At 31.5% G+C, this 144,179-nt stretch overlaps 3 protein-coding genes across 5 annotated transcripts; 2 read left to right on the top strand and 1 right to left on the bottom strand.

The window, feature by feature from the left end:
* Positions 1–37,471: 37,471 nt before the first annotated feature.
* Positions 37,472–42,156, bottom strand: LOC133334008 (large ribosomal subunit protein uL22). The gene is made up of 3 exons (XM_061542309.1): positions 42,087–42,156; positions 41,716–41,812; positions 37,472–38,007 (listed from the first exon to the last, which is right to left on the bottom strand). The coding sequence occupies exons 2-3, from the start codon at positions 41,794–41,796 to the stop codon at positions 37,528–37,530; spliced, it is 561 nt and encodes a 186-aa protein (XP_061398293.1). The 5' UTR covers positions 41,797–41,812; positions 42,087–42,156; the 3' UTR covers positions 37,472–37,527.
* Positions 42,157–72,061: 29,905 nt separating this feature from the next.
* Positions 72,062–77,353, top strand: LOC133334011 (putative uncharacterized protein DDB_G0289263). The gene is made up of 2 exons (XM_061542312.1): positions 72,062–72,483; positions 76,223–77,353. The coding sequence occupies exons 1-2, from the start codon at positions 72,085–72,087 to the stop codon at positions 77,351–77,353; spliced, it is 1,530 nt and encodes a 509-aa protein (XP_061398296.1). The 5' UTR covers positions 72,062–72,084.
* Positions 77,354–86,802: 9,449 nt separating this feature from the next.
* LOC133334006 (ras GTPase-activating protein 1-like) lies at positions 86,803–140,083 on the top strand. 3 transcript variants are annotated; one of them, XM_061542305.1, is made up of 9 exons: positions 86,803–86,810; positions 93,966–94,196; positions 131,830–131,943; positions 134,367–134,439; positions 134,509–134,918; positions 134,985–135,834; positions 135,904–136,810; positions 139,716–139,866; positions 139,932–140,083. In XM_061542305.1, exons 2-9 carry the CDS (start codon positions 93,971–93,973, stop codon positions 140,078–140,080), a joined length of 2,880 nt encoding a protein of 959 aa, XP_061398289.1. In that variant the 5' UTR covers positions 86,803–86,810; positions 93,966–93,970; the 3' UTR covers positions 140,081–140,083. The 3 variants fall into 3 exon arrangements, with proteins under 3 accessions (XP_061398289.1, XP_061398288.1, XP_061398290.1); XM_061542304.1 differs by lacking the exon at positions 86,803–86,810 and having other exon boundaries at positions 93,910–94,196; XM_061542306.1 differs by lacking the exons at positions 86,803–86,810; positions 93,966–94,196 and adding an exon at positions 125,732–125,830.
* Positions 140,084–144,179: the final 4,096 nt, after the last annotated feature.

Raw genomic sequence — 144,179 nt, 5'->3', positions numbered from 1 at the left:
ATTGCGGCCTCTAGAGCGACCAGAAAAACCGACAAAAATTATGTATTTGGCCCATTTCATCCCCTAAATATTAACCGATCATTACCAAAAACAATGGGGGTCTTCTTTGGCCAGAAACCATTCTACATGCAAAATTTCGTGAAGATTGGTCTCTAAATGTAGCTTGTATCGTGTTTAGATCGTCTAGATCGACTCAGCTAGTCGAGATATGACGATCGGTATGCTTAAAGGTGGGTCTAGGACCAATATTTCACGGCGTTACATACTCTTGGGGCTCCCACCTTTAAGAGGTCTTCACAAATATTTTTTTATGAACTCCCAACTTTAGGTGGTCTTCACAAATATTTTTTTGTGAACTCCCACCTTTAGTAGACCCTCAAAAATACTTTTTAATAAGTCCACGCCTTGTTGGCATCCCAAAAAATATTTTTTAATAAGTCCACGCCTTGCGTAGAGTCTTAAAAAGTATTTTTTAATAAATTCACGCTTTGTGAGAGGTCTTTACCTTATTTTATTGTATTTATAAATCGCTGAAGATTAAGTACAATTACAGATATCACCATTTTCGTATTCAATTTTTTGAGGTTACTTAAAAACTAATTTGTTTAATAAATCCACGGCTAAAGGAGGCTATGAAGGACAAAAATATTTTTTTCTTCATTACTTACTTAGCTGGCTTGTGACAGAACTTTCGTTTCATAAGCCGAGCATGGAAAAGATTTCCAGGCGCGTCGGTCTTTTACGCAGTTTTTTCCAATTTCAAAGACCATTTTCGGCGATGTTGTCTTCGTCTTGATCTTTCCAACGTATTCTTGGCCTTCCCCTTCTGCGTGAACCATCAGCTGGTTCGCTTTTATATGCCTTCTGGGCTGGGGCATCTTCATCCACTCACACAACATTACCTAGCCAACGTAGTCGCTGCAGCTCAATACGTCTAACAATGTCGATGTCCGAGAATAGCTGGTACAAAGCATGGTTCATTCGACGGCGATATTCATCGTCAACGCAGATCGGCCCATAGATCTTTCGGAGCTTTTTTTCTCTCAAACACTCCAAGTACCCATGCTTCAGATCCGTACAACAGCACGGGTAGTATCAGCGTCTTGTAGAGTGTGAGTTTGGTCTGGCGGGTGGTGGCTATGCTTTTGAGTTGTTTGCTCAGACCATAGTAGCATCGGTTGGCCATCACTATCCTCCGAATTTCAAAACTGATGTCATTCGTTGGTCCGAGTCTACTGGACGTCTTGCGCGTTGATACAATCAGCTTGGTCTTCTCGCCGTTAACTGCCAGACCCACTTTGTCGGACTCTTTCTCAAATTGTTCAAAGGTGGCTGTTACCGTTCTCAATATTCGACCCATTATGTCGATGTCATCGGCGTAGACGACTAACATGTGTTGTTTGGTGTACAAAGTACCATTTCTTTTCACTTTTGCCTCTCATATGACCTTTTCCAGCTGGATGTTAAAAAGGTCACACGACAAACTATCACCATGTTAGAATCCTCGTTCGGTATTAAAGGACCTTTCCGACATTAACTACTGATCGGCTCCTGCAGCTTTATTATTCTTCAGCCGATTGATTGCTATTCTGGCTTCATCTTGGCTAGGTGGTATACACTCTATACCGTCATCTATTATTGGTTCTGGGGTATCGACTTCACTGCTACTATTTTATACCAGAAGTTTTTCAAAATGCTCCTTCCAGATCCTCAGCACGCTGTCTGTATTTGTCACCAGGTTTTCTTCTATATCTCTACAGGAGGATGTGCCTACACCAAAGCCTTCGGTTTGGTGTTTTACCCGTTGGTAGAATTTTCGGACTTCATTCTGACTCCTGTACATCTCGATTTGCTCACGCTCACGTTTTTCTTCAACTCTATTCTTTTTTTCTGAAAATACGTTTCTCCATTTCTCCCAATTTCTTCATTATTTCAACTAAAAATTATTCCTTATTATTACTTTTTTTAAAACTTCACATGTGTTTTTTTTTAATCTATTCCATCCTTAATAAAGTTTCTTTGATAAAAAAAACTATTTTTAGAATAATTTTGTTATATTTTTTATGACAAAGCCATAAAACACATATCACATTGCACCATAAACTTTATTTTCGGAAATGACATTTTAGAACGTCATTAAGAGATTTATTTTTTTGTACAAGTTGTAGTTTAGATAATAAAAATTTGAGGGGGTTTTCAAAAAAAAAAAAGAAAAAATGCGTAGTTAGAAGATAAGCATATTTTTTTCGAAGTGACTTCAGTAAATATCTGCAGGATTATGGATGATAATCTGTGGGTTTTATAGAAGCCGTTAAATGTTATCTAAATAAATTAAATAGTTCACTTCCTACCAAATATTTATATTTATGAAAAAATATTTTATTTTTTTTAAGTACGAGAAGCATGTCTGTGGCTCGTGCTATTTTAGAGAAAAAAAATTAATAGACTTATCGAAAGCGTAATAAAATTGTGAGACCAAATTAATAAAATAGTCTGCTTAGGTTATTCAGCCCCACGCTTCGGAAAAATGAACCAAACATCTTGTAAACAAATTTGCATATACATTCAGCGTCTAATATTGTGTTGAAATATACAGGGTTGCCAATACTCGACGGACCCATCTGGCAACACCATAACTTTTGACAGAGATGTCACATCGCTTTAAAGCGTCAGTCCAAGCATGAACCAATACACGCCACGCGAGCGCTCTGAAATAGTTGAAATTTACATTCAACAGAAGAAGTCAATTGTGAAAACTTAACGTGCTTTTAAAACATTAAAAAATGTGAGAAGTGCGTCTTCTAAGAACATCATTAAGCGTTTATACGAAAAATTTTCGACTGGTAAGGCTCTTTCTAATCCGAAGAGGCCATATAAAACTCAACCAAGGCGATCGGCCGAGAATATCGCTGCCGTACGAGCCAGTGTTGAGAGGTCCCCAAGAACATCCCAAAAAACGCCGTTCTCAGCAGTTGGGCATGGCTCGGTACACTTTACAACGGATTATTCGCATTGATTTGCATTTGTTCCCGTACAAAATGCAATTGACGCAAAGAATGTTGCCTGCGGACAAGCCTCGTCGATTGGAATGGGCCCAAATAGTCATCGAAATGGCCGAAGATGACGAGCAATTTTGGAAGAAAATTATCATGTCCGATGAAGCCCATTTCACATTGAATGGGACCGTAAATAAGCAAAATTACCGTTTTTACGCCACTGAAAATCCTCAGGAGATTCAAGAAGTGCCTCTTCATGACGAAAAAGTCACAGTTTGGTGCGGCGTTAGTGCGAAAACGGTCATTGGGCCGTTTTTCTTCCAAAATGAAAATGGCCATGCTGTTACCATCAATCAGGAGCTTTATCGCGACATGATGACCAATTTTGTGATGCCAATTATTCGTCGAAAGCGTATAAGGCAGTTCTGGTTTCAACAAGACGGCGCTCCACCGCACACAAGTCGGATAACAATCGATTTTCTGAAGAATTTGTTTCCGGGCCGTTTGATGTCGAAAAGTGGTGATTTGGACTGGCCACCGCGTTCGCCCGATTTGACGCCGCCTGACTTCTTCTTGTGGGGATATTTGAAGTCAAAGGTTTATGTTAACAAGCCAAGGACCGTAGAAGAGCTCAAGGACAACATTCGTGAAGAAATAGCCGCTATTCCGACCGAAATGTTGCCAAAAACGATGGAAAATGCAATAAAAAGGGCACAATACGTCATCAACGCCAGAGGCGGTCATTTGAGAGATATCATATTCAAAAATTGATGTAAACATATCTACATGGAACAAATTTCAATGATTAACATTGCCATACGCCAAATTTTTATTTTTTTTTCTTTGATTGAAAAAAAAAACATGGATCCGTCGAATATGGGGAACCCTGTATTTACTAATCTCTGCAACCTCTCCTCGAAATATGGCCCTAAAAAAAGAAAAGAGGCAACTCAACCCATTGCTTTGGAAAAATGGACACACATTTGGAAATAAATATCAGATCCTATACTAAAATTTGCATATACATACAGTGTCTAATTCTTCTCAAATATTTCCAAAATCTTAAGTCCCTTATCGAAATCCCAATAACATTTTGAGGCCAAAATAGTCAAATAGCCGCTCCGTAAAAATAAACAAATTTGCATATACCTGCAGCGTCTAATATTGCATTCAAATATATTTACTAATCTCTAAAACCTCTCCTCTAAATGTGGCCCTAAAAAGAGAAAACGAAACTCAAACCATTACTTCGGAGAAATAAACACAAATTTGGAAATTAATATCGGATCCTATACTAAAATTTGCATATACATACAGTGTCTAATTCTTCGCAAATATTTCCAAAATCTTAAGTCCCTACAAGTCTCACAGACGGCTCGAATCTTCAATGCTATAAAATGTGATTCTTTTGACAAAAAATCCCATCCTTAAAACCCCCATTGTCTCCACTTCGAAAAATCTACGACATTCTTTTAAAAATTATCTCTCCCTGTGCACAGGTCTTTGTCATTTTTGTCACTTCACCTTTAACAGATGAAACAAGTGAAAAAGCGTTAAGTTCGGCCGGGCCGAACTTTGTATACCCTCCACCATAGATATACTGACAGGTACTAGAAATGAAAATAAAGGAAACATACCAAAAAGTGGACCTATACCGACATGTCTAAAATCGGATTATATAAACCATAATACAAATTTCAGAAATTTTTAATTGATAATTCAAATTCGAAGATGGGGAATATCGGTCCACTCCTTCTGAAACCTCCACAGAGGTTAGGTCTAAATGCGACTATAGTTCATTATCGAACCTTACGTTCTAATTTTTTACCTCGCTATCCTCTGCAGGTGAAATGATTACACTAGAGTCTTAGAACCAAACTCAAAACGCGGAACATATCAGATAACTATATTAATATAAAAAAGGGGTTATATGGGGACTACCCCAAAAAGGGGGCGAATATTAATAATTTCTTGTAGAGAGATTTGGTACCTATTAAGAACTCAAAATACTAAATTACAGCTAATTCGGCGGAAAAATACGATCAAAACCCCCAAAATTCTAAAAATTGGGAGGTACCATTATATAGGGGCTACCAGAAAAAGTGGACCTATATTTATAATTTTTTGTGGAGACATTAAGGACCCAATAAGAACCCAATGTAGCAAAGTTCAGCGAAAAACGTGCTCAAGAACCCCAAAATACCGAAAATTGGGGGGTACCCTTATATGGGGGCTACCCGAAAAAATTGACCTATATACATAATTTTTTTTAGAGAGGTTTGGTACCTATTAAGAACTCAAAACACTAAATTACAGCCAATTCGGCGGAAAAATACGACCAAAACCCCCAAAATACTGAAAATTAGGAGGTTCCGTTATATGGGGGCTACCAGAAAATATGGACCTATACTTATAATTTTTTGTGGAGACATTTTTTTATCCAATAAGAACCCAATGTACCAAATTTCAGCGAATTCGGCTGAAAAAGGCGCTCAAGAACCCTAAAATACCGAAATTTTCCGGGTACCCTTATATGGGAGCTATGCCTAAACGTGGACCGATATATCCCATCTTCGAACTTGACCTGCCTGCAGACAAAAGACAACCCTATGCAAAATTTCAGCACCCTATCTCAATTCCTTCAGAAGATAGCGTGATTACAACAGACGGACAGACGGACGGACATGGCTAGATCGTTTAGAATTTTACCCTGATCATGAATATATATACTTTATAGGGTCGGAAATGAATATTTCGAGGAGTTACAAACGGAATGACAAAATTAATATACCCTCCATACTATGGTGGAGGGTATAAAAACACAAGCATGAAGGTCATTTGATTAGATTCTCCGAAGATTAAATTTTTATTCCAACTTAATCCCAATTTAAATAAATGAAGTAGAGGAACAAAATATTTAAATAAAATGTGGGGTTATGACACAAGTGGTGGGGTAAGGTGTGAAGTGATAATTTTTTTCTTAAAAACAAAGAAGCAGATAAACAAAATTTGTCACATGTAATTTTTTCGGATGTGTAACTCTGGAAAGTTATCAACAATGTTAGTGAACTGTGTTGTAATCTCCATAAAGAGATGCCTTATCTGACAGAAAAGGGATTTGTTTGCGTAATTTACGCTACTGTATTATTTTATATATTTTTTTAAATAAAAAAATGGAAATTCTATTCTAACCCTTAAAAAAATTTGCATATACATGCAGCGTCTAACTCTACAAAAAAAAACCAGTAAGGAAAGTAGTAAATTCGGACGGGGCCGACTATATGATACCCTTCACAACTTTGGGTATATTCAACAGATGGATCCTAACAGACGTCGCCTTTTTAAAGGACCAGTAAAATGAAATTGGATACATAAACATGTCATTCGGCAGCCGATACTAAATTTTTCATTTGGATATAGAAGCTATATCTAAATCTGAACCGATTTTCTCGAAACTTTGCACACATCATTCTGGACCTAATTCATTACGCTGTGCCAAATTTCGTACAAATCGAAAGCTATATAGGGAATTTGGTGCACCATTTACCTTAAATCGGATGAAACAATATATATGGGAGCTATATCTAAATCTGAACCGATTTTCTCGAAACTTGGCACACATCATTCTGGACCTAATTCAGTACTCTATGCCAAATTTCGTACAAATCGAAACCTGTATAGGGACTTTGGTGCACCATTTACCTTAAATCGGACGAAACTATATATATGGGAGCTATATCTAAATCTGAGCCGATTTTCTCGAAACTTAACACACATCATTCTGGACCTAATTCATTACGCTGTGGCAAATTTCGTGCAAATCGAATGATATATAGAGACTTTGGTGCACCATTTACCTTAAATCGAACGAAACAATATATATGGGAGCAATATCTAAATCTGAACCGATTTTCTCAAAACTTGGAACACATCATTCTGGACCTAATTCAGTACTCTATGTCAAATTTCGTGCAAATCGAATGATATATAGGGTCTTTGGTGCACCATTTACCTTAAATCGGATGAAAATATATATGGGAGCTATATCTAAATCTGAAACGATTTTTCCCATTTTCAATAGGGTTCGTCCTTGGGCCAAATAAGTGACCTGTGCCAAATTTCATCCAAATCGGATCATAAATGCGACCTGTACTTTGTTTACAATTTAACATGGACAGACGGACGGGCGGACATGCATTAATCGACTCAGAAAGTGATTTTAGGCATATTCTCAAAAGGAACCATGGTTCTATCTCGATTATTTTTGCCTGTTACAAACATATGCACAAAGACATAATACCCTGTACCACACTGTGGTGAAGGGTATAAATATTTCTAAGGCTCTAGGCAAGGCTTGGATTTATTAAAAAATATTTTCTAAGGATCTACACAATCGTTGATTTATTAAAATATATTTTCGGAGGATCTACACAAGGTGCGGTTTTAATAAAAACTATTTTTTGAGAAAAATACAAAAATTTGAATACGAAAATGGTGATATCTATAGCCTCAGAATCCAGGCCATAAGGCGTGTTTTTATTAAAAAATATATTTGAAGACCTCCATAAGGCGTGGATTTATTACAAACACATTTTTGAAGACCTCCATAAGGCGTGGATTTATTAAAAAATATTTTTGCAGACATCCTTAAGGCGCCGATTTATTGAAAAATATTTTTCCAGACCTCCCTAAGGCGTGGATTTATTAAAAAATATTTTTGAAGACCTCCTTAAGGCGTCGATTTATTGAAAAATAATTTTCCAGACCTCCTTAAGGCGTGGATTTATTACAACATATTTCTAAAGACCTCCATAAGGCGTTGATATATTAAAACATATTTTTGAAGACCTCCATAAGGCGTGGATTTATTAAAAAATATTTTAGAAGACCTCCATAAGGCGTGGATTTATTAAAACATATTTTTGAAGACCTCCATAAGGCGTGGATTTATTAAAAAATATTTTAGAAGACCTGGATTTATTAAAAAATATTTTTAAGGACCTCCATAAGGCGTCGATTCATTAAAAAATGTTTTCGAATATTTTTTTTGAGAAAGAGACAAAAATTTGAATACGAAAATGGTGATATCTATTGTTTTACATTATCTTTATTATGCCAACAAGACCGGGATTTATTGAAAAATATTTTTGAAGGCCTCTTTAAGGCGGGAAATGTATTAAAAAAATTTTTAGGACTCTACACAAAATTTGTCAATTTCTGAGTTATTTTGAATAAGCAATTTCCAGAGGTTACAACTTTGAAAGAAATGGCCCAAATTTAATGAATGGTGGCGTAGGGGATGATAGCAACGGTTCCGATTGGCTTTAACATGGCGAAGTCCAGACTTATCTTGGTCCCTGTCTTTCATCTCAATTGTGGACACTGACCTCCCCGCGGTGCCACCTGGGCAGCTATTTTCATCACCCGATGAAATAGTGAGCTAATATGTGGCGCGAGTTCACCATAAGAACTATAAAAAAAATGGGTTGAGGCGTCGGGTTAGTGGGAAAACCCAACCTACTTTAAAAAAGCAAAGAAAACCAAAGCCCCCTAATGCTGACGGCCCCCGCAAACGTGTAAAGGACGACCACGATCTGCGAATCTGCACTTGAAATGTGCGCACGTTTAGCGGAATTTTTCGCTTTGGCGGATGTACTCAAGAAGTACAAAGCCGATATTATTGCCTTACAGGAAATGCCATGGAAAGGGACTGGCGTAAGTAAATCGGATGATTACGCCCGGTATTATAGCTGCCATGAAACGAGACATGAATTTGGCTGCGGATTTATGGTTAACAGGAGAATAAAAGACCTCATCTCCAGATTCACTCCAGTAGATGAGCGAATTGCTGTAATCCGTTATAAAAGCAAAGTTCTTCTACATCAGTCTCATTCAGTCTTTTTTGGGTAATTGATTTCCAGAGGTCATAACTTTAAAAGTAGTGGATCTATTTCAATGAAATAAAATAATTTCGAATGTGAAGTATTTGCCCTCAACAATTCTAGAAGATATCGTTGTTGTATCTGATCAAATTTCAAAGATATCGGAAAAACTTAACGAATGCCGAAAATGTTCAATTTCCATAAGTTTTTTGGTAATCAATTTCTAGAGGTCATAACTTTAAAAGTAGTAGGTATATTTTTATAAAATAAAATAATTTTGAAAGTTAAATATATGTCCTCAATATTTTTAATGTACATCGTTGTTGTATCTGGCCAAATTCCAAAGATATCGGAAAAAAACTTAACGAATGATGGAATTTTTAACTTTCGATTTTTTTTGGGTGATCGGTTTATAGAGGTCATAACTTCGAAAATAATGGATGTATTCCGATGAAATGAAAGGATTTTGAAGTATAATCATGCGCTCTATAAAATTCTAAACAGAAAAAATTATCTAGCTAACGAAATTTTAGAAATTTTGAAGAAAATTACCGAACTGCTCAAAATTTGCCCCCTTCTGACTTTTTTTATGTAAGCAACTTCCAGAGGTCATAACTTCGAAAGTAGCGGGTCTATTTCCATGAAATAAAGTGGTTTTAAAATATAATCATGTACTTTTCGAAATTATACTCGGTGAAAATGTAGTAGCTAATGAAATTTTAGAGGTATAGGATAAATTATCCGAATACTAGAAATTTGCCAAATTCTTACTTTTTTGGGTAAGCAACTTTCAGAGGTCATAACTTTGAAGGTAGTGAGTCTATTATTAAAAAATAAAATTATTTTGAAAGATAATTATGAGCTCTTCAAAATTATCGACAACGAAAAGGTTGTAGATAACGAAATTTCAGAGATATGGGAGAAAATACCCAATTACCTGAAATTTGCAAATTTCTGACTTTTTTGGGTAATCGATTTCTAGAGGTCATAATTTTTAAAGTAGTGGGCCTATTTTAATAAAATAGAATGATTTTGAAAGATAATCATGTGCTCTTGAAAATTGTGGACAGTGGTAATGGAGTAGCTAACGAAATTTCAGAGATATGGGAGAAAATACCCAATTACCTGAACTTTGTCAAATTCGAACTTTTTTGGGTAAACAAGTTCTAAAGGTTATAACATTGGATATAATGGATCTATCATAATGAAATATACAGATTTTGAAAGATCGGCATGTGCTCTTCAAAATTGTGGACAGTGATAATGGAGTAGCTAACGAAATTTCAGAAATATGGGAGAAAATACCCAATTACCTGAAATTTGCCAATTTCTGACTTTTTTGGGTAATCGATTTCTAAAGGCTATATCATTGGATATAATGGGTCTATTCAAATGAAATATATAGATTTTGAAAGATTATCAGGTGCTCTTCAAAATCGTATACAGTGATAATGGAGTCCCTAACGAAATTTCGGAGATATGGGAGAAAATACCCAATTACGGGAAATTTTCTAAATTCTGACTTTTTTGGGTAATCGATTTCAAAAGGTCATAACCTTGAAAGTCGTGGGCCTATTTGAATAAAATAAAATGATTTTGAAAGATAAGCATGTGCTCTTGAAAACTATGCGCAGTGAAAATGATGTAGCTTACGAAATTTCAGAGATATGGGAGAAAATACAAAATTACCTGAAAATTGCCCATTTCGGACTTTTTGAGGTAATCGGGTTCTAGAGGTCATAACATTAAAAGTAGTGGGTCAAATTTAATGAAATATATAGATTTTGAAAGATAATCATGTGCACTTCAAAATGTTGGGCAGTGAAAATGAAGTACCTAACGAAATTTCGGAGATATGGGAGAAAATATCCAATTACCTGCAATTTGCCAAATTCTGACTTTTTTGGGTAATCGATTTGAAGAGGTCATAACTTTGAAAGTAGTAGGCCTATTTTAATAAAAGATTTTGAAAGATAATCATGTGCTCTTGAAAACTGTGGGCAGTGAAAATTAGGTAGCTTACGAAATTTTAGAGTTATGGAAAATATTACCCAACTGCTTGAAATTTTACAAATACGAACTTGTTTGGGTAATCAAGTTCTAAAGGCTATAACTTTGGATATAATGGACCTATTCTAATAAAATACCTTGATTTTGAAAGATAAGCATGTGCTCTTCAAAATTGTGGACAGTGATAATGGAGTAGCTAACGAAATTTCGGATATATGGGAGAAAATACCCAATAACCTGAAATTTGACAATTTCCGACTTTTTTGGGTAATCGATTTCTAAGGGCTATAATTTTGGATATAATGGGTATATTCTAATGAAATATATAGATATTGAAAGATTGTCAGGTGCTCTTCAAAATAGTAGACAGTGATAATGGTGTAGCTAACGAAATTTCAGAGATATGGGAGAAAATACCCAATTACGGGAAATTTTCTAAATTCGGACTTTTTTGGGTAATCGATTTCAAGAGGTCATAACTTTGAAAGTTGTAGGCCTATTTTAATAAAATAAAAAGATTTTGAAAGATAATCATGTGCTCTTGAAAACTGTGGGCAGTGAAAATGATGTAGCTTACGAAATTTCAGAGATATGGGAGAAAATACAAAATTACCTGAAAATTGCCCATTTCGGACTTTTTGAGGTAATCGATTTCTAGAGGTCATAACTTGGAAAGTAGTGGGTCTACTTTAATAAAATAAAATTATTTTGAAAGATAATCATGTGCTCTTCAAAATTGTGGACAGTAAAAATCGAGTAGCTAACGAAATTTCGGAGATATGGGAGAAAATATACAACTACCTGAAATTTGCCAAATTCTGACTTTTTTGGGTAATCAAGTTCTGAAGACCATAACTTTAGATTTAATGGGCCTATTCTCATAAAATAATTTATTTTTGGAAAGATAATCATGTGCTCTTCAAAATTGTGGACAGTAAAAATCGAGTAGCTAACGAAATTTCAGAGATATGGGAAAAAATACGCAATTACCTAAAATTTTCCAATCTTCGACTTTTTGAGGTAATCGATTTCTAGAGGTCATAACTTGGAAAGTAATGGGCCTATTTTAATAAAATAAAATGATTTTGAAAGATAATCATGTGCTCTTGAAAATTGTGGACAATGAAAATTTGCTAGCCTGCGAAATTTCCGAGATATGACACAAATTAACCAGCTACTTGAAATTTTGCAAATTCGAACTTTTTTGGGTATTCAGATTCTAAAGGCTATAACTTCGGATATAATAAGTCTATTATAATGAAATAAATTGATTCTGAAAGATAAATATACATAACCTCAATATATGTAAACTATAAGGAAGCTGGATTTATTTATTCGCCCGGAATTTTATTCGGGATATCTTCGATTATTATTTCCTATGTATAAATTACACTTGAGGCGGGATTGCTATTAGAGAAGTTTCTGATTCAATTAGTAAATCTTTCGCTTGGGTTCAAGCCATATTTTTAGTGACTTCGATGGCGTATTAAAAGAAAAATACATTTCCTCCTACCCCTACCCTCTTCCGAACCACTTCGAATCTTCTTTGCGATCCCGCATAAACAAATTAATCATAATAAGTCCAATTATTTATTTGTGACACTGAAGACAAATGGAAGAAGCCTCGGAAACAAAGAATGCGGAAGATTTCAAGGTAAGCAGAGGCTCAAAACGAATGCAGTTCTGTCTGTCTGTCTGTGTGGTGGGGGGAGGAGCAGATCTGACAAAAGACCTAACAAAAATATAATTTGATTAATTTTTATACAGATTATGAGTACTAAGTTTTATTTTACAAAAAAAAAAAAAAAAAATATTTAATGTAGTTGTTGTTGTACTTACGGTTTTTTTGTAGTGGTTGTTGTTGGTTTTTTTCGGTGGCTTTTGACAGATGGGCTGGTTGAATGGATGGATGGAGGTGGCCTTTTGATTTAATTTTTTTTTTTGCTTTTGTTGTTGTTGTTATTGCAATGTACTGTTATTTTCTGCTGTCACTGTGACAGCTGCCGCTGCTGTCGTTGTTGTTGTAGTTGTTGTTTTATTTATGACAATGAATGAATTTGTGGAACTCACGTCGGATTTCGCGTTCGTTGCTTCGTTTCCTTCACCTTTAATGGTATTATCTGGAAGGTTGCCGGTGTTGTTGTTGTTGTTAAGATTCTCGGGAAAATAAGATGCGGGATGCTGGCTGGTGCTATATGACTGATAACACGGCGGATAAAATTTTCTTTGTGTTGGTAGTGGTGGTGGTGGTGGTAGTAACAGTCGTTCGGATCGTGACAGCCAGGTTGCAAATACACTAATTTTTTTATTAATGATGATGTGCAGGTGGAGGATACGGAGGCGGATAGAATGGTGATAGAAATCACATAGACCAATACATAGAAAATGTCGCACTATTGTGTATGGTGGTTGGTGGAAATCTGCACGAATTTTTTCCATTCAAAAATTTCCAATGAAAAAAATGTTTATAGTGGGGTGTGGTTCGAAGACGCCAAGGGGGGAAGTACTTTGTAATTAATTTGGTTTGCAAAAAAATTATGGGTGCTGTTGTAATTGTCTTTGTTTTTGCTGGCGGATTTTAGATTTTTTAATTATTTTTTTCTGAAAGTAGAAGTTATAAAAATCGTCGGTTTTTTATAGTTATAATTTTACAGGTGGCTGGATGACTTCGTTTAAATATTTAGAGTATATTATTTTAATGAATTTTTCGAAAATGATGCGGACCAACATAATCTACAACCCTAAAAAATTCGAATACGAAAATGGTGATATTTAAATTGTTAGAGATGGCGGCAATAGGTTTCTTATATAAAGGCGACCAACAAAGGGTTCAAAATAATAGCAAAATCTTCTAAAACATAAAAAACCCTATCTGAAATCCTCAAAATAACGGAAATTGGTAGATCCGCTATATGGTAGCTACACCAAAACCGAGACCGATATCGATAATTTTTATAAGGAAGATTTGCTACCCAATGAAAACCCATAATACCAAATTACAGCCAGTTCGGTTGAAAATTGTGCCCAAACTAACCAAAATATCGAAATTCGGAAGGTAGCTTTATATGGGAGCCACCTTAAAACTTTGATCGATATTGATAATTTTCGATAGGAAGATTTTCCACGCACTGGGAAGCCATAATAACAAATTACATCCAAATCGGTTGGAAAACGTGTCTGAAATCCTCAAAATATCGAAAATCAGGGGTACAGTTATATGGGATCCATACGAAAATGTGGACCAATATTAATAATTTTTGTTATGCAAATTTGTAACCCCTGGACAACTCAAATTACCAACTTACAGGCCATTCGGTTGAAAAACGTGTCTCTGAAATCCTCAAAATATCGAAATTCGGAAGGTAAAGTTGTATGGGAGCTATTCTAAGAAATGGACCAAAATTTATGTGATTTTTGGTAGGCAGATTTACCACTCACTGAGAACACAAAATACCAAATTACAAACAATTCGGTTCAAATTCTTGCCCAAAACATCGAAATTCGGAGGGTTCGTTATATTTGGGAGCTATATCGAAACGTAAACCGATATTGATAATTTTTTTGTAGGAATATTTACCACTCATTGGGAACTCAAAATTTTAAATTTCAACCGAATCAACTGAAATAAGTGCCCAAACTCCACAAAATATCGAAATTCGGAAGGTATCTTTATATGCGATATACTCCAAAAAAATTGGCCAATATTGATAATTTCTGGTGGGAAGATTCGTCACCCAATGAGAACCTGCAATATAAAATTTGAGAACATTTGCTTCACAAAATTTACCCAAAATCTTAAAAATATCGTTAGGCGGAAGGTACCTTTACATGGGAGCTACCCTAAAACGTTTACCCATATTAATCATTTTTGATAGGAAGATTCGTAACCTCATGAGAACTGAAATTACCAATTTACATCCAATTCGGTTGGAAAACATCTCTGAAATCCTCAAAATATCGAAAATTGCGGGTACTGTTATATGGGGACTATACAAAAACGTGAACCGATATTGATAAATTTTGGTGTGGAGGTTTGTGACCCTTGGAGAACACAAATTACCAAATTACAGCCAATTCGGTTGGAAAATATGTCTGAAATCCTCAAAATATCGAAAATCAGGAGTACAATTATGTCCGATCTATTCCAAAATATACATCAATATTAATAATTTTTGGTATGCAAATTGGTGACCCTTGGAGAACACAAATTACCAATTTACAACCAAATCGGTTGGAAAACGTGTCTGAAATCCTCAAAATATCGAAAATTACGGGTACCGTTATATGGGGACTATACAAAAACGTAAACCGATATTGATAATTTTTTGCATGGACGTTTGTGACCCTTGGATAATCCAAATAACCAATTTACAGCCAATTCTGTTGGAAAACATATCTGAAATCCTCTAAAAACTGAACATTAGGGGTACAGTTATGTGGGAGCCATACCAAAATATGGACCAATATTAATAATTTTTGGTAGAAGATTTTTATACTCAATGAGAACCCACAATATTAAATTACAGCTAAATTGGTTTAAAATCTTGCCCAAACTCGTCCAAATATCGAAATTCGGAAGGTGCCTTTATATGGTGGCTACCCTAAATACCAGACCAATATTGATCATTTTTGGCAGGAAGATTTGCCACCCACTGAGAGCTCATAATGCAAAATTACAGCCAAATTGGTTAGAAATCTTGCCCAAAGGCGCCAAAATATTGAAATTCGGAAGATACAATTATATGAGAGATACCCTAAAAAGTTGACCAATATTGCTAATTTTTGGTAGGAAGATTTTCTAACCAATGAAAACCCCAAATACCAAATTACAGACAATTCGGTTAAAAAAACGTGCCAAACTCCCATAATATCAAAATTCGGGAAGTAACATTATATGGGAGATACCCTAAAAAATTTACCATTATTAATGCTTTGTAGGAAGATTTGCTGCCCCATGACAACTCAAAATACGAAATTACAGGCAATTCGGTTGAAAAACTTTTCAGAAATCCTCAAAATATCGAAATTCGGAAGGTACCATTATATGGGTGCTACATTAAAAAATGAACCGAAATTGATCATTTTTGGTGAGAAATTTGCCACTCACTGAGATGCCATAGGAACAAATTACAGCCAAATCGGTTTAAAATCTTGCCGAAACTTCCCAAAATTCGGAAGGTAGCTTTATATGTTAGCTACCCTAAAACGTTGACCGATATTAATAATTTTTGATAGTAAGTTTAGACACCTCACGAGAACTGATAATACTAAATTACAACCAAATCTGTTTGGAAAACGTGTCTGAAATCCTCAAAATATCGAAATTCGGATGGTAAAGTTGTATGGGAGCTACCTTAAAATATGAACCGAAACTGATCATTTTTGTTGAGAAGATTTGCCACCCAATAAAAGCTCAAAATACCAAATTACAGCCAATTCGATTGAAAATGTTGCCTAGACTAACCAAACTATCGAAATTCGGAAGGTATCTTAATATGAGGACTACCCTAAAAAGTAGACTAATATTGATAATTTTTTGTAGGATGATTATCCACCAAAAGCGAAACCTAAATACCAAATTACTGACAATTCGGTTAAAAAACGCACCCGATCTCCCAATATATGGAAATTCGAAGGGTAACGTTATATGGGGGCTACCCAAAAAAGTTGACAATTATGAATTATGTGGCCAAACACCTCAAAATACAGAAATTCGAGAGGAAGTGTTATATGCAGGCTACCCCGCAACTTGCCCCAATAATGAGTTTTTGGTAGGAAGATTTTCTGTCTAATAAAAAACTCCAAAAACAAGTTTATAAACTCTTTGGGAAGACCCTTCAAACAATAAAGGCAGAATGCGATGAGTTGACAAGGAAAGGTGTTGACAAAAAGAGAAGAAACCTGTTATGAATCAAAGACCGGGAAGGGAGTTGAAACCGGAGATCAAAAGAGACAATGAATGGCAGGTGACAATCAATCAGAAAATCGAAGTACTGAAAAGATCGACAATGTTTGAAAAGTTAATGAACTAATGGGAATTTTATCCCGAAAATCATTATTTCTACAATCCATCGTTGGCGTTATTTCCTCGGTGTGTGTGGTTACAGGTCGTATATATATTAGTTCCTCCTCCTGGCATCATCATTGTCGATGGGCTTTTTTGACATTTCTCCATCGAAAGTAACGTTCTTGATCCAAGAAGATGCAGATGTGGTTGGCCTGGGAAAAGACGCTCACATCGCCTGAGAAAAAAATTCCCAATGCTGAGTAATTTTCGATTATTTAAAAGGAGAAGTCAATCTAATCGATTCCACTATTCACTGGTCTTCAAAAATTAATTATATTATGGGGGAAATGAAACTCATGTCAACATTTCGCATGGAGGCTCGATTAAAAAGAAAGCTAACTATTTGACTTATTATTTCCTATATATCTATATTCAGATTCTGGCTGAGATACTAAAAGGCCTATAGACTATTAAAGTATGTATCGCTATTACCTTACAGGTTACCTTTAGACACAGGCGTCTTTATATTAATTACTCCCTCTCTAGAATACCTCATTCCCATTCTTCTGATCTTCTTCTGAAGCAGGGTTTTAAATTACCTCAAATTAGACATTATATTAAAAATTTGAATATGAAAATGGTGATATATCTAAATATTCAATTTCAATTTTTTATTCATAGAATTAATCCCCCTAACCACTAGACAACAACATACCGAATTCTTCTTATCGATAGCATGATTTTAAAATACTTTTAAACTAAACATTATCTTTAAAATTTGAATACGTAAATGGTGATATATTTAAACATTTAATTTCAGCTTTTTTTATTCTTAGAATTAATCCCCCAAATCTCTAGAGGACCTCATACCGAATTCTTCTAATCGAAAGCATGATTTAAAAAATACCGTTATACCAGACATTATCTTTAAAATTTGAATACGAAAATGGTGATATATTTAATATTAGTTTTTTATAAATCATTCTGACAGTTTTTAATTAAAAAAATATTTATACTTTAATGTACGGATGATGCCATAAAAATCGAACAAAATTTCCTTCAGGAGCATTCTTTAGAAATTTTCATTTAATTTTTATTCTAAATAAATTATAGTTATTATTTTTAATTTAATATTTAAAATTTGAATACGAAAATTGTGATATTAAATACTTAATTTTCAATTTAATAAAAAATAATACTTCAACACAAATCGACCAAGTACTCTGTAGAAAATATTATTTTCTTCTAAAAGTGTATTTCTATTTCACGTGATCAATGCATTTCCTTATTCTGAATATTATTCTCACCCAACCCCTTTGAATAAAATAAATTATTAATTAAATTAAGAATAAAAAATCTAAACCTATTAAATCATTCATTGATCATAAAATATGGGTTTACGACTGGTTTTTATGGCTCAATCTCAAATAAATTTCATCATCATTGTTTTTTTTTTTATAGTAAATAAAATTGATAGTATTATTGAAAGCAATTATTAAATATAATTTATGCAAAAAATGCAATATGCATATAAGAAAGAATGAAAAAAAAAATATTTATGTTAATAAATATTCTGGGGCGTTGTTCTGTTTTTTTTTTAATAACAAATTTTTAATTTCTAAGAAAACTGGTAGCTGTTATGTTAAATGAAATTATAACACCATAGAAAAGTTTTAATATTAATAATTATTTTGTAAATAATAATTGATGTATTCTGTTAAGTAATAAAATATATAATTTTATTTGTTTACTGAGATCGCAAAAAATTAAAAAAAAAAAATCGCTAAACAAACAAAATATTCGTAACACCCTGTTCAAGTAGTTTCGAATTCAATTTGCTAATAACAAAAAAATATTAAATTCCAATGCAATGTTTTTTTGTAGTTTTACAACAAATTGTTCGAATTTGAAATTTCCATCAATCAATTGTGTAGCCAGCCGCCAGCCAGTAATCTGGCCAAGTAATAGCCGTTGCTGTTAGGTTTTTGAACCTAAAAACTCACCTCACAAATCCAGTTATATGCAAATCTAACCGGTATAAAATTTCTTTTCATGGTTATGGTCTTGGCTCTATGGCTTGACAGTCAACTCTCCTTTGCCGATCTTTATGTAAAATTCACAGGAAATATTTAATAATTACCAAGAGGTCTTTCTTTTATTACTTGTAAGTTAAATGTAAGTTAAAAATATCTCCATGGCAAGATTATTCATAAGTTAATTTTTTCTTCTTTACCTCTTGAATATTCATAATTGTTTTTATTATTTTGTCTTGGCAACAAAATGGATTTTGCATAATTAATCACCTGGGAAAAGGGTTATTTGTTTATTGTGCAAGGGAAATATTATTAAAAAAAGATATCAAAGTAATCTTATAATAATACTACTACAATAATTGACAAATCTTCATCAATTTGTAACTGACAAGTTAAATGATACATTTTATTATAAATATGCAACGATTTAATATATTCGCCAATGATTGATTAAATAAAAAAAACGCTAAATTGGCATTACTGCAGCCAACTTCACTCTAGGAAATTTCTCTCATAAATAAAGCGAGAAACAGTTAGATGTAAACACAGTATTCGGCGTTTTTTAATTATTCCATTGTACGTTATCAATTTTTTTCAAAGTGGCATACAAATTTTAAATCTTTTTTTTTAAATGGCGATATTCATTTATTGATATGCCAATAAAAAAATCTTCACATATTAATTAGAAAGAAAAAAGCGCAGAGTTAACATTACTACAGCCAACGTTACACTACAAGATTCTCTCTTTAATAAAAGGAGAGCAACAGCTTGATCTAAACATAGTGTTCGCCCTCTTTTCATATATTTCTAATTTTCGGGGCATAGTTTATAGTACTCATAGTTAACATTAAAGTAGGCGTGGAATATATTAGACTTCAGATTAAAAACTATTTATTAAAGATTTCAAAGATAAATTAATCAGAAAGACAAAAAAAAACGGTGAATGGGCATTACTGCAGCCAACTTCACTCTAAAAAGATTCTATCTTAAATAAAAGCGTGTGGCAGTTTTTAATGTAAACATTGTCTTCGCCCTTTTAAATTATACTCAGTTCATCAGGAAGACGCATTTAAAGAGTTAATAACACCTACGGGCTTAAAAAATTACAAAATGGCGCTGTGTTAAGTGTTCGCTTAACTTGTCACGAGTTTTATCGAACTAAACTAAAAAATATAAGAAAATCTCTTTCATATGGTGTATTGTCCTATACCTTCCATTCTAATAGAAAGTGGACTAGCTGGAGGAGGAGTGCCTCCTTTAAAGGAGATAAAAGAAAAAAAATATTCTATTTTTTAGAGACATAGTTTATAGCATCAAATTATAACATTATAATAGGAGTTGAATAAATACATGTTTACGATTTAAGACGTTTAACCTGTAATAGATAGAATAAAAACGACCATAGTAGTACGTTTACATTTAACCGGATTTCGTTAACCCAGTGGGTTTCAATTGTCAATTCCTTTGCACATATGTCAAATAATTAACCCGGCAACTTTTCTAATGTAATGTGTTTAGGCTAAAAAGGGACTACACATGGTCTAATAGATCGTTTAGACTACGAAATTGAATCGATTTCACAGTCAGAAATAAATCCTAGAGCCAAATAACTAATATGTTCTAAAGGAAGCAGTCGAGCTCAAAAATATTTCAGGGCACTAGAAAGTGGAATTTTGATCATTAAAAAATTCGCATATTCTCAAATCTTTAGGTGCCCAAAATTGTTTGGGGTATCTTGCGATAAAATTAAAAAAACAAAATCCTTCCTTTATTTTATTAAAATTGTCATTGGGATTGAGGAGAGGACCTACCTACCTTACCTATAGGCACAGGCGGCTTAAAATTAATTCCTAAAATTTCTCATCAGAATTCTTCTGACCGTTAAACTACACATAATATTTAAAATTTGAATACGAAAATGGTGATATATTTAAATATTGAAATAAATAGCGATATATTTTATATATTTTTTAAATTTGAATACGAAATTGGTGATATATTTTAATATTTAATATCAGTTTTTTATAATATAATTTTGACAGTTTCTGAATTTAATAAAATATGGGTATCTTAAAATACGAATAAAGCTATATAAATCGATCACATTTAATTACATTATATTTAATTCTTTAAAAATAGAGCTCTACATTTTTAATCCATCGTAAATTCTTAAAAAAATCTAAACATAATAACTATACTTTTATATTTTGTCTGGGATTGTATTATGCTGCTGTTGTTCGGATCTAAGATTATATGCATAATCGTATAGCTCGTTTAGACTACGAAACCAACTTGAATTAATTAGCCATAGAACGAATGGACCAACAAAAATCTACAGATTGCATTTTGTCGGCGACCGCTAGGGATAATGGGGATTATTTTTTCCATTAAGGGAACCCCCCCCCCATTCTCAATTTTTTATTTTTAAGATTTTAAATGGGCTGATAAATGAATACCAATGCTTGTTAAGGTTTGTAACTTTGCACATATATATTTGAAGATTTAAAGAGGAAGAAAAATAATTTACAAAAATTTTTTGTTGTTGTCTTGTTGTTGTTTTTTGTGATTAAAGAAAAATCCTTATTTTTGATGGCGGGCATGATAACTCCTCACTTGAAAATCGGAATCCGAAAATTCAAACGGTATTAGAAAGAGTACATGTCTATCTCTCGTATGAACTAAAATTATTGACTTCGCTAAAAAGTTAACAAAATGGCGGACCTTTGAAAAAATATTTTTGGAAAATCGCCGATTTTTGACCAAAAAACAAGGTAAAAAATAAGGAAGATCTTCACCGATTGGCTTTATCCTAGTTCATACGATAGCGATACACTCACAGAGAAACGTGTCAAAATTTGGAATCGATTGGGTTATTAGTTTTTGAGTTATCGTGCCCGCCATTCGCAAAAGAGAAAAACGCGTTCAAAGGTTGAGAAGCCCTTTAGCCGTCACTTGATGCTAACACAATAAATCGGCTATATCTTCAAGAGTTCTTGAGATTTTCATTTGAAATTTTGTAGGGACATTCTTGAATTAGTGTAGATTCGAATTAAATCAAAAAATTTTTTGACCCTGAGAATGGGGGGGGGGTCCCCTTAAATGCAGCCGCATATGAAAGCCACAAAATTCCTAAACAAATATTTTCTTATGTATATGCCCATGTTTCAACCGATTTTTGAAAGATATATGCTATAACTACAGATTTCATTTGGTCGATGACCCCCACTAAAATTTGATGGAGAATAATTTTTCCTTTAACTGCAACCCCATAAAATTAAGAATAATGGGTCAAATTGACAAATATTAAAAAAACTGATCTAAATAACCAAGAAAAAAATTTGATTTTCTATATATCAACATGTTAGCGAATTTTTGACGGATATATATTAAAGCTATAGATTTATGAAATTTGATGGAGAACAAGTTTTCCTTTAATCGAAATTTCGTAAAATGAAAAGAAATGGGCCAAATGTTTGAAAATTAGAAAATGCTACCAAATTTTTCAGCAAATATTTTCCTTGTTAACTATATCTAAGTTTCAACCAATTTTTTGAAGGATATATATTATAGCTACAGATTTCATTTGGTCGATGACCCCTAGTGAAATGTGATTTAGAACCATTTTTTCTTTAACTGCAGCCCCACAAGATAAATTAAAATGGGGAAATTGACAAAAATTGAAATAAAGTCATATTAGCCAAAAAAAAAAACATGTCATTTTCGAGTTTTTAGAAATCTATGATATTGCTACTAATACCATTTGTTCGTTGGTCCCTCTTGAAATATAATATTTCCATTGACATCAAGTTCAATATTAGGAATTATGCTTGAGATCCTAAGATGCCTATTACCTTACAATATACCATCGAGACACAGGCACCTTAATATTAATCCCAATGACTCTAGAATTTTTCATACAGAATTCTTCTGATCGAAAACATAATTTTTAATACATACCCTTAAACTAGACATAATATTTAAAAATTGAATACGAAAATGGTGATATATTTAAATTTTGAAATAAATGGTCACATATTTTATATATTAAAAATTGGAATACGAAAATGGTGATATATTTTAATATTCAATATCAGTTTTGTATAATATCATTTTGACAGTTTTTGAATTTAATAAAATGTGGGTCCTTTGAAATACAAATAAAGCTATAAAATCGATCACAGTTGCCTTCTAGAGAACTCTATAGAAAAGCACATTTAATTCTTAAAAAATCGAGCTCTACATTTTTAATCCATCGTAAATACGTAAAAATTAATTTTAATCCATCGTAAATTCGTAAAAATCTAAACATAATAACTATACTTTTTTATTTTACCTGGGATTATATTATGCTACTATTGTTCGGATCTTAGATTATTCTAACCTTCATTATAGTTAAAATACTATTCAATGAAAATATATTTTAAAAATAAAATTAGAATGGAATCTATAGCTGAATAAAAAATTCCTTTAGACAAGTCTGAGTGATTAATTAATTAGCCTTTAATATAAAAGGAATTAGCCAATGTTCTAATGGATTCACCATTTAAGAAAGGGAAGGACTATTTGGGATTTTGGGCTATTTAAGTGCCCCAAAGCTTTCCTAATAATCAAGGCTTTGGTGCCATTGGGTTAACAAAAAATTCTTGTGGATCCATACTACTTGCGGAATTTGGGTCCCTAAAAACCATTCCACTCTTTTTGGACGGTCAAAATATCTTTAAGGAATAGACAATTTTGCTTCGAAAATTCTTCAAAAAAAATCACACTTCTTCTGTTTTATGAGTACTCGAAAATATTTAAAAATTCCTCATCCCCTTCAGCTTGTGAGCAATTCAATAAATCTTTGAAAATCGGAAAGAATCCCGAAAATTTTAAAAATTCGTCTACGAAAATTTTAAAAATTCTTTACGAAAATTGTGATATTTATTTAATTGAAATGAAGCGTTAAAAAGAAACATATTTGTGAATTTTTATGGACTCTCTATAAATGATTAAAAATTTGAATACGAAAATGGTGATATTTAATTCTAATTCTTTGTAAAATATGTTGGTTTGTTTTAGATTTTAAAAAAGTAAAATAAAAAATAAATAAAAGTAAAGTAAAAAATAATTCTTTATATTTTTTCTGTATATTTTTTTGATTAATTTCAAAGGCGAAGTCAACTGCACAAAGCTTTCCTTCGTAGATTTGAACTATCGTAAATATTTCAGATTCATTATTTTTTAATTCGATCTTATATTGTTTCTTATATTTACTTGCTATTTTTTTTATATACTATTTTTTATTTATTTTTTGTATTATTTTGATATTTGTATCAATTATTATATAGTTTTATATTATAGTTGTTATTAATTTGTCTTTACTACTTTATATATATATATATATATATATATATTTTATTTTACTTGTTTCTCATTATTTTTCATTAATATACACTCGTTGTAAATTTCCACATTTGAATTTTATTTTTGATTTCCACAAAAGATTTTACTTATTTTCGTTTTTTTTTTTTAATTTCCAGAAAAGTATTCTTTTTTATTAATGGAAAGGCCAATATCATTTATCATTCAATTAGTCATATAAAAACACACACTTAAAATCCGGATATTATGTTCGACGTCACAAGTTGACAAGTGTAGTTGACAAGTGTAGAGATTGGCATTGACGTAGTAATTAGATCAAAATTAAATATTTAAATATTAGATTTGAATTTTTCATAATAATTTTTTAATTTTTTTTCAAATTTAAATTTTTTTAGAAATATCAAGTAAAAAAATTGTCAAAGTACTATTAGATTTGAAATTTTAAAAACAAATCGATATACATTTTTAAATAACAAAACAACATAATTTAAAATTTTTATATTATAATAAACAAATCAAAACTAATTTTGGATTTTATTAAATCAATATTTGTATTGTTAATGTATATGTTTTCATTATTATACAACCATTTTATATTGAAAATTTTTTTAATTAATAGTAATTATATCAATATATTATTGTTAAAATATTTTTTTTTTTACTTTTATTAAATGATAATATTTTTTAGTAAAAATATTTTTATTAAAAATAAAAATTGTTGTAATGAATTATTTTAAAAATGATTTATTTCTTCAATTCTTTACAAAGTGCCACAAAATTTTAAAAATTCGTTTACGAAAATGGTGATATTTATTTAATTGGAAATAAAATTAAAAAAAAATTATTAATTTCTTTTTCGAGATGAGGCATAAAAACAAAACTTAAAAAAAAAAATCTGTGCATTTTTATGTACCGATCATAAAATATTAAAAAATTGAATACGAAAATGGTGATATTTATTTAATTGCAAGGAAAAAATTATTTATTTACTTTTATCAAATGACATTTTAATCAAATAATCTTTCGATTTAATTATAATATTTTTTAGAAAAAATATGTTTATTAAAAAATAAAAATATTTGTTAGAAATTAGTTTAAAAAAATTAATACTTTTTAATTAATATTTGTTATTATTAATTAGAAATTGGATTATGTAAGTCATATTTGTATTTTTTTAATGTTGTTAATATAGTTTGAATATTTTTTTTTTTTAAATTTGTTATGACAAAATTTTTTTTGTTTTAATTTAAAAGAAAATATTTATTGTATATGTTATTTTTTATATATTGTTTTACTGTAAATAAAACATTTTATTATATTTTTATGTTTTCATATATTATTATCTTTATTTAAATATGTTTTTTTTTTAATATTTTCATTACTAAAAATATTTTTATTGGAAAATTTCGTTACGTAATTATTAAAACTATTTTTATCTTTGTAATATATAAAAATATTTTTTTATTATTTTTTAAATTTTTTGTATTTATTTTGTTATTTTTTTTTAAATCTATTGAAAATAATAGAATAGATGTTTTTTTTTAATTTATTTATTATTGTTGTTTAAATATATTTCTAATTGAAATTTAAAATAGTTTTTGATTTGTTTAATATTATTTTAATTAAATTAATAAATCTACTTTTTATTTTTTATGTTTGTAAAAATATCGTTTTTAATTAATACTTTTTTATAATCGGAATTTGATTTTGATTATATTTTATTTTAAATTTATTTTTACATTCTTTGTCCACTATCTTTTTATTTTTTAATTTAATTTCTTTTGATTATAATTTATTAAAGCGAAAGCGATTTTTTTTTTAATTTTCATCAATTTTTAATTAATATTTTTCTTATCGAAATTTGAAACCATTTTCATAAATTTTATTTTTTATTTTCATTATTTCCCTTTTATTTTATTTTTTCTTCTTTTATTTTTCCATTCTTTTTCCACATATTTTTCTTAAAAGACTTTGTTAATTGAAAACCATTTTATTTTAAATCTTTTTTTCTTAAATTTTCTTTATTATTGTTAAAATAAATATATTTTAAAAATTAATTTTCGAAACTGGAAACCTTTTTATTTTTTTTAATTTGATTTATATTTAATTATTTTTTTTTCTCTATTTTCTTTTATAATTTTTTTCACATTTCTGTATATTTATTTTTTTCAAATATTTTTTTAATTGATTTTTTTCCATAAATTTCGTTAAAATTCTTTTTTCATTGCTTTAAATCGTATTTATTTTAATTTTTTCTATTAATCGTCGCTGTAGCCGTTTTATCTGCGTGTTTGTTTGTATTCCAAACCGTGTTTTGTATTAAACTGTGATTTCGAAAAAAAAATGTACCAAAGAGATGACGGCGACGACTAAGTTGCGCGCAACATGAGCTTAGGTTTTTTTTTGCTTTTTTTCAAAATTCCAATAATGAATCCACAAAGAAATACAACAATAACAATAACAAAAAAAGGTGGACAACTACAATAACAACAACAAAAAACCTAACTAACATTCAACGGGAACAAAAAAAGCACACAAACAAACACAAGGAAATCATAAACGGTGAGGTAGGTGGAAATAAACACAATTTACACTGGAGAAAAAACGGAGGGATTTGTTTTTATTTTTTAAATTAATGATATTTATTATTTTTAATTTAATAATTTCAATATTTTTATTTAAAAATTTTAAAAATGCAAGTGAAAAAAACATTTTTATTAATTTTTTCTATCAATTTGCAACAAGTATACGCCTTAGTATATAAATGACAAAAATTAAAGCATACTTTTAGGCAAACTCTTTGGTGAGTTAAAGTATCACTGCTTTTGGTTATTTTAGTGGATTTTAAGGTGATTTTTGATAAAAAATTTTTAGAAAATCTTCTCATAACTGTTTTAGGAATACGAGGTGTGTTAAAAAATTATCCGAAGTAGTTATTTATGCCTGAAATATATATGTTTGTGGTCAAAAATCTTATAGACAAAAATAGTAAATTTGTAAAGGACCTCTAGAGTGACTTCTTTTTATTGGAAAACTTTTAGAAGGGTCTGCTGTATACAGAATACTTCGCGAAGGAATTGCATTAATTGTAATTTTCTTTTATTTATTTATTTATTTAATTTTGTTGAAAAAAAAGGTCCTTCATTTTATTGAAGATCAAAGGGACGTCTAGGATATATGTCTAAGAAAAGGCACTCATAACTTATCCACGTATACGAGGTCTGTTCAAAAACTGTCCTGAAGTAGTTATTTATGCTTCAAAATGTATATCTTTGAAGCCGAAAATTGTAGAGAAGAAAATTGTAGCTTTGCAAAAGATTTCTGAAATGAATTATTTTTATTACAGAACTTTTAGAAGTGTCTGCTGTATACCTAATACTTCTAGAGGGTATTAAATTTGTATTAAATTAATACTAATTTTCTTTTTTTACTTATCTATTTAATTTTTTCCGAAAAGGGCCTTCATTTTATTGACCTCTAGAAAATTTTCCATTTATAAACTCCATGACCTATTTAATTGCATTTCTTGATACTCATTTTTCTCCTCTTTTGGACCTCTTCATGACCTATTTGATTCCAATTTTCCCAATTACCCAATTTTCTCATCCTTTCATTATTCTCCAATCTCCTAATATTTCATTCCTTCCCTAACTCCATCCAACATATATTTCTTTGTGTGTATTTTTAAATTTTTTTTTAATTTATTTATTTATTTATTTTTTAATCAAATATTTTTTATTATTTTCAATTGAAATTTTCAAAAATTCAACTAAAAAAAATAATTTATATTAATTTTCTTTATAATTTTGCAGTAAGTATACGCCTTAGAATCTGAATGACAAAAATTAAAGCATACTTTTAGGCAAACTCTTTGGTGAGCTAAAGTATCACAGTTTTTAGTTCTTTTAATGGATTTTAATGGGATTTTTAATTGAAAATTGTAAGAAAAGGCACTCATAACTTATCCATGAATACGAGGTCTGTTCAAAAACTCTCCTGACTGCCTGAAATGTATATATTTGTAGCCGAAAATTGTACAGAAGAAAATTGTAGGTTTGCAAAAGACTTTTGCAATTAATTATTTTTATTGAATAACTTTAAAAGTGTCCTGCTATTTACAAGGACCTCTAAGAGGTATTGAATTACATTTTTTCTCTTAGTATCCTTTTTGATGAGGTTGATTGACTTGGCGGCAGCAAAAAACATGGTAGTTAGCAGCAACAGCAGATTCAAGCATCTCGATATACACAAGGCCACTTGGATTTCTCCCGATCGAACAACGAGAAATCAAATTGGTAATGTTGTGATAGGCGGAAGGCATTCATCCAGTATTTTAGACATCCGATCGATTCGGGGAGCGAATATCGATTCGGCACATTACCTTGTGGCAGCCAAGGTACGCACCCGCCTTAATGTAGCAGCAAAGGTGTGATCTAATGTAACACGGAAATTTGACGTCGAAAAGTTGCAAACACAACAGATAACCGAGGCCTACTCCGCTCAATTTACCCAACTGATTGACGAAAGCACCCCTTGTCCCGATATTAATATAGAAGCAAAGTGACAGAGAATTGCCCAATCCCTACAAACTGCAGCAAAAGCAACATTTGGGTACCAAAAACCACCACCAAGAAATCCGTGGTACGATCAGTAGTGTCGTATTGCTACTGATATGAAAAAAGCAGCGTATGGGGGCAACCCCGCGGACAGTAGCAATACGTAATGCGATGGAGAATTATCGGGAGAAAAGGAGAGAGGAGAAACGTATTTTCAGAAAAAAGAAGGAAGAACAAGAAAAACGTGAGCGTGAGCAAATCGTGATGTAATCGTGAAGAAGGAAACCTTTGGTGACAGATACAGACAGCGTGCTGAGGATCTGGAAGGATCATTTTTCAAAAACTTCTGGTATCAAATAGTAGCGGTGAAGGGGATACCCCAGAATCAATAAGAGATGATGGTATAGAGTGTAAACCATCTAGCCAAACCGAAGGCTTTGATGCAGGCACATCCTCCTGTAGAGATGAAGAAGGAAACCTGTGGTGAAAGATTTTGAAAACTTTCTGGTATCAAATAGAGTCGGTGAAGAGGATACCCCAGAACCAATAAGAAATGATGGTTCTGGGGTACCCAAGATGAAGACAGAATAGCAATCAATCGGCTGAAGAATAATAAAGCAGCAGGTGCCGATGGGTTACAAGCCGAACTATTCAAGGCTGGTGGTCAGATGCTTGTAAGGAGCATGCACCAGCAGATTAGTACAATTTGGCTAGAGGAAAGCATGCCCAATGATTGGTACCTCAGCATCCTGTGTCCCGTGCACAAAGAAGGAGACAAGACGATATGTGCCACTATACAGGAATAGGTCTCCTTCCCATCGGTATACAGCGTACTGTGTGAACGACTGAAGACAATGGTCAATGACATTATTGGACCATAGCAATGCGGCTTCAGACATGGCAAATCTGGACTTTCAAATTGGAAAACTGCGCAAAAGACCGACGCGCCTGCAAATCTTTTTTAGGCTCGGCTTATGGAACGAATGTTCTGTCACAAATCCTGGAAAAAAAACCCACGAAAAACACATCGACACATTCCATCTATTCGTCGACTATAAAGCCGCATTCGACAGCCCTATCCGTTCAGAGGTGTTTTGAAGCCATGTCTACGTTCGGCATACCTGCAAAATTAATACGGCTATGCAGGATAACTTTAAGTGGCACAAGATCAGCAGTTAAAGTCGTAAAGGACCTCTCGGAGCCCTTCAATACCGACCGAGGATTCAGACAAGGTGACAATTTGTCGTGTGACCTTTTTAACATCCTGCTGGAAAAGGTCATGCGAGAGGCAAAAGTGAACAGAAATGGCAATCTGTACACCAAACAAAACATGTTACTCGCCTACGCCGATGACATCGATATAATGGGTCGAACATTGAGAGGGTGGTAACAGCCACCTTTGAACAAATTGAGAAGGAGTCTGCCAATGTGGGTCTGGCAGTAAACGGCGAGAAGACCAAGCTGATGGTATTAACGCGTAAAATGTCCAGTAAACTCGGACCAACTGTGGAACTTGAGAACTACAGCTTCGAGGTAGTCAACGCCCTAAACAAAACGAATGACATCAGTTTTGAAATTCGGAGAAGATGCTACTATGTTCTGAGTAAACAACTCAAAATCAAGGACACCTTCCTCCAGACCAAACTCACACTCTACAAGACGCTGATACTACCCGTGCTGTGTTGCATGGATCTGAAGCATGGGTACTTGCGCAAGCAGATGAGGTAGCCCTTGGAGTGTTTGAGAGAAAAATTCTCCGAAAGATCTATGGGCCGATCTGCGTTGACGGTGAATATCGGCGTCGAATGAACCACGAGCTCTACAATTTATACGCGGACATCGACATAGTCAGTCGTATTGAGCTGCAGCGACTACGGTGGCTAGGCCATGTTGTCCGCATGAATGATTTTCAAAAAGCATATAAAAACGAGCCTATTGATGGTTCCCGTAGAAGGGGAAGGCTTCGAATTAGATGGAAAGCCCAAGTAGAAAACCACATCTTGGAACGTGTCTTCCAAATTGGTGGAATTGCGCACAAGACCGACGCGCTTGGAAATCTTTTTTAAGCTCGGCTTATGGAACAACCGTTCTATAACAAGCCAGCTATGTAAGTAAGTAATTTTTCCATCAATTTGCAACAAGTATACGCCTTAGTATGTAAATGACAAAAACTAAAGCATAATTTTAGGCAAACTCGTTGGTGAGTTAAAGTATCACAGTTTTACGATATTTTAATGGATTTTAAGGTGATTTTTGATGGAAAATTGTAAGAAAGAGTACTCATAACATATCCAAGAATAAGTGGTCTATTCAAAAAGTATCCTGAAATAATTATTTATGCCTGAAATTTATATTTTTTAAGCGAAAGTCATATAGACATAAATTGTAGCTTTGCAAAAGAGTTCTGAAATAAATTATTTTTATGACAGGAACTGGAAGTGCCTGCCGTATTCCGAATACTTCTAGAAGGTAATAGATTAGTTTGAATATTCTTTTATTTATTTAATTTTTTTATAACCTCAAAAAATTTCCTTCATTTTATTGAAGGCCAAAAGGGACGCCTAGACTATTTTCTATTTACATACTCCATGATCTATTTGATTGCATTTTTTGATACCCAATTTTCTCCTCTTTTTGACCTCTTCATGACTTATTTGATTCCATTTTTTACAACACACTATTCTCCTCCTTTCATTATCCTCCAATCTCCTAATATGTTATTTCCCCCTAAATCCGTCCAATTTTCTTCTCTTTTTGACCTATTCATGACCTATTTGATTCCAATTTTTAATACCTCATTTTTCTCCTCCTTTTATTTTCCTCCCATCCCCAATTTTTTTATTTTATTTCCCCCCAAACTCCGTCCAACATTTTTTTCTTTGAGTGTAAAAATTTGAAAACAAAAAAATCTACAATGATATTTAAATGCAAAAAAAAACACAAATCATATGTAAGTCAGTGTATCACTGTATCGCTTGAGTTGTGGTGTTCTGGGGGGGTGGGCGGCACCACCATTCCATTCCCCATCATTATGGGGGCTACTATCTATGCTGTTAGCCGCCAACCCCCCTTAACGATCTGTCACACAAAAAATTGAAATTGTCACACAGCGGTAGTCTCTGCCTAATTTGATTTGCTTTAAAAGAGCCCCCCAAAAAAAAACAGACACACTCACACACAAACACTCATACACACACCCTATGTAAGCTATGGAGAAGAGCAAAGCCCCCACGATTAAACGGCGTCACAGAGCACAACGTTTTTTTTTTTGTGGTTTTTGGTGTTGTTATTGTTGTTGCTGTAGCATTTGACAAAATAAATACGATCAACTAAATTCAATTTATAATAAAATAAACGATATACAATACAGATATATTGTACAAAGAAACCAACAACAACAACAACAAGAATATAAAATTGGACGCACACACTCACTCACACACAGGTTGACAGCTGATGTGAACAGAAAAAAATGGTTTCAAAGTAAGAACAAAGAAAAAAAAACAATGTGACAATTGTCAGGTATGGCTGTCAAACAATAGATCATCATGGAACAGGGAGAGAGAGAGAGCGCACAAGAAAGAGAAAGAGTGGATTTATAAAAGGAAGAGACTACTCCAATGAAGTCTAAAAAAAACACACACTCCATACGACCCTTAAAAACTTATCTGTAATCCACACACTTTGAGGGCTTCAGAACCTCTAGGGTTAGGTTAGGTTTGGGGATGTGCAGTCATTTATGTGGCTGCAGCACTCTGAGACCAGTTAGGTCCGTTGTGATCATCCACGAGAAGAGAAAAGATAAAGACAGATCTTTAGGAGAGAGACGATTGGGGAAATAAAGGGGAGTTGTCAAGCTTACAGAAATATATAAAAAAGGTGAGATTGGAATGAAGGTCGATGGCTATAGGAATCAGACAGAAGATGTGTTACCTGTCAAGGTTGAACGTTCCTAACCACTTTAGATTTCTAATTATGCTGTAGATTAGAGCAGGTTCGATTGTAAAGAAGAAGAAGATGAGACTCGCTAGAAAATGAGCGCCCAATAGTCTGTGCCGCTTGTAAGCCAGGGCTGGGCAGTGACACAGGAGATGCTCAATGGTCTCCGTCTCCTTCTCGTCAACGCAGAGTCTACAGTAATCAATTGCATCAAGTGACCAGTAATGATTCCTGTCATCACTATAATTTCAGATTTGCGTTCTTTTGGTAGACAGAGTCGGCCAAATAGATCTTGACACGTTGCACCTAGGTTCGTTGTGCCAAAGTTCGTAGGCTCTTTCATTGAAGAACGCCTCAAAATTCCGGTAAACATGACATAAGGGTGGTTTGGTTGAGTCATCAGTTGCTAGATCTGTGGATTGAGATCCTCGTCTAGCTAGTTTGTCCGCTCTTTCATTACCCAAGATGTCACAATATTCTGGTACCCAACACAACCGATAGCTGTAAGTAAGATCTTCCAAAGCTGCTCTACACTTGAGGTCAAATGGCTTCAGATTTGATATAATAAGATTTGATGGCTTTAAGAGCCGCTTGACTTTCCACAAAGACTTTTTATAAATTCCACTGCCTTCCAAATCGCGAAGATTTCAGCTTGGAAAACACTACAGTCGCAATCCACCACCACCCCCGTACCTTCTTCCATCTTGGATCCGTCTGTATAGAAGGCCAGACCGTCCAGAGGAGGGTTACTTCGGTTCCAGTCGTCCCTACTAGGAACCTCTAACTTACCCTTAAAGATCTATTTTCAATACCCACACTTTGCGGGAGCTTCAGAACCTCTAACTTATCTTTACAAAATTCGTAAATTTTTCTTCTTTTGGTTCTCCAAAAATAAAATACGATTTATTCGCTTTCCATCCCGTTAAAAATCTCTAATTTCGTTCAAAAAAATCTTTATTTTTTCCTCCTTGGAACCTTTAAAAATTGTTTTAAAAACTTCCCAATCCTTGTAGTCTTCAGGACCTCCAAAATTATTTAAAAGAACCACACTTCTCTTCCCCTCCTTCTTTTAAAAATTCAAGTTTTTTGCCCTATTTCCTAATTGTTTTCTTCTTTGAGTCCCCCAATTTGTTCTCTTCCCATCCCTCAAAAAACCTCTAATGTTCTTTTTGAGTTCAATAAAAAAATCTCCTTGGACCCTTTAAAAATTGTTTTAGAAACTTCCCAAACCTTGTAGACTTTAGGACCTCCAATTTTTTTTAAAGAATCACATTTCTCTTCTCCTACTCCTCCTTTAAAAATCCAAGTGTTTTATCCTATTTCTGCCCTCCAAAAATCCAAGTGCCCTACTTCTGCCCTTTTAATATTCTATTAAAAATTGAACCTCCGTCGGCAATAATTCCCGCCATCTCCACACAATTTCACATTACATCTTATTTTTAAATCAAAAAAACTATTAAATTTTTAAACCACTGTGCAATAATGCCTAATATGCTGTGAACCACTGTGCATTAAAAATTTTGTTCATTTTTTCCATTTATTTATAATTTTTATTCATTTACTTTGCCCTACTTTCAACCAAAGATGATTTCTAATGTTAACGCCTGAAAGTATGCTACAATTTTTGATCCATCATTAACGCTGTCATTAGGCATGCATTACATGCATTGGCATGCATTGCATATGTGTAACAAAGGGTTTTTAATGAAAAATTAATTGAAAAAATCCGAAGAAAAATTAATGGACATAGGATATAGTCAATGGATCGGGGTATAATGGTAAAATGTCCCATTAATGTATTATTTTCTTTATAAAATATTTATTAAATTTAAATGATTTTTAACTTCGTTAGAAGTAAACATTGTGAGCTGAATTTTGTTAGAAAAAAAATATAAAAATATATTTAATGTCATTATGGGTGATAGAGAGAGAGCACACAACAAGGAGAAAGAGTGGAATTAAAAGTAGGAGAGAGTGCTCCAAATATTCTTAAAAAAAATCAACCCAAACACTTTTTTTAAACCACAAATTAAATTAAATATTAATAAATATTAATTGTTAATTAAATATAAATATTAAAAAAATAAATTTATATATTAAAAATTATATATTAACAATTATATGATTTTTTTCTATAGGTCCTCCAAAAAATTCTACGATTATTCCTTTCAAAAACCTCGAATGTTGTTCCCTTTGAAATCTATAAAAAAATTCCTTGTTAACTTTAAAAAATTGATATAAAAACTTCTCAATCCTTATAGTCTTTAGGACCTCCAAAGTTATTTAAAAGAATCACACATATCGTCTCCTCCTTTGTTTAAAAATCCAAATGTTTTGTCCTATCCCTCCCAAAATTCTTTAGATTAACCATGTGCCTGCCAAATACCCAACTTATGCCCTTTAAATATTCTATAATTTTAATCTTTATAGAATATTTAAAGGGCCTTGCTTCAACCGGCCCTGGCTTTTTGTGCTTTTTCTGCTCCCAAAAAATAATCTAATTTATTCCAATTGTTCCCGAATTCTTCTATAATTCCCGCCATCTCCCCATAATTTCATTAAATCTAATTGTTAATACAAAAAAAACATTACATTTTTAAACCACTGTGCAATTTATTAACCCTAATATGCTGGGAATCACTGTGCATTATAAATTTTGTTCATTTTTTCCATTTATTTATCATTTTTTTCCATTTTATTAGCCTTACTTTCAACCAAGTGTGGTTTTTCATGTTAACGCCTGAAAGTATGCTACAATATTTGAGCATTCATTAATGCTGTGATTAGGCATGCATTACAATCATAGGCGCATAAATGTAACAAAGGGTATTTTTATGAAAAATCAATTGAAAAAATCCGAAGAAAAATTAATGAATATAGGATATCGGCAATGGATCGGGGTATAATGGTAAAATAGTCCAAAAAATTTATTATTTTCTTTGAAAAATATTTATTAAATTTAAATGATTTGTAATTAGGTTAGAAGTAAACATTGTTAGAAGTAAACATTGTGTGGGCTATACCAAAACGTTGACCGATATTGATAATTTTTGGCAGAAAGATTTAGCACCAAATGAGAACCCATAATACCAAATTACAGCCAATTCGGTTAAAGGACGTACTCAAAATTCTTAAAATACCGAATATTGGATGTTAACGATATATGGAGGTCTATACCAAAACATAGACCAATATTGCTAATTTCTAGTAGAAAGATAGGTTACGTAATGATTACCTAAAGTTCCAAATTTCAGTCAATTCGATGGAAAAACAAGCTCAAAATCCCCAAAATTCTGAATAGCGTTATATGGGGACTATACGAAAATGTGGACCGATATTGATAATTTTTGGCAGGAAGATGAGGTACCTAATGAGAACCCCAAATACCAAATTACAGCCAATTCGATTGAAAAACTAACTCAAAATGTCTAAAATCCCGATTAGCGATATATGGGGACTATATCAAAACGTGGACCGATATTGCTAATTTTTGGTAGGAAGATAACCTACCTTATGAGAACTCAAAATACCAAATTACAGCCAATTCGAATGAAAAACCAACTCAAAATGCCTAAAATCCCGATTAGCGATGTATGGGGCCTGTATGAAAACATGGACCAATATTGATAATTTTTGGTAGAAACATTTGCCAACTAAAGAGAACCCAAAATACCAAGTTACAGCCAATTCGGTTTAAAAAGGAGCTCAAAATCCTTAAAATCCCGAATAGCGTTATATGGGGTCTATACCAAAACATGCACCGATATTGATCATTTTCGACAGGAACATTTGCTACCCAATGAATACCCAAAATACCAAATTATAGCCAATTCGGTTAAAAAACAAACTCAAGATCCTTAAAATAGTGACTAGCTTTGTATGTAGGCTATACCAAAACGTGGACCTATATTGATAATTTTTGGCAGGAAGATAAGCTGCCTAAAGAGACCGCAAAATACCAAATTACAGCCATTTCTATTCAAAAACGAACTCAAAATCCCTCAAATTCCGAATAGCGTTATATGGGGGGTATACGAAAATGTGGACCGATATTGCTAATTTTTTGCAGGAATTTGAGCTACCTTATGAGTATCCAAAATACCAAATTACAGTCATTTCGTTAGAAAAGTGTACTAAAAATACCCAAGATCCAGAATAACGTTATATGGGGCTATACCAAAACATGGACTGATATTGATGATTTTTGGTAGGAATATTTGCTACCAAAGGAGAACCCAAAATACCAAATTACAGGCAAATCGTTTGAAAAACAAGCTCAAAATCCCTAAAATTCCGAATAGCGTTATGTGGGGTCTATACCAAAACATGGACCTATATTGATGATTTTTGGTAGGAACATTTGCTATCTAATGAAAACCCAAAATGTCAAATTACAGGCAATTCGGTTGAAAAACGAGTTCAAAATTCCCACAATAGAATAGTACCCCCTGAAAATAGTAACGATAAACTCCTAAAAATAACCCATTTAGACCTCCTTTAGACCTCCCAAATAACCCACAATCTCAATTAAAAATCTGTTAATTTTTTTCTTAAAAAACACCGTTCAAATTGGGATCTTTTTTATTTGAACATTTCTTATTTTTTGTCTCATTTTTTAGTTTTTGTTTTTGTACTTGGACTATACAAATTAGCCAATTACAAACAAACCACAACATAGGTCTACTAGTTTTAAAAAAAATTATACACAAATCATTAAGAACAAAACGAACTACGCATCGTCTATTCAGAGCGCATCATTTTCTCCTTTTGTCTTTGCATCTTCTTCTTGGACAACTTCTTCTTGGCGGGCTCATCATCGGTGGCCTTGGCAACAACTTCTTCCTTTTCGGTAAGGATGACCTCAACGTGACAGGGTGAGGACATGTAGGGGTTGATGCGACCGTGAGCACGGTATGTGCGGCGACGCAAGCATTGGGCACGGTTCACTTGAATGTGATCGACGACCAAACGATCGACATCGAGACCCTTGTAGTCGGCGTTGGCTTCGGCATTGCGGAGCAATTGCAAAAGGAATTCAGCGGATTTCTTGGGCCAGCGACCTTGGGTGGTCTTCCACTGTTTGGCTTGGGCGCAACGGCCGACACCACCGTTGAAACGGCGGAAGGGAACGCATTCCTTCTTGTCGATGACAGCCTTCAAGAAACGTTGGGCACGACGCAAGGGCATGCGTTTGATGGCCTGGGCGGTTTCATGGGTGTTCTGGAAATAAAAACAAGAAATGCAAAATTAGTGAGGGGTTCCATAGGAAAGTTTTGAAGAATAAACTTCTGTTCGTGTTAATGTTTAACAGGACAGGTAGTGTCTAAACTCTAGAATTTAAGCCTTAGCCACTGTTTATCTGTCATTGGGGTTTTATCTGAGCATTCTAAGTTGATGATAAGTTTGGGGACAACAACTTATCTTGAGATTATAAAATGCTGTACAAAATGAGAATGTAAAACTTGGAGGACAACTTCGGAGGGACTGCAAACAAGAATTGACAACATTTGTTTTGTATTCTGTGTGCTAATGTTTAACAGGACAGGTAGTGTTTGAGCCGTTGGTTACAAAGCCTCAAACACTGTTTATCTGTCAATGGGATTTTATCTAAGCATTCTAATTGGAAATGATAATCCCGAGAAATACAAAAAATTATCAAAATGATTTTAAAATGCTAAAAATACTGATCTAAAAATATTGCAAATAAATCGCTGTAATGTTCAACAGGACAGGTAGTGCCTAGGCCGTGGGTTACAAAGCCCTAAGCACTGTTTATCTGTCAATGGGTGGTTTTATCTTAGCATTTTATTTAAATGTAAAGTCAAATGAAAAGGATGAGAGAACTTTACATTTAACGCATAAATGCTGTAGTATTTCGAGATCGATTTTATTTTTAGAAGGAAAGGGGGAGGGTGCAATTTCAATGTAACCAAGTGAAAGAAGAATATTTGGAATTATAAACTTAATACTCCAAAATTCTGTGAAATCTTGGCTATTTAAAATTCCATCTTTGTGGAGATGGAATTTCTTCACTCTAGCATCTTTGCAAAAGTCCAAAATGGGATATTGAAAAATCCCAGAACTGATTTAAGATGCAAAATGTATTTTTTGCTGATTGTTTGTTTGCGGATGAGGAGGAATAACTCTGGAGAATGAACGTTTGGAAAAAATTGATAAAAACTTAAAAATGCCGAATATTGGGAGATACCTTTATATGGGGGATATATCAAAAAGTGGACCGATGTTGATAATTTTTGGCTGAAAGATTTACTACCTAATGAGAACCAAATATACCAAATTACCATAAAATCGATTGAAAATCAAGCTCAAAATCCCTAAAATTTAGAATACCGTTATATGGAGGCTATAACAAAACCTTCATCGATATAGATAATTTTTGGCAGGAAGATGAGGTACCTAATGAGAAACTAAAATACGAAAATACAGGCAATTCGATTGATAAACAAGCTCAAAATCTCTTAAAATTCCGAATAGAGTTATATGGAGGCTATACCGATACATGGATAGATACTGATAATTTTTGGCAGGAAGATGAGATACCTAATTAGAACCCAATATACCACCAAATTACAGCCAATTCGAATGAATATAGAGCTCAAAATCCCTTAAATTCGGAATACTTATATATGGCTGCTATACCAAAACGTCGATCGGTGTTGATAATTTTTGGCAAAATGATTTGCTACCTAATGAGAGCCTACAACACCAAATTACAGCCGATTCGGCTGAAAAAGAAGCTCAAAATCGTTAAATTCGGAATATCGTTATATGGGGGCTATACCAAAACATGGGCCGATATTGAACATTTTTGGCAGGAAGATTTGTCACCTAAAGAGAAATCCAAATACCAAATTACAGGCAATTCCATTGAAAACCGATCTCAAAATCCCCAAAATTCCGAATGACGTTATATGGGGGCTATACCAAAACGTGGATCGATATTGATAATTTTTTGTAGAAACATTTACTACTCTAAGAGAACCCTAAATACCAAATTACAGCCTATTCGATTTAAAAACATGGTCAAGATCCCCAAAATCCATTATGGCGTTATATGGGGGATATGCCAAAACGTGAACCGATATTGATCATTTTTGGCAGGAAGATTTACTACCTTATGAGAACCCATTATACTAAATTACAGCCATTTCCATTGAAAAATGATTTAAAAATTCTCAAAATCTCGAATATCGTTATATGGGGGCTATACCAAAACATGGATCGAAATTGATAGTTTTTGTTAGGAAGATTTGGTATACAATGAGAATCCAAAATACCAAATTACAGCCAATTTGATTGAAAAATGAGATCCAAATCCATAAAATTCCGAATTGCGTTATATGGGGGCTATTTCAAAACATGGACCGATATTGATAATTTTTGGCAGGAAGATTTGCTATCCAATGATATCTCAAAATACCAAATTACAGCAAATTCGATTGAAAAATGAGACCCAAATCTCTAAAATCCCGAATAGCGTTATATTGGGGCTATATTAAAATATGGACCGCTATCGATAATTTTTGGCTGAATGATTTGCTACCTAATAACTCGATATATCAAATTACAGCCAATTCGTTTCAAAAAGAAGCTCAAAATCCCTAAGATCCCGAATGACGTTACGTGGGGGCTATTCCAAAACATGTTATAGCACCCATATAATTTGTATAAAAATTATCCACATAGGGTTCAGAAGAACTTCTAGTATAAAATTTCTCCACACAAGGTCCCTAAGGCATTTTTGTATAAAATTGATTTCCATTGGGGTTGTGATGCTAGAGTAGTGTTCCTCCCTATGGTGGAGTGGTAACACTGAAAATAAAAAAATACAACATTAGTATTTCAATTATTTGAGATAAGAATCTAAAAAGGCAAACCTGAACCTTGAAACTTCAAAACACATTCAGATATTTGAAGGTGTGTCCAGAGTCATCTCTCACTTTTGTAGAGTATTATATGGATCACTTATAGAGTATTCGATTAGATCTATTCTCGATTCCCAAGTCTGCTTTTAGTATTTCCCAAGAAGCTAATAGATTTTCATTGTGATTGTGGTAACCAACATAGGTGGTCCCAAGGCTTATTTTAGATCAATGTCAAGGTCTATCTCAGATCAATGGTATTGATCAACAGTTTTGTTTACGTTTCATCATACGAAAAATTCAAAACAGGAAGCATTTTGTCAGCAGAAGGCAATTTAAATCTGATCTTCCAGGTTGTCCCGACCTTGAGCTTAGATCATTGATGGTCCTAATTTTTGTTTTTTTGTTAAATTCTCTTAGCGTATTTCATATTTCATCACATTTGGAATAAATTAATTTTACACACTTCTAAATAATTTTCAAAACTCCAGCCGATCCAAATAATTTTTTAATACATCAGGCCTACCTCATCCGCCTTGCCCTAAGGCTCGGCTCCACACATTCCTCCACAAACAATCATAAAATACTTGACATTAAATTCATTATTGAAAAAAATATTGTACTCAAGACTAAGAAGAGTAAAGGAATAGTTACATTTCCGTATACCCTGCTGATGCTTGATCAATCAAAATTTCACCAGTAGAAGTGAAACTCCTTTAATCTGGCATCTTTGCAAAAGTTGTACAAATAAAGACATTGATTAGGTCTCACAACTGATTTGAGATGCCTTATACACGATTATCCTAAAAATTACAAACAAATTTTAACATTTTTTTAATAAAAATTCAGTACAAAAATCACACACAATCTAACCTCACTTTTTCACATGTTTTTGTTAAAAGCACACACACAAGATTTCTCATGCACACGCAGAGCAGAGGGGACAGTAGTAGTTGTCAAACATTGTTGTTGCAGTTGCTGCTTATCCCCGCCAATGTTGTCATTTTACAAAGATAAACTTTTGTTGTTGTTGTTTTTTACATACCTTGAAATGCACACGTAGATTTGGTCCACGGGCTTTGCAAGCCTTGGCGGCTGTCTCTGGTTCCCGAGAGTAACGACCCATGGTTTGTGTTTAATTTCTGCAGCAGGCACAGGCAAACGAAGAACACGCACGCACAAACATGAAAAGATAAACAATAAAACACATTAGTGACATTGTCGTCTTCCATTGCTTTCAATTATTAATTTGTTTATTTCTCTCTATACACTTGCTTGGCAAATTATAATATTTCTTCTTTTCTATGCCACACATTGTCATTTATCATTTAACACTTTTACTTTTTTATTTATTTCCATTATTTTCTTGATGTTTTATAATTTTTTCGTTAAATTTTTTTACGGAAAATATCGTACCTTCTTCTTAGTGAATTAAACCGGAAAAGAACTTTTTTGACAGCTGTCATATGGTGGGTAAAACGGTGCATGCCATACAGAGTTGTATTTCTTTGACACATAGCTCAGAGGGAATGATGCCATTTGTTTTAACTGTAGAGGAGTGAGAGAGAGAGATGCCATATGTGGGTATTTTTTCAATGAGAGAAGAGAGAATAGGGGAAATAAAGGAAAGAAATTAATTTTTAATGAAATTATTAATAAGATCTAATTAAAAAATAAGGAATTAAAAGGGAAAATCATAAAAAATTTAATAAAAACAATAATTTTTGATACTTTGTAACGTTTTTTTGTAATTTAATGAAAAAAATAATCGCTAAAATAATGTTCTTCATGGAGATTGGAAAAAATATAAGAAAGAGTTGAAATAAATTAATTTTATATGAAATTTATTTTAAAATTAACTAAAAAATGTAAAAGGTATCTTATATTTTCAGAGTTCTACAAAAGTGTATTTTTTACATTATTTTAAAGCAAAAAAGGTATAGTTTTTTTTTAAATAATGAAAATATTCAGAACAAAAGATTAAAAAAGAATCAAAGTGCGTTGTGAAAATACAGAAAATACGGTGTTCCATTATATGGGTCTATACCAAAAACGTAAACCTACCCAATAAATGAACCGAAATTAATAAAAAAAAAAACAAGAAAACGTATTTTGGATATTTTTACTAATTTTAAATTTGATTTGAAATGTTTTTTTTTTTTTTGGGATGCATCTTTTTTTCAATTTTTAATCTTCTTCATTGAAAGTATAAAAAATACATTTAGCCTGTTTTTATTTAAAAATTGCTTAAATTGTTTAAAATTTTACCGTTTGTTGTCTAAACTTAATTAAGTAAAGTGTACAAATGTAACCGACAAAACGAGCCAAGTCACCATAATATGACGCCGTTGGTTATCATTCTCAAGTGAATTACTAAAATGTGCCAATTTCTTGTGAAACGGATTTACTAATGTTTGAGTAACATCTGGCAACACAGAAAGTTTTTTTGTTAATCTGTTAATCCATTTTTAAAATAAATTGTTTATAGTGTGCCCAAGCCACCATAACATGACGCCGTTGTAAAGCCTTATACAGCAATTAGCTATCATTCTCAAGTGAATTGCCGTATCTACTGCAATAACTGTCACATATGGATGATTGTTTTTTTTTTTTTGACAAAAATTATTTAAAAAGAGCTTAAAATGTTAAAATTTCTCGTGAAACATGATCATTTGTGATTTAGTGACATGTGGTAAACCATGAATGTTTATTTTTTATTTAATTAAAACAATATTTTTCATTTTAAAAAATAAATTGTTGTGTGTGTGTCCAAGTTACTATAGCATGCCGCCGTTACAATGCTTGATGCAGCTGTTGGTTATCATTCCAAAGTGACTTGCATTTTAAGTGACTTTACAAAGTTTTTCATTATTTGGGGTTGGATTTTTTGTGTTTTTACCAAAAATTATTTATTTAATGATTAATGTAAACAAAAAATAACGTCAATAAAGGTGTTAAAGAAAATATTCAGTGCAAAAAAGCGTGGGAGTAAAACACGTAGATTATTTTAAATGTTTTCAAGGCTAAAGAAGCGTGAATTTCATAAATGTTCTCAAAGCAAATGAAGGATTAAAAAAAAAAAACGAAAAATATATTTTTAATATTTAGAATGCTGCCGTTACAATACCTGATGCAGCTGTTTGTTATCATTCTAAAGTGACTTGCATTTACAGTGTATTTTCTAAAGCCTGTCACCGATGGGGTTAGGATTTTTGTTTTAACAAAAATTATTTATTTTACAAAAATAACGTTAATAAAGAGAATAATATTAAATGATAGATCTCATTAAAAAAAATGTGTCTCATACAGCTATTTGGTATCATTCCAAAGTGAATTACATCTACTGTGTGTCTTTTCCAAATGCTGTTTTTTTTATTTTTTACCAAACTTTATTTTAATAATGTAAACACTTCTATAAAAAAATATGCTTCAGTAATATTTGGCAACATTAAAAGCTTAATATTCAATTAAAAATTATATTTCCTATTCAAAAAGGTATTTTATATTATTACTTTAACATGCCGCCGTTACGTTGCCGTTCATAAGGCCTCATACATCTGTTGTTATTATTCCACAATGAATTACATTTACTGTGCCTATTCTAACAGCTGTCACATAGGTGGTTGGTCTTGTATTATAATTTTTTTGGCAAAAATTAGTTTAAAGAAAGTTAAAAATTACATGAAAACGTGTTTATTTATATTTTATATAAAATCTGTCAAAATTTAGTGCTAAATTTCCAATATTTTCAAGTTATTTTTATTATTAAAAACATTAATTGTACTGTGTGGCTGTTTCAATGTAACATGCCGCCGTTACGTTGCCGTTAATAATGTCACATACATTTGTTGTTATTATTCCACAGTGAATTACAATTATCTGTGCTTATTCCAACAGCTGTCACATAAGTGGTTTGTTTTGTATTGTTTGTTTTTTTTTATTGCAAATATTAGTTAAAAGAAAGTTAAAAATTATATGAAAACGTGTGTATTTATATTTTACATAAAATTTGGCAAAATTTAGTTCTAAATTTCCAATATTTTTAATTTATTTTTATTATAAAAAACAATAATTGTATTTGTGTGCCCATTTCAATAAAGCCTGCCGCCGTTACATTGCCGTTATAAGGCCTCATACATTTGTTGTTATTATTCCACAGTGAATTACATTTACTGTGTTCATTCTAACAGCTGTCACATAGGTGATTGATTTTGTTTTGTTTTTGACAAAACTTGTTTAAAAAGAAGCTGAAAATATTCACGGAAAGTGTTAATTTATATTTTACATAAAATCTGTCAAAATTTAGTGCTAAATTTCTAATACTTTTAAGTTATTTTTATAATTAAAAACATTAATTGTACTGTGTGCCTTTTTCAATATAACATGCCGCCGTTGCATTTCCGTTATGAGGCCTGCTGCAAAGAATGTTATCATTTCCCAGTGAATGCATGCTATGTTGTCATTATAACAGCTGTTCTATATGGCTACCCACCACTTACTGGGGGTTGATTTTGTTGGACAAAAACAAAAACAATTGCCTGTCAATGGGTTGGAAAATCCGTGATAGGGAGGCGAACACACAAAATACAAATGGCAAAAACATAACAACTGTCAAAGAAATCGCAATAGCAATGAATTGAAGTTAAGCTCAAAGCCGCCGCGACCATTAAACAACGTTAGTGAGTGTTAAATAAAGGCGCGAATTAAATAAAACAAGCTCGTGTTATTTTTAGTTGCAAAAAACGAAACAAAGGCAAACCGCAGAAATATCAGTTTTATTGTAAGGCAGTGTGATTTTGTGTTGAGCGCAAAATAAGTTCGTGTTTAAGTGTATGTGTGTGTGTGCTTTAGTGTTGTTGTTACTGCATGGACAATGAAAACCAGGAAAATCAAAAAGAAGAAACAACAAAACGAGTAGCACAGCAAACAAACCAACAACAGGCAGGCAAGGCAGCAGGCTGACAGCCAAAAGCAAGGCAAAGAGCAAAGACAAGCAAATCAATGCAGGATAATACAAAGCTTTAGTTGAAAAATTGTAGAGCGCAAAGAGTGACAACACATGGTTTTTTGGTGTGTTCTGAAGGAAAAAAATAATAATATATAAATAACATAGAGGAAAATTTAACAAATAAAAAATTAAAAAGAAACGGAGTTATTAAAAAAGTCATTGAAGAGAAAAATATTCAACAAAAACAACTGAAAAAGTTAAAAATATCTGTGAATTAATTGCAACCATATTTAAGGAAAAGAAAATTGGTAAGTAAATTTTTTTATTAAAAAAAACCATAATAAAAAAATTATTTCCATTTTCTTGTCATCAATCTGTTAAAATTTTTTCCATTAAAAAGGTAAATAATTTTCCACCACCCCAAAACCTATTGTAGAAATCCTTTGGGTTCTTTTTTTCCATCAATTTGAAACTCAATACAGGACTTTCGATAAGCCAACATCTGTCTCAAGTCTGTATTATAAGCAAACGTTCACACACACACACACACCAATACATTTCTAAGGATTTGATTATTGTTGTTGTTGTTAGGATGGGTCTTGTTTCTGCGTGTGTGAGTGAGTGTGCCTGCCTCGTCGTTTGAACTGCAGATTTTCACCCCTCAATTTTGGCAAACTAAACCTAACTTATTTCAGGGTTGCCATATGAGGAATTTTAGGGAGGTTCGACCAAAAAATCAGAAATTCCCAAAATTGAAGAAAAAATTAATTTTTATAAAAAACATATTTTTTTATATTTTCTATTTTTTAATATTTTCTGTTTATTTTATTACTACATTATTTATTATTTTTTTAAATTTTTCTAATTTTTTCTATTTTTTTATTTTTAATTTTTTCTATTTATTATTTTAATGTTTTCTTAATTTTTTATTTTTTTCTATTTTAATTTTTTTTGTTTGTAAATTTTCTACTTTTTATTTTTTCTATTATTTTTATTTTTTTCTATTATTTTTATTTTTTTTTTCTATTATTTTATTTTTTTTTCTATTTTTTCCTTTATGTGTCTTTCAATTCCGACCAAATTTTCTTCTTTCCGTCCCCAAAAATGTGGCATCTCTGCAAATTTTTGTGTGCCTGGTTTCCTTTGGGTATTCTCTGTATGTGTGAGTGCGCCGTTGCCCAAGTGTCGTCATCATCATGGATTATTATTCTCGTTTTGAACACATCCTGATGTCACACACCGACAGATAGACACACACACACACATTTACAAACATTCTTACAATGAAGCTCAAATGGATTGAAAACAAATATTTCCCCCAATACGAAATACCCAGCACTCCTCAATTTACTCCACCTTTTTGTGAATTGTATAACAACGGGGATTAAACCACTGATGGGAATTGATAACTGTGTTCTCTCAACACATCTGTTTTTCTCAATCTCTCTTTCTCTTTTTTAAGCTCTTTGAAATTTTTGTTTTGGCTTACCTTTTGAAACCCACGTTTTGGCAAGAGAAGCCGTTATATGTTGTTTTCCTCCTAATCCCCCTATTTTCCATTTAGGTTTTTATTTTCCATCTCCTTCTTAGCCTATTTGAGGCCCTGTTAGAATGCATTGTTTTTGTTGTTGGCATTGCTTCTTGTATTTCATTTCTGTGTTTTGTTTTTCTAAACTATGACATCAACTTGTTTGTCTTCCCTTTCCCTTTGACACATTTTCCATCATCGTTTCTAAACTCAATTTAAGTCTATTTTATGTCTTCATTTCTTTTTGGGGGGTTTCCTTTCCCCCCATAGCTGGATAATTTACTGCCTCCCTTTCTTCCTCTCCCTCCCCTTTTCCCACAGTCTCTCTTTCTCCTAACACGACTTTATTCAAAGTCAATATTTAATTGACAATATTCATCGATTCGTCATCATCATCATCAAGCAGAGAGTTATAGCCGTTGTTGTTGCTGCTGCTGGCATAGGACTCCTGTTGTTTTCCGTTTTTTTTTCTTACTTGACATTGCAATGACAAGAAGAAATCCCGCTTGTTTTGTTACTGTCCATATGTATAGCCTGTCATTGTGTTGTTCATTTATTGTTGTTGTTGCCGTTATTATCTGTCTTGTCTCTGTCTAATTTCGTTTTGTCCTTTTGTGCTTCAATTCCCATTTTAATTCATGCTTACCGTTATACCCCATCTCATTCTTAGATGAGAGTGACATTGTGTGTGTTAGACATAACTGAGAGAGTGAACAAAGTAAGTCATGGCTCTCACTCACCTCACATAGGTGTTCCAGTTATGGCTTTGTGTTGTTGTTGCTCCTTTCTCCATTTGAAAGCCCACCGAGCGATTTGTTTGTTGTGGTTTCTTGTTGTCATTGGCATTTAATTGTTATCGATTAGTTTTTTGACAATTACAACTATTCACCGTTAAGAAAAAATAGTCGTGCATACAGACAGGTATGCATGCATCATGCATGCATATGAAGCACAATAATAACAACTGCAGTTGTTGTGATGATTACAGCCAAGCTCTCTAGCACACATGATGGAGCTGAGTGGGAGGGAGAGAGAGAGGGAGTATGAGAATGCAAATAAGAGAACATTAATAGAAATGACGAGCATTAAAAAAAATTTTTGTCAAAATAAAAATCTTAAATTTTGTACTTAAAATCATATAAAGGCATACAGTTTAGAAAAAAAAAATTTTCATGTTAATCCTCGGACAGTTTTGTCTGTTTTTCAGCAAAAACAAAAATATCAATGTTAACGGTACATAGGATAACCGAAAAATCGCAAAAAAAGAGAGAATTTTTAAATGTCGAATATATTTGACAAAAACACTGAAAGGGTTAATTACTCCCTTAGTAAATGATTTCTAATGCAGGTTTTTATATAGAAAATAAATGCAAAGGATTTTTTCAGGAATTTTTTATGAAAAATACTTTTTTGATAATAAATTTTAATAAAAATTAATATTTACAATATTAAAAATTAAATTTTTAATAAAAAATAATTTTTTAATAAAAAAATTAATTTTTAATAATATATTTTAATAAATAGAAAATTACTCCGAATCTTAAAAAAACACCGAAAATATAGAAGTTTATTACAAAAGACACCGAGTCTTTTGTGAAATATTTTAGACTCCGAAAATATTTTTTACTGCATAAAAATAATAACTCCGAATATCATTGGCAGTCTAAAAAAATTACTCCGAATGTATTTTTAACTAACGAAAATTATTCCGAATAAATTTTTTTCAATCGTAAATGACTCCGAATAATATTTTATCACTAGTTAATGACTCCGAATTAATTTTTCTTATAGAAAATTATTCCGAATGATATTTATCGAAAGCAAAATAACTCCGAATGTTGTAAAAACAATAGTGAATTATAATAACTTACTCCGAATGTTTATATTTCACCAATAAATTACTCCGAATATAAAATTTTGACATGGAAAACAATTCCGAAATTTTTTTAATGATTCAAGAACTCCGAATTGAGTCCGAACGTTGTACAACCTTTAGTAAATGACTCCGAATGAAATTACTCCGAATGCCTTTTAAATGCACATTACAAGGCTCCGAATGATATTTTATGAATTTTTAATTATTCCGAATTATTTTATTGAGATGTAAATGACTCCGAATGTTATATAATGAGTACCAAATTACTCCGAATGATATTTTATGAGTAGTAAATGACTCCGAATGATTTGTTTATTACTGGATTTCAAATAAATAGCTCTATGGCAAATTAACGAATTTAAAATGACTCCGAATCATATATTATACATTTGTAATTACTCCGAATTATTTTATTGAGAAGTAGATGACTCCGAATGTTATATAATGTGTAGCAAGTTACTCCGAATGATATTTTATGACTAGTAAATGACTCCGAATGCCAGTATATGACTTCAAATGGAGTATTCTAAATAACAAAATTCGGAGTAATGGCATCTTATTATCATTTAATTACTCCGAATTATTTTACTAAGTAGTAAATGACTCCGAATATATTTTAATGAATTGTAAATGATTCCGAATGATATTTATATGACATCTGAATGCTATTTTCTTTATATTAAATAACTCCGAATTTTATATTATCAATAATTAATGACTCCGAAAGATATTTTGTCACAAATAAATGACCCCAAAATACATTTTGACACAAAAAAATTACCCCGAATATAATTTTTACATAATAATATGTATCCGAATGACCTCTAAAAGAATTCAAATGACTCCGAATGTCATTTTCTGCAATATAAATGACTCCGAAAAAAATATTGTAAATAGCAAAATTCTCCGAATTCCATTTTATCTATAATAAAGGACTCCAAAAGACATTTTCACAATGGCAAATAACTCCGAAAACCTCTTCGAAATTCTAATACAATTTTTTTACAATATAAAATAATTCCGAATAAAATTTTGTGGTAATTAAATGACTCCGAATGCCGGTTTCTTCAAAGAAAATCACTCTGAAAGACATATTATCAATAGTAAAGAACTCCGAATAATATTTTTTCTACCATAAATGACTCCGAAAGACTTTTACACCGTATTGAATTACTCCGAATGCATTTTTTTCAAAATACAATTGCTCCGAAAGTCAGTTATCGAATAGTAAATGACTTCGAAGTACATTTTTATCATTATTAACGACTCCGAATGGTTCTCGCGGGCTAGTAAATGACTCCCAATATTATAAAATCAATAGCAAATGACTCCGAATGCAAAGTTTTCAATAAAAATTTACTCCTAATGCAATTTGTTTTAATAAAAATTGACTTCTAATGCAATTTGTTTAAATAAAAATTGACTCCGAATGTAATTTTTTCAATAAATAATGACTCCGAAAGCCGATTTACTCCGCAATAGATCATTATAATGAAGTTAATGACTCCGAAACGTGTTTTTTAATATCAGATGACTTCGAATGTAACCTCTTTCCTAGTTTTTAATAAAAACCGTGTCCTTTCTGAAGACTAAATAACTCCGAATATTGTTTCATTCCTTTATTTAAATAGCAAAACGGCTCTATATGTGACATAAACCATACATCCATCCTCCCTTTTGCACTTGTCTGGTTGAGACTGCCATCACAACCCTTCAAGCCAATCCCTCCACATCAATTTGCACCTAAATAACGTCAACCCTATTAAAATTGTAAACTAGAACGGAAGTTGATAAATTTAGAACCGAAGAATTTTATGTAGAAATAAATATTTACATTTAACTTCCTCACAAGATGAAAGGGAGAATCCAGGTTCCCCATACTCACCCCAACATAAAATCCCGACATTTGTAATCAACGCTTCGAAGCAAGAAGCCAAGTAATTTCTATGACTCATCAACACATTTAATTTCAAATTAATTTAGAGGCAACAACAACAACAACGAGGAGGCTAGGAAACTTCCAACACATGTGTTTTTGTTGTTCTTGTAATATAAAAGAGCCATCGGATTGAGTCGAAGACATGTGTTTAGATTTCTATTTTAGGGGAAGTTTCCAGAGCCATCATAACATTAGGAGGTTCCTGCCATTCGAAACTATTTGACGCGTGCTACTTGTTGTAATTCTCGTAATGTTTATATTGAGATTCCGAGTGGAATCGGCATTCCGATCATCTTGACTCTGAGTTGTATGTTTCTCATCCTCATCATGATTGTTTTTGTTGTTTACCTCATTATCACCTTCTTAATTTCGTTTCATTTGTCTGTAGCGGATTTTTTCGGCTATGATGTAAAAGAAAAATTGTAGACAAATTAATGGATGTTTTGGGTGGGGGAGAGAGGTAAAGAGCGTGTGTGGGTAATTTCATTGTAACGCCAGCCATCTAAGCAGCCCACTAACATTCATGGCTATTACCCATCTATGCCAGTCTTTATGCGATTCTAATTTCTCTGCCTTTAGTCGGAGAGCAATTTCGAACAAATCTCTTCCTATTTTTCTATTTTTAAAAATAAACTTAGAATCATATTCGGCGTAATGGCTGGCGTACGTGTTGCTCTGGCATATTTTGGGTTTGGGTGTGTTTGTCTCTCCGTTCATTTCAAACGTCAAAAGTAATGTTTACACAAAGTACGATTTGATTCGGATGGCAGGTCAGACCAAAAATAATTTGGAGAGCCTACAAATTGTTGAAATAATTTTTGAACTAATTTTTAATGGAAAAATAAGGCAATTGGAGTAGTTTTGTGGGCAAAAAATTATCATTTGAAGCCACACGGAGCCAAAAATTAACATTCGGAGTCATTTATTAGCAATTGAAGGTCTGTCGGAATCAATCTCACTTCAAAATTTTGTATTCAGATATATTTGCCACATAAAAAAGACATTAGGAGTCATTTACTCTATTAAAAATAATATTCGGAGTCATTTACTAGAAGAAAAATGACATTCGGAGTAATTTTATTTCCCAAAACTTGTATTCCGAGTCATTTTCTATTCAAAAATTTGGATTCAGAGTAATTTAATTTCCCAAAACATGCATTCGGAGTCATTTTCTACTCAAAAATTTGCATTCGGAGTAATTTTTCTATTGGCTAAATGTTTTTCGGATTTCATATATTCCGAAAAAATGCATTCGAAGTAATTTTCTGTGAAGAAAACGTGATTTGAAGTCATTTTATCTATGCAAATTACATTCGGAGTAGTTTCATTTCCCAAAACTTGCATTCGGAGTCATTTTCTACTCAAAAAATTGCATTCGGAGAAATTTTGCTACTGAAAAATCGCATTCGGAGTAACTTTCTATGAAGAAAATGCGTTTCGGAGTCATTTACTCTATGAAAAATTATATTCGGTGTAATTTCATTTCCCGAAACTTGCATTCGGAGTCATATTCTATTCAAAAATTAGCATTCGGAGTCATTTTGCTATTGGCTAAATGTCTTTTGAAGTTATTTTATTCCCAAAAAATGCATTCGGAGTAATTTTCTATGAAGATAAGGCGATTCGGAATCATTTTTTCTATGAAAAATTACATTCGGAGTAATTTCATTTTTAAAATCTTGTATTCGGAGTCATTTTCTATACAAAAATTTGCATTCGGAGTCATTTTGCTATTGACTGAATGTCTTTCGGAGTTATTTACGATTTTCAAAATCTTTTATTCGGAGTTATTTTCCAATAAAAATTTTCATTTGGAGTAATTTTGCTATTGCTTATTACTCCGAAAAAATGCATTCGGAGTAAAATTTACTATGAAAAAAACGCCTTTCGGAGTCATATTACTAATTACAAAATCTTTCTGAATCTTTATTATATTCATCATTCGGAGTAAATTTATATTGAGTAGATCAAGAAAATAACATTCGGAGTAATTATAAATGTCATTAGGAATTATTTATTATGCAACAAATGCCATTCGGAGGCATTATATGTTATTCGGAGTAATTTATTTTTGAGAAAATATCGTTCGGAGTCATTCACTATTCAATAAAAGTTTTTCGGAGTCGTCTACTATTGAGAATATTCCTTTCGGAGTAATTTACTAGTGAGTAAAACCCTTTCTGAGTCGTTATTAATATAAAAATGTTATTCGGAGTCATTTACTATCCAGTAAATGACTTTCGGAGTAGTTAAAAATTAATGAAATAACATTCGGAGTTGTTTACTATTAATTAACAATTTATTTCAGAGTCATTTACTACCAATTAAACACATTCGGAGTAGTTTACTATGTGGTTAATACAAATTCGGAGTCATTTGTAATTAAGAAAAATTCCTTCGGAGTAATTTATTTAAGAAGAAATGAGTTGTGTAATAATTTACTAAAGATTAAAAAATTCGGAGTCATAATTTTTCCAAAAAATAATTTTCGGAGTAATTTTTAATTGAGAAATTTTTTTTTGGAGTCATTTACTAATGAAAAAATGTGATTCGCAGTCATTTACTATTGATTTTATAAAATTCGGAGTCATTATTTTTTCAAAAAAAAAAAAAAAAAAATAACATTCGGAGTAATTTGTAACTGAGAAAATTTCATTCGGAGTCATCTTCTAATAACAAATGGGGTTCTAAGTCATTTATGGACGATAAAATAAAATTCGGAGTCATGATTTTTTTAAAAAATAATTTTCGGTGTCATTTATAATTGAGAAAAATACTTTCGGAGTAATTTATTAATGAACAAATGTGCTTCGATATCATTTACTATAGGTTGTATGAAATTCAGTGTCATAATTTTTTCCAAAAAATCATTTTCGTAGATATTTATAATAAAGAAAAATTCTTTCGGAGTCATTTACTAATGAAAAATTGACTTCGAAGTCATCTAACTCATTTATCGATGATAACATGAAATTCGGAGTCATGATTTTTCCAAAAAATAAATTTCGGAGTTATTAGTAATTAAGGAAATTTTATCCGGAGAAGGAAATTTGTCCTTCGAAATCATTTACCATTTATAAAATTAAAATTCGGAGTCATAACTTTTTGCAAAAAAATAAATTTCGGAGTCATGTAATTGGGGTTCAAAGTCATTTAATATTGATTGTATGAAATTAAAATTTTTAAATTTTTCTAAATTTTTAAAAAAAATAATATTCGGAGTGATTTGTAATTGGGGAAAATCTTTCGATATTATTTCCAATTTTTTAAATATCTTTCGGAGTCTCATTTTTTAATTGAAAATTGCCTTTATTCTCTAATTTTAGTATCTCCAAATTTCTTTACAACATTGTTGTTGTTATTGCCTCCAAAGAACACACTAACTTCCGCATAGCACAGCGTAGCTTCATTATGATCTTCTCTACAAAAAATTTTCTATTTTTATTCTATGGCTGGCACGCCTAAAACTTTTTTCTTTTCTTCTTCTTATTTTTCCCATTTTGGATTTTTAATGGCAAGTCTCTATTTCAAAGTTAGCTTTTTTTCGTTGCTAAATTTAGAACTAACATCATAAAGTACACATCACAACAACACAAACACATTTTTTGAACGAAAAACGCCATAAATCCCTTTTCTTTAAATTTTCCCTAATTTCTGTATTAATTTTGTCCTTCCTACAAATTTCTCCTCATTAATAGTCATTTATTATACGTAAAAGGAATTATCCCTCTATTTTTGTTTTATTTTGATAATCTCTACATCTAACGGAGATCTCTCTTTGAATGAAGAGATAATTATCTTAGATCTCTGATCTTAATATATATTTACCAGGCATTTATTATAAAAACCAATCTCGTTTACATTTAATTGCTCTTTAACATGTCTTCCCTAACCGTATTCTCTCTATTATCATTTATTATAACTGTTTTATAACGAGTCGGCTCTCTTTCTCCACTATGTTCTTATTAGAATTATTCCAACTCTTTAATCAATTAAACTAACTCTCTTTCCCCCCACAACGCCGTTATCTTAACGGCGTTAGGTTTGCAAAAACGGTAGCCCATGTAACAGAATATTGACACTATCTTTCTCTCTCTCTCTCTTTCCCCGTTACACGAAGAGAGTGGCAAAACTGTTCCCGTTTACTTTCGGCAGTACAGCAAACGAAGTTCAATTACCTTTTCTTTCTGTTTTTAAAGGATTTTTGTTGTTGTTGTGAACTTCGTAACAACAATTAACGATTGCATAAAACGAAGAAACGCCACACACAAACAACAACAAAAAGCCCTACTAAATTACTTCGTACTATGGGGATTTCAATAAAACTAGAGATCTATGAAGAAAAAAAAAAACAAATTTTTGGTTGTTTGTTTTCTTGTGAAAACGTGTGTGTGTGCCAGTGTTTTAGCATTTGATATCAAACGTAAGACGCCCCATACGGTACAACATCATCATACAAACTTACTTACGTATGGTCTATTTTATTTACGAAATATTGTTTTTGTTGTTGTTCTATATATTTTTTTTTGTTTCTTTCTTGATAAAAATAGAATCTGAACTCAATCTCAAGTCTATAGAATGGGTAAAACCAAATGAATGCAAGCAAAGAAGCAAACAAACAGGCGAATGAGCGATCAACAGAGAATGAACCATGAGTGAACATGAACATGAGTTTGGGGCCAAAATGAAATGCAATGTGTGCGTGTGTGTATGTATGCCAAGATGATGTAGCGAATATAGACTAGGGGTGCTCGGAATTTCATTGCAAACATATCAGGATCGTTGAACTAGGGGAAAAAGGATGTTTAGAAATTTGGAAGAAAATAACAGTAGGAGAGTAATAAACCGAAATGAGAGAGAGGGTAATGAAGGGAACATTTAATGGCGTATCAAATGTAACTGCGATTGAATTAAAAAGAGGTGTGTGATAGAGTTGCCACATAAAAAACAATTGAGATTATAATTTCATTACCTGTAAAGGTAATTAGGATTATAGAGATATGGAAATGAAAAAATAATAGGAAATTAAATATAAAAATAATTTAAATTATAAAATTGAAAATAAAAAGGGGGAAAAATTAAAAATAATAAATTAAAAAAAATATAAAAATAAACAATATTAAAAAAATAAATAAAAAACAAAAAAAATGATATTAAAAAATATATCTATAATGATATATATCTAAATATAAATAATCTTATTATTAACACATTTGTTTTAAATTGTACAAAAAATTGGAAAGCGTTAAAAAAACACACATTTTTTATAATTTTTGAAAATATTTGTTAACACTATTTTTGAGTGAAATAATTTTTTTTTAACAAATTTAGTACCTTTTTAAATAATTTTTGAAAATATTTTTAACACATTTTTTTGACTAAATATAAAAAAATAAAAAAAACTTCAAAAAAATAAATAAATAAATAAAATTCAATTCAAGTAATAAAATTGGAAAGCACTCAAAGAAAATTTTAATAATTTTTGAAAATATTTTTAACACCATTTTTTTATTTGACTAAATATAAAAAAAATAAATTTCAAAAAAAAAAAACAAAATAAAAAATAAATAAATAAAATGCAATTCAAGTAATAATTAGTTGAAAATATTTTTCACACGTTTATTAGGGGGCGAAAAATGAAATATTTTTTTTTAGAAAAAATTAAATAAATAAAAACAAAAAATAAAATAAATTAATTAATTTTTTTATTGTTTTAAATATTTTGTTTTACATATTTTTAAGGCTTTTGTATATAAAATTATTCAATATTTCCGTTTTAAAAATTTTTTAAGGCTTAGAAATTGATTTTTTTTTAAATTCCAATTTTAAAATTATTTTATTTTTTCAAAAATTTTAAATTTTTATATAAATTTTATTATTTTTTCTATTTGAGATATTTTTAAAACGCTCACAAATTAAAAAAAATGTGTTCTTGGCCAAACAAATTGCCAGCCAAGAAACAAATTTAAATTTTGTTTAATATTCAACATAATTTTAATAAAAAAAAATTTATATTATTTTTTTAATATTGCATTTTTTTAATCCAATTTTAAAATTTTTAATTTTTTTTAGAATTTTTATTTTAATTTTATTATTATGTTTTCTATTTAAAATATTTTAAAAAGATTTACAAATTAAAAAAAAAAACAAAACAAAAGACATGAAAAAAAATCTAATTTTTTTAATATTCAACCGAATATTAATTAAAAAATAATATATATATATATATACAGTGGTGGCCACAGAATTAAAACATTTACTGTGGTAAACATTTTTTGGTCAGCCCTCGATAAAAAGTATTTTTGAAATTTTTTTAATTCAGAACACTTCGATATACTGCACTCAAGAGATTTAGTGTGAAAATGGAAAATTATTTCATGCAATTTTTCCATAAATAACGGTTTTTATGAAAATACATCGACTTTGAAGTGGCCATATAATTAAAACATTGTGTGATTTTTTACTAGACTGCATTTTTTGAAAATATTTTTTAAAAAAGCTCTTTAATTTAGTTAAATTATGTAAACTAAGCACCGATAAAATCATTTACTGATAAAAATTTTTGAAAAAATCTGTAAAATCTATCAAAAATGCCAAAAATGTGTTCAGTACACCTTACATTCAGAAAATAACCCTTATTATAGAAAATAAAGGTCCGAATGCACCAGAAATTTATAGAATTAGTAGAAAACAATAAATAATTCTCAAAATAAATAAATATTTGAAATAAAAACTCAAAAAATTGGAATTAACCTAAAAGAACGATTAAATTTCGATAGCCTTTATTGAAGAAGGCCGGAATATTTTTGCAGTATGTGAGGAAATATCGATTGATATTGGCATTTATTATATGAAATCGATTGTTCGAGTAGTACACAATATATTTGATCAAAAAATATACCAGTCACAACAGAAAGAACAGAGATCAACACCTAGGTTGACGAGTAAAAGTTTCTGCCACACAGCAGCATTTTTGATGCTCAACTCAAGACTTTAAATATTTGTCAAATTGTAAAATTGTTCTTTCTTTTAGGCTAAAATAGATTAAATGGGCATTATTCTATTCAAAAAATATTATTTTGGAAAAATATTGTCATGTTCAATAGATTTTAAGGGTCAAGAGTTAACCATCAAACATGCTGCTGTGTACCAGAAACGTTTTCTCGTCAACATAGGTGTTGATCTCTGTTCGTTCTATTGTGACTGATAATTTTTCTGATGAAATATATTCTGTACTACTCGAACAATCGATTTGATATAATAAATGCCAATATCAATCGATATTTCCTCACATACTGCAAAAATATTCCGGGCTTCTTCTATAAAGGCTATCGAAATTGAGTCGTTCTTTTAGGTTAATTCCCATTTTTTCAGTTTTTATTTCAAATATTTATTTATTTTGAGAATTATTTATTGTTTTCTACTAAATCTAGCAATTTTTGGTGCATTCGGGCCTTTATTTTCTATAATAAGGGTTATTTTCTGAATGTAAGGTGTACTGTACAAATTTTTGACAATTTTGATAGATTTTACAGATTTTTTCAAAATTTTTTATCAGTAAATGATTTTATCGGTGCTTAGTTTACAAAACTTAACTAAATTAAAGAGCTTTTTTAAAAATATTTTCAAAAAATTCAGTAAAGTAAAAAATCACACAATGTTTTAATTATATGACCATTTCAAAGTCGATGTATTTTCATAAAAACCGTTATTTATGGAAAAATTGCATGCAATAATTTTCCATTTTCATACTAACTCTCTTAAGTGCAGTATATCGAAGTGTTCTGAATTAAAAAAATTTCAAAAATACTTCAAAAGAATCGAGGGCAGATCAAAAAATGTTTACCACAGTAAATGTTTTAATTCTGTGACCACCACTGTATATATATATTAAAGTCATTTTAAAATTTCAGATTTTTTTAGAAATATTATTTTTTTGAAAAATTACTAAATTTTTAAGAATTTATAAAAAAAAATAATGTTACTATTTTTTATATTTAAAATATTTTTAATATTAGAAAATGTAGACAATTTTTTTTCTTGACAAAAAAATTCTAATCCAAGAAAACATTTTCTAATTTTTTAAGAGACTAATATTGTTTTATTCTATAAATCTTTCTTTGATTTTCGATATTTCCTTTATAATTTTGGACAAAATTTTATTATTTTATTTTTGAATTTTATTATTTATATTTAAAATTAATTTTGAGATTAAATCTAAAAAACTTGTATGTTTTTAAATATTCTCGTCGTAATGTATCAGAATCGAGATTTAAGGGGAAAATTGGGAAATATTTTTTAGGACTTTTCGAATTTTTCTAAATTTAAGAATAAAAAAAAAAAATTATTTCCTCCAATTTTCGTTAGTAAAAATCTCTATTTTTTCCAAAAAAATCCCGCCCTTAACTCAATATTTCACATTTCGAAAATTTTGTGCATTCCATATTATTAGATTTTTTTATAAAATTGTCATATCCTAGAAAAAAATTCCGCAAATTCTCCTTTAAATAATTATATTTTTTAATAAAATGCCACACTTTTTTTACAAAATTATATTTTTGAAAAAATTCGGCAAATTTTGCTTTAAAAATGTATATTTTTTCTTAAAAAAATTCCACACTTAACTCATTACCCCACCGCGAAAAAATACGAATTTTTCCAAATCTCAATATTTATAAGTACAGCTAAAAAGAAAGGGGGTGTTGGGGAGGAGAAAAAATGTTGCATACATTCAATTTTCAACAGATATGTGATCGCTGGCATTAATACGAAAGCGAAAGAAAAATATACTCGATACATTTTTTAAATCTATTTAACAAGGCTAAAATGAACAACAACAGCAGATCAGCCAAATAGCCAGACAATCCGCCATTCAGACACTTCGACAGCCAGCCAGCTAGCTAGCCAAACATTCATCCAACCAGAGAACTAATTTTTTTTTTTGAGATTTTCTTTAGTATTTTCCACCGTTGTTGTTGTAGCTGATGTGTGCTTTATATTGTCTATGGCCTGTGGCCCACAACAACAAAAAAAATCAAATCAGCCTCATAGCCAACTTGAAATGGTTTTCTTAAATCAGTATCCATTCCGTCTTCAATACAGTTGGACTCGAAGTCGACAAAAGCGTTCGTTGGTTCGTTCATTTTCGTTTCGGTGTGCTCGCTCTCCCCAAAGAAGCAATAATTTTCAATTTTTTTAATTATAAACACACAGCGCAACAGAAACAGGCAAGCAAAAGAAATACAAAAACAAAAACGAAAATTGATTTTTTTTTTGCATTTTGAAAATTTTTTTTACTTGTGAGTGGCAAGCCTTGAGAGCTTAGTTCCGTGTTTTTTTTTTATGTGTTTCTCATATAAATAGTACCACAACAACAACAAAAACAAATTTGAAAATTTGTTTTGAAATTGAAGAACAATTTGTTTTCTATTGAAATTAATTTTGAAGAGATAAATTGCAGAAGCCTTCTCTTTCTCTATCTCATTACGTTATAAAAAAACAACAACATAAATAATAATGTTAAATAGTACACAGAATTGATGGTGCTTTGATCTATCGTAAACTCTCCCAAAAGAAGAGAGCAATTTTATGTTTTTTTTTTTTTTTTTTGAAATTTAAAAATAGCCCCACCAGTCAAAGTCATCTCTACTTGGCGCAAAGAAGTCAAGAAAAGTCATGCATTCACTTTGCACTGAGTGTGTGTGTGTACACGGTAACAACAACCAAACGGTAAACACTAACAACAACTCAGCCAGCCTCTTCATTTCGTCATCACCATCCACAGGGAAATCCCTTTAAGAATTGTTTCAAAATGAATGAATTTATCAACCCTATAATGCCATGATGATCATGCACTGTCTTCTGTTTGGTCATGTCTTGACAACAAATAAATAACAACAACAACGACAGTAATAACAACAACACATAATAAGACAACCCACCATCAGTGATGACCAAACAGACCAATAACAGGCAGGCGCATGCCTTAAGTTGTGATCAACACTCGGCCAGCAACAACACAACAGTAGCCGTCGTGCATCACTTAATGAACGACAGAGCAAGAGAGAGACAAAAACACCCGAGTGTGAGAGAGCGAGGTTAAATGTTTTGCATTTCTTCAGCCTGTGCTTTGGTCAGCCACACAGGCAACACAACCATGCACACACACCTTTGTGGCCATTAGACAACAACACAACAGGCACGACTCATCTCATGTCGTTATTAACCGAAGTTAAGTAGCAAGCCGAAGCAAGCGACCAAGCAGGGCACAGCACAGCACTGTGTTATGTTTATAAAACACACAAGCACACAAACGAATGGCCAGCCGACTGCCCCCCACAACATCGGCACCCACACACTCCTTTAGTCATGGCTGGCAGACAAGCAAGCAAAACAAACCCCAGGTTTAGTGAATTGCACACACAATAGATTTTCCCCAAAACAACCCACACACACAGTCGACTCTCGCGCGCTCTCTCTCTCTCTCTCTATCGTTGGTCTCTGTGTGTTCGGCTAATGTGTGATCATTTGCAAAACAAAACAAGACGGGGGCTCATTAACGGGATGCTCCCACAGAGAATTGTGGCTGACAGCCTAGCTGTTTGTCTGTTTGCTGCTTGAGTGTGTGTATATATGTGTGTGTGTTTATATCAAATGAATGAATGTAGACGAAATTTAATTTTAGTCCAAGGTTTGAAAGAAGAACACAGCATTCAATATGACTGTGCATACGGCATAAAGGAAAACCGAAAAAATTAATTTTATTGTTGTTATAATAGAAAATTTCCCCATGCCAAGCAAAGTCAGACAAGACCAGACCCCAGACTCTTATTGGCCCAAAATCTTGACTCTTCATTGGTGTTTAATTTATTTGATTTGTTGTTGTTATTTTTTTCTCGTCGCATCTGAGTCATTTACCTTCGTGTGAGTGAGCGTAAAGCATCTCTTCTCTACTTTGGGATATTTTCCTACCAAGCACAACATTTTCTTTCTCGATTTTCCAACCAATTTTTAGCCAGCTTTTTTGTTGGTATTGGGTATTTTGATGATGATTTTCGGTTGGCTATTTTTAAATCGTAGATTCTGTTTTTCTTAAGAAATTCAATGAAAGGTGAATCAGCGGAGAGAGGTGGTGAAAAGCAAGAAAAGTCATGAAAAAGTTTTGCGTTGTAAGAATAATGGATTTAAAAATGAAAAAAAAAATAATTTTAAATAAGAAAATAAAATGAGGTTAAGTGGATAAAAACAAGGAAAAACAAAAGTGAGGTTAGATTGACAAAAAGTGAGGTTATGTTGAGAAAAGTGAGGTTGGGTTTGAAAAATTAACCTGGGTTGGAAAAATAATTTCCTAGAAATCTATGTCGTCCTCACCATTTAATGCTCAAAGAAAATGAATAAGTGAGGTTATGATACACTTAATGGCCCACTTTACAACCGGTTACTCGTTTTAAATTGCCGCAAAATTCATAGAAAATCAAATCTCTGTTGATTTATTAATAAATGATAACAAAATTTAAAAAATTATGCTATGTTGTTTGAAAAAAAACCGGTTATTTTGAAACGGTTACTCGCCTAAAAATTTACAGAAAATGCGTTCAACATGAAAACTAAAAATATAATATTTAATAATAAAAAAATTTATTTGATCGGATTGGAAAAATTTTGCAAATTAAGAACCGGTTACTCGTCTAAAAACGACTACAAATACTTTTAAAAGGAAAATCAAAGCTTTGGTAGATATTTGAATAAAATTTGGGGTGTTGTACTTTGTTTTTAGTATAAAGCCGGTTATTTGGAACCGGTTACTCGCTAAAAAATTGCTAAAAATGCGTAGATAAACCAAAATGCATGATATAAAATTTTGTTAAAATAAAATTAAAAGTATTAAGTTATTTTTTCGGGGTAAATTTCGGTTATTTACAACCGGTTACTCGTTCAAAAATTGCTAAGACTGCGTAAGTAAAGAATGTGAATGATTTAGAAATTAATTGAAAGGATATTTAAAACATTGTGTTATGGTTTTGGGGGCAAAACACGGTTATTTGGAACCGGTTACTCGTTAAAATATTGTTAAGAATGCGTTGATAAAGATAGGGAATGTTTTAGAAAATCATTTAAATAAAATGTAAAGCATTGTGTTATGTTTATGACATACATTTCGGTTATTTAGAACCGGTTACTCGTTTAAAAATTTTTAAAGATGCATAGAAAAAATAAGTCAATGATTTAGTATGAGATTAAATTTTAATATAAAGCATACTGCTATGTTTCTGAAGTTAAAATCGGTTATATGGAACCGGTTACTCGTTAAAAATTGCTAAAATTGCGTAATTAAGGAATGTGAATGATATAGAAATTAATTGCAAGAACATTTAAAACATTGGGTTATGTTTTTGGGGGCAAAACTCGGTTATTTAGAACCGGTTACTCGATCAAATATTGCTAAGAATGCGTCGATAAAGAAAGGGAATGATTTACAAAATAATTATTATTAAATGTAAAGCATTGTGTTATGTTTATGGCATAAATTTCGGTTATTTAGTACCGGTTACTCGTGTAAAAATTGTTAAAGATGCATAGAAAAAATAAGTCAATGATTTAGTATGAGATTAAATTTTAATATAAAGCGTAATGTTATGTTTCCGCGGTAGAACTCGGTTATTACGAACCGGTTACTCGTATAAAAACGGGAAAGGGAATGATTTAGAAATTAATAAAAATAAAATTTAAGGCATTATGTTAGGTTTTTGGGATCAGTATTGGTTATTTAGAACCGATTACTCGTTTAGAAATTTTTAAATATGCATATAAAAAATAATTCAATGATTTAGTATGAAATTTAATTTTAATTTAAAGCATAATACTATGTTTCTGAAGTTAAAATCGGTAACTTGGAACCGGTTACTCGTTTAAAAATTGTTAAGAAGGTCTAGGAAAAGAAAACGAAATCAATTAAAATACAATTTAAGCCATTGTATTATGTTTTTCGGATAAATATTGGTTATTTCGAACCGGTTACTCGTTTAAAAATTGTTAAGAAGGTCTAGAAAAAGTGAATGAATCGCTTAGAAATCAATTAAAATAAAGTGTAAAGCATTGTGTTATGTTTTTTTGGGATAAATTTCGGTTATTTAGAACCGGTTACTCGTTTAAAAATTGCTAAAAATGCATAGAAAAAATAATTCAATGGTTTAGTATGAGATTAAATTTTAATTTAAAGCATAATGCTATGTTTCTGAAGTTCAAATCGGTTATTTGAAACCGGTTACTCGTGTAAAAACTTCAAAGGCATTGTCGTTAAAGAACGGGAATGACTTAGAAATTAATTAAATGTAAATCGATGACATTGTCTTTTGTTTCTGGGTAAAAATTTGGTTATTTTGAACCGGTTACTCGGTTAAATTTTTTTTAATTATATAACATTTATGAAAAAGATTGCATATCAAGGTGTTTCCATTATTATATTGCTGTTTAATATGATTTTTGAACCGGTTACTCATTTGAAAATGTTTGTAAAATTACTTAAAAAAACATTCTACAAATATTTTGTCACACAAAAACCAGGTTAATTCACACTTTTTGTTATTTTCTTTATCTGAGAATTGAATTTAATCTCTATTTTTATTATCAGTTGGCCATATGAAATAAAAAGCAGCAACAACAACAACCACAATTTAATTTTTTTTTATTTGGAAACTCAGTCGTAATTCAGCAAAGATATGAAAGCCAGTCCCGTCATCGTGGTATGTGAGCGAAGTAGTAGTAATGCCTGCAATACCAACAAAATAAAGCTTCGCTTATCAGCGAATGAAAAGCAGAACAACAACAACAGCAACGGTAAACCAACAAACAGAGGCAGGGCGACGATGTCTAGGAAATTCACCTGATTTTCTGTTTTGTTTTACGTAAAACCAATGCGACAATGGCTTTGTGGCGCAGTCAAATAAACCTTGAAGCACTTCAGGCCAATACTTGAAGTTCTCGGGGGGAGAAAAAAATAAACTCTGCTTGGTTCCCCATCAGTTCTCTGGCAGTTATCATACCTCACCTTATCGAGAATCATATTCTAACTGGAAACTCAAAAGAAGACAATAGGAAAAATTTGTAGGTTAGGTTCTGTTTGAGTAAGGGTGGTTATCTCAACTCCCTCCCCCTCACGCTCTCCCCGCTTCCTCATCAAGAAAAGCTTATACCACGAAGTAAATAATAATAACACCACCTCACAATATTCGTAATGCGGACTGTTGTTTGTGGTATTATTTTTGTTGGGGAATGGTTGAGGACGATGGGTACTTAACAACCATGGAGATAACGACCATATGAAGGGGTTTATTGACTAATGGAACTGGCTTATTGTGATATGAATGATTATAACACAAAGTAGAACTTGTTAAAACAAATGGGGAGAGAGAGCGAGTAATGTTCTGACGTCAATTAAATAAATTTACGATTTTTTTCCAATTAATCAGAATAATTTTTTGGTATGGCTGGTAACTTATTTAAATAACAATAGTTGGAATATTTTTCGAAAAAGTTTTAGAAAACCGTAAGAAATCAATGAAAAACTATAAATTTCCCTATTTTTTCAGAAAAAAACCCGGTTACCCGGTTTTTGGTAACCGGTTACTCGTTGAAAAAGTTTTAAAAACCGTTAGAAACTAACGAAAAACTATGAATTTCCTATTTTTTCAGAAAAAATCGGTTATCCGGTTTTTGGTAACCGGTTACCCGTTACCCGTTACCAAAACATGTTATTTCGATTTGATTTACGTACAGGAAGACGTTTTACATGAAATGGAACATATTTAAATGTTTAACTAACAAGTAACCGTATTAAAAAACCGAATATCTGTAACTAAAAACCGATTACATGGTTGCAAAAATATGCATTTGGTTATTGTCGTATAATAAAACATATAAAATGAAAATAGGTGATGAGAAAATTGCAAAAAATCCTCAAAACCCGTAGATTCATAAACGATAACCGGTTACTTTGTAAGAAAATAGCGTTAATTACAATATTTTTTTATTCAAAAATGCTTGCCGTTAATTAAATATTTGTAAAACATGAAAAATAGAGAAGATTCTCACATTTATGAAACGAGTAACCGGTTTAAAAAAACCGATATTTACCCATTCAACTTTGGGGAATAGTATAAAATGTCTTGTAATTCATAAAAAAAGATATCACATTTCATTTGTTAATATCTATTGCAGATTTTCAATCGAGTAACCATATGAAAATAACCACTTTTTCGCAATTTATTTAACATTTAAAGTGTACACAATGCGCCATAGAACTTCTTGAAATTAAATACAGTAATTTGATTTACTTTTTTATGAAATTTCGAACATTTTGAAACCGAGTAACCGTTTGAAAGTAACCGATATTTAATCAACGAAATGTGAGAACCAGTATATTTTTTATTGTACTTCAATTTTTAACAATAAAATTGAAATTTCGTACAAATATTAGTTTCTTTTAAGCGAGTAACCGCATTTGAGTAACCACTATTTGATTAATTTTTCGCAATTTTAAGTATTTAGCATCCTCATGGATCTTTTAAAAATTAAATATATTGCATAGATTTCTTATTTTAGGAAATTTTCAACTTTTTGAAACGAGTAACCGGTTCCGAATATCCAATATTTCAAAGAAATACATGGAAAATAGTAAATATTGTATAATAAATCACTACAAAGAAATAAAATTATAGTTTCTAAGGACTTTTAGCTATTTTTATAAACGAGTAACCATTTTTAAGTAACCACATTTTATTATTTTTTTTCGGAATTTAAAGTCTTGGTTTCATTTCATAGGACTTCATAGGACATCTAACTATTAAATTTATTCAAGGAATTCTCTTGTTGGCGACTCGTGGATATTTTGTAACGAGTAACCGGTTCTAAAAACCCGATATTTAATAGCTGGATATATTGTTACATTTATTATGTATTTACAACGCTCCAAAACTCCCTTTTATTTCCAGTATGTTATTATTTTAAATTATTAGTAATGCGAGTACTCGTTACTTGAGTAACCGATTACCAAGTATTAAAAAATATTTTAAACCCAATAACATTTGAATTTATAATATGATTTTTGGGGAATTTTAGGGGTTTTTTTGCTTACTGAGTACCGGGTACATGAGTATTGTGTAATCGGTAACCGTTTATCGGGTATTAATTTTAATTTATTTCCAAAAATATTTGATTTTCCACACTCCTGAAGCATTTTTAAAATTCATTTGTAATAAATCTAACATTTATTTTAAGTACTCGGTATTTGAGTAACCGTTTGTCATACATTCAAATTTAATAAAATTGGATTTTAAAAAAAAAATTTTCGACTTATTGAGCTACGGCTACCCGATTATTTTGATATCGGTAACCGGTTATCGGGTATTTATATTCAATTTTTTTTTTCTTAAAAAAATCTTAATTTTTTATTTGTCATGAAGAATTGTTTTTTTTATATAGAGTAAATGATATTTAATAAATGAGTATTGAGTAATCGGTAACCGATTATCAGGTATTCACATTTAATTTATTTCCATTTTAATATAATAAATTATTTTCATAGAGTAGGGGATATTTTTCTAACCACATTTTATTTCTATTTTTTTATTTTCTTTTATACCCTTTTTCTTCATTTCTTCTTTTCCATTCCAATTCACTTTACTATTTCTTTTCCAATTTCCTAGTCCTTAACAACATAGTAATGTCCCTTATGGCCATCAATAACAATAATTGTCATTCAATTACTGCCTTAGGCAAGCACACAAAATCATGCTTCATTCCCTCGCGCACACACACTACCACACATACATAGGCACCCGCACCCACTCAAAGTAAAACCTGGTTTGGTGGTTGGGTGTTTTGATGGGGGAAAACCAACCCCTCTTAAAATATTCCTTACTTTAGTTACTAAGTACTAAAGTTTAGTATTCATCAATATATTTTAAGCTCTCTATCACACACTCTCTCCTACTTTGCTTGAATGTCTCTCTCACATGTTTACGTTATCCCAATGTTTGGTTTTCCCATTTCTAAAACCCTGCAAGAGCTTGGTTTATTTCTGTCACAGCCAAACCGTTGTTTGGTTTGGTTGGCTCCCTCTCGCTCTCTCTCTCTCATCCTTGTTGGTTTCTCTGTGAATAAAGGGGGGTTTTATTCTCTCCATCTGTGTGTGTAATAAAGCTTGCATTGCTTTGTTCTGTGTGTACCGTTGCTATATTTAAACTTTACTTTGCTGCTGTTGTTGTTGCTGCTGTTTGAGGTATACTTTCGTTGTGAGTCAGGTTGATGACTTGAAGTGGGTGGTTTGTTGTTGGTGTTGTCGTCGTTGTTGTTCGTGTTCTTGCCTGACTATGACTATCTAGGCTACAACCCCCACTTTGTTTATTTGCCGTGTATTTATGGCTTCGGTTTTAGTACTTAGTTGTTGTTGTTGTAGAAGACAATATTTGGTTTTGCAGTGACAAAGTCGTGGATTATAAAAAAAAACGAAGAGGTTCTTGGCTTTCGTTGTTATTGTTGTTGTTGTTGCGGCTGCATTTACAAGTCAGACTGTGTTGTGTGGGGTGGGTTGTGCAGGCAAGCTGACAGTCAGAGTTTAGTTAAGGAGGTGCTACGTGTATTTAGTGGTGTAGCTTCATTTGTGACACTCGTCTTCAATTTTTTTTTTCTAAATCTATCTTTAACATAGTTTCAATTATTTTTCATTGTTGTTGTTTTTTTTCTTATCTAATATTTACCGAGTGCCGTACTTTGAGAGAGTACTTTTGAACAAACGTCGTCGTAAGTTTAACTTTATTTTCGTTCATGTGAGACTATGTGTGTGTGTGACTGTGTGTATTAGACACTGTTTGATTATTTTGTTTGTGTGTTTCATCATCATTATAAACGCGGTATTATACATGGTCGAGCAGAGTTTATCATGGCACAATTTTTTTCTACCATTTTTCCGCCCCGGTTCTAAAGTATTCTCTAATCTATAGTTAAAAGAGATTAGATAAAAAATACAAAACCTGTGACTGTGTTTGATTACCACCTTTAGTTTTTATGGCCAGTTTTTTTTTTGTGGTAATTAGAGTGGGGGTTTGATTGAAAAAAAAAAAATATTTTTTTGAGTAAAGAAAAATAAGAAAAAATTAAATTGAAATTAAAAAAATAATTGAGGAAAAAAATTAAAATAAATTTTTCAAAATTAAAAAAAAAATTACAAAATAATTTTTTGACAATTTTAAAGATTTTTTTGTTGTAAAGAAAAATAAAAGTTAATAAAAAAAAAAAATAGAAAAAATTAAATTTAAAATAAAAAAAGGAAAAAAATAATTGAAAGGAAAAAAATTTTTAAATATTTTTTTAATAAAAAAATCCTAAATAAAAATAATTTTCTTAAAACTTATAAAAAATTTAAAAAATATATAATTATTTTTTAAAGTTTACTAAATTTTGCAGCCCAGAGAAAAATATTTCTTTTTTTTGTTCCAGAAAAAATTATATTTAAAAATAAAAATATTTGAAACAGCTGATTTTTTCAATTTTTTTTTAAAATCTCAAGAAATATTATTTTACTTTTAAAATCGATCTTTTATGTAAAAAAAAATTATTCAAAAAATTAAAAAAAATGAAAAAAAAATTAAATTTTTTTTTTTATAATAAAAAAAAATCTCGCCTAAAAAGTTTTTTTTTATTTTTTTTTTTAAACTTCAAAAATTTTCAAAATTTTAATAAATAAAATTTTCAACATACAAAAAAATATTTTTTATAATTAAAAAAATTAAAACAAAATTTTCAAAATTTATTTTTTAATTAAAAAAATTAATACACATTTTTTATACTTCAAAAATGCAAATTATGAACAATTCAAATAATAAAAGAAAATTGTAGAAACATTTTTTAACTTTAAAAATTTGTTTTTTTAAACAATACTTTTAATTAAAAAAAATTAATTTCGTTCTAAAAAGTCCATATAAGTAATTCCTAAGCCATAAAAGACCTTTTGAAATAATGTTAAAATATTAAATAAATAGAAAATTAAATATCGAAAAAAAATTTTTTTTAAGATTTTTCGAAATTAAAAAAAATAGAATTAAAATTTTTTTCCACAAGGAAATTTTAGGACGTAAATACAAATTATTTTCAAAATTTAGTACGAAATTCAATTGTTCTTCCCCAAAAGGTCCTTAGTTTTTTGAATAGCTATATAGTCTTTCCGAAAAAAAATAATTATTTAAAATTTATTTAGACCTTTAAACATATTCTAAAACGTATCTAATAGGTATATTATTTTTTCGACATTAAAAATCAAATTTTAAATTTTTTCTTTTTATTTAGCTTAAAATGTAAGCCTTTCAGAAGGAGTAAAAAAGTAGTAAAAAAATGTTTAAAGACTTTGGAAGTCGTTAAAAATGTTTTTCAAATATTTTTATGGGCTCCAAAGTTCTTCAAAATAATTTAATTTTTTTTTTGTCCAGCATAAACCACTTTAAAAATCTTAAAAAATCGATTTCTTGGCTTAAAATATTTTATTTTTTTTTTTGCTCAGCTCAAAACCACATTAAAATTTTTTCAAATACCCACCTTACATGATTTTTTGCAAGAGAGCCGACTTGAGCATGACTGTTATCATTATTATTGTTTTACGATAATTGATAACTGATTTTTGCAAAACCCCATTAGTCATGCCGATTTGTTTTGTTATCATTCATATTTTCGTTCATTCATGTCTTAAAAGAGAAACGAAATGTTTTTTTTTAATACCAAACTCCTTTACGTACTCTCTCCGTATAAAACTGTCTTTCTCTTTTACAATTATTTTAATTTTTTCTAATTCACCTGCTGTCCACCAACACCATTCAGTTGTTTATCAAAAGCCAATATCAATCTAATCAAAATGATGTTTTGTTTACCTTTTACCATACACAACAACAACAACAAAACAAACAACAACTTTAATACACGAGGCTCCACAAATGTCGTCGTAGTTGTCTTCATCATCGTTTGCTGGTGTGTTGAATGATTTAAAGCAGAACAAGCGAACAACGACCACCACCTAGGCACACACACGCACTCACACGAGGCTCACAGTCGTAAAAAACCCCCCTTAAAAACAAAATCAAGCGCGTTTTTTTATCTAACCCCCACACAGCCATACACACACACAGAGAGTCAGTCTCACGTTGGCCCAACACCCTACCAAACAACGGCATATGAAGCCGCCTAACTAACAAGGCCTCCCTCATAAGTTTCTTTATTTCTCCCTCCCCGTGTGTTGTTTGCCGTTTGTTTATTTTCCTGGCTGTAATGAAATTATTTGTTCCTTTGTTTTTATAACAACAACAACAACTACTCCTACTGTGTGTAAGGTGCTTGAATTGAACAAAACTCCTCATGCAGTAAGCAAGAAACAAGCAAGCCATATGTTTTGTTTTGGTTTGTTGTTTAGGTTTAACTGTGTCTCCTGTGTAGTAGGGATTGAGCGTGCTCTGATGGCTGCTCTCTCGGTTTATCTCCCCCACACGAGTCACACACACACGTACTAACACACATACTCTGCATTGGTTTAGTTAAGTGGAGCAAAACACTGTTTTGTTTTGAACGAACAGTGTCTCCTTTAGTAGGGATTGAGCGGGCTCTTTTGGCTCTCTCGGTTTATCTCCCCCACACGAGTCACACACACGTACTAGTTAAGTGGAGCAACACTGTTTTGTTTTGAAACGAAGCACACACAGATTGTGTGTTGGGAGAGAGGGAGACAGAGAGACCATAACAAAGAACGAGTTAAATCTCAAGTGCTGAGCACAACTTATTACTGTATTACTGTTGTTGTTATATACCACCACTAGGGAGTGTGTGTGGTGGCACAGCCCCTTTTGTGTTGTTGTTGTTTTTGTAGTGTGATGATGAAAACACGCACAACCTCCAGTTACGAGTGTGGGGTAAATGGGAGTTTAGTTCAATTTCGGCTTTGACGCGATCAACTCTTGTTTTTTCCGTTAAGGAAAATCAAAAATTAAAAAATAAAAATTAAAGAAAAAAAAATACCAAAAAATAATTTAAAAAAATTACCGTGTGTTGTTTCCCCTTTACAGCTTCAAAACGTCGTCTCCAAGCCGAATGAAAATGGAAAAAACTCCCCGTTATACACAACGGGAGCGTAATATGGTATTGGGCTATGCGGCCCAATACAAGGATATCATCGAAAATAAACGTACCGATGCTGAATCAAATCGTAAAAAGGATGAAGTATGGCGTCAAATTGCCAAAGAGTTCAATGCTCGCGTCTATCATCAACGTTCATCGAAACAGTTACGGCAATTATATAAAAATATGAAACTGCTGTTGAAAAAGGATCTATGCGGTGAGGGTAAAGGTAATCGTACTTTTATGGATTTACTCAATACAATATCACAACAAGAATCCGTTGCACAATATATATCCGAACAAATGTCACCGAATGGTTATAGCAATGGTGGTAGCCGCCAGAAATATGAGGAAGACTTCGATGATTCAAAGGTAAGTTTTTTCTATGCCGAAATTGAAAATGAAGAGTAATTGGTGAAGAGAAAAAACAAAAACAAAAATTGTGATAAGAAAGTAGGAAAAAATGATAATCGTAGTAACACAGTGGAACAATGGGGTTTAAAAAATAATTAAAAAATAATTTAAAATAAAAAAATATTTGAAAATTAAAAAAAATATTTGAAAATTAAAACAAAAATTAAAAAAAAATAAATAAAAAATAATAATTAATAAAAAAATAATTTAAAATAAAAAAATATTGAAAATTAAAAAAAAATATATTGAAAATTAAAAAAATAATATTTGAAAATTAAAAAAAAATAAAAAATAAAAAATAATTTAAATTAAAAATTAAAAAAAATTATTTGAAAATTAAAAAATAATATTTGAAAATTAAAAAAAATAAAATAAAAACGGACTTTAAATAAAAAAAGAAATGTGTGAATGAAAATAATTGTGTATTCCAATTAAAAATAAAAATATTAAAAATAGAAATACGACAAATTAAAAAATAATGAGTTGTAAAAAATAATAAACAAATTTGAATATAATAATTACAAATATAAAATAATTTGAAAACATAAAATAATTAAATATAAATAAAAAAATACTAAAAAGAACAAGAAATAAATACAAATTATTCAAAATAAAAAATACTAAAAAGACCAAAAAAAAAATAAAATTTTAAAATTAATTGAAAATTAAAAAAAAATAATTAAAAAAAATATTTCAGGACATAACAAATACATATTAAAATCATAATAATAATTAAATGATATACATTTCAATATTAAGAAAATATTAAAAAAAAAATTAAAAAAATAAAAAAATGAAAACAAAATATTGAAAATTACCAAAAAAAGATTTCAAAAATATTTTAAAATTAAAAAAAGAAAAAAATAAATTAAAAACAAATAATTGAAAAATTTAAAAAAATTAAATTTTAATTTAAATACAATACATTTGAATATTAAAAAAATTAAAAAAAACAAATATAATAAAAATTAAAAAAAAAATCAAAAATAAAAAAATATTTGAAAATTACAAAAAAAAAAGATTTCAAAAATATTTGAAAATTAAAAAAAAAAGGAAAAATAAATTAAAAAGTGCTCGAAAAACTGTAGTTAAAAATAATCTTAGATATAAACAGTATGAAAAAATTAAAAAGTATTTAAAAATATATACCTGTATATTAAATATAAAGGTATTTAAAAAAAAAAATAATAAAATTTAAAAAATAAATAAAATTTTAACCCGTTTCACACCTGTGTAATGCGATACGAATATTAGTTATCTGTGAGTGTTTTTCAGAAGTCAGATAGCAATGAAAAATCTGGGAAATGACCAACACACCCATTCATACCTCCCCTCCCTTTCCCCAGTCCCAAGTGGACTTTTTTTTGATAAATTAATTACAAAACTCATTGAACACTTGTCGTCAACAGAGAATTACCTTTGAGGAGGTCATTTTTATATATTCAGTAAATGTTTTTCAACAAATTCTGTGATTTGAGATTTCACCTAATTTGGGGATTTTTTCAATTTTTTTAATAATTTTTTTTTTGATTTTTTTTTTTTAATTTTCTTATATACTGCAATTAAATGCTAATATTAATATTTATTATTTCATAAAAAAATTTTTCAAAAATTCTGGAATTTTAAAAATCCCCAATTTGGTTTTTTTTTCTTAAATTAAAAAAAATCTCACCCATCGATTTTTTTTTTAAATTTTCTTATATACTGGAATTAATTGCGAATATTAAAATTTATTATTTCATAAAATAATTTTTAAAAAATTCTGGTTTTTCAAAAATCCCCAATTTGGGGATTTTTTTTAGACTCTTAAATTCTAGGAAAATTTCAATTGCTTAAATTCTTTAGTCATTTTTATATACATTTCAGTAAAAAATTCACAAAAATTCCGCATTTTGAAAATCCCCCAGTGGGGATTTCAAGATCCCTAATTGGGGAAAATTTCAAAAAACCCAAAAATTTCATGATGTATCAATAGATTTATTTTTATATTCTTTACACTAAAAATATTTGGGAAATTCTACAATAAAAATCCCTACTGGGAGATTTTCAGTTCCCCGTTTCGGGGAAATTTATTTACTTACTATTTTTTACTTCACAAAATCATAAAATCATAAAATGAGGAAATTTTTTTTATATATATTTTCATTAAAAAAAATCGAAAACCGATAATCCCCAAATGTGGGGATTTTGGAAAATCTCAAAATATTTGAGGATTTTGGAAAATCTCAAAATATTTCCGGATTTTTATTTTAAAATGTCTTATTAATTATTTTAATACTTCCCCTACCATTGTATATTAGTTTTTCTGTTTTTATAAAGAAATCCCCAAATGTGGGGAATTTTCGAAAATCCCATTTTTTCGATTTTAAGAAATTCTAGAAATTTTTTTAAAAATCGTCACTTTTAAGGTCAACTATTATACAAAGGAATGCAAAAAATAATTAAATGCTTAAAAAAATCGACAAATTCTGGTATTTCAAAAATTGCCAAAATTGGAAATTTTTCGAAAAATCAATATTTTTTTTTAATTTGTTCTATTATTATTTTTTTTTTTGAATTCTCAATTATCAATATTATTACATAAAATGAGCAATTTTTAATGTTTATTAAAAAAAATCTGGAATTTAAAAATAATCACCAGAATTGGGGATTTTTTTAAATCCCAAAATTGTGCGGAATTTTTGCTTCAATATTTCCTAACTAATGGATTCTGGGGTTAAAAACCTCCAAATGTGGATTTTTTTTCGAAAAATCCCAAAAATTTCCCATAATAGGAATTTCTTCAAAATCCCATAATTTCCCCATAATGGGAAATTTTTCTAAATCCCTGATCTTTCGAATATTTTTTTTAATTTTTAAATTTTTTATATGTTTACTATGTACTGAAAATCTGTATATTAGTGATTTTCTGAAAATCCCAGAATTTCCTCATAATGGGGAATTTTTGAAAATCCAAGATTTTTGGGATTTCTTTTAATTTTTTTATTATTTAAATATTTTTTATAAATTGTATGTATATATATGTATCCCCAATTTTGGGGTTTTATGAAAATCCCAGAATTTCCCCACAATGGGGAATTTTTGAGAAACCGCAGAATTTTGGGATTTCTTTTAATTGTTTTGATTATTAAAATATTTTTTTTAATTGTATGTATTGAAAATCTCCAAAATTAAGATTTTTGAAAATCCCAGAATTTCCCCATAAAGGGGAATTTTTTGAAAAACCTCAGAATTTTGGGATTTCTTTTAATTTTTTTTGATTATTAAAATATTTTTTTTTTTAATTGTATGTATTGAAAATCTCCAAAATTAAGATTTTTGAAAATCCCAAAATTTCCCCCTAATGGGGTATTATTGGAGAATCACCGATTTTTGGGATTTTTTCTTAATTTTTTAATTATTAAAATTTTTTTATGAATTGTGTGTATTGAAAATCCCCAAATGTTGGGGATTTTTGAAAATCCCAGAATTTCCTCATAATGGGGAATTTGTGAAAAACCTCAGATTTTTGGGATTTTTTTAATTTTTTAAATATTTATTAGCTATTTTATACTATATTTGCTGGGATTTTGAAAATCCCCCAATGTGGGGATTTTTGAAAATCCCAGATTTTTAGCGGGATTTTTTTCAAAAAAAATTTTTTTTTAATTTTTTAAATTAATTGCATACTAATCCCTTTTAGTTTTTACCTTTTCAGCATCCGGCCCTCAATTACGATGGCATGGACCACGATGTCATTGTAATTAAATCGGAAGATATTAGCGGCGACGAACACTCCAACAATGGTGAGGCCATGGATGAGGATGACGATGATGATTGTATTAGTCCCAAAGATATACCCGAAGTGTGTTTAGAGGAAGAGGATGAGGAGTTGTTTGCCACAGACCTGAGGCAACAACAACAGCAACAGTCACAACAAAATCTGCAACAATTACAACAAAATGCCAAATCCCAGCAGCAGCAACAACAACAAATGTCATCACAAAATTGCAATTCTTCTGCAACAACAACACCAAATGGCAACCTCAGTATGCCCCAACAGCCTGAGATTACGATACAAAATATTGGTGGAATTCGAGTGGGCAGTATCGGCAGCATGGCCAATATGAAGGCCTTGGCGAATTCGCTGAACAATAACAACAACAATAGTAGTAGTAGTAATAATAACAACAACAACAATACCCCGAATGGTTCACTTAGCATTACCCCGCATGCAAATGGCGGAGGTCCTGCCACCAATGGTCAGGCCATGAATTTGCGCCAGGCCAGTGCCGAACAACAGCTGCTGCTCAGTGGCCTGGGTTTGAATCCGGTGAATTCTATGGATTCGGGCTCACGCATGCCTAACCTGACACGGGGTATTCCCGTGTCCGCATCAGCTGGCGGAGTCGGCACCACAAATGGACCCACCACAAATCACCTGCAGCCTGGAAATCTTCAAAATCTTTCGCATCATTCCACCACCCAACAGCTGTTACTGAATATTAATGGCCTGGCGGCGGCAGCAGCTGCTGCCGGAGCACCCTTTACCCCGCCGGGTAAGGGCTATGGTGGTGGCAGCCATCATCATCATCACCACTCCAATAATCATCCCAGGCAAACCTCCACCCCGAATAGTTTGAGTCAGAAAAATTCACAAAATGATTATTTCCTGCTGGGCATTGAGGAGCGAAAACTGAAGATCGAACTACTGAATGCCCAGATTGACTATTGGAAAAAATTGACCAAGAAATTGGATGAGAATCCTGGCCATGCTCCCAACCCCTCTTGTATGTGCCACTTCCCCGGTAAGCCCAATGGTGTGCAGACACCTTCATCGACCAGCTAGGAGGAGGCGGACGAGGTGGTGGAGCAGGAAGAGGTGGAGGAGCAGGAAGAGGTTGCAGAAGAAGAAAATTTAGAGCATCATGGGGAGGAGGAGGTGCATGCGGAAGATGACCCCGAAAATGCTGCTGGTACCTCCAGTATAAATCTCCTGAGACCTCTGAACTATGAAAATATCCAGCTGGATCCCGAGGTCCCAGTGAGTTGTGAGAAAAATCCCCGCAGCAGCAGCTCTAGCCAAAAGTTCAAAAGAAATACCAAAAATTTAGAAATTGTAGATATAAGTCAGACCATTAAATGGCATGAAATCATAGAGGATAGTGATGAAAATGAAGGTGAAGGAGAAGAAGATAAGAAAAATGTGAAAAGCCATCATCAGCAGAATGATCCTGAACCTCAAGAGCAGGAGGTTCAGGCTGTGGAAAATGATTCCGAAGATGTTGATGATTTTGAACAGGAATTACGCAAAATATTACAGAGTAAAAAGCGACGAAGAAGAAGAACAAAACAGAATTGAAAGAAAAAAGGCTGCACACAATGAAAGACTGAAATAGGAAAAAATGGAAAAAAAGGAGAAGGAGAAAAAAATTTAAAAAAAAATTGGATTTCAAAAAAAGGGATTTGGAAAAATAATATTTAATTTTTTTTTTTTCAATTTTTTTTAATTAAAAAAAATTTGGATTTCAAAAAAAAAAAATTAAATGAGATTTGAAAAAATGAGAACAGACAGTTGTCATTTTTTTTTAATTTAAAAAAACTGAGAAGAAAAAAATTGGATTACAAAAAAAAATGAAATGGGATTTGGAAAAATTATATTTGACAGCTGTCAAAAAAAATTTTTTTGTCATATATTTTGTTTTCAAAAAAAAATTTTTTGTCATATATTTTTTTTTCAAAAAAAAATGTTTTGTCATATATTTTTTTTATATTAAAAAAATTTGTAAATTTTTTGAATTAAAAGAAATAAATGAATTAAAAAAATGGCATCAGAATATTTGACAGTTGTCAGCTGTCAAGAAATTTTTTTGTCATAATATTTTTTTTTCTAATTTAAAAAAATCAAATGAAAAAATTTAAAAAAATATGATTACAAAAAAATTAGTTGACGCAATTTTTTAAATTAAAAAAAATAAGTTAAAAAATTAAATTTAAAAAAATAATTTAAAACAATCTCATAAATATTTTAATTAAAAAATCGAAAGGATTTAAAAAAAATGAACGTGCCTGTTTTTTTTCCAAATTTAATTTCTTTTTTTTTTGTAATCCAAATAATTTTTTTTTAATTTAAAAAAAAATGTCCAAAAAAACATTTTTTGAAAACCAGTTTTTTAAACTGTCCCAAAAAAGTTGTTTATATAAAAAAATTTTATTAAAAAAATTTGCTTTCAAAAAATCCCCCCTCACAAAAAACAAAACATTTTTTTTTTTCAAAACACCTTACCCAACTCATTACTAGCCTGTAGCACACACAGAGCATTCAATGTAAACACAATTGTATATAAAAAAAAAACATTTTTTATTAGCTAAAATTATACCAAAAATAACAACACAAAACAAACACAAATTCAATTTAAAAAATTTTAATTATTAAAAAAAAATAATTTTAGGAAAAAAATATTTTCAGAAAAAAATTAATTGAAAAAAAAAATATTTTTTTTTTGTAAAAAAAAAATCAATTGAAAAAAATATATTTTTTGTAAAAAAAATAATTTAAAAAAATGTTTAAGAAATTTAACAAAAATTAAGGAAATTCAAAATAATTATATAATGAATTTTTTACACAATTTTTAAATATTAAAAAAAACAAAATGTCTCTATAAAAATTTAAATGAAAAAAATTAATTTTTATATAAAATATTTTTTCATAGAAAAGTATTTTTTTTTTAGAAAATGTTAATTAAACAAACAAATGGAATGTAAAAATATTTTTTTTTTAATTGCGGAAATTTTATATATTTTTATAATATATTTTTAAAAAAATATTTATATTTTATAACAGAAATTGTCATGAACAAAAAAAAATTTCCCTTAAAAAAATTATTAATATTAGAAAATTTTCCCTAAATTTGTAAATTAACCTCAAAAATGTTAAAACCCTATGTCATTTTATACATGCCAATTACTTTAGTATTTTTATAAGTATAAATATTACAGTTAGCGATTTATTATGTTTGGTGACCCATAGTGAAATTCTCTAAAGAATATTTCCTTCATTGACACCTTGCCCCTAAAATGAAAAATAATAGGAAAATTTCTTAAATTTTGAAAATTAACCTCAAAAATGTTAAAACCATTTGTCATTTTATATATAACCAAATTGCTTTGCCTTTAAAATTGATATAAATATTGTAGTAAGCGATTTCTTATGTTCGGTGACCCCTAATGAAATCCTCTAGAGAATATTTCTTGCATTGGCATCAAAAGCCTCGGACTAAGTTATGTAGGGAAATTCTCCACATTTTAAAACTAACCTCAAAAAAATATTGTAATCGCAATCATTAACTTTATGCAATCAAATTGCTTTTGCAATTTTAAAGGTATAAATATTAGGTTTAGGAATTTCATTTGTTCCCATAAAATCATAAATATATCCTTCAGAAAAAAATGAAAAATAATAGGGAAATTCGTTAAATTTTGAAATTAACCTCAAAAAATGTTATAAGTATTTTTCATTTTATTCATTTAAATTGCTGTGCCTTTTAAATTCATATAAAAATTGTAGTTACGGATTTTCTTTGTTCAGAAACTCATCGTAAAATTTTATGGAGAATATTATCTTCATTGACACCCAGTTCCTAAAATGATGAATAATAGGAAAATTCCTTAAATTTGAAAATTAATCTCAAAAATGTTAAAACCATTAGTCATTTTATACATCACGATTGCTTTTGCATTTTTATTGATATAAATATTATAGTTAGGGATTTCATTTGTTTAGTGACCCATAGTGAAATTTTCCAGAGAACAATTTTTTCATTGGTATCAACACCCTAGGACGAAGTTATGTAGGAAAATTCTCCAAATTTTGAAACTAACCTCAAAAATTGTCTTTAACTTTATGCAAGCAAATTATGTTTGCATTTTTATTGCTATAAATATTGTAGTTAGGCGTTTTATTTGTTTGGAGACCCATAGTAAAATTTTATGGAGAATATTACCGTCATTGACACCCAGCCCCTAAAATGAAGTATAATAGGGAAATTCGTTAAATTTTGAAATTAACCTCAAAAAATGTTATAACCATTTGTCATTTTATATATTACGCTGGCTTCTGCATTTTTATTGATATACAAATTGTAGCTACGGATTTCATTTGTTCGGTGACCCTTAATTAAATTCTCCCAGCAATATTTCTTTCATTGGCATAAAAAGCCTAAGCTGAAGTTTTGTAGGAAAAATTGCCACATTTTGAAATTAACCTCAAAAAATTGTAATACTAATCAATAATATTTTGCAAGCAAATTACTTTTGTATTTTTATGGCTACAAATTTTATAGTTAGGGATTTCATTTGTTTGGTGACCCCTAATGAAATTCCCTAGAGAATATATCCTTCATTAGCACCCAGCCCCTAAAATGATAAAAAATAGGAAAAATCGTTATATTTTGAAATTAACCTAAAAAAGTTTATAACATTTTTTTTCATTTTACACAACCAAATTGTTTTGTCATTTTTAAAGGTATTAATATTATAGTTAGGGATTTCATTTGTTCGGTGACCCCTAATGAAATTCTCCAGAGAACATATCCTTCATTGGCATCAAAACCCTAATTTCAAGTTTTCTAGGACAATTTGCTAGATTTTGAAATTAACCTCAAATTAATTAAAAACAATTTTGAAGGGAAACAAATTGGTTTTTGACAATTGTAATTTTTTTTAATTTTTTTACATAAAAAATATATTTTTAAATTAAAAAATATAAATTTAAAAAAATATTTTTTATTTTTTTTTTTTATGATTTTTTTTTATTAAAAAATTATGGAGACATTTTGTTTTTTTTTTTAATATTTAAAAAATATCTTTATATAATATTTTTTATTATAAAAAAATATTTTGTGTATTGTAATCATTTTTTTTTGTATTAATAATAAGTTTTGTTTTTTTTTTATAAAATTTTATATTAGAAAAAAAAGAAACAAATATCTAATTGTATGTTGTACAAAAAAAAATGAAAAAAATGTATGTGGTTCCTAATCTAGTCCTTTATATTATATACAAAAAATATATATATGAAAAAAATATATAAATAAAATAATAATTCTTATAAAACACAAAAATACGCACCTTTAATGGAGGGTGGTGTATATAGATTAAATGTATACAAAAAATAAAAATAAAAAAATGTATTATTTACTAACACAAAAAAAAACTACTTAAACCAAAAATCACAATTAGTTAAAATTAACAAAACTAATTTTTTATTTTAATATAAAAAAATTGTACTTAAAACCAAAAAAACTATGTTGCCATATACCCAAAGAAAACCAATGAAACCAAAAAATTAAGAAATATTTTTTTTGTAAAACATAACCTCAAAATGAAACCAACAAAAATTAAGAAATATTTTTATTGTAAACCATAACCTCAATGTGTTTTTAGTTGTAAAAATCCTCGCCAACCCAACCCAACCCAACCCTTATCTTGTATGCCAATGTTTTGTAATTCTTTGCTTGCCATATTTAATTTTAATTATACTTATAATTAATTTTTATATAATAATTTAATTATAATTAATTTTTGTTTTAATTTTTTTAAGTCTTATTTTAATATTTTTTGTTTATTTAGTTTTTAAAAAAATTATTTATTAGTTTTTTTTCTCGTTCATTATTTTTTTATTGTTATTCTTTTTTTTCTATTTTAATTTTTGTATTATTTTATAGAAAAAATTATATTTTAATTTATTAATATTATTTGTAAAAAAATACTGAAAGGACAAACTAAGGTCCTTAATGGCCTCCTTTAAAAAAATTTCTAATAGCCCCTTAGTATTCACATTTAATATGTACTTATGTTTGTTCTTCTTCATTTCTTTCATTTGCCATTATTAGTTTTTAAAAACAACAACAAAATATTTACCAAAACCCCTAAATGTATTCTTATTTTCAAATTTTTTGTGTCTAGTCTATATGTGTGTATATACAGAGCATTTTTATGAATAAAACCAAACAAGATTTTATTAAAAAGAAAAAAAATTGTAAAAAATGGCTTTTAATTAAAGGAAAACATTTTTGTAAAAATAAGTTTTGTACCACCCATTTATTCTAATATATATCATAGTTAGAAGTTCCGTTTGTTCGGCGACCCTTAGTGAAATTCTCTAGAGAATATTTCTTTCATTGACACCCAGCCCCTAAAATAAAAAATAATGGGAAAAATGCGTAAATTTGGAAATTAACCTCAAAAATGTTATAACCACTTGGCATTTTATACATCCAAATTACTTTTGTATTTTTATTGTTATAAATACTATAGTTAGCGATTTCTTATGTTCGGTGACACATAGTAAAATTTCCTGGAGAACATGTCTTTCATTGACACCCAGCCCCTAAAATGTAAAATTATAGGAAATTTTTAAAGATTTGAAACTAACCTCAAAAATTGTAATTGAAAATTGTTAACTTTTTGTAAGCAAATTACTTTCATATTTTTATTAGTATAAATATTATAGTTAGCGATTTCTTATGTTCGGTGGCCCATAATGAAATTCTCTTGAGAATAGTTTTTTCATTGACGCCCAGCCCCTAAAATGAAGACTAATAGGAAAATTCGCTACATTTTGAAATTAACCTCAAAAATGTTATAACCATTTCTTGTTTTATGCAACCAAATTACTTTCGCTTTTTTATTCATATAAATATTATAGTTAGCGATTTCTTATGTTCGGTGACCCATAGTGAAATTTGATGGAGAATATTTCTTTCATTGACACTTAGACCTTAAAATTATAAATAATAGGAAAAATCTGTAAATTTTGAAATTAACCTCAAAAATGTTTGCCATTTTATACAAGCAAATTGCTTTGGCGTTTTAATTGGTATAAAAACTAAAGATAGGGATTTTATTTGTTCGGCGACCCTTAGTAAAATTTAGTGGAGAATATTTCTTTCATTGACATCTGGGCCCTAAGATGTAAAATTATAGGAAAAATTGCTAAGTTTTGGAATTAACCTCAAAAATACTATAACCACTTGGCATTTTATTCTTCCAAATATCTTTTGAATTTTTATTGTTACAAATATTACAGTTAGCGATTTCTTTTGTTCGGTGACCCATAGTGAAATTCTCCACAGAATATTTCTTCCATTGACATCAAGGCTCCAAAATCAGGTTTCGTTCGGAAATTCCCTAACTTTCGAAACTAACCTAAAAATTTCTTCAATTAAAATATTCTTTTATGCAATCAAATTGCTTTGCCATTTATATTCCTATTAATATTATAGTTAGCAATTACTTATGTTCGCTGACCCTTAGTGAAATTCTCCAGAGAATATTTCCTCCATTGTCATCAAAAGCCTAAGACGAAGTTTTGTGGGAAAATTCGCTGCATTTTGAAATTAACCTCAAATTATTTAATAGGAATCCTTTAACTTTTAGCAATCAAATTTATTTTGCATTTTTACTGGTATTAATATTATAGTTAGGGATTTCTCTTCTTCGGTGATCCATAGTGAATTTTTGTGGAGAATCTTTCCTCCATTGACACCAACCTCATTAAATGAACAGCAAAGGGACTTTCGGTTATAATCCAACCATAACCTCAAAAAATTGCTATTTTTTTAATATTCAATATTAAATCATATTTTTCATTGGTATTTATCATAGCTACCGATTTCATATATTCGATGATCCGTAGTGAATTTTTATAGAGTATATTTTCTTCAGTGACACTAAGCCTCTACGAGGTATGGGAAGGGATCGTTTGGACTTAATTCGGATAAAACTTGAAAAATCGTCTATTATTTTAATATCCAAAGAACAAAAAACAGACGATAATACTTCATCTTATGAAAAAAAGTTATCGATAACAATTTTATTGAAAAGAATAATAATCGATTAGCGCTTTTAAAAACAAGAAAAATGTTCGCTAATAGTATTTCTGTAACGAAATAATAACGATAAGTCTATTTCTGCAATGAAATAAGAAATAAATATTATCGATAACAATATTTCTTTAAAGAAAAGTTGGCGATAACACAGTTTATATAAAGAACATATATTGATAACGAATTGTCGTTAAAGAAAAGTTGTCGATAACAATTTATCCAAAGATAACCGTTGTCGATATCTCGTTTCCGAAAATGAAAATTTGTCGATAATACATTTTCTATGAAGAAAAGTTATCGATAATAACATTTCTATAAAGAAAAGTTATCGATAATAATATTTCTATAAAGAAAAAGTATAGATAATACATTTTATATAAAAAAAAGTTATCGATAGTAATTTTTCCATAGAGAAAAGTTATCGATAATAACTTTAAAATAGAGAAAAGTTATCGATAATAACTTTTCTATAAAGAAAATTTATCGATAATAACTTGTTTATAAAGAAAAGTTGTCGACAATAACTTGTTTATAAAGAAAAGTTATCGACAAATAAAGAAAAGTTATCGATAGAAACTTTTCCATAGAGAAAACTTATCGATAATAACTTTTGTATAAAGAAACGTAACCGATAAAAACTTTTTATAAAGAAAAGTTATCGATTATAACTTTTCTATAAAGAAAAGTTATGTCGATTACGTCGTATATAAGAAGTAATGTAGTCGATAACTCGTTTTCGAAAAATAAAAGTTATCGATAATAGCTTTTCTATAAAGAAAAGTTATCGATAGTAACTTTTCTATAAAGAAAAGTTATCGATAATAACATTTCTACAATGAAAAGTTATCGATAACAACTTTTCTATAAAGAAAAGTTATCAGAAATAACTTTTCTTTATATAAAAGTTATCGGTAATAACTTTTATATAGAGAAAAGTTTTCGATAATAACTTTTATATAGAGAAAAGTTATCTTCTATTAAGAAAATTTATCGATAGTAACATTCCTATAAAGAAAAGTTATCGATAATAACATTTCTATAGAGAAAGGTTATCGATAATAACTTTTCTATAAAGAAAAGTTATCGATTAGAACTTTTCTATAAAGAAAAGTTATCGATAATAATTTTTCTATAAAGAAAATTTATCGATAATAATTTTTCTATAAAGAAAAGTTATCGATAATAACTTTTCTATAAGAACAGTTATCGAAAAGTTATCGATAATAACTTTTTTATTTATCGATAATAACTTTTCTATAGAGAAAAGTTATCGATAATAACTTTTTTATAGAGAAAAGTTATCGATAATAACTATTGTTTAAAGACGATTTATCGATAATAAATTTTCTATGAAGAAAAGTTATCGACATTTTTTTTAAAGAAAAGTTATCGATAATAACTTTTCAACAAAGAAATGTTTTCGATAACAAATTTTCTACAAGGAAAAGTTATCGATAATAACTTTTCTATAAAGAAAAGTTATCGATAAAAACTTTTCTATAGAGAAAAGTTATCGATAATAACTTTTCTATAGAGAAAAGTTATCGATAATAAATTTTCTATAAAGAAAAATTATCGATAATAACACATCTATATTTATAAAGTCTTATTTTCAATAACATAATTTATATACTGCCCGATTATCGATAATTTTATTCTTTTAAAAAAGTTAATATATTTTTATTTAATTTTTATTTTCTTTTAATTTTGACATTTTTTATTTCCATTTTGCAAAAAAAACGCTACATTGCCACCACTGTTGCCATATGGTCTCCGTTAGAATACAAGTCAACCCTCCCTGTTTGACATTTTCCAATTGGCAAAAAATGAACGCCGTTATCGGTACTCTACCCATTGAAGGCAATTTAACGGCGCCACTAAATCCAATTGCCGCCAACGACGACACACAAATCGATTAATCGATTAGTCCGAAAGTCGATTTACTTATCCCTAGTTTTTTTGTGTGTGTCGCCGTCGTGAAGTGATTTAATAGAGAAAAGTAAAGTTTTTTCGTACAACACATAAAGAAAGAAAGAAAAACGCAACAATTTTGCAAAAAATTAGTGAAAGAAAGAAGAAACCGTGGATTGTGAGTGAAATTAAAGAAAAGGTTTTTTTTTTGCCAGCAGCTATTGAAAATATTGTTGATAAATTAAAAGAAAAATTACTCCCTTGCCGAAATTGAAACCGAGAAAGAAAGAAAAAAGGAAGGGGTGAAACCGAGAAGAAAAATTTGCTTGCTGGCTGGCTAGTGCAAAATTAAACATGTCTTGTGTCCTGTAAGCCGGATTAAATAAGGAAAAAAAGTTTGTGTTTTTTTTTGTGTGAAAATTGTTTCTTGTTGTTGTATTTGTGCGAAACGCAATTTTTAAACAATTGGAAAAAGCGGCTCGGAAATCTTCTGTGTGACATCTAAAGGTGAGGCGGCTGCTGCGCCGCAGCAGCTACTGCAATAACAACAAATAACGACGACGACAGCGCCGACAACGACGACGATTTTGATTTGTTTAAGGGATACAAACAAGAAGAGTAGTTCCTAAAAAGGAAAAGAAAACAGGCAATTTTTTTTTTGTAAGGCAGTCTGTTTGTTTGGAGTTCCGGCTTTTGAGAAGGTCCTCTTTGGGACGAGCCTCCTTTTTTAAGGAAATATTTTTTTGGAATGGGAGTTTTGGGGAATTTTTTGGGATTTATTTTTGTCGTTTTTTTTTTAATTTTTATTTTTAATTTCATTTTCGTTTTTTTATAATTTTTGTTTTTTTTTCTATTTTTTTTTAAATTTTTTTTTCAATTTTTAAGGAAATATTTTATTTTTGAAAGAAGTTTTGGGGAATTTTTTGGATTTATTTTTTTATTATTATTTTTTTTTAATTTTTGTTATTTTTTTTTTTAATTTCCAAATATTTTGTTATTGTTGCCCAAAAAAATTCGAACACAAAACCCAATTTTTTCCCATACATTTTTTGTGTGGGTTTTCAAGTTTGTCTTTTTTTTGAATATGAGAGCCTGCCCTGCATTTAAAAAATAATGTGGGTGTTTGAGACAACAACAACCACAAACCATAGTAAAAATTTGTTGCTGATTTTTTTTTTCGAAAAATATTTTTTGTAGGCCTCTTTGCTACACCTTTTATTAATTCATTCATCTCTTCTTTTTCTTTGTTGTGGCTGGCTGACCGAGTGTGTGTGAAAAAACCCCACACACTCACCCTGGCCCCACTCCATCATTACCATCCATCCCCACATCTCGAAATTTTATTAGTCATTCCGAGACAATATCGAGTAGTTTTTTTTTCATTCATTGTTTTTTGGTCTCCTTTGTTGTTTTTTATTGCCATTTTGTTTTTGGAGGTCCACAGTTTAGCAAAAAAAAAATCTACTCCAAGTTTTAATTTGTTTCCTTATTCGCCCGGCTAGCTCCTTCTGTTCCTTTGGTTGGGAGTTTGTGTTTGGTGTTTGTCTCAGGCCGGTATATCAGCCAACCCGCCTGCCTGCTTAGAAGGCCTGTCTGTCAGCCATCCCGCCTGCCGCTTGCTAGGCTTGTCTGTCGTTTGGTCTGGTCTTTCGATGTTTCCTCTTCCTTTTTTGTTTGTTATTATTTCCTGCTGCGCCTGCTTGTATTTTTGTTAGTCTTCTTCTTCCCTTCGTTTCGTCCTTTCCTTTGAGTTTTTCATTCCTAAACAAAACTTTTCCAGACCACCACAAAAATCTATTCCTTGCCGAAGAACCCCTTTGGGGAGAAATAGAAAATGATTTTCAAATATCGTTTTGTTTTCATTGTGGAGGTTAAGGATTTGGGAGGCAAAGACCATTGGTTTCTATAAAGACGTATTGGTCTCTATAAAGTCCTACGGTCTCTATACCGACCAATTGGTCTCGGGTTTTTTTTAAAAAAATATATATTTTTTAATATCTATTTTCTGGCGAAATCTCTACAGAGGCGTAGATTTTTTAAAATATTTTTTCAAAGTCCTAACAGAGGCGTAGATTTTTTTTAAATATTTTTTCGAAGTCCTTGCAGTCCTTTTTTCTATTTTATTCTTCAAATATTTTCTTAAAGACCCTACAGAGTCGTAGATTTTTTTAAATATTTTTTCAAAAGGAATTGTATTTTTCTTGAGGGGTCCAAATGAAACTCAAATATTTCAAAAAACTTTTTGAAAATTTTAAGGGAGGGGTGGATTTCTTTGCACATATTTTTGGAAGGTTTTGGAAGGACAATTTATAGAACTCCCTCTATAAGAAGACAAAGCATCGATTTGCGAATGACTTTTTTGAAAAGCTAAAGATAACCTCTTCGATGGGTTTTTAGTTTTAACAGGAGCCTTTCAATGTGTCTTCTGTCTAAATAAGACCTCTTCGTAGTCCATTTTATCTAAAGAAGTCCTCTTTGATGGATCTTAAGTCTAAAGAAGACCTCATTAATGTGTCTTTCTTATAAAAAGAAGACCTTTTTAAATGGTCTTCTGTATTTAAGAGACCAATTCGATGTGTCTCCTATAAAAATATGGCTTCTAGTGCTCAAAAAAGACCCCTTTGAAGGGATTTTCGTAGTAAGAGGACCTCCAAAGAGGCAATCTGACGGATCTTCAATGGTTCTCCGATATTTTTCGTAAAAAGAAGACCTCTCTGAAATGATCATCTGGCCTCTTTGACTGATCTTATGTCTAAAAGAGAATTCTTTAATGGGTCTTCCATATAAAAAATATCTCTTCAAAGGGTCTTCTCTATATAGAACACCACTTCAAAAGGTCCTGTGCTTAAAAAATACCTCTTCGATGTATTTTCCGTATAAAGTAGACCTCTCTGAAAGGATCTTCTGTAAAAAGACCACTTTGAAGAGAAGGAGACATTATTAAGGGGTATTCCTTATAAAGAATGCCTCTTCGAAGTGTCTTCATTATTAAAAAATCTCTTCGAAGGAGATGACAAAAGAAGACCGCTTCGAAGGGTCTTGTGCCTAAAAAAATACCTTTTCGATGGATCTTCTGTCCAAAGAAGACCTCTCTGAAAGGAACTTTTGTCCAAAGAAGACCTCTCAGAAAGGGTGTTCTGTGTAAAATATTTCTCTTTGTAGGTAATTTTAGTTGAAGAATATTATGTCAAGAGGAGACCTTTTTAATCGGTCTTCCTTATAAAAAATACCCATTCGAAGTGTCTTCCTTATAAAAAAATACCTCTTCGAAAGGTCTTCTTTGTGAAGATTACTTCAGGTTGTACATAAAGTCTGCCATTGTGGCGTCTATAAGGGCTTCCTTTTTAGGAAGTCAATAAAGCTATAAGGATATACTTCTGGTCGTATATATAGACTTACTTCATGCCTTCAATAAATACTCCTTCCGTTTGCCTTTAAAGACTGGTTTCAATGAGTCTATAAATACTCCTTAAATAGGGAGTATTTATGACGACTTAACTCGTCTCCCATCAGAAGGCCTCGGGTTTTTAATAAAGATTCCGTTCAGCTTTTCTGTAAAGTCTCCCTTTAGGAAATCAATAAAGCATTCCTGCAGCTCGCTTTAATAAAGGTACTCTTCAGTCAGACTATAAGGATACACTTCTGGTCGTCTATGAAGACTAAGCCGCTGTAAATACTCCCTTCAACTCGTCTCTAAATTTTTATCAAAACGCCCAAGAAAAATAGCTTTCTATATTCCCATCGGATGACTTTAGGTTGGTAATAAAGACTTCCATTATCGCGTCTATAAGGCTTCTCTTCAGGACGTCAATAAAGAATCCCTTCAGATCGCTTCAGTGGGTCTACGGAGACTCCTTTCTAGCTGCCATTAAGACTCGTTTCAGGTCATCCATACATGTTCCCATCAGTTCGTCTATAAAGTCTACCTCCAGTACTTCAATAAAGCTACCCTGCAGCTCTCTATAAAAACTACCTTTCAAGTCGAAGATAAAGAGTTCTTTTAGGATTGATTTGGATGTCCATTAAGACTCTCTTCAGATCGCTTATAAACATTGAATTCAGGGGGTCTACAAAGACTCCTTTCAAGTTGCCTTTAAGACTATCTTCAGGTCATGCATCAGGTCGTCTATAAGGACTGATTTAGTACGGCAATAATGTATCCTTGCAGCTCGTCTATAAAGACTTCATCAGGTGACCTTTTGAGACTACCCTTTGAGACTACCTCTTTAAAGACTCTTTTCAGGTAGAAGATAAAGACTTTCTTTTGACATTGATTTAGGAGTCCATAAAGTCGACTTTCTGGACGTCTGTAAAGAGTCCCTTCTGAACGTCTGCAAATACTCCTTTCTGGTCAAAGATAAAGTCATCTTTTAGGTGTGATTTGGATGTTCTTCAGGTTTCCTTTGGTCGTCCATAAAGACTCCCTTCAGATCTTTCATAAAAATATAATTCAGGAGGTCTACAAAGACACCTTTCAAGTTGCCATTATGACTCCCTTCAGGTCATCCATAAAGACTGTCATCAGCTTGCATAAAAGGCCTCCCGTCAGGAAGACAAAACAAATGCCTATAGCTCGGATATAAAGACTTATTTAGGAGATCTATTCAAACTCCCTTCTGACCGTCTTTAAAAACTCCCTTCAGGTCGAAGATAAAGACTTCCTTTCGCATTGATTTGGGTGTCCATAAAGTCGACCTTCTGGACGTCTGTAAAGAGTCATTTCTGAACGTCTTTAAAGTCTCTTTTCAGGTCGAAGATAAAGACTTCTTTTAGGTTTGCTTCGGGCACCTATAAAATATACCTTAAGGACCTCTCTAAAGACTCCCTTCTGTTCTTAGGCTCCCTACAGCTCGCCTATAGAGGCTCTCTTCAGCTCCCTTTAACTCACCCTGCCCATTGAGGTCCATAGGAGGGAATTTATTTAACGAATTTTTATTCTTCAGGTCTATTGAGGTCCATAGGCGGGGATTTTTTAAAAGAATTTTTATTCACAAGGTCTACTAAGGTCCAAAGGCATGGATATACTTAAATAATTTTTTTCTCAAGGTCCAGAGGTGTAGATTTTTTAAATAATTTTTATTCTCAAGGTCTATTAAGGTCCATAGGCATGGATTTTTTACAGAATTTTTATTCTCCAGGTCTATCGAAGTTCATAGGCGTGGATTTTTTATTCTCAAGGTACAAGGAGTTCCACAGGCGTGGAATTATTTAAAGAATTTGTATTCTCGAGGTCTATTGAGGTCCATAGGCGTTGATTTTTCGTAGAATTTTTATTCTTCAGGTCTATTGAGGTCCATAGGCGTTGATTTTTCATTAAATTTTTGATTCTTCAGGTCTATGGGCGTGGATTTTTACGGAATTTTTATTCTCCAGGTCTATTGAGGTTCATAGGCGCGAAGTTTTCAAAGATTTTTTTTCTGAAGGACTATTGATTTCCATAAGCGTGAATTTATCTAAAGAATTTCTATTCTCCAGGTCTATTGAGGTCCATAGACGTTGATTTATTTGAATAATTTTTATTCTCCTGGTCTATTGAGGTCTATAGGCGTTGATTTTTCATAGAATTTTTATTTTTCAGGTCTATTGAGGTTCATAGGCATTGATTTTTCATAGAATTTTTATTCTTCAGGTCTATAGGCGTGGATTTTTTACAGAATTTTTATTCTCCCGGTCTATTGAGGTCCATAGGGGTGGATTTATTTAAACATTTTTATTCTCGGGGTCTATTGAGTTCCATAGGGGTGTTTTTTTTTTTAAAGAATTTTTATTCTCCAGGTCTATAGAGGTCCATAAGTGTGGATTTTTTACAGAATTTTTATTTTTCAGGTCTATTAAGGTCTATAGGCGTGGATTTATTTAAAGAAATTTCATTCTCAAGGTCCAAGAAGATCCATGGGCGTGAAATTATTTTAAGAATTTGTATTCTTTAGGTCTATTGAGGGCCATAGCCATTGATTTATTAAAAGAATTGTTATTCTCCAGGTCTATAGAAGTCCATAAGTGTAAATTTTTTAAAGAATTTTTATTCTCCAGGTCTATTGAGGTCCCTATGGATGTCAACTCGCCTATATGAGGTCAGCTCGCCTATATAGTCTCCCTTAATCTCGCCTATAGAGGCTCCCTTAAGCTCGCCTATAGAGGCTCCCTTCAGCTCGCCTTTTAGACTATCTCTTCTTCTTGTTTGTACTCTTTTGGACCGGAAAATATTTTTTTAATTACTAATTTATTTTTTTTTTAATTTCATATACTTTCCATGGCTTTTCATATCATTGTCCTCTTTAAAAAATAGAATAAAATATCATTACCTCTTGAGAATCGATCTAAAAAAATTGTACTAATTTCAAATTTATCTTTTTATTATTACAGTTAAATGTCTATAATCATCTCATCCGAACATCATTCATCATTTTGTCACTAAGAAGCGAATACTAACACGCTCACGTCCCATCAAGCTACTAGCTACTCATTAAACGCTTTGCTGCTAACAAATAGCCTCACAGCACTGCTTTATCATTACAAATCTACAACAACAATAACAACAATTAAATCTAGAAAAGAAAAATATCACAGAGCAGACAACCCGTAACGGCTTTAAAATGGGGCCACCTTAAGTCAAAAAGAAGAAGGATTTCCCCCTCATTTCCAAATAGAAAACAAAAACAAATCTGCATTTTTTCTCCAAAAGGAGTTAAGAGGAGAGAAAAAAAAGGGATTTATTTTCTCAAGGAGTAAAACCCAGAGAGAAAGTCTTCTTCACAACCAGTGCCATCATCTAGGTGTTTGTGGACAGCACTTGTCCTGCTTTTTGAATTTGCAAACAAGCAAAAGAAAAGAAAACTGAAGCAGCTCCTTGAAGTGGTAGAAAAAACAATAGCATAGCAGTTGAATTATGGAAATGGAACACAGCCGACTCTAGGCATATTTTGTGCAGGACTGAAGTAGAACAAGAAACTGCAACTTCGTCATCATCAGCATCATCATCCATATCACATGCCCCACTTGCCTTTGGGGGAATGATCTGTTGTTGCCACAATTTGCCACAAGAAAAAAGGTGCTGCCATCATCGAAGTCATTACAAAAAAATTTAAAACGGAGTTATTGTGCGGATTAGCAATAAAAAAATAAATCATTTAAAAACAAACAAGTCAACCTCAATTTAAAGCCAAAGCGGTGCCAAGCCAGAAGGCACCCAAAAAAAATCGAGTAACCTTTTAATACTGCCATATTTTAAAAAATAAAAGAAAGAAAAAAAAACAACAACAAAAATCAGGAAAGGAAAGGAAACAAACCTCCATTTCAGCTCCAGGAATATAAGCCACAATTTATTGGAACCACTTGGAGATCATCTGAAAACCAAAAATCCTCAGAGACTCCAACATTAATCACCCAACATATAATCATCGGCTTCAAAGGAAGAAGACGAGATAGAACCCAAAAAAATCTCATCTTGTCACATAGTCATCACCTGGTCATCGTAATCACCCCACATAACTTCCTTGTGTGTGTGTGTGTCCGTCACATTTCACCAGCTACAACTGCATTTGCTTAGCATCCAACCACCCATCCATCCCTATCTATCTACCTTTCCTCCCCGTATTTATTTATCAAAAAAACCATTCAAAATTCTACCCAATATTTTACCCTTGCCTCCCAAAATGGCAGATTTAATGCGCCTGGGCAACGTGGATGTTGTCATACAAAAGGACAAACTTGGCTCACCGATTGGCGGTTCGGATGATGGTAATTTAGCCGCCTTTGGTGCTGGCATTAATAATTTTGCGGGTAGTGGCGGTGGTGGAGGAGGCGTTGTAGGCGGCGGTGTCGGTTTCGATATGGGTGATTTACAACAGGAATTGGATCAGGATGAATTCGATGGCATGAATTTGATAAATGGTAAGTCTATTTTTGGAAATAATTTCTTTTGTTTTATTTTTTATTAATTTTATAATTTTTCTTATTTATTTAGAATTTTTTGAATATAATTGGAAAGATATTGCAATTATTTGAATTTTGAAACAAATAACAGATCGAAGAAAAAAAATGTGATGTTGCTTCAAGACAGCTCATCTGTAAATACTCACTTCACATCGTCTATAGAAATTCCCTTTCAACTCGTCTCAAAGCCTTATCTCATGCTGCTATAAATATTTCCTGCAGGTCATTCAAAAAGACTGACTTTAGGTGGTCTCCCATAATCGCTTCTATATGGACTCTCTTCAGGACGCCAATAAAGAATCTCAAGTCATTCATAAAGTCTGCCATCAAGTTTTAAGTTTTCCATAAAGACACCCATCATCGCTTCTATTAGAACTCACCTCAGGTCGCCAATAAGGAAACCCTATACGTTGCCTTTAAAGACTTGTTTCAAAGCGGCCACAAAGAATCCTTTCAGATCGCCATAAAGATTTCCTTCAGGTCATCAATAAAGTTTGTCATCAGATGGTCTATATAGACTCCCATCATAACCCTTCAGGTTGGCCATAAAGACATCCATCATCGCTTCTATATGGACTCCTCTCAGGATGCCAATAAGGAATCATTAAAGACACCCATAATCGCCTCTACATGGCCTTCCTTCAGGACGTTAATAAAAAAATTCCAAGTCATTCATTAGGACTGCTTCAGCTGGTCTAAAAAGACGCCCGTCAGAACACTTCTGGTTGTCCATAATTCCCTTTCAACACGCCTCAAAGCCTTATCTCAAGCTGCTATAAATATTTCCTGCAGGTCATTCAAAAAGACTGCCTTTAGCTGGACTCCCATAATCGCCTCTATATGGACTCTCTTCAGGACGTCAATAAAGAATCTCAAGTCATTCATAAAGTCTGCCATCAGCTTGTCTATATTGACTCCCATCAGAACCCTTTAGGTTTTCCATAAAGACACCCATCATCGCTTCTATAAGATCTCCCCTTAGATAGGCAATACGGAATCTCTACACCTCGCCTTTAAAGACGTTTTTCAATGCGGCCACAAAGGCTCCTTAGAAGTCGCCGTAAAGATTTCCTTCAGGTCATCAATGAAGTTCGCCATCAGCTTGTCTATATGGACTCCCCTCAGAACCCTTCATTTTGTCCATAAAGACATCTATCATCGCTTCTATATGGATTCTCCTCAGGATGCCAATAAAGAATCCCTAAAGAATCGCTAAAGACTCACATAATCGCGTCTATCTGGCCTCCCTTCAGGACGTCAATAAAAAAATCCCAAGTCATTCATAAAGACTGCTTTCAGCTGGTCTATAAAGATGTCCTTTAAAGGCTCTTGTCAGAGCTACCTTTTAAGTCGTTATAAAAACTCCCTTCAACTGGTCTCAAAACTACCTTCATTACGCCTCTAAAGACTTCTATTAGAGCGGCCACAAAGACTCCTTTCAGGGTGCCATAAAAGATTTCCTTTAGGTCATCAATAAAGTTTGCCATCAGCTGGTTTATAAAGACCCCCCGCAGAACCCTTCAAGTGGTCGCTAAAGACTCACATAATCGCGTCTATATGGACGCCCTTCAGGACGTCAATAAAAAAAATCCAAGTCATTCATAAAGACTGTCTTCAGCTGGTCTATAAAGACGGCCGTCAGAACAGTTATGGCTGTACATAAAGACTACCATCATCGCCTCTATATGGACTCCCTTCAGAATGTCAATAAAGAATCCATGTAGCTCGCCTTGAATACTACCTTCAATCAACCTATAGTCTCCCTTCTGCTAGTCTATAAAGAACTCCATCAAGTCGTCTATAAAGACTGAATTCAGGCGGTCTACAAAGACTCATTTTAAGTCCCTTCATATCGTCAGCTTGTCAATAAAGATTCCCTTCAGGACATCAATAAAGAATCCCTACGGCTCGTCTACAAAGACTTCTTCAGGCGGTCTAAAAATAATACCTTGTGGACGTCTTTAACTAATCCCTTCAGATCGTTCATAAAGACTTCTATCAGATTTCCTTTGGGTGTCCATAAAATCTCCCTTCAGATCGTTTATAAAAACTTTATTATTTTGAAGTTGTCATTAAGACTCCCTTCAGGTCATCCATAAAGACTCCCTTCAGGACGACAATATCACATCCCAGCTCGTTAAAAAAAACTTCTTCAGGCGGTCTTTAAAGATTCACTTCTGGTTGCTATATAGACTGATTTTCGGGTCGTCAATGACTACCCCTTCATGCCATCTAAAAATACTCCCTTCAGCTCGTCTATAAGCGCTGCCTTCAGGACTTCAAATAAAAAAATCTCTGAAGCTCGTCCATAAAGACTTCTTCTGCAGGCGGTCTATGAAGTCTACATTCTGAACGCCTCCAAAGACTACCTTAAGGTTTTTTATAGAGATTTCATGCTGGTCTTTTATAAAGACTTTCTTTGGGTTGTGCAGATTTCCTTTGGGTGTCTATAAATACCTCCATTCTGCTCGTCTATAAATACCCTCATTCGGCTCGTCTATAAAAAGCTCCATTCAGCTGGCCTATAAAGAGATCCATTGAGCTCACCTATAAAGGCTCCCTTCAGCTCCCTTAAACAGACTATGTTTCCCTCAGGTCGTCTATAATGACAACCTTCAAAGCGACTATAAATAATCTCTTCAGGTTGGTCATAATACCACACTTCGAGACCGTCTATAAAGACTTCAGGTCACCAAAAAATTTTAGATGGAAGCTCGTCAATTACGACATCCTGTTTTGTTTAATCAAGACTTTCAGAGCGGCTATAATAACTATTTTCATGGGGTCTATAAAGACTAAAAAAAGACCCCTTTAGTTTGCTTAAAAATGCTCGTGTAAGCTTGCTTATACCAAATTCCCAATTTTGTGGACTTTCGGCACGTTTTGCATCCAAACTGTCTGTAATTTAGTATTTTAGGTTCTCTTTGGGTAGCAAATCTCCCTACCAAAAATTATCAATATTGGTCCAGTTTATTAGGGTAGCCCCATATAAAGTTACCTCCTGAATTTCCGAATTTGGGAATTTTGAAGCTCGTTTTTCAACCGATTTGGCTGTAAATTGGTATTTTGGGTTCTCTTAGGGTGGAAAGTCTTCATACCAAAAATTATCTATATTGGTCCAATTTTAATGGTAGATCCCATATAACTTTACCTCCAAAATTTCCGATTTTTGGGGATTTTGGACAAGTTTTCATACCGAATTGGTTGTAATTTGATATTTTGGTTTCTCATTGGCTAGCAAATCTCCCTACCAAATATTATTAACATTAATCCAGGTTTTAGGGTAGCTCCCATATAAAAGTACCTTCTAAATTTCCGATTTTGGGGATTTTCGGCTGGTTTTTCAACCGATTTGGTTGTAATTTGATATTTTGGTTTCTCATTGGATGGCAAACCTTTCTACCTAAAACTATTAATATTGGCCCAGTTTTAAGGGTAGTTGTCATAAAACACTACTTTCCAAATTTCGGATTTTGTGGACTATCGGCACGTTTTTCAACCGATTTGGCTGTAATTTCATATTTTGGGTTCTCATTGAGAAACAAATCTCCCTGCAAAAAATTATTAATATTGGTGCAGTTTTTAGGGTAGCTCCCATATAACGTTACCTCCCAAATTTCCGATTTCGGGGATTTTGGGCAGGTATTTTCAACCGATTTGGCTGTAAATTGGTATTTTGGGTTCTCTTAGGGTGGAAAGTCTTCATACCAAAAATTATCTATATTGGTCCAATTTTAATGGTAGATCCCATATAACTTTACCTCCAAAATTTCCGATTTTTGGGGATTTTGGACAAGTTTTCATACCGAATTGGTTGTAATTTGATATTTGGGTTTCTCATTGGGTTGGAAATCTCCGTACCAAATATTATTAATATTGATCCATTTTTTAGGGTAGTCCCCATATAAAAGTATCTCCTAAATTTCCGATTTTGGGGATTTTGGCTATGATTTTTAACCGAATTGGTTGTAATTTGGTATACTGGGTTCTCATTGGGTAGCAAATCTCCGCACCAAAAATTATTAATATTGGTTGAGTTTTTAGGGTAGCTCCCATATAAAAGTACCTCCCAAATTTCCGATTTTGGGGATTTTGGCTACGTTTTTCATCCAAATTGTTTGTAATTTGGTATTCTGGGTTCTCATTGGTTAGGAAATCTCCCTACCAAAAATTATTAATATTGGTCCAGTTTTTAGGGTAGCTCCCTTATAACAGTACCTCCCAAATTTGCGATTTTGGGGATTTTTGGCATGTTTTTTAACCGATTTGGCTGTAATTTGGTATACTGGGTTCTCATTGGGTAGCAAATCTCCGCAGCAAAAATTATTAATATTGGTTGCGTTTTTAGGGTAGCTCCCATATAACGTTACCTCCTAAATTTCCGATTTTGGGGATTTTCGGCTCGTTTTTCAACCGATTTGGCTGTAAATTTGTATTTTGGGTTCTCTTAGGGTGGAAAGTCTTCATACCAAAAAATATGTATATTGGTCCAGTTTTTAGGGTAGCTTTCATATAACGTTACCTCCCAAGATTCCGATTTTGGGGATTTTCGGCACGTTTTTCATTTTTAAATATTTTTTTTAATTTTATTTATTTTCTTTTTAAGTCCTTCCTACCTCTATTGTCTATTATGTTTTCCAAAGTCAATGCTCTCAAGGATTACGATTTGCTCTGTGTGTTCCAGAGCGGAACTAAAACAACAAGAAACTTAGCTATATTGAAATAAAAGCCACTAACCTTAGATGGATGGCAATGATGATGGAGGATGACGATGAGATAATGTACCACAAAAAGAGCCAAAAAACGGAAGTAGGAAACGGAAAATGGCAACTATTTTTGCCCATAGTCTTCTTCTAGCATTTGGGAATATCACCGATTCACATATCGCGCATGAAAGGAGGGTGTCTTTTTTTGTATTCGAAACAAAGGTATTATTCATTCATTCCGCTCTCAACTCTTTCAGGTGGGATTTTCTGTCATAATAATTATCACTCCAAAAGCCGGGCAGCAGGGTGGAAGAAGAAGAAGAATAATGCCAAGAAGAAGACAAACGTGGAAGAATAGTGTTGAGAACTTCTAAGCAAGTTGAGCATGCCGGGTTTTTTAAATAGTTTGCCAACAATTAAATTTCACTCAAAAATTCAATGGAAGACAAGGCAGACGGACGGACAGTCAAAGCTACCCCCTTTAGCTGGCTGGCCTGCTGGATGGCGATGATGATGACGACGGCTTCCAAATGGAACTACTTTTATGTATGTGTGTTGGACTGGCTGCTTGGTTGTCTGGCTGACTGGCCCTACTCTGCTGTATGGTTGTCTGTCTATCTGTCCCCTCTCTATGTGTGTGTGTGTTCGTGTGTGCTTGTCTACAATTTTGCATAATGTTCCAGTTTTTGTAAACTAAGGCCCAGGAATGAGACCCGTTTGTATTTATATGCAAATAATGCCACATAAAATAAACCAAAGCCTAACCTACCCTCCACTCACCTTCATCATCGTCCTTCCACCCTCAAATGCAGTGTGTAATGAAGAGCCCCAGTCGGGATGGGTGCATATAGAGGAAGGTAAAACCTATTGTTGCATGGCGTTGAGGGTGTGTGTATGGCGGGGGTATGGCGCGACTCATGCCATAGCATGAATCACTCGGAAATATGCCGCTTTTTTTTCGCCACCACCATCACCATTTAAATGCTTAAAAAATACGAAAACAAACACACAATAGGCCCCGCCGCAACGATGAAGGAAGAAGGCAAACACTACAACAACAAACTGAGGACTACAAATCCCCATATAAAAAAAAAAACACTTAACACACAAACCCAAGACCAGACATGGAGTAGTCAGTCAGTCAGCCGGCTAAGTCCAATTGACAATTGGACGAAATTCTAAAAATACACACAAACAACAACAAAATCGGACGAAGGGAAAATAGTATTAAGGCACACATGGACAAAAAAAGTATACAACAATTAATACCTAGGTGCGCTCCGCTAAGGTATTCATTAGCAGGGCCATATCAAAACAAAATTCTTTTAATCGAATTAGCTGTAATTTGGTATTTTGGGTTGTCTTCGGGCAGCACATCTTCCTAACAAAAATTATTAACATTGGTCCAGTTTTAAGGTTAGCTCGCATATAAAAGTACCTCCCAAATTTCCGATTTTTCGAATTTTAGTTACAATTTTCAATGGAATTAGCTGTAATTTTGTATTTTGGGTTCTCAATGAGTAGGAAATCTTCACACCAAAAATGATCCACTTTGATCAATTTTTTAGGATTGTCCCCATACAAAAGTAACTCCCAAATTTCCGATTTTCGGGTTTTTTGTCACGGTTTTCAGCGGAATTGGCCACAAATTGGTATTTTGGTTTCTCATTGAGCAGGAAATCTCCCTACCAAAAATTATTAATATTCGTTCAGTTTTTAGGGTAGCTCCCATACAAAAGTAATTCCCAAATTTTCGATTTTGGGGATTTTGGGCAGGGTTTTCAATTTAATTGGCTGTGATTTGGTATTTTGAGTTCTCATTGGATAATATGTCACCCTACCAAAAATTATCTATATTGGTCCAGTTTTTTGGGTAGCTCCCATGTAAGAGTACCTCCCAAATTTCCGATTATGGTAATTTTTGGCAACCTTTTCAATGAATTTGGCTGTAATTTGATATTTTGGGTTCTCATTGGGTAGCAAATCTCCCTACCAAAAATTATCAATATTGGTCCAGTTTTTAAGTTAGCTCCCATATCAAGGTACCTCCAAAATTTCCGATTTTGGTCACGTTTTTCAACCGAATTGGCCGTAATTTGGTATTTTGGGTTCCCATTGTTTAATATATCACCTTACCAAAAATTATAAATATTGGTCCAGTGTTTAGGGTAGCTCCTATGTATCAGTATCTCTCAAATTTCCGATATTGGGGATTTTGGGCACGTTTTTCAACCGATTTGGCTGTAAATTGGTATTTTGGGTTCTCATTGGGTAGCAAAACTCCCTACCAAAAATTATAAATATTGGTCCAGTTCTTAGGGTAACTCCCATATGAAAGTACCTCTCAAATTTCCGATTTTGGAAATTTTGGGCACGTTTTTCAATCGAATTGGCTGTAAATTGGTATTTTGGGTTCTCATTAGGTAGCAAGGCTCTCTACCAAAAATTATTAATATTGGTTCACTTTTTAGCGTAGCTCCCATATAATAGTACCTCCAAAAATTTCGATTTTGAGGATTTTAGGCGCGCTTTTCAAGCGAATTGGCTGCAAATTGGTATTCTGGGTTCTCATTGGGTAGCAAATCTCCGTACCAAAAATTATCAATATTGATCCACTTTTTAAGGTAGCTCCCATGTAACAGTACTTCCCAAATTTCCGATTTTGGGGATTTTAGCCACGTTTTCTAACCGAATTGGATGTAAATTGGTATTTTGGGTTCTCATTGGCTAGCAAAGCTCCCTACCAAAAATTATAAATATTGGTCCAGTTCTTAGGGTAACTCCCATATGAAAGTACCTCTCAAATTTCCGATTTTGGAAATTTTGGGCACGTTTTTCAATCGAATTGGCTGTAAATTGGTATTTTGGGTTCTCATTAGGTATGCTCTCTACCAAAAATTATCAATATTGGCCCATTTTTTAGGGTAGGTCCCATGTAACAGTACCTACCAAATTTCCGATTTTGGGAATTATGGGCACGTTTTCCAAACGATTTGCTTCTATATTGGTATTTTGGTTTCTCATTGGGTAATATATCTCCCTACCAAAAATTATAAATATCGGTCTACTTTAAAGGGTATGCCCCATATAAAGTGCTTCCCAAATTTCCGATTTTGGGGATTTTGGACACGTTTTTTAACCGATTTGGCTGTAATTTGGTATTCTGGGTTCTCCTTGGGTAATGTACCACCCTACCAAAAATTATTAAAATTGGTCCATTTTTTAGAGTAGCCCCCATACAAAAGTAACTCCCAAATTTCCGATTTTCGGCACATTTTTCAATCGATTTAAATGTAATGTGGTATTATGGGTTCTCATTGGGTAACATATCTTCTTATCTGAAGTTATTAAGATTGACTTAAGTTTCGGAGTAGGTCCCATATAACGTTACCTACCAAATTTCGGAATTTCTGGATTTTTTTGAACCAAAATGGATTTAATTTGATATTTTAGGTAGAAAATTTTTTTTTATTTAACTGAAATCATTATTGCTCATCATCATGACCTCCTCCATAATCTGCAGACTATTCAACACTCCATTTCAAAACTTTGTTATCTGACTCACATATCGGTCTGACTGACTGTGTAGAATGGTCACAATCAGATTGAGGAAGGGGTAGGGGCTGACTGGTGCACACATTCATATTATGGGTGCATCTACCTAAAATTGCCCCCAAGTTGGCTCACCCCATCACACTATACAAAGCAACACCACTTTGTCTAGAAGTGTTCTGTCTTCGTCTTCTACTTTTTCTCATCTTCTGCAGTATTTTTTTTTTCGAATACAATCATTGTTGTTTTTTTGTTGATTTCTTTTGTGTGTTCACATTTGGTCACAGTCCATTCATTGTTAGTATTCGTTTTTTATTATTATCGCCATTTAATGGTTGCTTTTTTTTTGCTTGACGGAATGACTGACTGACAATCATCATCAGCAGCAGCATTCAAATCACCATCACCAGCACATCATTTGTGGAGTTCTTATGAAAGCGAAATCATAAGAAAGAGAGAGACCGACCGGGGGTCGGGAATACAATTTTTTTGTTGTTGACCTATTGGCACAGAATATTCAATGAAGTTCTGAGATATTTATTTGCATATTCGAATACAATAACAAAATGGGAATAATTAAAATCGCCAAAAAACGAGATGTCTCAGTTGTAAAGCTAAAATATTTGTTGGAAGATTTTAAATAAAAAATGTCAATGACTACTCTATGCGTGGATTTTTACACGAGAATAGATGCTTATCCTTCAAAATCATTTTATTTCATGAATTTATCTCGATTAGTTGCAAAGTTCTGGCCCACAGAATGTGATAGAGCAAAAAATGTCCTACACTGAAAAATTCTTTCGTACTTTCGATTTTTTCCAATATCTCAAATATTTTACAAGTTAGACAAATGTATTTGGAGAAAAATTTGCAGCTAAGATCATCAGCTTTGAATACCAAGTAGTTCCAACAAGATTAACCGATTACTTTAAAAGTTATGGCCTCCGAAATGTGGTTACTTAAAAAATTCTTAAAGTAAACATAATGGGAAGATTTTGTAATTTTTCTTATAACTCCGATATTTGGTGAGCTAGGTTAAAATATTTGGAGAATACATTAAAGCTGAGATGTTCTACTGTAAATAGGAAGTGATTTCAATAAGATCTACAGATTACTTCAAATTTTATGGCCACCAGAAAGTGGTTACTCGAAAAAATACCCCAAGTGGGATTTTTTGAGGATTTTGAACTTCGGCCTGTAATTTTGGTATTTGACCAGTTAGAATCAACCATTCATAAAATAAGTTAGAGCTGAAATGTTGCTCTTTACAAATCAAGTACCTTGAGTGAGATTGGCCGATTACTTCAAAAGTTATGGCCTCCGGAATGTGGTTACTTAAAAAATCTTAAATTGGAAATATTTGAGTTAGTTTGTAATTTTTCTTATAACTCCGATATTTGTCAAGATAATGTATGATATCACGAGAATAATTTCGAGCTTAGATGTTCTGCTTTAAATACCAAGTAGTTTCAACAAGATTAACCGGTTACTTCAGGAGTTATGGCTTACAGAATGTGATTACTAAAAAATACCTAAGATATGAAATTGTTAGGGATTTTGTACTTCGCCCGATAATTTTGTTATTTGACCAGTTAGAACTAAAAATTCTGAGGATTCGTTAGAGTTGAAATGTTCCTCTTCACAAATCAAGAACTTTGAGTCTGATTAACCGATTACTTCAAAAGTTATGGCCTACGGAATGTGGTTACTTAAAAAATGCATAAAGTGAAAATATTTGACAGACTTTATAATTTTTCTTATAAGTCTGATTTTTTTGTCAAGATAATGCAAAGTACCACTATAATAATTTAGAGCTTAGATGTTCTGCTTTAAATACCAAGTAGTTTCAATAAAATTAAACGGTTACTTCAAGAGTTATGACTTCCAGAATGTGATTACTCAAAAATGACCTAAGGTAATAACTTTTTTGGGGTTTTGAACTTTGCCCAAATTTTTTGTTATTTCACCAGTTCGAACCAAACATTCGGAGAATTAGTTAGAGTTGAACTATTCTTCTTTACAAATCAGGTACTTCGAACGAGATTAACCGATTACTTCAAAAGTTATGGCCTCCGGAATATGGTTACTCAAAAAATTCCTAAAGTAAAAATATTAAGGAGATTTTGTAATTTTTCTTATAACTCCGATATTTGGCAAGCTAGAGTACAATATTTGGAGAATAAATTACAGCTGAGATGTTATACTGTAAATGCCAAGTGGTTTCAATCAAATCTACCGATTACTTCAAATGTTATGGTCACCAGAAAGTGATTACTCAAAAAAATACCTAAAACGGGATTTTTTGGGGGGATTTTGGCATTTTTCGCATAACTTGGGTATTTGAGCAGCTAGAGAAAAATATTTTGAGGATAATTTGTAGCTGATGTGTCATTCGATCAATATCACATGAAGTTTGATTAAGATTAACCGATTACTTTTATAGTTATGGCCTCCGGAATGTGATTAACCCAAACAATTAATAAAGTGGGTATATGTGGGGGTTTTATAATTTTTCTGATAACTTCGGTATTTGATGTACTGTGATGAAACAGATTGGGCAGAATTTAAAGATTAGATATTCTGCATCGCAAATCAAATTTTTTCACCACGATTCACTGAATATTTCGAAAATGATGGCCTCTTGAAACCGATTACATAAAAAATTCTGAAAGTAGGATTATTTGGGAATTTTGTTTACTTTTCCGAAAACTCTGAAATTTTTAAGAAGCAACATCAAAATGTATAGAGGATAATTTCAAGATAAGATGTTCCTCTTTCTATACCATACTGTTTCATCGAGGTAGAATGAATACTTTAAAAGTTATGAGCCGCAGAATGTGATTACGCAAAATATGCTAATAATTGGGCAAATTGGGTAATTGTTGAATTTTGGCCGATAACTCTGGGTTTTGATATATTACATCGAAATAACTGGAGGATTAATTGAAGATGAGGTGTTCCTCTTTCCAAATAAACACAATTTATCTAGATTGAGGACTTATTTTATAAATTAGGACCTCTAGAATGTGATAACTCAAAAAATTCTTAAAGTGGGGAAATTTGGGAATTTTCTAATTTTTCCGATAACTTGGGCATTTGATGAGTTGCATCAAAATAATTTGAGGATTATATGAAGATGAGATGTCCCTCATTCCAAATCAATTTATTTCATCGATATTAATCGATTAGTTTAAAAGTTATGGCCCATAGAACTCGATTACTCAAAAAATTGCCAAGGTGGGGAAATTTGGAGATTTTGTATTTCTTCCGATAACTTGGGCAGATGATGAGCTACATGAAAATAACTGGAGGATAAATTAAATATGAGATATTCTGCTTGCCAAATCAATTTATTTCATCGATATTAATCGATTAGTTTAAAAATTATGGTCTTTAGAAATCGGTTAGTCAAAAAATTTCGGAAGTGGGGAAAATTGAGAATTTTGTAATTTTTCCGATAACTCACGTATTTGACGAGGTATATGAAAATAACTTGAGGGTAATATGAAGATGAGGTGTTCCTCTTTCCAATTCAATTTATTTCATCGATATCAATCGTTTAGTTTAAAAGTTATGATCTATAGAACTTGATTACTCAAAAAATTTCAGAAGTGAGGAAATTTGAGGATTTTGTAATTATTTTTTCCGATAACTCTGTTATTTGAAGAGCTATATTAAAATAGATGGAAGTCAAATTAAAGATGAGATGTTCTACTTTCCTAATCAATTTATTTCATCCATATTAATCGATTAGTTTAAAAGTTATGGCCTATAGAACTCGATTACACAAAAAATTTTTAGATTGAGTTAATTTGGAAAATTCGTAATTTTTCCGATAACTTGGGCAGTTGGTGGGATACATGAAAATAACTTGAGGGTAATATGAAGATGAGGTGTTCCTCTTTCCGAATCAATTTATTTCATCGATATTAATCGAATAGTTTAAAAGTTATGATCTATAGAACTTGATTACTCAAAAATTTCAGAAGTGAGGAAATTTGAGGATTTTGTAATTATTTTTTCCGATAACTCAGATGTTTGATGAGTTACTTCAAAGTAACTTGAGGATAATATGAAGTTGAGATGTTCCTCTGTTCAAATCAATTTATTTTATCGATATTAATCGATTAGTTTAAATGTTATGGCGTATAGTAGTCGATAATTCAAACAATTTCTAAGGTGGGGAAAATTGGAAATTTCGTAATTTTTCCGATAACTCTGGGTATTTGATGAGCTACATGAAAATAACTGGAGGATGAATTGAAGATGAGGTGTTCCTCTTTCTAGATTAATCTATTTCATCGATATTAATCGTTTAGTTTAAAAGTTATGGCCTATAGAACTCGATTACTCAAAAATTTCAGAAGTGAGGAAATTTGAGGATTTTGTAATTATTTTTTCCGATAACTCTTTTATTTGAAGAGCTATATTAAAATAGATGGAGGACAAATTAAAGATCAGATGTTTTACTTTCCTAATCAATTTATTTTATCGATATTAATCGATTAGTTTAAAAGTTATGGCCCATAGAACTCGATTACTCAAAAAATTTCGGAAGTGGGGAAAATTGGGAATTTTGTAATTTTTCCGATAACTCGGGCAGTTGATGAGCTACATGAAAACAACTTGAGAGTAATATGAAGATGAGGTGTTCCACATTCCAAATCAATTTATTTCATCGATATTAATCGTTTAGTTTAAAAGTTATGGTCTATAGAAGTCGCTTACTCAAAAAAATTTCGGAAGTGAGAAAATTTGCAGATTTTACAATTTTGCCGATAACTCTGGAATTCTATGGGCTATATAGCTATATTTGGTATCAATTTAAAGGTGAGATAATCTTCTTTTTGGAAAAATGATCCTCCTTTGAATATGTTTTACTTTTATATTTTCTACAATGGGTTAAATATCAGACACATCATAATTTTGCCCATAAAAAATCCATGTCCTCTGTGAATGATTTGTGTTGGGAAAATTTGTCGTAAAAAATATTTTTTTATAAACAAAAAGTATTGTATTGTTTATTACAAATTGATTGTTTTTTTTGTCGTTGTTGTAATTGTAAATTTAAATAAAAAGACACAATTTTTTTGTAATGGCTTACATATATTTTATTGACGATTATTAACAAAAACTCATAAAAACGCCATTAAAATTCATAACAAACCTCAAGAGGTAAAACAAAACACAACACGAATACCAATAAAAAAAATTACGTTACAATGGGCATGTTTTTTTGCCGACGCTCCATAATCGATCTTTATGGCCAAAAAGAAGGAAGCAATGACCAGAAATGGTCAACAAAAAAGGTAGCCCCAAAGAGAAAAAAAGCCAAGACCAAGAAAAAAACCGCATCATACGATACGCTAAGAAGTTGTTGGCCAGAAAAAAATCGACTTGTTGTTGTTGTGGTTTACCCCCTAGCACAAGAAAAAAATTATATGGGCCATTATTACCCAGGGTATTAGTTGGGAATTTACACGCCATACCCTCCCGCTTTGGGCACAAAGCCGCCGAGGCGCATTCCCCGCTACCAAGAGTGATCAGTTAGCCCTCCAAGCCAGCGGAGGTATAGCACGTGCTATATTTGGCTTCTAAAAGTTTACAATAATTTTTGGTTGTTGTTGTTATTGTTTTCTGGAAACCCCATAAAACAATGACCCAAACTTCAGAGTCGTTTTGTTTTGTCACATTTCGTTTGGCCATAGATTTTTGGTTACCAAAAAGCCAACGTTTTTGGCCATTGTCGGACCATTAAATGTTTTTTTTCGGTTAGTGAGTCAGTAGTGCCATAGTTAAGGCTGATTAGCAGAGGAAATCCCATTTGTAATGTAGCCGAAAAACATGTGTAAGCATGCAACCAAAATTGGAATGGTGCAATGGACAAAAAAATTAACAATGGATTTCATTGAGCAGAATGCATTTCCAGGTGCGGTAATTGTCTAATATAAATAAAAATAATAAAAAAATATGGTCGATTTGGAAAGAGGAATATCTTATCTTCAAAGGACTCTCAAGTTATTTTGATGTAGCTCCTCAAATTCCCGAGTTATTGGAAAAAATACAAAATCCCTCAAATTTCCCCATTTTATAAATTTTTTTTTAGTTATCACATTCCAGAGTCCCTAACTTCGATGGTAATTCCCTAATCTTTATCAATTTGGATAGATTTGGAAAGAGGAACATCTCACCTTCATAATATTCTCAAGTAATTTTCATGTATCTCATCAACTGACCGAGTTATCGGAAAAATTACAAAATTCCCAAATTTCTCCACTTCCAAAATTTTTTGAGTAATCGTGTTCTATAGGCCATAACTTTTAAACTAAACGATTAATATCGATGAAATAAATTGATTTGGAAAGAGGAACATCTCACCTTCATATTACCCTCAAGTTATTTCCATGTAGCTCACCAACTTCCCAAGTTATCGGAAAAATTACAAAATTCCCAAATTTACTCACCTCCGAAATTTTTTGAGTAATCGAGTTCTATAGGCCATAACTCTTAAACTAAACGATTAATGTCGATGAAATAAATTGATTTGAAAAGTAGAACACCTCACTTTCATTCTACCCTCAAGTTATTTTCATGTAGCTCACCAACTGCTCGAGTTATGGGAAAAATTACAAAATTCCCAAATTTCCCCAATTCTGAAATTTTTTGAGTAATCGTGGTCTATAGGCCATAACTTTTAAACTAAACGATTAATATCGATGAAATAAATTGATTTGGAAAGAGGAACAACTCACCTTCATAATATCCTCAAGTTATTTTCATGTAGCTTATCAACTGCCCGAGTTATCGGAAAAATAACAAAATTCCCAAATTTTCCCACTTCCGAAAATTTTTGAGTAATCGAGTTCTAAAGGTAATAACTTTTAAACTAAACGATTAATATCGATTAAATAAATTGATTTGGAAAGTAGAATATCTTATCTTTAATGTGTTCTCCTGTTATTTCTATTTAGCTCATCAAACAACCAAGTTATCGGAAAAATTAAAAAGAAATCACAAATATCCCCAACATAGAAATTTTTGAGTAGTCGAGTTCTATGGGCCCTAACTTTTAAACTAAACGATTAATATCGATGAAATAAATTGATTTGGAAAGAGGAACGCCTGACCTTTACAATATCCTGTACTTATTTTGATGTACCTTATAAAATACCCGAGTTATCGGAAAAGTTACACAATTCCCAAATTTCTCCACTTCAGAAACTTTTCAGTAATCGATTTCTAAAGGTCATAACTTTTAAACTAAACGATTAATATCGATGGAATAAATTGATTTGGAAAGAGGAACATCTCACCTTCATATTATCATCAAGTTATTTTCATGTAGCTCATCAACTGTCCGAGTTATCGGAAAAATTACGAAATTCCCAAATTTCCCCACTTTAGAAACTTTTTGAGTAATCGAGTTCTATAGGCCATAACTTTTGAAGTAATCGTTTAATCTTCATGAAACTACTAGATATTGAAAGAAGAACATTTCAGCTCTAAATTATCCTCGAAATATTTTTCCCTAGCTGGTTAAATACCAACGGTATCCGAAAAATGCCAAAATCCCCCAAAAAATCCCACTTTAGGTATTTTTTGAGTAATCACTTTCTTGCGCACATAACTCTTAAAGTAATCGGCAGATCTTATTGAAACTACTTGGTATTTACATTAAATCATTTCAGCTATAATTTATTCTCCAAATATTTTACTCTAGCTGGACAAATATCAGAATTATCGAAAAGATTATAAAATCCGCCAAATATTTTCACTTTAAGAATTTTTTGAGTAACCACATTTCGGAGGCCATAACTTTTGAAGTAATCGGTTAATCTGACTCAGGGTACTTGATTTTTAATGAAAAACATTTCAGCTCTAAATTATACTCTGCATGTTTAATTCTAACTGCCCAATTACCGAAGTTATCGGAAAAGGTACAAAATCCGCAAGAAATGCCCAATGTAAGTATTTTTTGAGTAATCACATTCTGAAGGCCATAACTTTTAAAATAATCGGTTAATTTTGATGAAATAACTTGGCATTCAAAGCTGACGACCTAAGTTCTAAATTATTCTCGAAATATTTTACTCTAGCTTGTCAAATATTCGAGATATCGGAAAAATTATAAATTCCTCAAAATTATCCACATTAGGTATTTTTTGAGTAACCGCATTCTGAAGGCCATAACTTTTAAAGTAATCGGTTAATTTTGATGAAATAACTTGGTATTCGAAGCTGAGGAGCTCGGCTCCAAATTATTCTCGAAATATTTTACTCTAGCTTTTCAACTATTTGAGATATCGAAAAAATTATAAAATCCTCAAAATTGTCCACATTAGGTATTTTTTGAGTAATCACATTCTGAAGGCCATAACTTTTAAAGTAATCGGTTAATTTTGATGAAATAACTTGATATTCAAAGCTGATGAGCTAGGCTCCGAATTATTCTCGAAATATTTTACTCTAGCTTGTCAAATATTTGAGATATCGGAGGAAATCGCATGTTCTTCAATTTTTCTGGGTTTTAGATTTTTTTGCGCTATCACTTTTTGTGGGCCATAACATTGGAATAAGTGCGGATAATTTCATAAAATAAATAGATTTTGAAAGTGGAGTTCCTTCGCTTAAAATAACTGCAAAATTTCGTAAAGGTAGCTGTTCAAATATCCGAGTTATCGGAAAAATATTGATATACTTGAATTTTTCAATGTATGGAATTTTTTGCGTAATCAGTTTCCAGAGGCCATAACTTCGAATTGAATCTGCCTAGGACTTTGAAATAAATTTATTTTTAATAGTAAAGGTTGATGTCTTTAATTCCTGACCTACTTCCTGATTATACCTTGTCGAATAGCTGAGATATAGGGAAAAATGTTAAAGTGTTGGAATTTTCCAAGATCTGACATTTTTTGCGCACTCACTTTCTAGAGGCCATAACAGGTTAAGTTTTCGGGATATCGTTGTGAAATAAAATTATTTTGAATGGGCAGAAGTCATAGCTTGAAAATAATGTAGGTTTAATTGTTGTTGCTGAAGTAACACCAGAGATATCGGGAATATAACTTAAGGGGCTTGAAAATTCGCTATTGTTGAATTTTTTGGTTATGATGTACCGGAGGTCATAATTTCTAAAGTAATTGGTATATTTTTATGAAATAAATTGGAAATGGAAGAAGGATACCTGAGCTTTCAATGGGTATAAAGATTTATTACGGTATCCTTTGAAATATTGGAGATATCGGGAAAATTACAGAAGGACCTGGAAAATTCGCCATTATTGATTTTTTTGTTATGATGTTCCGGAGGTCATAACTTCTAAAGTAATCGGGATATTTTTATGAAATAAATTGGAAATGGAAGAAGGATACCTGTGCTTTAAATCGATATAAGGATTTATTAAGGTTTCTTTTGAAATATGGGAGATATCGTAAAAATTACAGAAGGACCTTGAAAATTCACTATTGTTGAATTCTTTGGTTATGATGTTCCGGAGGCCATAAGTAGTTGGTATATTTTTATGAAATAAGTTGGAAATGGAAGAAGGATACCTGAGCTTTAAATGGAAATAAGGATTTAGTAAGGTATCTTTTGAAATATCGGAGATATCGGAAAAATTAATAAGTGACTTGGTTGTAGGGGACTTGGAATTTTTTTGTGGTATTCATTTCTAAGGGCCATAACTTTGGAAGTATTAGAGATATTTGGATGAAGTAAATTTATTTTGGAAGTAGAGAAAGAGAATAAATTTTGAGAACTAAAATATGTTCCGAGATTCTTTAAAAAAATATATAAAATTCGTTTATTTATGAATTCCAAATATTATTTCATTCGATTTTTTTTTCGTTATCTCTCGTGGGTTAGGTCAGTTCCATTCCACACTAAACAGAAAACAAATAATATAATATTTCCCCTACCGATTATCACACTTCATTCAATACGGAAGAAATGAAACAAAACACAAATTATCGAAACCCTGACCAAAACCCCTCCGCGAAAACACACAACCTTAGAGAGAAATTCCTCTTGACTTTGTTATCTTTGATTGAAATACGAGAAAAAAGGAAAGAAAAAATGTGTTCGAACCGAACATAAAAACAATAGCGCACATGAAAGTGCGATGATAATACAACAACAACAAACACCCGGGCATGCTGGCTGGCAGGCCAGGCAGGCAGCTAGTCGAAAGTAAATAAACAATTTCCAGTAGCCCAGCCAGCTCTCTAGGCTACAAAGTGGCCAATCAACCCGCACAGTAGTTGTCTGTCAGAGAGTCACTAAAAACCAAACAAAGAATCGAACAGCCGAGCAAACGTTGTTGGGTTGTATGCACCAGAAAAATGATGATGGTTGTTGGGTCATAGCTACTAGTTTTTTTGTTGTAGTTGTTGTTGTTCGCCTTTCCTCTATTTGTGCAAGCATAGCTGATAATGTCAATAATGTATGGCGAGACCAAATAAAGCAGCATATCCACCAAAGGAAGATTACGGCCACCAAGAGTAGGGAATGTGGACAGCCATTCCGCCAGCCATATGTTTACAGTTGGCGATTGTGTGCCAGGCGATAAAAGTTAAAACAAACAAAAAACGCTTGGAAGGCATGCGACCATGACACTTCCACCACGATAAGAGCATTGGGTCACTAGAGTCAAACTAGAGAGCAAACATTTTTTTCCGTAAGGGGAGCGGAACATGAAATCAAATAAAATATGTCTATTGTTCGATTTATCTTTTGAAAATTGAAGGTTTAATTTCGAAGGAATAACATCCGATCCATATACGATTGGAAAGATTGTAGTCTGTATTTTCATAATCCATTTAATTTGTGTAAATACTCCATCAACTTTCAAAGTTATGGCCTTCCGAACAAGGTAACTCAAAAAATTCGAAACATGAAAAAATTCAGTTACATTAGTTTCATGACGCATATCTCAGATATTTTAAGAGGTACAGTGATGGGACTCAAACTAATTTTAAAGTCCGGGTATTCCTCTTTCCAAAAACATTTATTTCACAAAAATAAACCGAACATTGCCGAAGTTATGGACCGAGGAATAACATTACCCAAATTATGCCAAACATGGGAAATTTTTTTGAACTTTGGTATATTTCCTATAACTCAGATATTTGGTTAGCTATATGGGTACGGATCGAACTGATATTGAAGAGGAGATGTCCCGCTTCCATCCACAATTTATTTTACTAAAATTACTTCAATATTTCCAAAGTTATGGACCGAGGAATCCCATTACTCAAAATAAACAAAAAGTTGGGAAATTTTGCGCACATTGATATTTTCCCATTAACTCTGTAACTTCTTGAGCTACATGGACTTAATTCATACCGAATCTAAAGAGGGGATTTCCCTCTTCCATTATCAATTTATTTCAGTAAAATATTCGGAATATTTCAAAAGTTATGGCTCGATGAATATCATTACCGAAAAATTCTTAAAATAGGGAAAAATTGCGCACATTGATATTTTTCCGATAACTCGGGTATTTTCTTAGCTACATGAAAGTAAATAGAACAGAATCTGAAGAGGAGATGTTCATCTTCTATATTCAATAGGTTTTACTAAAATATTCGGAATATTTCAAAAGTTATGGCCCGAGAAATAACATTACCCAAAAAAATTCCTACCATGGGAAAATTTTGCGCTCATTGATATTTTTCCGATAACTCGGATATTTGCTTAGCTAAATAAATAGGACTCGAACAGAATCTAAAGAGAGGGTGTCCCGCTTCTATTATCAATTTATTTCAGTAAAATATTCGGAATATTTCCAAAGTTAGGGGCCATAGAAAAACCATACCCAAAATATGCCAAATATGAGGAAAATATGCGCACATTGATACTTTTCCGATAACTCGAATATTTGCTTTGCTATATAAATATGATTCGAACAGAATCTAAAGAGGGGATGTACCGCTTCCATTATCAATTTATTTCAGTAAAATATTCGGAATAGTTCAAAAGTTATGGACCAAATAAAAACCAAACCAAAAATATGCCTACCATGGGGAAATTTTGCGCACATTGGTATTTAGCCGATAACTCGGACATTTGCTTAGCTACGTGATCATAATTCGTACTGAATATCATAACGAGATGTTCCTCTTCTATATTCAATTAATTTTACTAAAATATTCGGAATATTTCAAAAGTTATGGGCCAAGGAATAGCATTACCCAAAACATGCCTACCATGAGAAAATATTGCGCACTTTCATATTTTTCCGATAAATCTGATATTTGCTGAGCTACGAGTACATAATTCGAACTGAATCTGAAGAGGAGATATCCCTCTTCTATATTCAATTGATTTTACTAAAATATTCGGAATATTTAAAAAGTTATGGCCCGAGAAATAACATTACCCAAAATATGCCTACCATCAGAAAAATTTTCGCACTTTGGTATTGTCCCGATAGCTCAGATATTTGTATAGTTACATGAACGTAATTCGAACAGAATCTGAAGAGCAGATATCCCTCCTCTATATTCAATTTATTTTACTAAAATATTCGGAATATTTCAAAAGTTATGGCCCGAGAAATAACATTACCCATTTAGGCCTCTGAACCCAATGTCAATTTCTTTAAAAATTGGATTTTAATTATTTTTTTTTTATTTATTTCATTTATGCTCCAATAATTTTCTGTTTAATAAATTATTTGAATACTATTCCAAAAATTATTTTAAAAATTAAAGAAATCTGAATACTAATAAATTTCTATCTGAACTACCAAGAAAATTCAAATGACCCAAAGAAAAAATCGTAAAATTTATGAGCATTGTTGCTCATACGCAATGACCGATCGACCTTATCAGCAATAATTTCATGGTAATATTTTTATTTTCTAAGAAACCTAATAAGAAATGTTATGGGATTTTCAATAAGAAATACTGAGAAGATTTTCTAGATAATTTAAGAAATGATAGTTGTATTAAATCCGCTCAGTGGAGATAATTGGAAAAAGTGTCAAATTTTGGGGAAATTTTTAGGTTATGATATTCCAGAGGCCATAACATGGGAATTCAGTGGAATATTTTTACAAATTGGATTTATTTTGTAAGCAAAACATCTCAGCTTTAAATTGGTGCCAAATTTTCCCCATGTAGCTGGTGAAATATTTGAGTTATCGCCAAAAATATAAACATGACAAATTTTTTCAGTTTGGGGGATTTTTTTGCGTAATGACTTCTGGAGGTCATAACTTGTGAACCAAGTGGAATATTTTTTACAAAATGGTTTTATTTTGTAAGAATAACATCTAAGCTTTAAATGAATGCCCATTATTTGCCATGTACCTAAACAAATATCTGAGTTATCGCCAAAAATATAAACATGACCAAATTTTTCAGTTTTGGGGATTTTTTTGCGTAATGACTTCTAGAGGCCATAACTTGTGAACCAAGTGGAATATTTTTTACAAATCGGATTTATTTTGTACGAAAAATATCTGAGCTTTAAGTGGATGCCCATTTTTTGCCATGTACCTAAACAAATATCTGAGTTATCGCCAAAAATATAAACATGACCAATTTTTTCAGTGTTGGGGATTTTTTGGGTAATGATTTCTAGAGGCCATAACTTGTGAACCAAGTGTAATATTTTATACAAAGTGACTTTACGTTGTTAGCCAACCACCTCAGCTTCAAATCGATGCCAAATTTTCCCATGTACCCATACTAATATCTGAGTTATGGGTAAAAATGAAAACATTACCAATGTTTTCAGTGTTGGGGATTTTTTGCGTAATGACTTCCAGAGGCCATAACTTGTGAACCAAGTGGAATTTTTTTTTACAAAATGGTTTTTTATTGTAAGAAAACCCTCTCAGCTTTAAATTGGTGCCAAATTTTCCCCATGTAGCTGGTGAAATATTTGAGTTATCGGTAAAATTATGAACATGACCATTTTTTTTAGTGTTTGGGTATTTTTGCGTAATGACTTCTTGGGGCCATAACTTGTGAACCAAGTGGAATATTTTTTACAAAATGGATTTATATTGTAAGAATAACATCTAAGCTTTAAATGAATGCCAATTTTTTGCCATGTACCTAAACAAATATCTGAGTTATCGCCAAAAATATAAACATGACCAAATTTTTCAGTGTTGGGGATTTTTTTTGCGTAATGACTTCTAGAGGCCATAACATGTGAATAAAGTGGTATATTTTTTACAAAGTGGATTTATTTTGTAGGAATAACATCTCAGCTATAAATTATTACCAAATATTTCGATGTATCTAAACAAATATTTGAGTTATGGGTAAAAATGAAAACATGACCAATTTTTTCAGTGTTGGGGATTTTTTTGCGTAATGACTTCCAGAGGCCATAACTTGTGAACCAAGTGGAATATTTTTTACAAAGTGACTATATGTTGTAAGCCAACTATCTCAGCTTTAAATGGATGCCCATTTTTGCCATGTACCTAAACAAATATCTGAGTTATGGGTAAAAATGAAAACATGACCAATTTTTTCAGTGTTGGGGGTTTTTTGCGCAATGACTTCTAGGGGCCATAACGTGTGAACCAAGTGGAATATTTTTTACAAAGTGGATTTATTTTGTAAGAATAACATCTAAGCTTTAAATGAATGCCCATTTTTTGCCATGTACCTAAACAAATATCTGAGTTATCGCCAAAAATATAAACATGACCAATTTTTTCAGTTTTGGGGATTTTTTTGCGTAATGACTTCTAGAGGCCATAACTTGTGAATCAAGTGAAATATTTTTTACAAATCGGACTTATTTTGCAAGAAAAACATCTCAGCTTTAAATGAGTGCCCATTTTTTGCCACGTAGCTAAACAAATATCTGAGTTATCCCCAAAAATATAAACATGACCAATTTTTTCAGTGTTGTGGATTTTTTGCGTAATGACTTCTGGAGGCCATAACTTGTGGACAAAGTGGAATATTTTTTACAAAGTGAATATATTTTGAAAAAAGAGTGTATCAGGGATATTCGTGTTAATTTTCAAGACGATCCAATAAAAATTGGAACTTGCAGATCACTTAGAAAATTGAAAAAGTTGCTCGAAGGACCATCAAATATGTCATGACTTATTTTTGTAATTTAAATATGTTGCATACTTTTGGGAGAGAAAGATAGGTAAATTGTTGAGACAATGAGGGAGCAAAGATGCCGATTCATTTTCCCATTAAAAAATTTAACATATCTGTCACTTAATAAATAATCGTGGAAAATTTTGTTGTTGTTTTTTTCTGTTCGCTGGAATTGAAATGTGCTTTTCTTGTTAATAACAAAAAAATTAACATTTCAATTTTCTCTACAATAATTGGCCATGTCATGATTAATTGTTGTTGTTGCTGCTGTTGTATAGGAACTTTGTAATGGTATTTTGTGCCCCCATCCCTCTCACACCCCCCCCTCCTTCTCCTCCGCTTTGTCATGAAGGCCTCACACTGTTCAATTTAATGCCAGGCAAGTGAGTGACACAATGATATGACACAGATGTCAATTAAGTTTCATTAGTTGCCACCTGATTACTAATTTTATTAAAGCACCACCTTGCCCCTCCCCCTCCCCCGGGCGGAGCGGCACAACACGAATAAAATCGAACATTGCCGTCAGGCCATTATCAAATGTCAGCATCGACATCATCATCATCATCAAATGATGCTTTGTCCCATCGTCATTTATTACCGCTATCCGAATGGGGGGACAGTGGTTCGAGGTTCGAGAAAGCAGAATTTGTTTTTCCTATTAAAAAAAATCTCCTAAATTCCTAGGCATTGAAACACTGTGCCATTTTGCTGTAACCGAGGTTGGGGGGAATCTTTTCATTTGAAAACAATAAAATTCTTCCACTGAAACATTGATGTCGGAATTTGTTTTTGTTGTTTTTGTTTTACTAAAAAAATTATGCATTCCGCGCAGACATGATGACTACAGCAAAAAGCTACCTACCTCAGTATTTGTTTTTTCCCTCCGCTCGGTATTCAGTATTCCACAGTGATGCTTTCGGTTGATGTTTTATTTCCTCTTAGTAACGTTGGGCGCCATTTAATAGAGATACACAGCATTGGCCTTGTATTCCAGCCATTGTGACGACTTCTATGAATTACAAAGTCTAAAATTGCAAAAGCAAAATTAGATTCAATAGAATTTCAGCTTTTAATTAAGGTGAAAAATGTAAATGTAGCTTCTCAAATACCAGAGTTATGGGTAAGTTTATAAAATTACCCAATTTGGGGAATTTTCAGGAGATTTTTGAGTAACTAACTTCGAGAGGCCATAACTTTTGAAATAATCGCCTGATTTCGATGAAATAAATGGATTATGATAGCTTTACAGCTTATCTTCAAATATCCTTCGAGCTATAATAAAGTAGCTTATCAAATTTCAAAGTTATGGCGAAAATACAAAATCGACCAAATTTTCCCATCTTGGGTAAATTTTAGGTTATGATATTCCAGAAGCCATAACTTCGAACTAAGTGGATTATATTTTCAGAAGTGGATTTATTTTGTAAGAAAACCATCTTAGCTTTAAATTGATACCAAATTTCCCGATGTAGCTTAACAACTATCTGAGTTATCTGCAAACATTAAAACATGACCAATTTTTTCAGGGTTTGGGATATTTTTGCGTAACGACTTCTTGGGGCCATAACTTGTGAACTATGCGGAGTAATTTTTATAAAATAGATTTATTTAGTATAAAAACGTCTGAGCTTTCAAATGATACAATTTTTTCCGATGTAACTTACCAAATATCTGAGTTATCGGTAAAAATAAAAACATGACCAATTTTTTCCGAGTTTGGAATTTTTTGCGTAATGGGTTCCAGGGGCCATAACTTGTGAACCAAGCGAAATATTTTGTATAAAGTAGCTTTATTTTGTTAGTCAAACATCTCAGCTTCAAATCGATGCCAAATTTTCCCATGTACCCAAACAAATATCTGAGTTATCGGTAAAAATTAAAACATGACCAATTTTTTCCGAGTTTGGAATTTTTTGCGTAATGACTTCTAGAGGCCATAACTTGTGTTCCAAGTGGAATATTTTTTATAAAGAAGCTTTATTTTGTTAGTCAAATATCTCAGCTTCAAATCGACGCTAAATTTTCCCCTGTACCCAAACAAATATCTGAGTTATCGTAAAAAAATGAAACATGACCAATTTTTTCAATGTTGCGATTTTTTTGCGCAATGAATTCTAGAGGCCATAACTCGTTATCCAAACGGAATATTTTTTACAAACTGGCTTTATTTTATAAGAAAAACATCTAACCTTTAATTGATACCATTTTTCCCGAAGTAACTTACCAAATATCTGAGTTATCGGTAAAAATAAAAACATGACCAATTTTTTCCGAGTTTGGGATATTTTGCGTAATGATTTCTAGAGGCCATAACTTGTGAACTAAGTGGAATATTTTTTATAAAGTAGCTTTATTTTGTTAGTCAAACATCTCAGCTTCAAATCGATGCCAAATTTTCCCCTGTACCCAAACAAATATTTGAATTATCGGCAAAAATTGAAACATGACCAATTTTTTAAATGTTGCGAATTTTTTGCGCAATGAATTGTAGAGGCCATAACTCGTTATCCAAAGGGGATATTTTTTACAAACTGGCTTCATTTTATAAGAAAAACATCTGAGCTTTCAATTGATACCATTTTCCCGATGTAACTTACCAAATATCTAAGTTATCGGTAAAAATAAAAACATGACCAATTTTTTCCGAGTTTGGAATTTTTTGCGTAATGACTTCTAGAGGCCATAACTTGTGTTCCAAGTGGAATATTTTTTATAAAGTAGCTTTATTTTGTTAGTCAAACATCTCAGCTTCAAATCGATGCCAAATTTTCTCCTGTACCCAAACAAATATCTGAGTTATCGGCAAAAATTGAAACATGACCAATTTTTTCAATGTTGCGAATTTTTTGCGCAATGAATTGTAGAGGCCATAACTCGTTATCCAAACGGGATATTTTTTACAAACTGGCTTTATTTTATAAGAAAAACATCTGAGCTTTCAATTGATACCATTTTCCCGATATAACTTACCAAATATCTAAGTTATCGGTAAAAATAAAAACATGACCAATTTTTTCCGAGTTTGGAATTTTTTGCGTAATGACTTCTAGAGGCCATAACTTGTGTTCCAAGTGGAATATTTTTTATAAAGTAGCTTTATTTTGTTAGTCAAACATCTCAGCTTCAAATCGATGCCAAATTTTCTCCTGTACCCAAACAAATATCTGAGTTATCGGCAAAAATTGAAACATGACCAATTTTTTCAATGTTGCGAATTTTTTGCGCAATGAATTGTAGAGGCCATAACTCGTTATCCAAACGGGATATTTTTTACAAACTGGCTTTATTTTATAAGAAAAACATCTGAGCTTTCAATTGATACCATTTTCCCGATATAACTTACCAAATATCTGAGTTATCGGCAAAAATTGAAACATGACCAATTTGTTCAGTGTTGGGGATTTTTTGTGTATCGACTTCTGGAGGCCATAACTTGTGAACTAAATGAAATATTTTTCACAAGATGACTTTATTTTGCAAGACAAACATCTGAGCTTTTAATTGATGCCAAATTTCCGCCCTGTAGCCGGTGGAATTTTTGAGTTATCGTTAAAAATTAAAACATGGCCAATTTTTCCCAAGTTTGGAATTGTTTGCGTAATGACTTCCAAAGGCCATAACTTTTGAAATAATCGGAATATTTTGATGAAATAACTTGATTTTAAAAGAGGAATAACTAATTTTGAAATTATATTCGAGAACTATTGATGTATCTTGCGAAATACCAGAGTTACCACCCAAAAATAAAATATACCCAAATTTTACCAGTTTGTAAAAAAATGTTTGGTTATCATATTCCAGTGGCCATAACTTTGAAAATATTTGGTGGATCTTAGTAAAATAACTTTATTATGAAAGATGAACATCTTCTCTTAATATGCTCTACAAGTTGTATAGTTGTAGATGTTGAAAATACCTGAGATATCGGTATTTTCAACAAAATACCCAATTTTCCGCACTTTGAAAACATTTTTGGCTATCATCTTCCAGAGGTCATAACTTTTGATATATGTGGTGGATTTCAGTAAAAAAACTTTATTGTGAAAGTTTAATAGCTGCTCTTCAAATTATCTTCAAGATGTGTGCTTTTAACTCTTCAAATATCGGAGTTATGCGGAAAAATGTCAAGTTAACCTATTTTTTCAGCTTTGGACAGATTTTTGGTTAACATATTCCGGAGGTCATAAGGTCATAGTTGGCGAGATATTTTTGTAAATAAAATGATTATTAAAGAGGATCTTATCGACTTTAAATTCTCTTTAGATTTTGTGTTTGCAGATTTTAAAATATCGAAGTTATAGGAAAAAATATAAAGTTGACCAACATTTTGCAAGATTGAAAATTGTGTGGTGTCATTGTTTCGAAGGTCATAACTTATGCGATATTGGGTGTATTTTAATGAAATAAATTGTTTATGAAAGAAGAATATCCAATTTTTAAATTCTTCTCAAGGTGTTTTTTTGATAACTGAACAAATCCGGGAAATGTAGAGAAAAATTTAAAGTTGGATAATTCTTCTTCAATTTTGGGAATTTTTGTTTTTGGTTAAAAAAATGACCAGATTTTAAGTGAATATGCTAATAATATTGAAAACGGATTCAGGAAAGGTTTTCTATGTTTAGAAGGAATGTTCACTTTGAAAAAATCGAAGTTCGGAAAAGGTCTCATCGATGATCTTGTTTGTATAGAAGTCCTCTAAGATTTAATATTAAGATTTTAATTCCTATGATAGGCTTCTTTGGGGTCTTCTGTCTTGGAATTTGTAACAATTTGATAAAAAAAATCGAAGATCACCTGTCTATAAGAGATCTGGTGGAGGGTGTTTTATGTGTAGGAGAAATATTGGAGGACCTCTTCGAGAATCTTCTATGTATAGAAGACCTCTTAGATGTTCTTAACCTCTATGGAAGACTTCCTTCCGGATGGTCTTATTTTGTGTATCTTAAAATTTATACCTATAGAGGACTACTCGAAAGGTTTTTCAGTTAAAAAATATTGTTTGGAAGTTCTCCTGTCTATAGAAGTCCTTTGGGGGCCTCCTACGCATTGGATATGTCTTGGAAGATCTTAAACCTAGTGAAGACCGTTTGGAAGGTCTTTTAACTTTTGAAATTCTCCGAATCAAATGATTTTTTTTTTTCAAAAATAGTCTTTAAAAAATCCAAGCCTAATATGACCCTTCGAAAATGTGCTTTAAAAAAATTTGCGGCAATGGGTCTTCAAAGAAAGAAGGTTTTTATAAAAATCTAACCGATGGGCCTCTCAGAATAATTTTTAATACCCGTTAAATCTTCGAATAATTCTACCTTGACACATTTTTTCTATAATTTTTTTTTTCCCAACATTTCTCTCCATATAAAATTTCTATTTTGTTGTTCTATTTAATAGCTGCTAGGCCTTCAAATAAAATTAAAAAAAAAATACTTAAAAATTGTTTTTTTTTTCTTTTATAGAAAATATTCCCCATACTTTTTTTCTTCCTCCAAGTACGGCTTTCAACGCCGTTTCTTTTTCCACAAACAAAGACTCTGTGATCTACAGCTGACTTTTCTGGTGTGATTATGATGTGTGTTGGCTGACCTTTTTTTGTCATATTTTTGTTTTGTTTATTTTTAAGTTGAAGGGTGGAGAAGGGCGCGGGCGGGGGCGGGGGCAGCATTTATTTATTGTTTTGATGATTTTCTTCTTGTTGATTTGTTTGTTATCTACTGTTTGTTGTAACACATTTGACCTCTTACACTCTTTAAAATATGCGCTCTCTGCAGACTCATATTCTTCTTCAATTTTCATGCACCCACTTCAATTCTCTAACTCCTACTCTGACACTCCCCATTCCCCCCACCAAATGCATTTGCATTGCATATATGAAATTATCATTCTCTCTCTCGTGTTGTGTTTTGCACTGTTAAGTGATGATGATTTTAACTGTGTGTGTGGGTTGCTTGCATTGTTTTGCTTTGCTTTCTTTTCCATTTCAGTTATGTTGTGTACTTTCTCTGCTTACACTCCGTTACAGTCTCTGTGCATTGTGCGATCTCTCCCACTGACTCTGTTAGTTCTTTTCTCTGTTATATTTGTTTTTGTTTTCCAGGCTTTGCCTGCCTGCCTGCCGCCCACACATACAGGAGTGCTGTGTGGCCGCCGTCGTCGCTTTAACAGCGAATGAACACGAGTGTTATCATGACACTGTTATGCGTTTGCCTAACCAACCATCACAGTGCATTGTGGGGGAGAACAGGCGAGAGTCGTCGTATGTCTCGTATTATTGTTTCTCCACTTTCCACTGACTCTGTTAGTTGTTTTCTCTGTTATATTTTGTTTGCCTAGCTTGCGTGTCTGCCTGCCACCCACACACACAGCAATGTTGTGTGGCTGCCGCCGTCGTTATAACAGCAAACGAACATGAATGTTCACATAACACTGTTATGTGTTTGCCTAGCCAACATACCTACATACACACACAGCAGTGATGTGTGGCCGCCGCCGTCGCTATGGCCGCCGCCGTCGCTATGTAAGTGCAGGGGAGAGAGTGATAGAGTCAAACGAACAGAGAGTGTTATCATGACACTGTTATGTTTTCATTTTCTGACAGAAAATTTTACGTTTGCCCAGCCAATTTATTATTTAATAAACAATGTATTAATGCTGTGTTTTTTTAACAGTACTGCCATATGTTTTGATATCAATTATCATTAAAATTTGGCAGCACTGTTGATTTTTACACTGAGAAATTTTGAGCGCTGAGTGCTATTCTAGCGTCATGCCGCTAGAGAGTGATAGAAACACACGGCAAACGACTAGTGGTTGTGTTTTTAGCCGAATAGTGTTGTGTTTTTGGTCGGCCAGCTATAACAGTGCATTGTGGGGGAGAATAGGCGAGAGTCATCGTATGTTATTGTTTCTCCACTCGTGCTACTGGCTGTGTGTGCATAGGTGTGTGTGTGTGGCGCAATGGGCCAGTCAAAGCAAGCAAGCAATACAGTGAATGACTGCCTGTGTGTGCTTGCTTGCCTTGCCTGCCTGTCTGTTTATGCTGTTATTTGTTGCATTTTAAACAATTTCTATTTTATTAATAATATTGTTGTGATTGCGCGCACATCGCCACATATATTACGCGGAACGGAACAGAGCGCGCGCGTTTGCCTTACGGTGGGCTAAAAAAACAAACGATTTTTTTAAAAGGGAATATTAACAAAAAAATAAAATCAAAAGAAAAAATATTGTGCGTGACTGGGCTCGTTCGTCGTTATGGTTCTTTGGCGTGTCCGTTTTTGCCCAATAGTGTTAAAGTTTTAGTTCCCATTTGTTTGAAAAGCTGTCACATTTGTCAGTTTAGTCATTTTTCTTTTTGTTTTGTTGTTGTGTGGAGTGTTTCCTTTTATTCGTGCGTGTGCGTGCTTGTGTGTGGTGAAATGAAAGGCCTTTGGCCGTTGTGAATTCTATGGAATTTTCAATAATTAAATTAAAAAATCATTAACCAAAAAGAAGAAAAGAAAAAAAACTAAAAAAAAAATACAACAACAAAAACAAGTGCCTAAGAAAAATTTCACAAAAAATAATACTCAATACAAAAAAGAAAAAATAGTATTGAAATCATTTATTACCAAAGAGCAAACATGTGTCCCCGATAATTAAACCCCCACCAAATAAAAAAAAAATTAAGGGGGGCCAAGTGAACAAAAAAAAAAAAAATTATTTAAAAAAATAAAAAAAAGTCCAATTGGAATTTCCTGTCTTCCATAAAAAACCAAAACCAAAGAAACAAATTTTTCTTCCGTTCCAAAAAAATCCAAACAACAACAAAAAAAAATGTCATTACATAGCTATAAGTCCACATTTTCCACGGCATCATCTTCCTCATTATCATCGGGCACATCATTATTTATGGATACCAACAACATTACAGCCCTAACGACTTCCTCCTCTTCTGCATCGTCAAGTGGTGGCGATGACGCCTCCACACTTGACCACCAATTGATACGTTATCATCACAATCACAATGGTGGCGGTGTGGTCAGTGTCGATCGTCAAAGTAAACGGGTTCTGGGCACGATCAACAGCAACAGACTTTTGCCACCACTGCCCACTCCAAAATTGCTGCAACCTGCCACCACCGATGTCAACTGCCAAGATGATCATGATCATCTTGATGAAGTGGTTGATGATGATGATGATAATCATTTGTTGGTGGATTTGGATAATGTGGATGCCATTATTAATTATGTGATTAAAATGCAATATCGGTGTAGTAAGTAGAAAAAAATTACAAAAAAATTAAAAAAAAATACAACAACAAAAAGAAATTACAAACTTTTTTTATTATTATTTACTACTATTATTACCATTGTTGTTGTTGTAGTTTTTTTTTCAATTCCATTCAATTAAAACATTTCCTGTTGCATGGATGGGTTTTTGTTTTGTTTTTTTCGTGAATGGTTGGCTACCATTCATCGCCATCGCCACCACCAGGGTAGTCATCATCATCACAATTTTTTTACAACTGCCACAACAACAACAATTAACAAAATTATTTTCAAAACAACAACAAAAATGTTAATTAACATGGGTTTTTGTTGTAGTTGTCTTCTTCTTCTACAAAACGACAAATTCATTGAAATTGAATTTGAAATTATCCCAACAACAAAAACAACAATAAACAGTCGTAAACAAAATTTAGGAAATAGGAAAGGAAAAGTGAAGTTGAAAAAAAAAATATTTATTTTACAATTTTTATGAAAAATATTATTAAAATTTTTTTTTTTCAATTTATAAAAAAGAAACAAAAAATATATTTAAAAAAAAATATTTAAAAATAAAAAAATATGAAAAAAAATCATAAAAAAAATAGAAAAAAATTAATTTTCAAAATTCAATTTCCTTGATATTAAAAAAAATCACAAAATATTTAAAAACTACCAAGAAATAATAATTTTCCTAAAGAAATTTTTGTCTGCAAAAAAAATTAAAAAAAAAACTACTTAAAAATATCCAAAAAAAAAAAAAAAAAAAAATTAAAAAAAAAAAAAAAAAAAAAATTAAAATTTTTTAAACAAAAAAAAAAAAAAAAAAAATTATAAAAAATTCAATTTAATAAAAATTAAAAACTTGTCAAACAAAACAAAAAATAGGCCCCAAAAACTGTACTATTTTCAACAGAGCAATCCAAAATATCCAAAAAATTTAAATTTTGTTCTCTAATTAAAATCACAGAAAGTGGATCGATATTCATAATTTGTATTGGAGGCATTTGGTACCCAAAAACAACCCAATGTACCAAATTTCATCGAATTCGTTTGAAAAAGCGCTCAAGAACCCCAAAATACCGAAAATAGAGGGTGTCTAATATGGGGCTACCCGAAAAAGTGGATCGATATTTATAATTTTTAGTGAATACATTTGGTACCCAATAGGAACCCAATGTACCAAATTTCAGCAAATTCGGTTGAAAAACGCGCTCAAGCACCCCAAAATATCAAAAATTAGGCGGTACTGTTATATGGGGGCTATCCGAAAAAATTGACATATATTTATAATTTTCAGGAGGGGAGATTTGATACCCAAAAAGAACTCAAAGTACCAAATTTCAGTGAATCCAGTTGAAAAACGCGCTCTAGAACCCCAAAATACCGAAAATTGGGGGTACCCTTATATGGGGGTTATCCGAAAAAATTGACATATATATTTACATTTTCAGTAGGGAGATTTGCTACCCAATAAGAACTCAAAGTACCAAATTTCAGTGAATCCAGTTGATAAACGCGCTCAAGCACCGCAAAATATCGAAAATTAGGAGTGTCCTTATATGGGGGCTAACCGAAAAAAATTATCCTATATTTATAATTTTTAGTGTAGAAATTTTGTACTCAATAAGAACTCATTTTACCAAATTTCAGCGAATTCAATTGAAAAACGCACTCAAGAACCTCAAAATACCGAAAATTGGGGTTACCCTTATATGGGGGCTATCCGAAAAAATTGACCCATATTTATAATTTTTAGTGGAGCGATTTGCTACCCAATAAGAACACAATGTACCGAATTTCAGCGAATTCGGTTGAAAAACACGCTCAAGAACCCCAAAATACCGAAAATTGGGCGGTACCGTTATAAAAGAGCTATGCCTAAACGTGTACCACCGATATAGCCCATCTTTGAACTTGATCTGCCTGCAGACAAAAGACGACTCTATGCAAAATTTCAGCACCCTATCTTAATTCCTTTAGAAGATAGCATGATTACAAAAGACGGACGGACGGACAGACGTACAGACAGAATGATTCCAAATTCAAATTTCAACTCTATTGGTTCATTCACAATTCAAATTGTACTAAATATAGTACACAGTAGTACGAATTTCCAAAACTTTCTACTTAACCCAAACCCACAGTGATCTTTCCTAAATCCAAGTTTCAGGATTCCAACGCTATCGGTTCACCCACAATTTAAATTGTACCAAATTTAGTACGCATTAGTACAAATTTCTAAAACTTCCTACATATCTCATCTCAATCTTACGCCTCAACCGTGATCCTTAATCCAATTTTCATGATTCCAACTCGATCGGTTCACCCGCAATTCAAATTGTACCAATTATAGTACCATTTAGTACCCCATAAGTATTAATTTCTTAAAATGAATCCTGAATTCTTAAACTGAATCCTGACCCCAATCCTACTCCCCCCCTACAGTAATCCCGACTCCAAATTTTATTGTTCCCGCTCAATTGGTTCACCTAAAATTCAAATTGTACCAATTTCGTACTTTTCGTACACATAAGTAAAAAATTTCTAAACTACATTTTTTTATTTCAAATTTCAGAATTTCAGTTCGATTTGTATCTCCAATTTAAATTTGTACCAAATATAGGACCAGGTAGTACTTTTCGTACACATGAGTACACGCTTTCAAAGCCATCTTCATATATCGACCAAATTTCAAGTTTTTAGCTCTATCCATTCACATTCTACGAAACTGTACCAAATTTAGTACTTTTCGCATACTTTAAAATTAATGAAAAATTCAAAGAAATATTATCTTTAAATTAAAAAATAAAAATTTTTCAAAAAATAATTAAAAAAATTCAAAGCGTTTTCTATTCTAATCTAGAACACTAGATTTCAAATTATTTTGAAATTCAAAAAGATGTGCAACGGTTTTATTTTTATTAGTCAAAAAAATAACAAAAAAAAAAAAATAAATAAAAAAATTAACCGGAATTTCTGCTGAGAAACCATCTCCCTTTTCATCGGTGTGATTCATTTCAAATTCAAATATAGACAATAACTTCATATGAATAAATTGAATAGATTTTGGTTAATTTGTTGTATAGCGCTTCGTCTGAAAAAAAACGTGAATATATTTGCCAAAAATGGGTTCAAAATTTATGCAAATTTTTTTTTCGATTTTGACAAATTCCGGTTTTGATGGTGATAATTTATGACGTTTTTTTTTTGGTGGCATTTGCAATTTTCAAATGCTTGACAGTTTAATCAGCAAAAATGTATTCAGAATAATATTGAATATCATGCAGCAGCCGGTTAGGAATCGAAATTAGATGAAAAGGGATATTCATTGCAAGAAATTAAAAAAAAATAAAAAAATAATAAAAAAAGTTTTCGATAATTATCGATTATACGTTTTTTTAAATGATATGTTATATAAAAAATTTTCTGTAGAAAGAATTTATCGATATTAATTTTTTTTATACAAAAATGTATCGATATATGGATAATATTTTTATTTGGAGATGATGGATATTAATTTTATTTATGGAAAATAAGGTCGATAATTATCGATTATTTAAAATTAAAAACATTTTCGATAATTATCGATTACACGTTTTTTGCGAAGATGTGTTATCGATAATTATCGATTACACGGTTTTTACTAAGATGTGTTATCGATAATTATCGATTAAACGTTTTTTGAATAGATATGTTATCGTAACAAATTTTCTGTAAAGAAATTGTCGATTATTTAGAATTAATATTAAAAAATTTTTCGATAATTATCGATTATACGTTTGTGTCATCGATAATTATTGATTATACGTTTTTGGAAACAATGTGTTATCAATAATTATCGATTATACGTTTTTTTGATAAAAATTCTTATCGATAATTATCGATTATACATTTTTTGAAACAATGTGTTATCGATAAAAAATTTTCTGTAGAGAAATTATCGATTATTAAAAATTACCAATAAAAAACTTGTCGATAAATATCGATTATACGTTTTTTGAAACAATGTGTTATCGATAATTATCGATTATAGGTTTTTTGAAAAAAATGTGATATCAATAATTATCGATTATACGTTTTTTGAAAAAATGTGTGTTATCGATAACAAATTTTCTGTAGAGAAATGATCGATTATTAAAAATTACCAATAAAAATATTGTCGATAATTATCGATAATAAGTTTTCTTTGAAACAATGTGTTATGTATAATTATCGATTATACGTTTCTTTAAGATATGTTATAGATAAAAAATATTTGTAGAGAAAAGTTATCGATAGAGGGATAGTATTTTTATTTGGGGATGATAGATAATAATTTTATTTATGGAAAATATGGTCGATAATTATCGATTATTTAAAATTTAAAAAAATCCATAATCATCGATTATACGTTTTTTGATACACTATGTTATCGATTATAAGTTTTTTTTTTGAAATAATGTGTTATCGATAATTATCGATTACACGTTTTTTGAAAAAAAAAAATATGTTGTCGATAACAAATTATCTGTAGAGAAATTATCAATTATTTAAAATTACAATTAAAAAAATTGTCGAAAATTATCGGTTATATGTTTTTTGAAACAAATGTGTTATCGTTAATATTGATTGTACGTTTTTTGAAACAATGTTTACCGATATTTATCGATTTTACTTTTTTTTGAAAAAATGTGCTATCGATAACATTTTTTCTGTAGACAAATTATTGATTATTTAAAATTACCATTAAAAATTTTTCGATAATTATCGATAAAACGTTTTTTTTTTGAAACAATGTGTTATCGATAATTATCGACTATAAGTTTTTTTTTGAAAAAAATGTTTTATCGATAAAAATTTTTTATCGATAATTTTATTTTCATTTCCAAAAATTTTTCGATATTCGGATTTATCGATTTTTTATTAATTTTTTGGTATATCAGTCTCTACAACGTTCTAAATCACCTTTCGTTTATTCCCATTTCTGGTAGTCATTTCCCCACCCCTTTTAGGCTAATTATTAAGTCCGATAAATTGGTTTCCCGTTTCCTCTCCTTTGTCTTTTTATCGGATCTTTTTTTGGTTCCTCAATTTTTTTTTTGTATTTTTTTTTCCTTCAAAAAGAAAGAAGAAAGAACGTGAAACACCTGCTGCCACTTTTTGTTGTTGTTGTTTTTTTCTGTTTAGGTTACCATAAATTATGGCTTGTTGCCTTTTTGTTGTTGTTGTTCCTCAAAACTATTGTGGTCATAAGTGTGAGTAAAAGTGGTGGAGATGACAATGACGTGGTGGTGAAGCCACATTTTGCTGCAAATAGGCGGTGGTGGTGGTTGGCAAAATTTCTCATATGGCCATTTTCGGCAAACCAACACAAAAAAGGGAATTTTAGGGGGACAGAGGTAGGGGTATACGGGGGGAGATAGATGGTCAGGCAGCCAGTCATTCATACCCGCATAAAAAATTGGTGTAAGCAGAAACTTGGTGGGGCCCAAACTGGCCCAGACATAATTCTTGCTAACCAACATTTTTTTCTTTTGAAGGAAGACATAATTTTTATTTCTTTCTTCCGACAATTTTGGCAATTCTGAGTAATGCTGAAATATTCAAAAAATATGGAAAAAAATGAATCACATTTTTTTTTCTCAAAAAATATTGCAATATCTTTCCAATCGAATTTTTTCTATTTCTCTATTTTTTTTAAATAATTTTTTCTTTAATTATTTATTTATTTTTTTTATTAATTTTTCCCCTTAATTAATTTAATTTATAGTTTTTAATACATTGTCATTTACCACGATTCTAATTGCTTCCCTTCTCTCCCTTGTGCTGTTTGTGCTGCTGATGTTGTTGTCGCGGTCGTCGTCTTGGTCGTCACTTTGGCACCATCATCTCATCAACACTCAACAATTTTCCCAAAAATTTCACAACTTCTTCGACTGGTGTCTTCTTCGCTATCCCTCGCTGCGTTGGCTGTGCGCTGTGAAAATTTTCGTTTGGTTTCCCGGAATCGCTTGGCAATTGGTAGGCGAACGACCTGCCATTATAGCGCCACCCGAAAGTGAATGGTATCATGGACGCTTGGATCGCTATTCGGCTGAATCACGTTTACGTGGAAGCAGCAAGCTGGGCAGCTATTTGGGTAAGTGTTGAAATGAAGATGAACAAAAAAAAAAAAAAAATGAAGTTGTGGAGGATGAAAATGAGTTTTGAAATTCTTGAGAAAGCAAAAAAAAATTTTTTTTGAAAAAATTCAAATGGGAAATAATTCCATGTAAAATGTTTGAAATACAATTTTCTAATAGGAAACATAACATAAATAAGGTTTCCAAAGAGAAAATTTATCGATAACAAAATTTTAACAAGGAAAAGCAAACGATAATAAAATTTTTTATAGATAAAAGTAATCGGTAATGCATTTTCTACAGAAAAACACTATCGATAACTAATATTTTCTCCAGAAAAGTTATCGATAACTACTTTTTTTAAAGAAAACAGTTATCGATAACCACTTTTCTAAAGAGAAAAGTTATCGATAACAAGGTTTCTGAACATAAATATTTCCGATAACAATGTTTTTATAGAGCAAATGCATCGATAACAATGTTTTTTTTAAAAAAAAATATTACTTATCGATAATAACGTTTTAAAGAGAAAAACTATCGATAACAACTTTTTAAAAGCTAAAAGTTATCGATAATAGATTTCTTATACAGAAAAGTTATCGACAATTCCTTTTTTGTAAAGAAAACTTATCGATAACCATATATGTAATGAGAAAATTAATCGAATACAAATTTTGTGTGGTGAAAAATTATCGATAACTACTTTTCTAAAGAGAAAAGTTAACGATAACAAGGTTTCTAAAGATACATGTTTCTGATAACAATGTTTTTGTAGAGAAAATTCATCGATAACAAAGTCTCTTAAAAGAAAAATTATCGATAACAACATTTTTAAAGAGAAAAACTACCGATAACAACATTTAAGCAACTAAAAGTTATCGATAATAGCTCACTTATACAGAAAAGTGATCGATAACAACTTTTTTGTGCATAACAGTTATCGATATCCAAGTTTTTAAAAAGAAATGTAATCGATAACAAATTTTTCGTGATGCAAAACTATCGATAACATAGTTATCAGAGAAAAAATGTATCGATACCATGGTTTCTAAAGAAATATATGATCGATAAGAATGTTTTAATAAAGAAAAGCAACCGGTAACAAGTTTTTTAAAAAGATAACTTATCGATAACAAAAGAAAAACTACCGATAACAGTTTTGTAGAAACTAAAAGTTATCGATAACAGCTATCTTGTACAGAAAAGTTATCGACATCCAACTTTTTAAAGAGAAGCTTATTCGATAACAAATTTTGTGTAGTCCAAACATATCGATAACATTGTTTTTATAAAGAAAAATTGTCGATGACGAGGTTTTTGCAAAGAAATGTTATCGATAACTATGTATTTATAAAGAAAAGTATTCGATAACAAGAATATAAGATATCGATAACTACGTTGTAAAGAGAAAAATTTTAAAAACTAAAAGTTATAGACAATAGCTTTCTTTACATAATAGTTATCCATAACCCAATTTTTAAAGAGAAACTTATACGAAAACAAATTTTCTGTAGTGCAAAATTATCGATAACATGGTTTTTATGAAGAAAAATTATTTTTTACGAAGTTTTTAACATGAAATGTTATCGATAACAATGTTTTCGCAAAGAAACATTTTCGATAACAAGTTCTCTAAAAAGAAAAGTTATCGATAACAACATTTTTAAAAAGAAAAACTACCGATAACAACTATTTGGAACTAAAAGTTTTCGATAATAATTTTTCGGGCCAGAAAAATTATCGATAATAACTTTTTTCTACAGAATAGTTATCGATAATAATTTTTTTGTACAGAAAAGTTGTCGATAACAACTTTTTGTACAGAAAAGCTATCGATAAAAAATTTTCTATAGAGATCCGTTATCGATAAAAAATGTTCTATAGAGAAACGTTATCGATAATACCTTTTCCATAAAGAAAAGTTATCGATAATAACATTTTTCTTATGAAAAGTTATCGATAATAAGTTTTCTATAGAGAAACATTATCGATAATATCTTTTCTTAGAGAAAAAATGATCGATAATATATTTTCTATAGAGGAAAGTTATCGATAATAACTTTTCTATAAAGAAAAGTTATCGATAATAAATTTTCTATAAAGAAAAGTTGTCGATTATAACATTTCTATAAAGAAAACTTATCGATAATAACTTTTCTCTCGACAAAAGTTATCGATAATTATTTTGTCCATAGAAAATTGATGTATAATGGATTTTCTATAGAGAAACGTTATCGATAATAACTTTTCTGTAGAGAATAGTTATCGATAATAACATATCTAAAGAGAAAAGTTGTCGATAGTAACTTTTCCAATGAGAAAAGTTATCGATAATAACTTTTCTGCGAAGAAAAATGATCGATATTAAGTTTTCTGTAATAATCGATAATAAATTTCGATATTTTTCATTTTTAACGTTTCCTTTTCTCTCCCCCTCTAGTTCGTGAAAGTGATCGCAAACCTGGCTCCTATGTGCTCAGCTATTTGGGTCGCACTGGCATTAATCATTTTCGGTAAGTTTTAAACCTAAATTTATTTTTATCGATTTTCCCATATTATCGATATTTTTTTCCCATTTCCAGTATCACAGCCGTTTGTGGTGACTTCTACATTGGCGGTCGTCAATTCATCTCCCTGAGTGATTTAGTCGGTTACTATACCTCATGCAGTGATTTATTGAAACGTGAACGACTCGTGATACCGGTACCACCACCCGAACCAGTTAACGATAAGAAACGAGTCGTGGCGATACTGCCCTACACGAAAATGCCCGACACGGATGAATTGAGTTTCCAAAAGGGCGATATTTTCTTTGTGCACAATGATATGGGTGATGGTTGGTTGTGGGTTACGGCTCATCGGACCGGCGAACAGGGTATGATCTTTCGTGAACTGGTGGAGGATTTAGATCCGGCCATAGATCCAAATACAGTATTTCCATGGTTTCATCCGAATTGTACGAAAAACGAAGCGGTTGATATGTTAGTTAAGGGTGAGTTGGGGGTGAGGAGGATAAGGGAGGATGGAACTAATTTTGGTTTTTTATTTTTCTTTCCAGCTGGTCCTGGTAGTTTCCTAGTCCGTCCCAGTGACAATTCACCGGGTGACTATTCTCTGTTCTTCCATATCAACAATCAGATCCAGCGGTTCCGCATAGAAAAGAAGGGTGTCCGCTATTTGATGGGTGGCCGGACCTTCGAATGCCTGGATGCCGTGATCAATCGCTATCGCAAGGAACAAATTGTGGAGGGTCACTGCCTCAGCCATCCGGTGGTGAATGGCACCCAACCGGAATATAGCCAACAGTATGTTGTGGAGAAGGCTGCCGAGAAGATCTATGCCACCCTGAGGGAGTGCCGCGATCAAATCGGCCTCAAGAAGATCAAGGGCATCAAACATCACGGCCACTTGAACAAGAAGTCGGACAAGACGGCCAAGTGGAAACAGCTCTACTTTGCCCTGATCAGCGAATGCAGCGAAACCCATCTGTGCTTCTATGACAATCCGAAAAAGACTAAACCCAAGGGACTTATCGATTTGTCCTGCGCCTATCTCTATCAGTGCCACGATTCTCTGTGGGAGCGTCCCTATTGCTTTCAAATTGTCGAGAGGGCCTTGCCCTGTCTGGCCACCGTGACATATTTGTGTGCCCCTAGTCAAGAAAGCTACACCGAGTGGATAAATGCCCTGAAGGCCCAGTGTGCCTCACAGCTGAGCAAGGCCCAGAAGAAGGTGCCACGTCTAAGGGAGCTGCGCTGCCTCAATCTGCACATACTCGAAGCTCATAGACTGCCATTTAAGCTAGTGCCACATCCCTATTGTAGTATTTCCCTGAATCAGGTCAAGGTGGGCAAGACCAAGGTGAAGATTGCCCCGGATCCAGTTTGGGAGGAGGAGTTTGTTTTGGAGTAAGTTGAGCTACCTTTAAACCCTCTTTTAGAATCCTAACTAATATCTCCTCTCTCTCTCTCCCCCAGTGACGTACCCCCAGATGTAGTCTCGCTCACCATAACCCTGGTCTCACGCGGCAAACGTGGCAAGGACAGTGAAGTGGCCGAACTCACCATCGATCTGGCCAGCCTCAAAAACGGCCAGGAGACCGAAGAATGGTATCAGCTAACCGGCATGACACCCATGGGTGAATGGGGCTCTCTGCGCCTCCGCATGCGTTATCTCGATGATCTCATTATGCCATGTGAAGAATACAGCCCTCTACAGCAGCTTCTGCTCGAACCCGAACTCTATTCCGTCAAAGCCTTGGCCGAACTCTGTCACAATGATCGTGTCCCCCTGGCCACTGCCCTTCTGCGTGTATTCCGCCATGAAAAACGTGAAACCGAACTGATACGAGTCCTCTGCCAAGCCGAAATTGCCCGTGAAAATGAGACGACCACCCTATTTAGAGGTGCCAGTTTGGCCACCACTCTCATGGATTTGTATATGCGCACCGAGTGCACCGGATTCTTGCAGGCTGCCGTCTCCGAGACGATTCAACGCATTTTGGACAGCAAACAATCGGCCGAATTGAATCCCACCAAAATGGACGTGAACGATGATGCCTGCTCCAATGCTGAGTTCCTTTTGCAAATTCTCGATTTGGTCACCCATTCGATATTCACCTCGCCCGAGGCCTGCCCTCGTTCGGTGCGTTACATTTGTAATTGTCTACAAAAGGCCGTTGTGGCCAAATGGCCAACGGAACGTTTGGTGCGAACACGTGTCGTATCGGGATTTATATTCCTGCGTCTGCTCTGCCCATCCTTGCTGAATCCACGTCAATTTGGTTTGGTTAGTGAGACCCCGCCGACAGCGGCCACACGTTCCCTGGTCATGGTGGCGAAGTGTTTGCAGAATTTGGCGAATTTAATTGAATTTGGAGGGAAGGTGAGTTGTGGGACACCAATGGGATATGTTTTCAAAATTGAAATGCCTATCGAAAATTTATTATCGATAACTTTTTTTCTATGAGAAAGTTATCGACAAGTATTTGGCACGGAAAACTTATTATTGATGACATTTGTATATGGAAAAGTCGTTATCGAGAACTTTTCTACACGGAATTTTCATTATCGTTAACTTTTTTATACGAAGAAGCTGTTATCGACGACTTCTCTTTACGGAAATATTATTATCGATAAATTTTCTTAACGGAAAAGTAATTATCGATAATTTCTCTATATAGAAAACTCGATAAACTTTCTATACGCAGAAGTTATTTTCGATAATTTTTCTGTATGAAAAATTTATTATCGATAAATTTCTTATACGGAAAAGTCATTATCGATAACTTTTCTACTCAAAAATGTTATTATCGATCGATTTTCTCTAAAGAAATATTATTATCGATAGCATTTCTGTATGGAAATGGTATTATCGATAACTTTTCTTTACAGAAAAGTTATTATCGATACATTTTCTTTACGGAAAAACTTTTATCGATAATAGAAAAGTCATTATCGACAACTATTCTATACGGAAAGGTTGTTATCGATTACTTTTATATGCAGAAATCTTATTTTCGATAACTGTTCTTTCCACAAAATTTATTATCGATAACTTTTCTTAGCATAAAATTTATTATCGATCACTTTTCTATACAGAAAAGTTGTTATCGATAACTTTTCTAAACAGAAAAGCTATTATCGATCGATTCTCCATATGGAAAATTAAGTAACTTTCTATACGGAAAAGTTATTATCGATAACATTTCTATATGGAATATTTATTATCGATAACTTTTCTTAACGGAAAAACTGTTATCGATCAATTTTCCGTTTAAAAAAGTAACTATCGATAACTTTTCTTTGCGGAAATGTTACTGTCGACAACATGTCTATATGGAAACGTTATTATCGATAAAATTTCTATACGAAAAATATATTATCGATAAGTTTTTTATCCGAAATTTTTATTATCGATACATTTTTTATGCGGAAATGCTATTATCGATAACGTTTTTATACAGAAAATCGATTATTGATAACTTTTCTATATAGAAAATCCTTTATCGATGACATTTCAGTGTAGAAAATTTATTGTCGATAAATTTTCTATATAGAAAACCTATTATCGATAACTTTTAGACATAGAAAGTCTGTAATCGATAACGTTTCTGTACAGAAAACTTATTATCGATAACTATTCTGTATAGAAAACTTATTATCTAAAAATTTTCGATATAGAAAACCAATTATCGATAATTGGTTTTCTATATCGAAAATTTTTTCTATATAGAAAACCTATTATTGATAACTTTTCTATATAGAAAACATATTATTGATAACTTTTCTATATAGAAAATCTATTATCGATAACTTTTGTGTATAGGAAATCTTTTATCGATGTCTTTTCTGTAAGAAATTCTATTATCGATAACTTTTCTATATGAAAATGTACTATAGATAACTTTCCTTTATAGAAAATCTGTTATCGATAACTTTTCTGTAAAGAAAACCTATTATCGATAACTCTTCTATATAGAAAACCAATTATCGAAAACTTTTCTATGCGAAAGGCGTATTTTCGATATCTTTTCTATATAGAAAGGCTATTATCGATAACTTTTCTTTTTAGAAAATGTATTATCGCTAACTTTTCTATATAGAAAATTTTAATAGAAACCCCATTTTCATCAACTTTTCTCTATAGAAAACTTTTTATCGATAGAAAACCTATTATCGATAACTTTTCTATATAGAAAACCTATTATCGATATCTTTTCTATATAGAAAATCTATTATCGATAGCTTTTCTATATCGCAAACCTATTATCGATAATTTTTCTATATAGAAAACCAATTATCGATGATTTTTCTACACGGAAGACCTATTGTCGATATCTTTTCTATGTAGAAAATCTGTTATCGATAGTTTTACAATATAGAAAAGCTATTATCGATAACTTTTCTTTATAGAAAATGTATTATCGTTAACTTTTCTATATAGAAAATCTGTTATCGACAATACTTCGATATAAAACCTATTATCGATAAATTTTAATAGAAACCCCATTTTCATCAACTTTTCTCTATAGAAAACTTTTTTATGATAACTTTCGTTTATAGAAAATCAATCATCGATAAATTATCTATATAGAAAACCTAGTATCGATAACTATGGAAAACATATTATCGATAACTTTTCTATATAGAAAATCTATTATCGGTAACTTTTCTATATCGCAAACCTATTTTCGATAATTTTTCTATATAGAAAATCTATTATCGATAGCTTTTCTATATCGCAAACATAGTATCGATAACTTTTCTATACAGAAAATTTATTATCGATAATTTTTCTATATAGAAAACCTGTTATCGATAACTTTTCTATATAGAAAACCTATTATCGATAATCTTTAAAAACAGAAAACCTATTCTTGATTTCTTATCGATATAGAAAATATATTATCGATAACTTTTCTTTGTAGAAAATTTGTTATCGACAACTTTTCTTTGTAGAAAATTGGTTATCGATAAATTTTTATTGTAGAAAAAATGTTATCGATAACTTATCTATATATAAAATTTATTAGCGATAAATTTTCGATATATAAAACCTATTATCGATAACTTATCCATATAGAAAACATATTATCAATAACTTTTATCACTAGTATATCTGTTATCGATATATATTCTTTATAGATAGTTTGTTATCGACAATTTTTTAAAATTGTTATTGACTTTTTTTAATATAGGTATATATATATATATATATATATATTTTTTTTTTTGAAAAAAATTGTTATCGATAAGTTTTTATTTTTTTTCATTCTTTCCCTTTCCAGGAACAATACATGGAGGTTGTCAATCCGTTTATACTCAAAAACAAAGAACGCATGATTGTCTTTCTCGATCAATTATCTATGGTGACAGATCCTAATCCACCGCCCGGCTGGAATTCCGAACAAAGCTCTAATCAATCTCCACAGGATACGGGTAAGTTTTTGAAATATATTTTTGTTTAAATTACAAATCAATAATTTTTTTTCTCTTCCTTTCAGGTCGTGAACTGGCTACCCTACATCACATATGTGTTTCATATTTACCGGAATTGCAAGAATTATCGAATATACTCTCAATTAAGAAATTAGTTACTGTTACCGATATGCTAACGAAACATAAAATCAAATATCGTGAAATGATTAGTTAAGAAGTTAACGAACAACAACAACAAACACCAGCGAACAACAACAACACACACCCAACATGCAACTCAACTCGTAAACGTAAAGACAACACTATGGAAATCCACAAATACAACCACACAAAAGATATATTTGAAACATGAAGAAGATGAAAAAGAAAAAACAAAGACATTTTTACTCTCTATCTATCCCAACCTACCCCCTAGTATTGATCTGAACATAGATGATAATATGGTTGCTATATACAATTGAAATAAAATGGAACTAATCCTAAGCTCTCCAAACTCATTTCTTAGTTTCCTCCTGCTCGCTGCTCTTACTCAAAAATTTACTCAACTATTTAATTTCAAGAAAACCCCAAATCGCCGAACATGGGAAACTAATGCGCATAAGAAAAGCCAATCTCATTGAAAAAAGGAAAGAAAGAAAAAATCAACAACAACAACATTACCAAATAATAATCTCTTTTTTTATACATATAAATGAAACAAATTAAAAATAAAACAACAACATATTTATAATACAAGCAAATATTTCTAATATTAATAAAATACAAAAAATAAAAATAAAAAACAAAGAAAACTGAAAACTAAATTATAAACTAAAAAACCGCAAAATACTTCTTCTTTATATACGTACATACATATATTTATATATATAGAGAGAGAAAGAAAAAGAGAGAGATGACAAATCAACGGTCACCACAAAATCTTAACACCAATTTACAACGATTTTTTTTGTACTGGAAAATCGTAAAAAATAGTAAATAAAATCGCTTTTTATACTTCTCCAACTCGCCCCCATCTCTACCCTGTGGCCGAATATCACGACGCTACAATAATACGGAATTATATATACAAAAAAAATAAAAATAAACACACAATAACGCTTCTTTTTTAAATTCTTCTTCTTCCTCCTTCTCTATCTATCTATATATGCCGTATCATAATTTTGAGGTGCGGGGAATACAATGGGAATGAAACAAAAAAAAATAATTTTTCTATAAAAATGTTGATTCATTTTCTATGTATTATCTCTTTATTATCAATGAATTTACTATCCAAAAATATGGTTATTTAAGAAGTTTTCTATACAAAAAAGCAATTATCGATAACTTTTCTATGCAGAAAGGTTATTATCGATAACTTTTCTATACAGAAAAGTTATTATCGATAACTTTTCTACACAGAAAATATATTATCGCTATTATCGATAGCTTTTCTATACAAAAAATTATTATCGATAACTTTTCTATACAAAAAAATTATTATCGATAGCTTTTCTATACAGAAAGGTAATTATCGATATCTTTTCTATGCAGAAAAGCTATTATCGATAACTTTTCTATGCAGAAAAGCTATTATCGATATCTTTTCTATGCAGAAAAGCTATTATCGATAACTTTTCTATGCAGAAAAGCTATTATCGACAACTTTTTTATACAGAAATGTTGTTATCGATAATTTTTCTATACATTAAAGCTAATATCGATTACATTTCTATACAGAAAAACAATTATCGATAACTTTTCTATAAACCAAAACAATTATCTATAATTTTTCTTTTAGAATACCATTGCTATCGATAACATTCCTTTATAAAATCATTGTTATCGATGAATTTTCTTGAGATAAAACTTGTTATCGATTATGTTTCTTTCTAAAACATTTATTATCGATAACTTTTCTTAAGAAAAACTATGTTATCGTTAACGTTCCTTATTGTCGCGATAGTTTTTATTTAGAATATACATGTTATCGATAATTGCACTTCACAAGAAAGGTCTTATTGATCAATTTTCTATATAAATATATCGTTAAATTTACTTTACTGTCGATTTCTTTAGAAAATCCTTGTTATCGATATATTTTTGTTGGAGAAATTTTGTTATCGGTAATTTTTGTTTGCAAAAATCTTGTTATCGATCATTTTTGTTGGCAAAAATCTTGTTATCGATAATTTTTGTTTGCAAAAATCTTGTAATTGATACATATTCTATAGAATATACTTGTTATCGATAAGTTTTTTTTAATAAATAATCTGTTATGGATTGTTTTTCTTTGAAAATTATCAATTAACGAAAAATTTTCTTTACAAAAACCTAGTTATCGATAAATTTTCTTAGAGAAAATATTGTTATCAATAACGTTTAGTAAAGACATATTGTTTTTGATAACTTCGCATAGGGAAAACATTGTTAACGATCATTTTTCTTAGAAAAGATATTGTTATCGGCAACTTTTCTGGGGGAAAATACTGTTATCGATAGCTTTTCTTAAGAAAATTTCTATTATCGATAAGCTTTTTTAAGTAAACCCCTTACAATTGACATAATTTTCTTTACAAAAACGTAGTTATCGATAACTTTTCTTAGAGAAACTATTGTTATCAATAACAGTACTAAAGCACATCTTGTTATGGATAACATTGTTAACAACTACTTTTCTTAGGAAAGATCGATAACTTTTCTTAAGGAAACCCTTATAATCGACATATTTTTCTTTACGATCGATCATTTTTCTTTACAAAAACCTTGTTATCGATATTTTTTTTTACAAAAGCTTTATTATCTTTAATTTTACTTTACAAAAGCCTTGTTATCGATAATTTTTCTTTACAAAATCCTTGTTATCGACAATTTTTCATTGGAAAAGCCTTGTTTTCGATAATTTTTCTCTACAATAACCTTGTTATCCATAATTTTTCTTTACAAAAACCTGGTTATCGATAATTTTTCTTTACAAAAACCTTTTTATCGATAATTTTTCTTTACAAAAGCCTTGTTATCGACTATTTTTCTTTACAAAAACCTTGTTATCGATAATTTTCCTTTACAAAAACCTTGTTAGCGACAATTTTTCATTACAAATGGCTTGTTATCGATAATTTTTCTTTACAAAAACCTTGTTATCGATAATTTTCCTTAACAAAAGCCTTGTTATCGACAATTTTTCATTACAAATGGCTTGTTATCGATAATTTTTCTTTACAAAAACCTTGTTATCGATAATTTTCCTTTACAAAAGCCTTGTTATCGACAATTTTTCATTACAAATGGCTAGTTATCGATGATATTTCATTAGAAAAAAAATGTAATCGATATAATTACTTCCCCACAACTTCGTTATCGATAAAAATTTTAAAATATTTTTATCGATTATTTAGAAAAAAAATTATCGATTACAAAAAAGTAGTTTTCAATAGTTTTTCCTTGCAAAAGCCTTGTTATCGATAATTTTTCTTTACAAAAGCCCTGTTATCGATAATTTTTCTTTACAAAAGCCCTGTTATCGATATTTTTTTCATTAGAAAAGACATGTTATCGATATAATTTCTTTACCACAACTTCGTTATCTATAAAGTTTACAAATATTTTTATCGATTATTTAAAAAAAAAAAAAACTTTATCGATTATTAAAAAAATATTTTTATCGATTATTTTAAAAAATATGTTTATCGATTTTTTCCTTATGGATAAAAAATGGTCGATTATTTTCATCGATTTGTATTAAAATAATTAATATTTTTTAATTTTTGTTTCATTTCCATTCTGTTCCCCCACCACCCAATATACCATAACCACTAACCCCCAATGAAATAAAATAATACATATGAATAATAAAATAGTTACAATGTTAAATAATCAATCAATACAAATAGTTTTTCTTTACAACAACAGCAACAACAACTATATAACAATAACATAAATATTTGAATATAACCAAAATGAACCAATATAAAATAAAATAAAAAATATATTAAGTTTTCTGGCATATCGATAACAACAAATAAAACAATAACAATAAAAACCAAATCTATTTAATAAATAAACAATAACAGCAACAACAAATCCTATCAACAAAAAAAAATCAATAATAATGACTACAAATAATAACCTAACCTATCAGCAAAATGCAAGAATTTAAAATTTTCTTTTGCGGATCAGTATTAAAGATTTTTTTTTATTTAAAAAATATTTTAAAAAAATATTTCAGTGAGAAAAAAGCTATTTTTATATCCTTGCTTAAATAATTTTTATTTTTTTTCAAATATTCCTATATTTATAAATTCCATTAAAACAAAACTATATAAGTTGCTGCTCTG

Source organism: Musca vetustissima, unplaced genomic scaffold (genome assembly GCF_032173495.1).
Source record: "Musca vetustissima isolate MV318-11 ecotype Yass unplaced genomic scaffold, APGP_CSIRO_Mvet_v1 utg2072, whole genome shotgun sequence".
Taxonomy (NCBI): domain Eukaryota; kingdom Metazoa; phylum Arthropoda; class Insecta; order Diptera; family Muscidae; genus Musca; species Musca vetustissima.
The sequence above is the reverse complement of the archived record's forward strand: the minus strand, read 5'-3'. Positions and strand labels throughout refer to the sequence as shown.

Coding starts and splice junctions, on each gene's coding strand:
- LOC133334008 (XM_061542309.1), bottom strand. CDS start 41,796: ATGGGTCGTTACTCTCGGGAACCAGAGACAGCCGCCAAGGCTTGCAAA. Junction 38,008..41,715: donor ATCTACGTGTGCATTTCAAG/GTATGTAAAAAA, acceptor TTTTATTTCCAG/AACACCCATGAAACCGCCCA.
- LOC133334011 (XM_061542312.1), top strand. CDS start 72,085: ATGAAAATGGAAAAAACTCCCCGTTATACACAACGGGAGCGTAATATG. Junction 72,484..76,222: donor AAGACTTCGATGATTCAAAG/GTAAGTTTTTTC, acceptor TTACCTTTTCAG/CATCCGGCCCTCAATTACGA.
- LOC133334006 (XM_061542304.1), top strand. CDS start 93,959: ATGGCAGATTTAATGCGCCTGGGCAACGTGGATGTTGTCATACAAAAG. Junction 94,197..131,829: donor TGGCATGAATTTGATAAATG/GTAAGTCTATTT, acceptor GGCAATTGGTAG/GCGAACGACCTGCCATTATA. Junction 136,811..139,715: donor TAATTGAATTTGGAGGGAAG/GTGAGTTGTGGG, acceptor TTCCCTTTCCAG/GAACAATACATGGAGGTTGT.